The following is a 131,455-nucleotide window of genomic DNA, read 5'->3' on the forward strand; positions in this document are numbered from 1 at the left end:
GAACACATTTCGATGGTTATGTGTTTGACTTACACAGGTGTGTGTGGGGGGGGTTAATTGGGGTTGAGACATTGGGGCATTTTCCCCCCAAAACCAAAGAAGGGAGCCAAAACAGCTGCTATTGTGAAACTGCATTCAGCAAAGAACAGTAGGGATTTTAAGCAGGAGGTTCACTATGGCAACCAGAAAAACTGTGCAGTTTTCTGCATGCAGAGGTTTCACATACTGGTTCTTACCTGTTGGTGGTTTTCCTGCCAAATTAGGCTGCTGGAAAATACAGTCGCAGGTAAAGTCGTAGGGTGTGTTTCTATGAGACTTTCTAAATGTGCTGCGGCCAAAGAAAGGCTTGATATTTTCATCAGCAGAAAATGAAAACGAAATGTCTTTTAAATGTAAATTGATAATAGTGTTGAACAGCTGGCAAAGTGAGGACTCGCAGGCACGTAAAGTAAGAGAAGAGGCAGAAGTAGTGTGGCACTTTTGGTGGTACGTCACTGATAGCTTAAGGCCTGACCACTGAAAAAGATCGTCTAACACAACAAAAAGAGTAAGTTGACACCAGGACTATTAACTAAAAGACTGTTTCAACAAAGACAGTAACAGTATTCATGAGTAATAAGAGGTAATTATTTTAACCTGGGGGTCGGCAACCCAAATGTTAACCAGGCCATTTTGTCCTTTCAACAAAAATCAAACCACCTTGGGAGCCACAACATTTTATTAAAGTAACATTTTACCATCTTGGCTGTAAGTATATAACATGTACTGGTATAGGGCGCCACGGTGGCGCTGTCACCTCACAGCAAGGAGGGCCTGGGTTCGATTCCCGGCTGGGCGACCAGGGTCATTTCTGTGTGGAGTTTGTATGTTCTCCCCGTGTCTGCGTGGGTTTCCTCCAGGTACTCCGGTTTCCTCCCACAGTCCAAAAACATGCAGTCAGGCCAATTAGACATGCTGAATTGCCCCTAGGTGTGAATGCGTGTGTGAATGTGTTTGTCTGTCTGTCTGCCCTACGATGGACTGGCGACCTGTCCAGGGTGTATCCTGCCTTCTGCCCAATGACAGCTGGGATAGGCTCCAGCACCCCACCGCGACCCAGAAGGATAAGCGGTTTAGATGATGTATGTATGTAGTATAGGCTATAAATATGAACAAAAATGCAGACTTACTTTACTCTGCTTTAAGATTTAGCTCAGCTATAGCCGCTTTTCTCGCATCTCTGGCAGGAAACTTTACTGACGAGTAGAACAGTTGTAAAATGTTTCTTAACGATTAACTTTTTTCGAGGCGCTTCTCATTCGCCAGCTTCTTGTTCGAATTTTCCCGTTCCACCTTAAAAGGTGCCTGAGGCGCCAGAATGTAACTGCTGCTCCATTTAAAGTGGAACGGGACAATTTAAACAAGACGCTGGAGAACAAGAAACTGACTACAGCCCTTAAAGTCCCAGGCTTATTACATACTAAGGATTAGTATTCAGTAGCTACAGGGACTTCAGTGAGAACTGGTTGAGCTATTCTTAAGTTATAGAAGCGTGTAATAAAACTGTGGGCCCTGGCCATTCAAGGGAGCTAATAAAACATTTAGTGGGGTTTTTACACCCTGTTTTAATGTTTATGCCCATTCCAGTAGCAAATCAGATCTTCGTAGGTGAGCAAGTCAACACTTATAATTGTTTGTTTATCATGTCAGTTGTACCTGATTTTTTGATGATTTTCTGTTTTATCTCGGCATGGACGTCTCTGTGGGGATGTGTGAACTGTTTTCCCAGCAGGGGGATCGCACCCCTCCCCTTTAACCTCTCATTGCTCACTAGCAGCTCAACACAGAGTCACAGCATTCCACACACAGAGCCAACAGGGTCTTAGTTCATCTGATAACAGAGTTACAGGGGAAATATTTGAAGTGTGTTAATAATAAACATATAAATCAATTTGCCACTAGGAGACTTGCAGAAAGAGTCTATACACTTCAGACGTCTGGTTCCTATCACCGCCAATGTGAACAAGTTTCTCTAGAAGAATCACATCACACCACAATGAATAACTGTGTTTATCTTAATAAATCTTTAATTATGCAGTGAAATCAGTGGAATTGCCATTTAAGGGGGATGGAAGAATTACTATAGCACCTTTGGTGGAAATACAAGTGACATAGAATCGAGCTCTGTCCACCGGCTCAGTTCTGACCTGTACTGAATGAACGTGTAGTGATCTACTGAGCTCAGAACTGCTGCACCTTAACGCAGAAAGTCAGGCAGAGTGTGACGGCTTACAGAATAGGAATGTCCAGGCAGTAACATATCATCTCTTTCCTAAGAAAAACATCTCCAAAATGGTAACTGTGCAGAAGAAGGCAAAAACATTCTCAACTTTTAATGGAAGTTAATGTAAAGGTTTCATCCAAGTAATTTTGGAGCATTTCTATTGGTCCATTCAATATGAAGTTTTCACACCATGTAAAGGGCAGCTGTGTTCACATGTTATAGTACAGACTATTCTGAACAGAGAGAGAGACAGAACAGACTGTCCAGTAGACACCGGACTCAGGAATCAGCACTACATTACACACAACTGGGTTTGGTAGCTTTTACTAATATAATAATAACATTAATATTAAAATAAATGCAAATAACTTTAATACAGGTTGTGATTTTATGTATGTTTAACCATTTCCAAACCTCTCCTCGTGGCAGCCTGGTATTATTTATAGTTACCATCCAATACTTGGTTCAGCAAATACTTTGTTATGTTAAATCAGTGGTGCTGGTGATGGAAGTGAACAAATCTACATTTTAAGGATGTAAATTTATCGTTTTTGTAAAAGAACTCTTTAAATATGCTTCACTTTATACAAAATTATCAAGCATTTTAAAGACTTTCTTATTGTTGGAACCAGTAATTGTTTTCAGGTATCGTTTGGCTTTGTTAACAAATAAAATTAAAAATTTTCATTTGAATATTTACATTTCTGAAAATGGAATTTGGCCAACAATTAAATAAGATTGATTATGTAGTATTTGCCCACCTTATGAGGGGAGATCTTTGTAAAACCATTTAAAACAGGTCACTATATCTTTATATACTTATACTATACTTATATATGTGAAAGAAAAAAAAAGTTGGTACAGCTTGAAGAGTTTTGACTAGATGTCCTTCTTAATGCATCAAACATTTTTACATTAGCTCAACTAAATCATTCTTTTAGCTCTGACAACTAAATGTCAGTCAGTATAACTAATAATTTAGCTGAGTAAAGAAGAAAAAGCCAGTGAAACTCTGTACCAAGACTTTTTTTTTGTTGTGCATTCGCCAAAGGTTTTACTGTGTAGGCGGTCAACCAAAGGATGGAAGAGAGGCGGATAAGCAAGGAACAGTGGGTCAGGGAGACGACAGCACAGAGAGGGTAAGTAAAACAAGAGTGAAAGACGTGTCCAATGTGTAAGTGAATAGCGCCAGGAGACAAAGAGACAGATGTGAGTGCTCCTCAACAATGTTGCATTGACCACAAAAACCACTGAAGTTAATCAGACAACTCAGTAAAACACAGCTGACTCATGATGACCATAATGAGCTCCATCAGGCCCAGAACGTTTAGAGAAGTGAAACCAATATTGTGGACGAATGTTATAATTATTGCTTTTTGCTACAAACGATGACCATTAAAGCCATTCATCACATGTGGAGGTGTGTAAAACAGGTATACGCTAAAGCTTTAGCTTCAACACTCAGCTTCACATTCATCAAAGTGTCTTCCTTGCTGTGTAGAGCAGGTTCTCCCTAAGTAATGATGTGACAGTTTGCTTTTCCAAACTATTTTTGAAAGCACTTATTGAAACTCTTTTGGTCCAAATTCGGTTTAAACACCTGAAAGATTTGAGTGCTGATGGCTGCTGACATCACAACAAGGGGATATAATGAAAGGCCATCAGCTTTGTTCCCAAGGTAGGCCTTTAGCTAAGATCTAGAATGATTTAATATGTTCAGATGCTGCAAACTGGCAAAAGCACATGCTCATTTATTGAAAACAGTTCAAAAAGTTACATTCTTGATTCGAGTCTAAAGTCATCACATTTGTGACTCGAGTCCAAGTCATATGACTCAAGTCCACACCTCTGAGTGTTAGCACATGTTAGTGGTCTTTACAGTTAAGGGGTGTTTTCAGACATGACACTCGAAATGCTAACTAGCTAACTTAGCTCGCTCATCGGTAGTTTGGGTTGGAGCAGATAGCGAATGGGCGAGTGAAAAAAAAGTCTGCCTTATTTCTTAATGGTGAGGAAATCCATGAGGTCAGCTTCTTCCAGCATAGTCCCGCCCAAATCAGATCACACACACGTGTCAAAATGACCAGTAGTGTTTTTATTTAATAGTCAGTCAGTATTTCAGCCCCTTCTCACAATAGACATAAAAACCAATGTCTGCCTGTTGTGGAAGGCCCACATTTGGACTATGCTTTTTTCTCCCATAATGCTGATGGAGTATGTTTTGATAGACATATGTATGATTTACAAAACTGAAAATGAACTGGATCATCGTGTTCATATGTGAGCAAGTACGTCAACACAGGATTGTTTGATATGAAGAAAGATGTAATTGTTCTGTCTGTTTTAACTCAGCATGGATGTCTGTTTTTCACAGCAGAGGGTCCTCACTCCTCTCCTATCGCACTTCATTGCTCACTAGCAGCTCAACACAGAGTCACAACATTCCACACACAGAGAGACACATATATATATATACATATATATATATATTTCTTTCTTTCTTAAAAATATCAGAGTCGATTTCCATTCTGCTGGCTTCTAGGGGGCTGGCAGAAAAAAGTTAAATTGTAAGGGGGTACTGGGGGGGCTGTGTTTCAGACTGGAGAGACTAGTCCGAAGGGCAGTAGGCTGGTGATGAACAGAGACTTAAAGAGTGTGTGATTAGACAGCAGCAGCAGCAGCATGGAGGAGCTTTCCTTCACTTCTCTGTGACTTCAAGGTCTAAAAGATGGGCAAGATCAGTGTGTAAACTCCACTCTCTCAGAAACCTTATATAGAAACAAAACTCCCCTTTTCATCTCAGCGTGGGCAGAGACAGAGGAAGAGAGGGAGCGATAAAGAGACAGAGGGAGAGAGAAAGAGAGGACGAGAGAGAGAGAGACTTCTAAAAATAAAACATCTGTTCTTGCAATAGGCCTGCTGATTTACAACTGAAGAAAAGAGAAAGAGAGAGAGAGAGAGAGAGAGAGAGAGAGGTATTAAACCTTGACACTCAACACGTCTCTGTGTGTGTGTGTGCGCATGTGTGCGTGTGTGTGTGTGTGTGTGAAGCTAAGCCAGAGACAGTTTTAAATCTGAACCCCAGGCCAGCTCATGGAGTGATGAACGAGTGGAGAGAGCAGAGTAAAGCAAACAAGAGGAAATGAAGGGAGAGAGAGAGAGAGAGAGAGAGAGAGAGAGAGAGAGTGAGAGAGAGAGAGAGAGGGAGAGAGATGAAGTGTTATGTGTGGGTGTGAGTGTAATTGAGTGTGTTTGAGAGAGAGCTTTGTTATGTGTGTGTGTGTGTGTGTGTGTGTGTGTGTGTGTGTGTGGTGTGTGTGTGTGTGTGTGTGTACATCTGTAAATAATTATCATTTTTACATATGAATATTTACATGTATATAATACATATAAGACATTGCAAATACATATTGGTAACAAAGATGGCACATTATTATTAAATATAGATGGTAGTTTGGATTTATAGATTGTATAGATAGAGAGATAGAGAGATAGATAGATACATATATACTGTATATATGCATGCATATATATATATATATATATATATGTATATATATATATATATATATATATAGTCCATGATACCTGTATCAAATCACTTATTGGGACATAAGGCACTCTTACTGTACAGAAAGAAGGAAATAAAACAGAAGGAAGAAGAAGAAGAGCAGCCAAATGCGTTCTCTGGATTCAGACTGTTTGGGAAAGCAGCAGACTAAAAAACTTTCTTCTCTATCTCTGTCTCTCTCTCTCTCTCTCTGCCTCTCTCTCTCTGTCTCTCTCTCTCTGTCTCTCTCTCTCTCTGCCTCTCTCTCTCTGTCTCTCTCTCTCCCTCCCCCTAAACACCCCAACCCCCCAGTTTCCTGGAAGCTTGAGTCCATCTGCTTTCCATTCAGGCACAAAATGTGTTTCAGGAGGCTGTATTAACACCCCCTCAATCTCTCTCTCTCTCTCTCTCTCTCATCACACTGCTCTCATTTGCTCCCTCACCCAAAACTTTGCACTTTCTCGTTAATGTAACTGCACACACAGGTTCCAGCACTCCCCAAATAAATAAACTTTACATTTCGCTTTGGCAGACCACCGCCACCCCCCTCTAACCATGATGTCACTGCTGGATTAGAGCCAGGGGCCATAATTTAGAGTCATTCCCAGAACATAATTAGGCCTAGACAGATGTTTCACATGTGTAATAGCACATATAATAACACAATGGAGTAAAAATACACAATGGAACAATATCACGGTCAAACCTCTTTACAAAATAATAAAAATAATAAATGATTAAATTGAATTAAATCACAAAATTTAATGATGAAATTATGAGGCAAGCAAACATTCAGTGCCTTTTTGGATTGTGTGTACTAGGACTGTTAACATTATTATATAAATAATCAATAATTGTATGAATGAATAGTCCAACTGTTTTTTCCTCAAGAAACATTTTTGCAGCTTTGTTTAAATCATTTTTAAAAGTTTTTTGGCTGTTTTTGTAAAAGTGTGTGCCTCTAAATTTGTGCACACACACACACACACACACACACACACCAGTCTGAAGAACACTTTTACAATGCAAAGAACCCTTTAATCATGCAAAGGGTTCTTTGAGTGTCCATGGCTCTACATAGAACCAATTTCTGTACTAAAGAACCCTTGAAGAACCATCATTGTTAAGTGTGTATCAAGCTTATAACAACAAAAGAACCGTTTTTGGTGCTAAACAGAACCATTTTCAAGAAGGTTCTATATAGAACCATGTACAACACATCCTCCATCAGTCTGAAGAACCTTTTTACCACATGAAGAACCATTTAAAAATGCAAAGGGTTCTTTGTGTGTTCATGCATCTCTATAGATTAATTTACTTTACTAAAGAACCCTTGAAGAACTATCATTTTTAAGTGTGTATCAAGCTTATAACAACAAAAGAACCCTTTTTGGTGCTATGCAGAACCATTTTCAAAAAGGTTCTACATAAAACCATCTACAGCACATTCTCCACCAATCTGGAGAACCATTTTACAATGCAAAGAACCTTTTAATCATGCAAAGAGTTCTTTGAGTGTTCATGGTTCTGAATAGAACCATTGGCTTTATGAAAGAACCCTTGAAGAACCATCTTTTTTTAAAGGTGCACAGCTGGTCATCCAACATCAGAAGCTGACCTCACTGAAGTTCTTGTGTCTGAGTACTTTTGAACACACTGTGTCTGTCTGTCTTTCTGAGGGGAAAAAACTGGTGGACTTGTCCTTTAACGCGCTGAAGACTTCTGGCTTCTTGCCAGGGCGGCGTGTGACGTAAACGGCAAGAGGCGGGGTGTCTCCATGGGCGTGAGGCGCGCCAACCAATCAGCTTCCGAGGCCGGACACGTGGTGATTAGGCCACGCCCATCACCAACTCGGAGCTCTCTCATGCTGCACTTCTTCAAGTCTACAAGCGGGACAGCAGCAGCCGGGACGGTTCGCGTTTAGCCGGATAGGCGCTCCACTCTACAGTTTACCTTTCACTCAGAGCTCATTCGGAGCCAAAAACGTGCTGATTTGCTGTTCCGTCCCTTTATTTTCACCATCATCAGCCTGGAATTCCACTTCCTGAGGACTGCGTTGTGTTTGGGACAGTGCGTCAAGGCAGCCTGGCACTAGGACTGGAACACCTGGAGGGCAGAAGGTGGACTCTCTGCGCATTTAGGACACTCCGCGTGTTTTCTGCTCCATGCACTGACCGTGTGGACTCTCTTCATGGAGCTGTGGCCACAAGTCCCCAGCTGGGGCATTGCTCAGTGCCACTGAGGCGTTAGCAGCCTCGGCTAAGCCTCTGCTGCGCTGCATCTGGCCTGAACGCGTTTGTGTTTCACTCCCTTTGCTGTGCCTTCTTTCCAGCGGTGGATGCTTGCCAGCGTTTGCGGACAGGTGCTGTAGGCCACGCCGGGGTTTGAATGCCTTTGCACGGCGCTTGCTGGTTCCTGTGCTGCAGGCAGGGCTTCAGCTTGCTGGGACGGGAGCATGGAGAGAAAGAGGAGGAGGAGGAGGAGGAATCGTTCGAGTTGCGCAACAAGGACGCGCAGACGGTACGTGAAACGCTGTGTTATGTGCTGCTCAGGCCGAGGGGGGGTGCTTTAGTAGGACATCCAGAGGAAAGCAGGCCTGTCCTGCAGTGTTAGGACTGAGAAAAAAGGCTCCTGACTTTGAAAAGTGCTTTTTTAAAAAAGCTCCATGTTTGATTTGTTAAAACAGACCTATTTTCTTTAAGGTTACTGGGGATAAGCTTAGGGTCGGCTTTAGTACTAGAGTTAGAACATTTTTATTACATACTGATACTTATTACGTACAAATAATACATGTGGGACAATGTATCATTGCACATATTATTATTATTATTATTATTATTATTATTATTATTATTATTACTACATCTACTAATATTTATGGGGCATAATGTTATTATATATTGATACTATATAATACATGAGACATTGTTAGTACATATAAATGCCTACATATATAATACATGTGGAACACACACACACACACATAAGTATATGTTTTGGTATATACGTGTATACATGTGCTGTCGGAACAAAACCTCTTATCACCAAAATGGTAACTTTACAGGAGAAGAAAAAAAACATCCTTTACTTTTAATGTAAGTCAATGGAACCAAATGTTTTCCGAGTCATTTTAGGTTTGTTTCTTTTTCTCCATTCATCATGAAATTTACACATAACGTAAAGAGCAACAGGCGTTTTCAAATTAGGTCAAAAACTGAAAAACGACAAAAATAGAGATACTAGGTTTTGTCCCGACAGCACTGATTTAGGGCATATTATCACATGTAGATAATTATTTATCAAATGTATATGGGACATGTTTTTATTACACATAGACACATGCATGACCCCATGTCCTGACATGTCCCGACAAACCTGTAAGAGTTCACGTGGGTATAGAGATGGCCTGGGTTGACATGGGAAGGGAAAAAGGCGAGCTTGATCTAAGTGGACAGACTTGAAATGAGCCCAGCAGTTGGCTGAATTCGTACAGCCTTGCAAGACCAGTTTTGCTGGTGTGGGTAAGGGACATGAAGAGAGAGAGAGAGAGAGAGAGAGAGAGAGAGAGAGAGATCAAGGTGCCCTACGGGCCCAGCTGCTCCATCCTGAGGGGGGGTTTACGTTGCATGGAGTTTGCTTGGTCTTGCAGAAATAGAAGACGTGGAAAATGTTGGCTCAAATCTTGGAGGAGAGTCGCACAGAGTAATCTTAAACCACCTGCAATTATAAGTATTGTTACTTACTAAATAGTGACAGGTATAAGTAAAAAAAACAACTTAAACAAAAGTATGAGGGTGTAGAACCACCCAGCATCTATCAGCATGGGCACTGAAGATTGTTAGGAGCTGTTCTTCTCTTTTTGGGGTCATTTTGGTCTAAAGCTTCAAAGTGAGCTGTGTGAGCAGCAGTAAAGCAGTGCAGGAGCTGAACTGACAGAACAGAATGAAAGGAACCCCCCAAAAAGTATGTAATGGGTTAGAAAATGTGAAAGGCTACAATAGAACTGAGGAAAAAGTGTCTCATGAATATGTTTGAGTGCAAGTAAAAGTATTCTCATTTAGAATCCAACAGAATTGCAGTGGGGAGCACAGAATAGAGGAAATGGAACTAGATACTACCCACTTTTGGCTATGGTTCTGCATGCAAATCAAGGCTAGTCAGGTTTCATCAGACAAAAGGGAGATCTCTTTAATGTCCCGCTTAGCTTAGTGTAAAAATGTGGTATGGTAACTCCGCCTGGTCTTGTTTTGGCATGATCTCTGTTCAGAGATGTTCAGTGCTCCAGTGATGTGTGTGTTAGGTCTGGGCAGTGTCTCGTCTGTGTACTGGCATTGGTGTATCCCAGTTCAAGGGGCGCTCTGGCTAAAAATCGAACCCTTATCTGTTGTAAACGTGACTCGCATGACGAAGTAGTCTGTGGAACAGGGGTGTCACACTCAACAACTAAAAGGACCGTATTAAAAAATCTCAGCAAATCCGTCAACTGTGTTTTTATTTTTACTGAACATTTTGCTGTGACCTGTTCTGGCCATTGTTTATACAGTATATCGCTGCTGTCAAAACAAAACGTTGTATCTCCATTTTTGCCGTTTTTCAGTTTTTGACATAATTTGAAAATGCCTGTTACCTTTTACATTGTATGTAAATTTCATGATGAATGGACTAAAGGAAATGGCTCAAAATGACTTGGAAAAAAGTCTGGTTCCATTGACTTACATTAAAAGTAAAGCATGTTTTTTTCTTCTCCTGTAAAGTTGCCATATTGGAGATACAAGGTTTTCTTCCAACAACAGTGATGTCCAAAACCTGCAGGGGGTCAGAGTGTGTGTTATGTTGCGGTGTATGCTGGGGATTGTAGTGCAGCTCATGGTGAAATGGGCTAATATTAATAGAAAATTAAAATAATTTTGCAGGGTGAGTAGGATTGCACCACAGGCCTGACTTGGCTCACGGGCCTTGTGTTTGACACATGGGCTCTAGAAGGAGATTTTCTGGTTTGAAAACTAGAAATACTACCTTCTGATGATGGCTCTTGAAGGTAGGAGGAAAACCTACAGCTGCTCTGGGTGGATTTGTGCAGGTGGGCTGTTTTGAAGTGTTGTGCAGGTGAATGCAGAAGGAAGGTAACTAGCTAGTGTTCAATGCTAGAAGCAGAGTATTGAATTGAAGCCATATAGCTGTAGAAACTTCTTTAGATCATTGTTACATTAGAGAGAATGGAGAACTCAAACAGCAGAACCATCTCATCACATGAGGAGGACAACAAGCAAAAGGCTAAAGTTGGAAAGGTATCTAGATACTTCAGTTTGGCTTCTTTTCTCTGGCTGAAAGCTTGAAACAACAAAAGAACCCTTTTTGGTGCTATATAGAGTTACACTAATGTTAGCTTGGTTTTACTTATGTACACTCTTAGGATGGTTTTTCAAGGTTCTTTAGTAAAGGGAATGGTTCTATTTATTCTGTATGGAATCATTTCGTGCATAAATGGTTCTTTGCATGGTGGAACAGACCTTCAGATTGATGGTGTCAATCATGTGCTTCAGTCATTGTGTTTTCTGTGGTTATATGTAGTTGAAAATGGTTCTATATAGCACCAAAAGGGTTCTTCTACTGTAACAAGCCTGACATCATATCAATAGAACCCTTTGGTGCTATGTAGAACCATGCTTTTTCTAAAAGATTCTATATAGAGCCATCTATAGCACATTCTCCTTCAATCTGATTAAACTAACTTTCATGATGCAGTGAACCCTTCAGTCATGGAAAGGGTGCTTTGAATGTTCATGGTTCTATGTAGAACCATTTTCTTTACTAAAGAACCCTTGAAGAACAATCATTTTTAAGTGTGTAGAGTTACACTAATGCTAGTTTGGTTGTATTACTGTACATTCCTAGGTTGGTTCTTCAAGGGTTTCAAGGGATTGATGTAGAATGTGTTGTATATGGTTTCACTAGAACCTTTTTGAAAATGGTTCTATATAGCACCAAAAGGGTTCTTGACCGCTTGACAGTGTGACAATGGCAGAACCCTTGACAGTGTGACAATAGCAGAACCCTTTTTGGTGCTATGTAAATCAATTTTAAAAAGGGTTCTATGTAGAACCATATACAACCATTTTCTTTACTAAAGGACCCTTGAAGAACCATCATTTTTAAGTGTGTAGAGTTACATTAATGCTAGCTTGGTTGCATTTATGTACATTCTTAGGATGGTTCTTCAAGGGTTCTTTAGTTATTCTGTATGGAATCATTTCATGCATAAATGGTTCTTTGCATTGTGAATTGGATCTTCAGATTGACGGAAAATGTGTTGTCTACATAGAGAGTTTTTAAAAAAATGGTTCTATATAGCACCAAAAGGGTTCTTCTATTGTTACAAGCTTGACAGTATGACAGTAGCAGAACCCTTTTTGGTGATATACAGAACAATTTTCAAAAAGCTTCTATGTAGAACCATATATAACACATTCTCCATCAATCTGAAGAACAGTTTCACCATGCAGAGAACTATTTAGCAAGCAAATGGCTCTGCATAGAACTCATGGTTCTAAATAGAACCGTTCCTTTTGAAGAACCATCTTTTTTAAGGGTAAACTGATACTGTATAGTGTGTTTCTCTGGTTGTGTAGGTAGTGAGGAATGCATGTGTGGGCCTTCCTGCTTTACCGCTTCACTGTGTTTCTGTACTAATGCGATCGCCCGTATCCTGGACTGGACTCATCGGTCAGAATTCTGATGTAACATCTGACAAAGACTCTTGACAGTCCTTCTTATTCAATCAGTCCTCGGTGTGTTTACTTACTCAGTCCAGCCACACACACACACACACCGTGGTCATCTGACCTATAAGGTCATTGCATTGTTCCCATATATGTGAAGGGCCATTGTTGACGCACCGCACTGGTACACGAGAGCACGTAACGGCCTACTGTATCTAAAAGACGTTTGAAAATGTTCGTCAGGGCAGAGGAGAGTGGGGCTAATGAGCCTGGGCAGGCTCTGAACTCTCCTCGCCTCTTGTAGTAAGTACTCTGTGTAATAAGCACTTGACATAATTTGATATTTCACAATGTTCCCTTGGTGAAATTTCAGCCATTGATTTTTGCCCGGCCACTGAACTGGACCTGGCCGCTCACACCTCCCCCACAACCTCAGAGTCACCAGAGGCAGTTCCAGTTAAGCTCCGTGAAGTCAGCAAGCGAACACTGAATTAACCCCTTGAACTGCAGGCTTAATGTTTAGTCTCTAACCTTAAGACTTCTCTTAATTAATCTTAGTAACTACAACTGTATGGTTTTAAGAAGTGCTGACAAAATGGATTATCATCATCACTTCTTCATTTTCTGCTGAATAGTTAGGAGCTGTTCTTCTCTTTTTGGGATCATTTTGGTCTTAAGCTTCAAAGTGAGCTGTGAACATTTGAAACACATTTTTTCACCCTAATAGTGTTTAATAGCTTGGGTTGCACAGACAGCTATATTTAAATTGGGATCTGAGTTATTTACTCAGTGCTTTGATTCAAGAACAGCCTCCATTCTATAGGCCACAGGGCTGATCACCACAGTACCTCAATGGCAGTGTGCCACCACTATAACAGAGCATCAGAAGCAGTAAGCACAATGCTTCTACACCTCAGCACTGACTGCCAAGCTCCGTAGTGTTATCAGTGTGGGCCTTTTACACCGGCAGCAGCTTTACGGATAGACCACAATGAAAGGACCGGCGGATGTATAAGCCTCAAGTCTAATTTTTGCTGCTTGCTGCGAGCTGGATGCTGCTAATCATGCGTTACATACATTTGTGCTGTTGGTGTTTAACTAGGTTACTGTAACACCAAGTTATCAAGTTAAGCTATACTTGATAAATAAATGTATTTATATGTTTATAATAGCTGTTTTTATTGATTTCTGAGCTGCTGTTATACATGTTGCAAGTTTTCTCAGCAGACCAGTTTAATTATTGGTAGGCAAATCATCCTTAGGAGGTGGAAGGAAGCAGGGTCCTCCATAATTTAAAGAACGGGTTGCTGAGATGGGCAAAGTTACTGAAAAAAATTATAATTTGAATTGTTTGGGGATTTAGAAGTGCGCAGATGTAAATTGGGCAAATATTTAAGATTTAACGAGAGTTCTTAAAGATGAGTACCGTGGTGTGACCCCCCCCCCTTTGTTGTTGTTATATTTTTACATTAATTAATTAATTTATTTGTTTGTTTATTTTAAGACTTGTGTGTCTATGGTTATATCTACGGTTTGCTGAAACATTTACTGTTTATTTACTTATTTATTTATTTGTTTATTTGTGATGCAGATCCTTGAACTGCACTGGCTTAGGTCAGGTCATGAATGTAGTACAGACACAGTTGGGGTGGGAAGGGGGAGGGTAAAGGGTGTCGTTGCAATAATACAAATATATGTTGTTTTGCATTAATCTAAGATGAAAATCAATTAAAACTGTTAATCATAAAAAAAGAACTGTGCTGCCCTGCATTCATCCAGTACTAGTGTGAGTCTTCAGTAGCCTAACCATGAAAACTGATGTTGCGTAACCATAGAGAGGAGTGTAAACCACTAATTTGTATGTGAGCCCACTGAAAAAAAATATTGCTTTGAATTTACTTTCAATGTGACATCAGCGTAATTATTGTCGTTCTTTAACTTATTTTTGGCGAGAATTGTGTTGCTGTATTTTATTAGTGTGGGACCGATGTAAACGTTTGAGTCTGGTAAATTCATAGCAACACTTTTTTGGATGGATTTCTATTAATTAACTGATGTTATAAGTCATCTGCGTTATAACAGCCGGGCAGAGCGAACCTTACTCAGCGATTTCCCCCACAGCCTGTGACAATGAGGGCAAACAAAAAACCAGATTTTGGATCGTCTCCAGTGGAAAGTTTGTCTATGAGTAACAACTATTAACTTAATTCACTTCAATTCACTTCTAGACTTCTCGAGCACTCCAAAGCAAACTTCAGTCAGCCGAACATGCTCCGACCTATACGCTCTTGTATACACTCACCAGCATGACGAGGGTTTTATCTGAGCGAGAGGGCGCAGAGACAGACACCAACATGTCTGTGCCCTCTCGCTTGTGCGTGTGCAGACGGGCAAACATACACGCACATGGTGTCCTTTCTGGGTCATGCAGTGAAACTGGGCCCCGTTTGACTGTACACCGCTGACCCAATCAATGAGTGACGACCGCCTCAGGGCCTTTTAGGCTATTCCCTGATGGTTTTCTCTTTCTTCACCCAACTTACTCACTCTGTCCCTCCTCCTATTTCCATTCTTCATTCTTTACCTTCTCATTTCCTCTTCTCTCCCTCACTGAGAGAAAGAGTGAAAACGTTTGTTTTTGGTTACTGGGGTTAAATTTAGGGTTAGGTTTATTGTTATTACATATAGTCTTTCCTACATGCTTAGTCTTACATTGTTATTACATATAGTCTTATATTACATGCTTACATATGTATGTATATTGGTAGGTAGATACTTATATGTCTTCCCTCTTAGCAAAAAGGGCTTGTAACAATAGTGGAACCTTTTTTGGTGCTATATAGAACCATATACAACACATTCTCCATCAATCTGAGGAAGCCTTTCATGATGCAAAGAACCCTTTAATCATGCAAAGGGTTCTTTAAGTGTTCATGGTTCTATATAGAACCATTTTCTTTACTAAAGAACCCTTGAGGAACCATCTTTTTTTAAGGATGTGTATAATGCATTTGATCCCACGTTGTGACATTGTATAAAACTGTTGTGTTGAGGACAGTGAGTTAATAGGTCACTGCATCCCCCGTAGCTTGCAGGGCATTCATTGAGCATGTGTGTGCGTGTGTGTGTGTGATGTAATCACCTGGTCGATAACACTGACCTTGTGATTGAGGCTGGTCATTAGCGCATTCTTCAAAAAAAGGTCCACTTCAGTAAAGAGTGCACGACACAGTTCAGTACAATATACTACGAATAAAATCCGACCTCAGAGGAAGTTGCGGTTGTTTGAATGTTATAAGAATTTATTGAATGACATAAAAAACACTAGAGAAAAAGGGAAAGAGAGTCATTTTAATATTATTAAAGGCAACTCTGGGCCTCTGTGTACAATCTAGTATATTTAGCTAGCTACATTAGTAGATATGGAATGTACATTAGCAGACTGTGGCACATTTTATATCCAGTATGTTTAACTCAGCTATTAAAATTTGCACATGAACAAAACAGGTCATTTCACAAGAGGTGTTTAAACTTTTGCATGTAATTAGATACTCGCCACATCTCCAAGGAACAAACACTGCAAGTCAGATAAGGCCTATAAAGTGTATAGACTTTAAAAGGCACCTAAAAAACATAAGTTAACTTAATCCATAAGAGAAATTATTATTAAATAAACTTTCTAGAGAATTTCAACACTTCGTCATCTTACATTACTGAGCTGTTCACCAGTTTAAATTCGAATTTTCACTCTCAGCCATTTACTGCTCAACTTAGACTCCCTGTTCAATCACAGTGCACCACTATAGGCTGTTCTGATAATGTAAATTTTTGTTTTGTGAGAGATTATTAGATATTGATATTATATTGCTATTGACTTCTATTAATTATGAATAACTCAGCCAGATTGCATTGCTTTCCATGCAGTTACTGAACAGTAAGTCTTAGGATTTAATGGGCCTGGGAATTTAAAGGGTTAAAAAGCTCTTTCTCTCTCTTCCGTGTGAATGGGCAGTAGATTATAGTTACAGCTCACTGCAGCTGCAGGCTGTATTGATTATTGATATCTGGACTGTGTCAGCGAAACCTGGCTTCTTTCAAACATCACGCTGGATCAATACGCTGTCCTCTTCCGGCTGGACTAATGACCCCACGCCCGCCTACCTCTCAGGAACCGGAGCCGTTATCGCTTACTCAACTCATTCTCTTTGTTAGTGTGCTATATCAGTTCATAGCAACTTCCCCCTTCGATTTATGGGGCTGGGTGAAGAGGACAAAATCGGACTGAAACTTCACGCAACGTCACTATTCAGGTATGCAAATGATATTTGCTGGTGGACAGTTTGAACAAATAATGCCCTTTTTAAGAAATCAGCGAAGGCCGAGTTATCCTGGATGCTGACATCGAGATTCCTAAAGAAAGGAGAACTTAGGCTAGGGGTTTCATACTCAAATTATTTGGGGATTACTAGCCAGGGGGTCTTCTCCAAAGAGGGGGCGATTGAAAATATGCGGGGAAAAAAAGTCCCTACATTTTTTTCAAATATTTTAACTACTTAACATATTGTCACTGTCCAAAGAAAAACAAGTATCTCCTGGGATGGGTTAAGGTTTGGAATAAAACAAGGCTTTATTCCAAGTGATTTTAGAGCATTTCTATTGGTCCATTCATCATGAAAGTCACACGACGTAAAGGACAGCTGGCGTGTTGAAATGATGGTGAAAAATAAAAATCGACAAAAATGAACATACATGGTTTTCTTTGGACAGCGACCATATACTGGCCTGTAATTCCCATGAATATAGCTTACTGGCACAGCAGGGTGGCAAACTTTTTAACCCACCTGTCTCAGTCCATGTCATATTAGCCACTCAGATTTCTTTATCAGCCACTTTTTTTGTAAATACCTCATTTTTTTTAGCATACTACAACTAATAGTACAAATAATACTGATAGTAACCATAATATGTTAATATCATCTAAGGTTTTCAATAAACGTGTTAGTGTTCAAGTGAATGATGTTACTTTATATTTAAAAGTATAATTGTACAGGACTTTTATTTTGAAATTGTAAAATATGTGACAATCTAGGTGTGTCGTTTGCACACTGCTACTTGGTGACTCTAAGCTTCCACTACCTGTTAGCTACATTAGCCTTGTAGCTCCGGTACTAAGACTAGAGAAGCAAACTTCAGACACCAGACATGTCTTTGTTGATCGACTACAAGAGAAGAAACGGTATAGATTAGATTTTCTGCCAAACTACTGACAACAAATGACGCTGAACTGACCGCTTGAGGAGGTCCAGAGCCTCTCTTTCCGCAGCAGAAGCAGAAAGGGGGATGTATTTCTGGTGTTTGGCAGAAGTCTGGGAAAGCCCTGTCCGGAAACTTCCACTGACGTGTTTACACAAAGCCCTCCTCCACTGCACACACACTCCAACAGGTGGTCAGACCCCACAGACGGGGGGTGTGTTTGCAGTGTGTGCATGCATGTGTTTGAGCTTGTGTGTGTTTGGATGCTTGCTCTCTACAGTGGTCTTTAACGGTTTCTGTGTCAGCCGGGGATGACCACAGCCAACTGCGCCAGTTTGCCACCAAAAACACAGACTGACCCTCTCTGCGTCAGCAGTGTAGCTCAGTAAATGACCCTTCAGCCCTGAAATGAGTTCCTCTGTTTGTCCATCAGAGCCTCTCGTCTTTGTTTCTTCTTATTCTGTTCATTAGAGCTTCCGTGCTTTTGTGGTTACGACCAAATGTTTTACAACACCGTGGTTGGTGTAGTGTGATGGGTGACACCAGAGGATTTCTAGGCAGAAGAACTACCACCCGACATTGTGTTTTGGGTTAGTCAGACACTAGAGGGCGCTCCAGATGAATGGGTTCCTATGGAGCTTTTCGGGAATGCCTAATTCAGAGTAGAGCGGGGGGCATCTTGATGAGACCTTGTTGAAGTCGAGGTCTTGGTATCGGTACTGAAAAAATGTTAACTCTACCCAGCGTTAATCATTGTTGAGGCCTGGCTTGTGAACAGAACTAGTTCAGTTTCGTTGAATCAGTCACAGATGAATCGAACTTGTGAAATCTCTGCCCGTGTCATAGACTGAAGAGCTCTATTAGCCTTCGAACGGTAATGTCGCAAAATGTGAGCCTTGTTGTCTCGTTGGAGTCCGACTCCATTAGCGAGTAGATGTTATGGACGTTCAGAGTCCTTGTATGTGGTGGAGATTAGAATAAAGAATAAAGTGACATCAGTTGAATCAGTGAAATTGATTCGAAATACATGGGAGCAGATCAAAAGAATCGGTTGGTGACGGTGCCCTTGGGCCACATAGTAGAGTGGTCAGTTGTTTAACTGTAGTCTTTCTTTCTTTCTTTCTTTCTTTCTTTCTTTCTTTCTTTCTTTCTTTCTTTCCCTTCTGTTTCTTTCTCTCTCTCTCCATTTCTCTGTCTCTCTCTCTTCCTCCTCTTGTTCTCACCCTCTTTCTCTCTCTCTCTTACCCCTCTCTCTCTTGTTCTCTCTATCTCTCTCCCATTTCTCAGTCTCTCTGTCTTCCTCTATCTTGTTTCTCTTCCTTTCTCTCTTTCTTTCTCTCTCTCTTCCCTCCCTTTTTCTCTCTCTCTCCCTTTTTCTCAGTCTCTTGTTCTCACCCTCTTTCTCTCTCTCTCTCTCTTACCCTCTCTCTCTTGTTCTCTCTATCTCTCTCCCATTTCTCAGTCTCTCTGTCTTCATCTATCTTGTTTCTCTTTCTTTCTCTCTCTCTTCCCTCCCTTTTTCTCTCTCTCCCTTTTTCTCAGTCTCTTTTCTCCCCCTGCTCTCTCTCTCTCTTTCTTTCTTTCTTTCTTTCTTTCCCCTCTCTTTCTTTTTCTCTCTCCTCATTTCTCTGTCTCTCTCTCTTCCCCCTCTCTCTCGTTCCCTCTGTCTCTCTCCCATTTCTCAGTCTTTCTGTCTTCCTCTTTCTTGTTTCTCTCTTTCTCTCACTCTTTCTTTCTTTCTCTCTTATATCTCTCTCTCTCTCTCTCTCTCTCTCTCTCTCTCTGTAGCCCCTGAGGATTTTGTCTTATTTTCCTTTTTTCATGTTTTAGAGGAAGTATGAACCCTGTATGTTTTTTTAAATGTTCTCTGTCTGTTCCTTGAAGATGTTACATGGCATGGTGGACGCCCCACCCGCTGCAGCTGTTGGGGTGAGGAACAGGGCATCCTGGGACAGGAGCACAAACTGGCGCAAGTTTCTGGCACCAAACATACGCTGTTAATGTACAACAGCAGATTGGTGTAACAGCATTTAACCCCCCCAACCACCCCCCCCCACCTCGGCCAGCCGAACTGCTCTGCTCTGCTGGGGCCTAAAGTGAAGTTTTGAGTTTTCTGTCGGAGTGATGCGGTGTGGTGTGGTGTGGTGCAGTGTGAGGGCAAAACAAACCAGTTTTCCATAACGTTTACATGCGTAAGGAGTTACATGTGTTTTGTTTTTGTTTTTTTTTCCCTTGTGTTTTCACTTTCTGGGCCTTTTTTCCCAGCAGTCTGCACTTTACTCAGACTGTTACTCAGACAGCATGGAAAAAAGCCTGGACTGGAACCAAAATATTTTGTTAAGCCTAAAAGAAACATAATGCAACATAATGCTGTGGTAAGGCTGAATGATTAATCGTTCAAAATCAAAACACCTGCAATTTTCGAATCTGCTATTTTAACGGTAACCTACATTTTTCAACTTTTTTAAAGGGCCCATGTCATAAAAACCCAATCTCACAGTTTGAAATAATATATAAACACTGTTAAAGTTTCACAATATACCATTTACTAGGCATCCCATATATCGCTGCTGTCGGAGGAAAACCTCATTTCTCCAAAATGACGAAGAAAAATACATACTTTATTTTTAATATAAGTCAGTGGAACCAGAGTTTTTTCCAAGTAATTCTGGGCCGTTTCTTTTGGTCCATTCTTCATGATATTTACGCACAAAGTGAAGGACAACAGACATTTTCAAATTATGACAAAAACTGAAAAACGACAAAAATGGAGATACGAGGTTTTGTTCTGACAGCAGCGATATAGTCATTTTTTGTGATGTCACAAGAACCAACTCATTTCCATATATCCACCTATTCAGCCTACAGCACTGTAGCCCCACCGAATGACATCAGAGTTCTAAGGAGTGTTTCTTGAACGAGGCACAATGCAGGACAGCCAATCAGAGCAGAGCTCATTAACATATCAGTCTTAAAGGCACAGTAACAAAAACAACAAAACAACAAAAACAGCCTGTTTCATCCTCCGGGAGAAAGGCAGGTTGGAAAATGGTCATGTAACAGTGAATTAGTACAAATATTGTAAGTGGTGTAAAATGCAGGAAAAATGTAGGATATGGGCCCTTTAAGTTTCAGACAGGCAAAAAATGTCAGAAGCATAATTTACACAAAATAATCACGTTTAAATCACTGGTCAGTGAAATCACAATAATGCTTCTTGCCTAAATCGTTCAGCCCTGTATTACAGTGGAAAAAAGTAATGTTGTTATGCTTGAAAGTCATCTGTAATGAAACTAATGAAAAGAAATTGGGGGTTTGGTTAGCCCTGCCTTTCCCTGCACGCACACACATCTGCTCCAGAGGCCCGTGGTTGGCAGAGCAGAGGCATTTCCGGCCGTTTACTCACCCTCGTCTCCAGGGAGACGGAGCGGAAGTGAGCCACGGCACGAAACCCATCCCAGCATCTCCGGCCCGGATGAATCACTCCGTTCCTCTCTCCTCCGGCCCGGGACGCCGCTGCCAGTGCTCGGGCTCGCACGCCATTCAGCCTGCAGCTTCCTGCTCCCCTACACTGCCCTCTACAGGCCAGCCTCCATCTGGCCTCAGTCCAAACACTGCCACGGTTCCAGAACATGAGCAGCTTCACAAGCAGAGGCTGTTTTAAAGCAAATAGTTCAGGGGAAAAAAAATTTAGTTGATCAGCCAAGATATGTTAGATCTGTACTAGAAAAATCAAAAAAAGTGCATCATAATGTGTCACACAGCACAAATAAAAGTAGCAGCAGTCATTTTAAAGTGTAAAGTTTGTCCATTTAAGGAGCTTAAGGAGGTTTTTCACACTCACACATCTCAATTACAAAGAATCATCCACTGAAAGGTTCAGGGAATCGAAGGTGGTTTCTAAGTCCCCTTTTTGGCACCCCTTTTTACAAGCCTGCCTTGTTCGCAGGGCTCATTATTGCCTGGCTGGGGAGGTGTTTTCTAGGCCTCAGTGTTTCAGCCTCCACACTTAGCTTTCACACTGCTGACAGATCTAAAAGTGGCCCAGTACAGAGCTAACTCGCTGCCTGTCATGTTTTGGGTTGGAACAGTACTGCTTTTTCTTCGCCAGCACTACTAGGGATATATACAGGTATTCAGATACAGTTTGAGGTGCGAGTATTCGAATACTAAAGTCACTGTTTAGTAGTCACTATTATAGTATTCATTGTTAGAAGACAGAGAAAACATACCGGCTAATAGTTCAGTAAAGCTCGTATTGCCTAGCATGTTAGCAAGGACGTGGCTGAGAAGGCAGATGTAGCACAGCTCTCTCGGCTGACTACTCTAGCTCATGTAGCTAGGTCCAGAAACAGTGAAAATATGTTTGTCTGACAAATTACATGTTGGCACGTCCTTCACTGAGGAGAAGATACCTCACATAGAGGCCGGGTCCTGTGTTAGCTCCCTGTGTTAGCACATTAGCTTGTCTGAAGAGGCAGCCGCCATTCTTACCCACAAAAACCTACCAGTTTCCCTCTGCATGTTTTCAAGCGTATTCCTATGCATGTCCAACTTTCTAATTAATTAATTAATTAAGTAATTAATTAATTTATCTGATGTTCTTCCTTGTGGTTAACCAGATATCTGCTCATGAACTCTTACAGTTACTCAAAAGGAGTTGGACTACACATTCTTAACCAATGCTGATATTTAATTGTATTTAAGCAATTTAAATTTGCTTTAAATCTAAAATTTGCAGCTTTTTTGTTCATTTAAATTCATTCACACAAAAAAGCTCAAATGTGTGCATAAAAAACTGTAATTCTTCTATAACCACTCATTGCTGCGGTTGTGCTACATGTGGCTACTGTTGTTATCATGTTTCCAGTTTGTTATGTTGTGCTACAAGCAATTCTGTCCTATTTCAGGCTAGATTTGTTACAGAACCTGATCAAATTCATTCTTTTTTTGCGTTGGTGTCGGTCCAGTAATAACACTGGGTGTCACCTGCGGTTCTGTCCATTATTCGGCCACTGGTTTTCTACAAAGTTGTGCTTCACAGCTGAAGGTTCATCAGTAAAGGCGAGAGAAAAAGCCTCATTCAGAGGAGGCAGATGGGTAGAAGGTTTATGACACCACGCAGTCTTTCCTGCTGAGCCTGCCTGCCGTTTACTGCCTCTCTCTCCGCCCTGGTTAAACATTGACCGACTCTTATTACACACACCCGCTGCACTCCTTCACCGGCACACGCTTTTCCCTTCCTCTAATTCTCTTTAACTCTTTTCATCCTCTGCCTGAGACCTAACAGAGCCTTTATTCTGAGCACGATGAACTGCTATTTTGTGTGAGCGTGTGCGTGCGTGCGCATCCTAAACTTAGCAGGCCTGGTTGTAAAATGTGGTGTGTGTGTGTGTGTGTGTGTGTGTGTGTGTGTGTGTGTGTGTGGTGTGTGCGTGAGCTGTTAGAGGCCCCACTGTTGACTTGGATAGTGTTTCAGAGTGCAAAACCTGCTGTAAGACTTTCAGTGGCCTGGATACGCAGCTCTGAGCTGAGCTTTGTGTGTGAGAAATATGACAATATCAGTGGTGAACCTTCAGTATTAAATCTAGTCCTCAGTTTGGGCTGTTAATGATAAAACTAATGATAACGTCAAAAATGAGGAATAAAAACATAATAATGCTAATTTCTGAGCATCCTTATGGGATTCTAGTAGTATGTTAGCGATAAGCTAATGGCGATTCGCGTTAACATGTTTTGGCAGTTCTAGATTAAACACAGACATTTGAGGCTTGTATAAGAACTGCTTTGACCACAGCTTGTATTCACAGTCAGTAACATATCTAGAACTTCCTCCTATGCTGTGTTGTATATGGTTCTATATGGAACATTTTTGAAAATGGTTCTATATAGCACCAAAAGGGGTTCTATATGGAACCATATACAGCATATCCTACATCAATCTAAAGAACCATTTCAAGACGCAAAGAACCCTTTAAGCATGCAAATGGTTCTTTGAGTGTTTATAGTTCTACATAGAACCATTGTCTTTACTGAAGAACCCTTGAAGAAAGCTTGGTTTCACCCGTTGTTAATCAAAACATGATTGGTTGATTCTTCTGTCACTTCCTAATTATGTTGGTTAATCTAGTTAATCTACCATGTAAGGCCTTCAGTTCAGCTCCTGAAGTTCTAACCAATGGGAGAGCTTGCTTTGCTGTATCTACCTAAATGCCATAGAGGAAAAAGTCCTGATTGGATCATTTTCAGTTGATAAGATACAGTACTAGCAGAGTTTAAATACAACAAGCATGAAGAATCTATAGTATAAAACTGAACAAAAGTGGACATCTATTTTTTTGTTTTATTTCCCAGAAATCGTTAGCCCTTCTCTGAAGGCCCAGAAGGCCCTGAGGGTTAAGCTCTGTATGATAAATTATTGTTATTGTGATAAATCCTATCACAATAGTGTAATCTGAGTATATCATGGGAAACTGCATGGATCATAGTAAATACAGATTTAGACCAATCATAGGGATCATGTAAACAACAACAACTGCATTGTAACAAGTTGCTGATTGGATGCAGTCCATTAAGATATCATCTTTTTGTATTCTTTCATTTTTACCAATTGCTTATTTTTTCTTCTTCTTCCTTCTTAAATAGTTTATTTTTGCAAACTTAAAAAAAAACGTACTTCTCACAGCCTCTGCTGTTTTCCTGGTGCATTTTGTCTGTTCCAGCTTGTTTGCAAACCTAAGAAAAGCTAAACATTGATACATGATACATATCGTGTACTGTGAAGTATTGTGATTATTATATTTTTTTACCATATCACCCATTTTAGTTGCCTTATCTTTAGTGAATGTGGTCCTGGATGCGCAGCTCTGAGCTGAGGCCCTCTGTATACCCTGATAGTGAACACGGTCCTGGATGTGCAGCTCTGAGCTGAGACCCTCTGTATAGCCTGATAGTGAACACAGTCCTGGCTGTGCAGCTCTGAGCTGAGACCCTCTGCATACCCTGATAGTGAACACGGTCCTGGATGTGCAGCTCTGAGCTGAGACCCTCTGTATACCCTGATAGTGAACACGGTCCCGGATGTGCAGCCCTGAGCTGAGGCCCTTTGTATAGCCTGATACTGAACATGGTTCTGGATGTGCAGCTTTGAGCTGAGACCCTCTGTATAGCCTGTTAGTGAACACAGTCCTTGAAGCTGAGTTTGTCTGCACGGCCCATACACTGGATGTGTACCACCGAGCTAGGGCCTATGCTTGGTCTGGATATGCAGCTCTGAGCTGGGGCCCTCCTATAGGGCCAATAATGAACATAATCCTGGTTGTGCAGCTCTGAACTGAGGCCCTCTGCATGGCACATAACAAGCTGTAGTCTGGATATGCAGCTCTGAGCTGAGACCCTCTGTGTGGCCTTTAATGAACATAGTCCTGGATGTGCAGCTCTGAGCTGGTACCTCTTGTTTAGCCCATACTGAACAAGGTCTTGCATGTGCAGCTCTGAGCTGGATCCCTCTGATGGCCCGTAATGAACACACACTCAGAGCTGGATGTGCAGCTCTGTGCTGGGGCCTGTGCATGACCTATGGCTTGCTGTAGTGTCAATGTGCTGCTTAGAGCTGGGACCGTCTGCGTGGTCTATAATTAGCTATAATGCGGATGTGCAGCTCTGAGTAGTGACGCTCTGTATGGTCCACAGAGAACAGGGTTCTGTGGGGGCAGCTGTGAACTGAGGTCTCTGCATGGCCCCTAGTTAACTGTAGTATGGATGTGCAGCTCTGAGCTAGGACACTCTGAACGGGCCATAGTGAACATGGTCTGTGCAGGATATGCAACTTATATATAAATTAAAAGAACGTTTGTTTTTTTTAATATATATTTTTTTATATTTTTATTCTCGTGTCTTAGATATCTGTTTTTAGTAGACGTGAAATGACCATGTTAGACAGGTACTTAAAACTGCTTTAGAAACACTATCAGGAGATGTGTTGAGATATAAATGCTGTTCAAACCTTTCAGTAAGGCCATGATTGTTGATGTTGCACTGGAAGGGTGGAGGGTGGAGGGGGAGCTTTGAGTTCAGTCTTTAACCTCCTGACCCCTGGGAGCCCCCAGGCCAGCACAGAATGTTCCAGGGGGGAATGTGTGTATGATGTGTGTGTGTGTGTGTGTATGTGTGTGTGTGTGTTTTGGTGGGGAATGAAGCTGCCAGGATCCTGAAACTTGATGCTGCAGAATGCAACACACTCACACACACTGTTTTTATACAGGGTCTGGATGTAAAGTAATACATATGTCCCATATATATTGCATATATGTAAGCGTCTATATGTGATAATATGAATAATGTGTACATAAGTCTGCATGTTGAAGGGAGGGTGGTGGGGGTAGGGTTACAGTGGTGATGGGAAGGAGGCAGTATTTCTAATAAAACTCCTCACCACTCACGAGGCCAAATGGCAGCGGCTCTGCCAGAGCATAGCAGCCAGTACCAGGAAACCACTGACAGGCCTGGCACTGCAGCTAGAGCACTCTCACGTGTGTTTATGTGTGTGTGTGTGTGTGTGGTTTGAGAAGGTCAGGCGGTCAGTATAAAGTGGAGAACTGTGGGGTTATGGCGTTTTGAGAGACATCTCCTCTGTAATTTTCCAGGAAATCACCTTCAGCTTAATCATCACAGTGGGAGAGGCTAAAAGTGGATCTGACCTAAATGCACTGTGTCTCTCTGTGTCCTTCCATCTGTCTCCCTGTCTGTCTTTCTGTCCCTCTCTTCCTCTTTCTCTATCTCTCTCTCCCCCTCTTTCTCTTTATTTCTTACTCAGCTCTGTCTCACTCGCTCCCTCTCTTTCTCTTTGTCTCTCTATCCCTCTCTCGCTTGCTCTCTCTTCCTCTCTCGCTATCTATCTATCTATCTATCTATCTATCTATCTATCTATCTATCTATCTATCTATCCATCCATCCATCCATCCATCCATCCATCCATCTTGCGGAGCCCTGATGACATCCCATATAAATGAAAATAGGATCTCATTCCCACTACTTAATTATCTTGTTCCAATGTCTTACTAAGTCATGGCCACATGTTATTTATAGAGGATGTCATCAGCGGGGCTCTGTACTGTCCATCTATCCATCCATCTATCTATCCATCCCTATCCATCCATCCATCCATCCATCCATCCATCCATCTCTATCATTTCTCTCTCTCTCATGAAGAGTTTGATTGACAGTAGTAGAGTCATATGCAGATAGAACAGTACATGTTTTGTTTATTTTATAAGTGAAAAGAAGTTAACAAACTTAAATATCATCTTTTCTGCAAATTTCAGTGCACAATTTTAATTATTTAGGCTTAACGTAATAGACAAAAAAAACAAAAACATGCAGAGTAAAATGTACCATAACTTTTGCTCAAGCGACCTTTATGTCTTATTTTCCCCCAGTGTATTAAATTCAGCAAATAATCAGTAGTTGTGCATTAAAATGTGCAGAAATGTGTTCACTGGATGTGTTAACTTATTTTTACTTAGAGAAAATCAGCAAAATACATAATTTGACCGGAAAACGTTTGCGTATGACTGTATATCAGCAGAAGGTGTTTCAGTGAGAATAAACTGACTCAGTTGAGGCCCAGACAGTCGCGCGAGGGCAGCTTCTGCGTGTGAGTTCAGGTATAATTTGTTGTGGTGTTCGAGATGAACACGCAGAACACAAACTCTTTCTGTTCCTCGCCTGAGTGTGTGTTTGTTCCTTTCTCAGGCACTGCCAGTAAACACACTCACTTCAGTCACAGCTGAAGTTGTTCTTAATACGTGCACTTGTGCTTGTGTGTGTCTGTGTGTACAGAGAGCCCTCCGGACACTGAAGCCCACGTTGTGTTTCTGCACACGTTGGCCAGAAACAATGCAGGGCTGTGTGCTGACCTTTTTAGGTGGCAACACCGGCGCTGCCAAAAAATATAGCAGCACATAGAGGAACAGATGAGGAAAATCGGTGGGTTTTTGGTAGGGTGTGTTAGATTAGTAACAGAAGCTGCATCTTCAGATGAGCTAATGAGCTAACAGAGATAACAAGCTTGATGCTGGATGCTGATGACTCATCTTATACATAAGGTATTTTCTTGTTCTTGTTTGGATCTGTAGTTTTTGAAATCGTCCCTCAAATAAATAGTACATTACTTCTTTAACAGCTACTAGCGCTGCTCTGTAGGCGACCCTGCCAGTCTGCAGTGATAGCAGAGGAGGGTAAATTCAGCTCCTCACTGCTGGGCTTTAGTTACATTTAGGGCATCATATGCCTTCAAAGGGAGGGGGATACAGCCATTATTTATTATCACCCACCCCTAATTCTTGTGATATGAAGCTGAAGTCAGATATTCTCCAGCTTCTCGTTTGCATTTTCCCGTTCCATCTTAAATGGTGCAGCAGTTCTGATGTCTGAGGTGCCAGAATGTAACTTCTGCTCCATTTAAGGTGGAACGGGAAATTTAGCTAGCTAGCTATTGAGACATCAGCATAGTACTACCAATTATTAAGCTTGTTATGAAGAAAAGGACCATAATACATTGAAACGACATTAAATTAAGATAATACGATGGTTATCGTAATTTTTTAACAGAGAAAATTCTCACATTTGTGGGTTTTTTTGGTCGTTTGTTCAGCCATTTTGCCAGTTTTTCTTTTTTTTCCTCATAACTCTGTTTGGAGTGGGTCTCTGAAATACCTCTGTTTGAATGGCTATGTAGCCCTAACACTTCGCCCTACCCCTCTATCTCAACACAAATAGGGACACCCTACCCCTAGGCATGAACGCGCAAGGGCTAAGTGGTAGGGGCGATGGGGGGGGGGATGGGATTGGGTCTAACTCCATCCACACCTACATAAATACAGGCAGAACCGTTACATTTCACTGAATTGTTAGCCTGAAATGTTAGAAGTACCCAAATAGTGACTTCAGATCAGAATCTGGCACCTCAGATGGTTGACCACACGCTCGAGTTTCCATGCAGCTGTAAAAACATAAATAAATAAATGAATTTAGGCACTTTCTCCCCATCAGCCTATGTTAGTTTTCACACTCCTGCACATTTTAATACACAATTACTGTTTATTTTCTGAATTAAACATATTGAGGGGAAAAAAACCAACAAAGTGTGGCTTGTGAAAAAGTTCTGGCACATTTCATAGATTTATGTTTTACTTTTTTCGCAATATGTTCAAAATTATGCAAAATTTTGTGTTTCCTCTTTGTTAACATATTTTGCACTCACAAAATAAACAAAGCATGCCATTTGACCAGGAGTGCTCAATCGTTTGCGTACAACTCTATGTAGGAGTCGAATTATACTATTACCATGCCTGAACTGTGGAACATGGCCTGGCAAAGAGCTTCTATGTAGGCCTACAGCTGCTGTGGTCATTAATCTCAGTCTCAGAGTATCTGTATGATGCATATTCTGTATTTTCTCTATGTAACACATGTGAGTCTGAATAACAAGACTTCATAAGATGAGTCAGGTGTGGTAGAATAGTGGAGATGACCAACCACTGGCCATCAATCTAAGAGCCAGTGCCCGGAGCTTGCGGTTAGTCACTTTAAGCTGCTTCAAAGTGTTTTCAGGTCATACTGTTTGACCTCAGTGGAGCCCCAGCTGCGGTCAGGAGCGCTCTCTTTCCCTCCTCCCTCTTTCTTTAAAGAGGGGAAATGGGAACAGAGGAATGTGCCGGAGAATCCGGACATCCGCCCCGATTCCATCTGCCACCATGTCAGCCATTGGCACTGACATCAACAGCAGCAGTTATTGAAACCTGATTTTTGAATTTGGGAGGTGTGAGAGCCCTATTTTTTCGTCTTACCTACCCTTTGAGGAGCTCTTTTAGGAGCTTGGTGGCAGAGATGATACAGTTTAAACAACTTAAATTAAAAACTTGTAAAATGTGATTCATCTCTGGCCAAGTTACTTCGTCCAGTCAGATTTGGAAACGTGCTTATCTTGTATTTACACTGAAAATCAGTAGAGCGATATGAGGAGGATGTGTGGCTTAAATGTACGGTGGCAACAAAAGCAAACAAACTTTGGGGGGGCGGGGGGGGTGGGTTGCAGTGGTCTGACATCAAGTTACAGTACAGCTCTTCACACAGGCCAAATGTGCTGGAGCTCCCCTCTGGTGCACTCCGGCCCAATTTAACCCCTGCCTGAGGTGATAGAGCAGTCTTCCAGACTCAGATTAAGCCTGATCCTAGGTAGCAGAAGCCTGAATTTTGTCCCTTTTTATTGATCACAGTATGTCATGCAACGTTGGAGACCTACATTTGAGATCAAGTGTTCACACAGCAGGTAAAAGTGGCCCAAATCTGATCTTTTTCTTCATATGTGACACAGATGTGTGTCAGTGTGATCAGCAAAAACACACTGAATCTGACATTTTCAATTCTGATTTAAGACGCTTTCATATGTGGTGCTGAAATCTGATACGTATCTGATATGCGGCAACACGACTCAGTCTGAACAGCCAGATCGGAATCCATGACTTTTACGTCAGTCCAGCTCCACATTTGTCATAATTTTGAGTCCTCATGAACATTTGGGGTGATGTTTCTGTCCAAAACCCTCCGTGTTCAAAGAGATTTCAAAAGAAATGGCCGAATAAAAAACAGTTAAAAGTCTGAGAGCAAAGTTTAAAGAATCTGAGGACACGAACCAAAGAAGTGACCGAGTCCTTTTTACAGCAAGATCGAACACATTCTGGGTGATAAGCCCAGCTGTCAGTCAGTGAAGCTTCATGATGGCTCCTGTGATGCTGGCGAAGCTGAAGCTGAACCCTCCGAGAGCGACTGGTGTTCGTTGGCAGTTATGATTGTTTACCTTTGGATGAGCCACGTGAAGCAACGTGAAGCATTGTTCTTTTGCTCATGCAGGTCAGTTTAGAAACGTGATCTGTTCAGACTGATGGCACATACAGGTCACATTTAAAAGATATTGTGAACAGACAAACAAAAAAAAAACAGATTTGGTGAGAAAATCAGATTTGGGCCACTTTTACCTGCTGAGTGAACGTAGCCTTAGATTTTTGGGCGAACTTAATCCCACAGAATGAGGGTTAAAAGCTGGTTCACTGCTGAGAATGACCTCAATGCACCTCAGTAATTGAGGACACGTTTTTTTTTTATCCCTCAAGTCCAACATAAAAAATCAAGCTGTGTCATGCAGTTTCAAGTTCCTCTTTGATGCTTGTTGAACTTCCCAGACATATAGCTCTTTGTAAACAGAGGACGTTTATGACAATGAAACTGGTGGTGAAATATCAGATGAAATGGTGAGTGGTGCTCATTATTCTGAGTAGATTTAGAGAAGATAAGAGTAGGGGATGTGGGAAATTAAATGAGTTACACCAGGGGACTCTCAAGACCAGCCAACACTCTCTGTCTGAGGTAGAAACTTCCCCGGCCTTGTGTGGGACAAGCTGTTGAGGCATTTTCTGCTCTTTCTGGAAAAACGACTTCCTTTTTACTGTTTATTTCACATCATTAGGCCTTATATAATTGGGTGGGAGGGCACTTTGTTGACCTCGTGAACTCAGTCTGTGTTACCCTCTCGACTGGGTACCAGTGTTGATGAGTTAGACCAGGAGACACTTTCCATCAGAAGCTAGTTTTGAAGAGTTGGAAGCTAGTTAAGGAAGACTGGTCTATGGATTGAGTTGGTGTTGCTGTGTGTAGACCAGAAAACATTCTCTGGATTAGCTCTGTTCTCTGGAGTTAGACTAGAAGTTACTCTCTAGACTGAACACCAGTTTTGATAAGTTACACCAGAAGACACACTTTAACACACCAGACACTACAATACAGTCTCTGAATTCAATGTTAGTTTGCTTGTTTGGCCTAAATGCCAGTTTACTTTGAGAAATCAGACCTGCAGACGTCCTCTAGACTCTGTAGAGCAGGCATGTCAAACTGGGGACCTTCCAGGCTAAAGTGCTGTGGAGAGCAACCTTTACTCTCATCTAACTCTCTGAATTCAGTTCATGAAGGCCTTGCTAATCAGCCGATAAGCTGAATCAGATGTGCTGAAGTCTGCAGTGTTTTGACCCATGAGGACTGTTGGCTGACACATGTGCTTTAGAGGTTTTCAGACAAGTTGTTGGAATTTGAAAACTTTCCCTGTCTGGTGTGGGAGAACTGTAATGGGGTTTTCAATTCTCCCTGGAAAAACAACTTCCTTTTTCTGTTCATGTCAGCATACAAAACGAGGGACTTTCCTTACTGACCTATGGTTTTGATTAGTTAGATAAGGCTTCTTGAGCTGAACATCAGTGTTTTCAGCAGGAGGTACTCTCTGGACGGGATGCTGCTTTTGTGAACTAACCTCTTAAAAGGCCAGCAGTGGGCCCAGAGTTTTATTACATGCTTCTATTACCGAAGAATAGCTCAGCCAGTTTGCATTGACGTCCCTCTAGTTACTGAATAATACGCATTAGTATGTAATAAGCCTGGGATTTTAAGGGGTCAAACAATCAGAAGACAATCTCTTAACTCTTCTGTTATGTCGCGGGTCAAAACGACCCGTTTCAAAGTTTTAAAAAACGGGAAAAATATATAATTTTTTTATCATTTTTGGACGTGTGAAACCCTTTTCAGCTGGACTTGTGGCTCATTTAGTGTGAAAGGGTCAGTTTCGGCCTGAAACAGACGATATGTTTTGTTTGTATTAAACAACAATCCTCAATGTCAAATATATGCGAAATGTTGAAAAAGTCTACATTTTTAATGAAAAAATTGGTGAATTAGTTTAAGTAAGCCATGATCTGTAAAGGGTGAAAAACTTGATTACACTAAATATTGGTTAAATTGATATTAATTGCGCTAACGATAATGTTTATGGCAAAAAATATATATTTTAACTGCTTTCGGATGGTTAAACATGCACCGGGTCAGTTTGACCTGGGAACATTACTGCTGTTCCTTACAGCTGAACAGAACAGGAGGGTTAAACTAGAGTTAGACTGATTATCAGAGTCTTCACTGAACACCAGATTTGAATAGTTAGAGTGCTAGTTTGGATGAGTATCACTCTTTTCAGAGTTTACACTGTGGAGTTTGACCAGAGAACCTTCTGCCGACAGATCAGACATGCTGACGCTATTTCTTTGGAGCTTGAAAATCAGAGGTGAGGATTTCCCCTGGTCGTATGTGGGAGAGCTAAAGAGGGGTTTTCTACTCTCTCTGGAAAAAATGACTTCCTTTTACTGTTTATTTCATGTCAGCGTTAGTATCAGGCACTTTCTTGACTGACCTTTTGATTAGTTAGACCGAGCAGACCTCTTGAACTGAACACCAGCTCTTCTCTGAACTGGACACCGGTTTAGGTAAGTTAGACCAGGAAACTGAAAACTCATTTTTAGAAGTTAGACCAGGACTTCTGGATTTAGGACCAAACACTAGAGTTTTGGTCACTTTGCTTAGATTGATAAGACGCTTTTCAAACTGTTTCTAGAGTTTGAGGAGTTAGACCAGGAGTTACTCTCAGGACTAGATGCTAACTTTGTGAGGAACACTTGGAGGCAGATCGTGAATCTCAAGTGAATGTCAGACTTGGTTAGTTAGGCCAACATGTAGTCCCTGAGTTGAATAGTTTGGATGAATAACAAACACCAGAATTTGCTTTGAGTGAACAAGGAACGGTTCTCTGGACTGATCAGAGGTTCGAGTTTTGTTTCTGTATTTTGAAAGTTTGTGGTAAACTATAGAAGGATTATCTCTGGATAAACCTCTACATCCTTTTATGCCGTATACAACTCGATGCAGTACTTTGACTGAACTTTGGTTTTGATTAGTTAGAGCAGGAGAGAGTCTCTAGACTGAAGATTAGCTTTGATGATTAAGGAAATGTTCTCTGGACTGAACTTTGAACCCCCGTACTGGATGCTGGCTTTGTGTATTAGTTCTCTGGGCTGGTCTCGGTTTTTGAGTCTTTTGATTTGAATAATTTGATGTAAAAGATTTCTGGAAAACAACTTATGTTTTCTTATTATGCAGCGACATTTCGGCCAGTGAAACTTTTTCCCCAAAAATGGTCGACAATGGCACTTTTGTTTTTGGCTGACAGAGAAAAAAAGCCTGAAAATTTGGACCGAAACAAAAACCTTAAAATATTACAATGAAGAGTCAAAATCCAACACTCGCTGAACAATTTCGAAGGCAGTGAAAATGAGACATACGGATAAAAACCGCTGTTTGTTTTCTGCAGCATTCTATATAGATTTAACCTTAACTGATTTAATGAAGAGCTTTAATGGGAGTCATATTATCGATATGTACTGTATATGTACTGTACTATATACTGTACTATATACTGAGTTACTTCTTTATCTTTTGATAACAAACTTTTTTTTCTTTTTTGCCTTTATTTTTAAAAGATGACACTCCAAACATGTGCGTTCAGTAGATCCTGCTGGGGTTTAGGACTGTTTTGTTCACTTTTCAGTTCTGACAAAAGTAAAGTGACTCATATGTTCATAGCACCCCCTGCTGGAGAAACTGCAGACTGCTAGATGGGAGTTCCAAAGCCACGTCCACATGCTTTACGTAGTAAAACACAAGGTGTTTTCTGTCGTTATAGTGGAGGCGCTCAGGATCTCAGCTTTAGATGCTTTTGGGAAACCATTAAATAGTGTATATATAATTTGACAGCTTTAAATATTTAATATATTACATAGCAAACTGTCTAAAATGAAATTAGTCCTCTAGTTCTCTCATTGTTCTTTCTCAACATGGCAGTAATCGCCTTTGATACATTGTCAGGATTACTTTATTAACCTCTTAAATGGCCAAACGTTTTATTACACACTTCTATAACATAAGAATAGCTCAGCTAGTTTGCACTGAAGTCCCTGTAGTTACTGAATACTAAGGTTTAGTATGTAATAAGCCTGGGATTTTAAGGGGTTTGATCAACAGCATAGATAAAACAGAAAGTTATGTATTAAAGAACCCTGAATTTCAGTTTCGGTCAAGAATTTTCATTTCACTACATCAGTACTTCGTATTTCTTATCAGTATACAAAGTTCACCAAGGGAGGCTGTCTGCACTGAAGACAAGGGTGTGTTGAGGAGTTAGACCAGCAGTTACTCTCTCAAATGGACAATTCATTATTAGATCAGGAGACAGACTCTTGACTGAAAGCTAGTATTGAGGACTTAGATAAGATCTGGTCTGAATGCTGGTTCATTGAGTTAAACCACCAGACAAACTTCAGACCAGTTACAGTTACTGGTGCTTGACTGAACAGCCGATCAGCGGATTTATTAGTTAGACTAGAAGACAAACTCCTGATCCCTCTGTTTTCTCCTTCCTGCTTTACAGGGCCAACTGGAAGTGACTCTTTCTCAGCCTACGCAATCAGCCAATGGCACGCCCAGGTGAGTTCACCATATTTGTCATTTCACAGTGAGTGTTCAGGTAGAGCTCAGTTTTATGGTGCCCACTTGTCCAACCATGTCTGCTCTGTTAATGGGAACATGATGCAAAAGAGATTTTATGATTAAGCGTGGACCAGGATGTACGCACAGCGTACAGCGTCACGGGGCCTGAAAAGTCCTAAATATTGTTTTTAGGTCAAATTTGTCCAGATGTTTTGGTTCCCTGCACGTTCTGTCTCGTGTGTATTTGTGTTGTAGAATCATGTGGTGTTTGTGGGTTTATACAGCATGTGCTTTGCATGTTTCTTCCTGTTGCTAGTCATGCTGAAAGTTTGTGATGTTGGAGAAGTGGACCTTGTGTGTGTGCTTGTTTGGATATCGAAAGTCTGAAGAATTCCCCTGATCCTCTGAGGGAGTAATACAGATGGTTTATCTACCCACAGATCTTCTACTTCCTTTTACTGTTAATATTACCCAAATATACAGCGTCTTCTCCAGCTTTAACAGACCTCAGGAGTCTGGAGAAGGGCCAGAGCGATATATCGGTACAAATTAGGAATGCACAGTGCTATCAGAGTCATTTCAGAGTGATTTTGCAGATAATTGCTTAAAAATATCAGTTTAGATTTGACACATTTTTAAACCAATATATCACTGTTGTTGGAAGGAAACCTTGTATCTCCAAAATGGTAACTTCACAGGAGAAGGAAAAAACCTACTGTACTTTTAATGTAAGTCAATGGAGCCAGACTTTTATCCAAGTCATTTTGGGCCGTTTCTTTTAGTCCATTCATCATGAAATTGACATACGATGTAAAGGGTAACAGGTGTTTTCAAATTATGTAAAAAACTGAAAAATGTCAAAAATAGAGATATGAGGTTTTCTTCTGACAGCAGCCATTTGATTATATGTTTATTGAACTCTGGAAGAGCATGATGTTTGGGTCACTGTGCTAAAATATCTGCTTTTTTCATCGCAGTGCATTTGTAACCTTCTGCAAATTAAGTATATATTTCTGATTCCAAGCCAGGTGGATTTAATCCCATTTCTCCATTTTATAAGTGTCTATGTGTGATATGGGTGAATCTGTATTGGCCCACAATTCCTATAGCAGTGCATTTCAGTCAAATAAAGCGGCTGATATTGACGATCTGTGGTTTTATTGATAGTGACAAAAGCATCGCTAATAAGAGCGACTGCATCACGAGGATTCAGTCTCCCCATGACAAGAGCAAAAGCTTAGGCTGTTGTGCCACTGAGGCCATCTGATATAAGTAATACACATGTAGTAACTCCCTTATTACCTGTATAACAGCAGTACAGTCTGAACTGGTGAATTCAAACACAAAACACCAAAATGGGTTGTCCATCCATCTTCTAAGCCACTTGTCCTTCTGGGTTGCGGAGGATGCTGGAGCCTATCCCAGCATTCATTGGGTAGAAGACAAGACAGGTCACCGGTCCATCGCAGGGCAGACACATAGACATGTACGTTCAAACCTGGGGTCCTGTGAGGTGACAGCGCTACCCGCTGCGCCACTCGTACCAACGTGGTTAGAATAACAAAGATTAAAAAGTTAAAAATATATATGATCTTCAGCTTTTGAGAAAAGCTGAGATTCTGTCAAAAGAGCTTATAAAAACAAGAACAATAAGAGACGATTAACAGAAAGCAAAACTGCTTGATTTGGTTCTGTTGATTATTTTCAGGTTTAAAAAGTTTGACAGTTACTTCTGTCATCATTAACATCATTAACTACTATTGGTATCTAATAGTAACTGTTAATATCTATTCTGAAGAATTCTGGGCTTCGTGAATTTAGTTCTCGTGATCTGTATATTCACTTATTAATAAAATATTGATCACAGAAAAGTTTGACAACTGACAGTCATATCTATCAGTAAAGGAGTGTTTCACTAAAGCTATTGGAGGATATATTTACTTATGTTTTCTTGGTAACTGATGGCTCTTAAGAAAATATATTGCTGTATAAATGTTGGAGTACAGATTTAAACCTATAGCTGTAGATAGGTTGTCACAATTTTAGCCCTTTGAAATTAGCATCAGTTTTCAGATCTGTTGAGCTCTAGTCTAAAGGGTGGCCGGTACTTTAGACTAGACAATCACAAAAGAGTCGATTCTCCGATTCCAGGCCTTTAAAAATCCAGATTCAATTCCACAGCTTTTGAAAACATTTGAACACAGCGCCACTTTTGGACAGCAGTGAATGTAGTGCAATATGGCAAAAGTAAAACATCCCGTTTCACATTCTGTGCTGCACTGAATCCTATTCAACTGGCCTAATTATGCTGTCTTTGTGGTGAAACCTGCAGTTGGACAGTGTTGAAATAATTGATATACTGTAAAAGCTGATTGTGACACACTTTTACAGTATTGTGATGTAGTCCAGCCCTCTGTGACGTAAAGCTGTTATTACTAGTGTTACTAAGGGCGATAAAGTCTTTATTACTGGTTGTATGTCAGGTGTGGTTTAGTCAGTTGATAACTCACGCTCTTTATAAAATATGCTCAGGTGAGTTACCCGCCCACCCCGCCCCCACTCAACCCCCACCCCTTTAACAGAGGAACTGTGTGTTACGTAAATGAGGATGCAAATCAGCGGGTGAGTCCAGACAGGACATACAGCACGTACAGACAGCCGGAGGACAGTGACTCAGAGTGACTACCACGTACAGTGCGCGCGCACACACACACACACAGGGCTGTCCTGCTGTCCTGCAGCGCTCTGTCCTCTCCTCAGTCCGCTGTCTGTGGAATGCCTGGCAGGACTCTTAAATAAACAGGGTTATTTTTAGCACCGGGTCGAACAGAGTCTTTCTTAATCACTGTCTTATTCCCACCATCAGAGAGAGAGATACAGAGAGAGAGACAGAGAGAGAGAAAGGGAGAGCCAGATAGAGAAAGAGAGAGATGGAGACAGAGAGAGACAGAGACAGAAAGAGAGAGAACGAGGCTGAGAGAGAGATACAGAGATAGAGAGAGAGAGATGGATAGACAGAGGTAAAGAGAGAGAAAGAGGCTGAGAGAGAGATACAGAGATGGATAGACAGAAGTAAAGAGAGAGAAAGAGGCTGAGAGAGATGGATAGACACAGGTAAAGAGAGAGAGAAAGAGGCTAAGATCGATATAGAGAGATAGACAGACAGAGAGAGGGATTGAGAGAAAAAAGAGACAGAGAGAGATAAAGAGAGAGAGAGGGAGAAAGAGGCTGAGAGAGATACAGAGATAGAGAGAGAAAGATGGATAGACAGTGGTAGGAGAGAGAGAAAGGCTGAGACAGATATATAGAGAGAGACAGATAGAGAGAGGGATTGAGAGAAAAAGAAAGACAGATAAAAAGAGAGAGAGAGATACACAGAGATAGAGAAAGAGAGAGAGAGGGGTGAGAGATGGATAGATAGTTAAAGAGAGAAAGAGGCTGAGAGAGAGAGAGAGGGACAGTGAAAGAGACAGAGAGAGAGAGGATAGACAGAGGTAAAGAGAGAGAGAGAGAAAGAGGCTGAGACAGATATATAGAGAGAGACAGAGGTAAAGAGGAAGAAACAGAGAGAGAGAGAGAGAGAGAGCACATGAGTTCAGCACAGATGTTTATACAGACCTGAGTCTTGCTGGCTGATTGAAGCGCTGCGGAAAACATTGAATATTAGGATATAATTAAATCAGAGAAATGTAACTATTTCAATATAAAACCGATTAATTGTTCAGCCCTGAGAGAGAGAGAGAGAGAGCAGCAGAGAGTTGAGACGGGTATCAGAGTGTTTTCTTTTTATTTTTTTGTTATCCTCTGTTATTCCTTCATTTTCCTCTTTCTCTTTTTCGCTCTTCGTCGTGTCTTCCCCTCCCTGCTGGAATGTTTTGGTGAGGGTTTCACTGCAGCTCGGTGTTGTTTAGAGAAGTGCAGCTGTTTACTTTAATCTATGTACACGTGCGGTCCTGGAACAGCAGCACAGCTGGATGAGGTTAGAGTGCGACACACTGAGGTCACCGCCCGGGCCCTTTGACCCCTTAATGGGGTCACGCTCTCAGTCCCAGGCGTTCCTCACCCCGTTACCCGGACGATGAGCACCTGTGTCTTATCAACTGGCAGCACGCCTGTAAAAAGCGCTGCATGTAACACTGTTGTTAACACTCAGTGCTTCATCTTTGTTTGGTTGGAAACCAAAATACTGCTAAACTGTCCCATTGGCTCTTCTCTGATCAGGCTCGTCCATTTTACTCTGTACTGCTCGTCCATTTTACTCTGTACTCTGTACTCTGTACTGGAAGATCTCACCTGTGCAGCGAAGCTTTTTAATGAGCTCAATCGAGTTTATGTACATTTAAAACTCTAAAAATACCAAACTGGTTGCTTTTTTAAATCCATGACCCACTTAAACATGTTTACCTGCTGCTTCTTTACTGTGTCAGCGCAAACAGCATCAGCAGCGAGCAGATCTATGTTTGTTTATTTGCGTCTTCTGGTACGGGAGAATGCGCGAGTTTGCGTGAGTTCGCGTCAGTTCACGTGAGTTCGCATGAGATTGCGTGAGTTTGAGCAAGTTTGCGTGAGTTCACGTCAGTTCGCCTGGGATTGCGTGAGTTTGTGAGTTCAGTAAGTTTGCGTGAGTTCAGTGAGTTCCCATGATTTCTCACAAGTTCAGTGAGTTTGCGCGAGTTTAGTGAGTTCGCACAAGTTCAGTGAATTCGCATGATTTTGCGCGAGTTGAATGATTTCGCGTGCTTTTGCGCGAGTGCAGTGAGTATAGTGTGAGATCCCCAATCTGTTAATAATCTGTTAAGACTTTAAAAGTCGTGTACTGTAGTACACGTAGTAACCCTACGGTGAAGGCGAGGTATTAAAAAAATCATGTGAAATGTGAAAGAGAAGAATTATAAAGATTATAATTGGCATAACATCGACACTCAATAACCGCAATATTCGATAACATCAGCATGTATCGGCCTAACACTGCTTGTTAGCTGCTTTAGCTTTGTAGCTCCAGCACAGAACTAAAGAAACAAACTTCTGACACTGAACAGTGATCTGCTGTGTTGAGAGTAACAGGGAAACTGTGTGAGTTACATTTGTTGTTTGTTTATCACTGTAAGGGGAAATGCAGGAACTCTGTGTCTGAAAGTGATGCTGTGGAAATGATGATCACACAGCAGTGATGAAGTGATGAATAGTCTGGGCTCAAAAGTCGTTTCCTTTCATGTTCACTTGTGGAAACGTTATCCTTTCTGGGTTAGTCACTGATTAATCAGCGAGATTAGATTTTGGCCGAATCACACGGAGGTTTACGGGGGTCCAAACCCAGATCTGTCCTCTTTCTCCACTTTTCAGATCCTGCGTTCTGTTAGTGTTTTGAAATGTTTCCTGCCAGCGTGTGACACACACATGGTTTTGTTTAGTGCGTCTCCATTTCACACATGCGCACACACACACGCACACACACGCACACACACACACACACACACACACACACACACACCTCAACTTTAATGCTCTGACAACATTAATATCTCTCAGGTTTCAAACTCCTAATCATTCTGTTGAATTTGTGTTAAAGAAAGGGGAGAGAGAGAGAGAGAGAGAGAGTCAGAGAGAGAGAGAGAGAGAGAGAGAGAGAGAGAGAGAGGGGAAGGAAAACAAGAAAGTGTATAGAGGGAGTGAAGGAGAGTACAGGAAAGAAAGAGAGAGTATAAGTGAGAGAGAGAGTATAGTAGAATGAAACATAGTATAGGAGAGAGAGGACGGGATGGAAGGGGTATGGGAGAGAGAAAGAGTAGAGGGGGAGAGAGTATGGAAGAGTATAGGAAAGGAGAGAGAGAGAAGGTATAGGTGAGAGGGAAAGGAGAGAGAGAGTATGGGGGAGAGAGAGTGTGTAGGAGAGAAAAAGAATATATCATAGAAAGAGTACATGAGAGAGAATATAAAAGAGTATAGGAGAGAGAGAATAAGGGAGAGAAAGAGTATGTGAGAGAGTATAATAGAGATTATAGGAGAAAGAGTATAAGAGAGAGTGTGTAGGAGAGAGAATATGGGAGAGAGTATAGGAGAGAAAGACTGTATGAACGAGTATAGGAGAGAGAGAATATGGGAGAGAGAGAATATGGGAGAGAGACTATAGGAGAGAGAGAATATGAGAGAGAGAGTATAGGAGAGAAAGACTGTATGAACGAGTATAGGAGAGAGAGAATATGGGAGAGAGAGAATATGAGAGAGAGAGTATAGGAGAGAAAGACTGTATGAAAGAGTATAGGAGAGAAAGACTGTATGAAAGAGTATAGGAGAGAGAGAATATGGGAGAGAGACTATAGGAGAGAGAGCATATGGGCGAGAGAGACTATAGGAGAGAGAGAATATGGGAGAGTGAGAGTATAGGAGAGAAAGACTGTATGAAAGAGAGTATAGGAGAGAAAGAATATGGTAGATTAGAGAGAGAGTATAGGAAAGAGTACAGGAGTGTAGGAATGAGAGAGAGAGATATGAGGGAACACTGGGAGAAGAGCACAGCTACAGTAGGGAAGAACACTTCTTTTAAGTCTCTCTCTCTCTCTCTCTCTCTCTCTCTCCTCTCTCTCTCTCTCCATCTCTTTCTCTCTCTCTCTCTCTCTTTTATTTATGTTTCTGTGTAGCAGTTTGAGTGCAGAGTGCAGTGTTTTGGTTTGTAGGGACGCACACTCGTCCTCTGCTCCTTCTGTTATTCCTGTCGTTTAATCCTGCGTGACAAATTGTTTCCTGCTCTGCGTTCTCTCTCGCAGGAAGCTGCCTCGCAGGCCCCTTGCAGGCAAGCATGCCGAGGACTCTGGGAAAGGAGTGGGCGGCAGTAGGGTGGTAGAGGGGGTTTGATTGGACAGCTGTGGAGAATTTAGTTTACCTCCCACCCCCCAATCCCCCATAATGCATCAGTGAATCTATATAAGCCCCAGCAGGGATTTACATATGAACTCCAGTTCCCAGATCTGCTGGATAATAATTAGAGACAGCAGCGCCGGGAGAAACAGCTAAACACACTGGAATTAGCCAGAAACCAACAGAATACAGTTCAGCAAACAAGATGGGCTGTAAATGCTTCACAGACTGACTGAGCAAAACCAGGTTCATCTGGAAGAGCCGAGCTGAACCTGATATTGCAACAGTTTTATTGCTCTGCCTATAACATAAAACTCCTTTTTTGACTGAAGGAATTTCCAGTATTAAAGCACATTTGATACAATGTTCAGGGCGGCTTCACTTCTTTTTGATATATAAAAGCAATCGAAGACTTGAGGCCATGTGTTCTCCTGCTTAAATAGCTCGTTTTAAAGCTTAGTAGTTTTTAAAGAAGCTTAGTAGTTCTTATCGGTTCAGTACGGGTATTAGACGACACTGAAGGCTCCAATAATCGGGATCAGTATCGTCAAAGAAAACGCAGTATTGTGCCACCTCTACTAATAACATCAGGCCTTAGGAACTACAGTTGGCTAACATTAGCACATTTGCTTTTAGGTAAATTAACATGCATGTCTTTATGATCCCATTTAAAAAAAATCACTGTAAAATTACAGTAAATTACTGACTACTAGTTGCATTACTTTCACAGTAATTTACTGCACAATATTAACAGTAAATGATAATAAAAGATCTAGCTTTATACTGCTGTGCACCTACAGTAATAAGCTGTAATATATATTTTATGTAACAGCTGTAAAAGAGATGCAACTCAGTAGCCAGTAATTTGCTGTGAATTTACATAAAATTTACATATTGAAGACACCTTTACTTGTAAGGGTGTTAATACCAGCAAAACGCCTTATAAAATTAGAGTAAATACAAATACAGCAAAACATAACCATAATCTCTTTTTATCAGTAAAGTTATGAATATATTGGCAAGAACAGATGGATGTTTTAAAAACTTGTTTAAGTTAATGAAGGATTGATGAGACAAACTAGGAATTGGATGGTAACTGTAATTACTGGACTTCTTCGAAACTTTTGAGCATATAAATGTTTACTGCTCGCTTTAGTAATAAATATCGACAAACATTTTGGCTGTCGACCTTTTTAAAAATCAAACCGAGAGTGAGTTAACGTCTTAACCTGAAGAGGGCAGCAGTTCACTTATAGTTTCGTACCTGTGGGAGCAGATAGCGAAAGAAAAAGAGCAGCTATAGCTGAAAGTTGCGAACACTTTCTTGAAATAAAGGATGGTCAGCTGATCTGCTGCAGTTATTAGTTGATTAATTGACATTAATAATTGACTGTTTTTTGCAGTCCTGCTGCCCAAATAAACAGCTTTACAGATCATTTTTAAGACTGTCTGAGTCGTTTATACAGTACTGTGTGTTCCAGCGAGGGGTGGGGTGGGGGGGGGTCCATGCAGGCTGTAAAGAATTCTAACACATTCTTCATACAGCTCACCCACTTAAGAAGAATTATCACATTATGCATTGTGGGATGGCGTATTAACTCACGGAATGTTTTCCTGATGTCAGAAAATGTGGCAGTTTTGTAATGCTAATGCACATAATAACCAAGACTGCGTTATGACCGTAACGCCCCCCCCCATTCCTCCACTGACCTTTCCAAATGTACTTATTGATGCAGTTATTCTGTAAGTACATGTTGATGTGTGGATCAACCAATTTCATTATAGCCGTGTCACTCAAATGCACACTGCACACGTTCGCTGGTGGAAAGTGTGTTAAAGTGGAATCCCACCAGTTTTCCAGAGTTGTGCTTAATTGAACGGCTAAAATGTAAACAAAGTCATTCAGAGTGGTTTGGTGTGAAATGCTCAGTTCTAGAGAAACACCTTCACAGTGGTGGTGATAGGAACCAGACGTCTGATGAGTTAATGTCTCTAAGAGCTCCCTCACTGGAGTTAGTACGCTCAGTGGTTCTTTGAGAGTTCTTTAGTAAAGAAAATGGTTCCCTTGCATCACACACACACACACACACACACACACACACACACACACACACATTTTCTAAGCCGCTTATCCTTCTGGGTCACGGGGGGAGCCAGAGCCTATCCCAGCAGTCATTGGGCGGAAGGCCCTTTGCATCATTAAAGGTGACATTGTTCTTCAGATTGATGGAGAATGTATGGTATATGGTTCTATATAGCACCAAAAAGGGTTTTGTTATTGTTACGATACAAGCTTGTTACAATAGAGGAACCCTTTTTGGTGCTATATAGAACTCCTTTCAAAAAGGTTCTATACAGAACCATTTAGAGCACTTCCTTCATTAATCTGAAGAACTATTTTACGATGCAGAGAACCTTTAATCATGCAAATGTTTCTTTAAGTGTTCATGGTTCTATACAGAACTGTTTTCTTTACTGAAGAACCTTCAAAGAACCATGTTTTTTAAGAGTGCAGTAAGGAATGCACTACCTTATGTCTGAAACATTGTTTTAAAAAGGTTAAAAAAAAGGTGGCCTAAAATGTATTTTCTTAAATCCATTCATGGCAGAGAGGTGCAGGCAGGGTCTCTTCAGATGTACCACTATTTTACTACCATCAACATTACATGTAAATTCACATGTAAGACATTTTTGATAATAAATAAGCAGATTATGATTGGTTCCTGTTACCACTGTGAACAATTCAGAGCCGTTTCACATTAAACCATTTTAGAAATTTTAGAAATTCTCTGGAGTTCCTGTTTAAGAAATGAATATGTTCTTTACATAATTCATATTCATTTTTTCCAGGCCTAGTTTATACAATGAGTGTAACAGTGGACTCCACTGATCAAGGCGTGATGGCTAAAGGCTAAAGTCGTGCTCTGCTGTGGATCATATCATGGTGAAGTAGTTTTTCACTGCTGGCACGCTGCCAGCCTGCCATGGCCACACGTCACACTTAGCCTTTGAAACGACAAAGAACATCAACCCCGAGGCCAGGCCTGGACTTTATCAGCGTTAGGAGGTGTGGACGCCTTTCAAACGCAGACGAATTGTGTGTGGTGTGTGTGTGTGTTAGTTTATGTGGGTATTTAGCTGTTTTTGGGGACCTCATTTCTCTAAGATGATGAAAACATGAACATTTTGTGGTTGTGAGGAGGAATGCTTTTAAGCATGTAGTTAGAAAAATTGCTTTTAAAATAAATCCTTATACTTCTTTATTGTAACATACATGCTTGGATTCCTTTACAGTGGTGGTGATAGGAACCAGAGGTCCCCTTGTCTACAACACTAATATAGCCATTTTATTTTCTATCCGAAATCACCAGGAAACCTACACACGTCTCAGTTTTTATATGTAATGCTGATAATGGTAATATAGTGGTGGGTTTCTTTGGGAACTATTTTGCCTTACAGCACCCTGCATGTACCTCTCCACCATTAATGGCTTTAAAAAAATACATTTTAGGCCAAAATTCTATCTCAAAACTATCGTAAAACAATGTCAGGCAATGAATTTGTGACCATTTCATGTAATAACTTCCTGTATAGTAGCTTTTAGAGGCATTAAACTTTTCAGACGTCTGGTTCCTATCACCACCACAACAATTCTGACTTCATAAGTTTCTCTAAAACAGAACATGTCATGTCAAACCACTCTGAATGACTTTGTTTACATCTTAACTATTGAACTTTGTAGCATATTTGGAAATTCAGTGGAATTCCCCTTGAAGAATTGGATTCGTTTTCCACATAGTTTACATTCACACTAATTTTCCTGGCCTCGTTTATACAGTGAGTATAACATGACCAAAGCGTGATGGCTGAAGGCTAAAGGCTAAAGTTGTGCTCTGCTGTGGTTCGTATCATGTTTGTCGGGTTGTGAAGTAGCTTTTACTGTTCTTTCCTGGCTTTGTTTACAACTTAACAATGAAATTATGCAGAATTTTTTAAAAATTTGGTGACATTGTCCTTTACATTAGTTTTGTGTTATGCAGACCACAGCAGCATTTACACTCTCATACAGAAGAACGTGGGAGTAACACAAAGATAGGCATCTTATTTGCGTTTGTGGTGGGTTAACTCACAATAGGGGATTGTGTTGTATGTGCGTTATCAGTGCCTGTGCGTCCAGTGTGGCCGTGCTGATCTGTAGCTGCCCATTCAAACTGAAGGCCAGAGCTGTTTGGACAAGCCATCCAGAGGAAGGTCAACCACACCACTCTCTTTTAGCCCTGTGAAAAGAGCCAGACCGTGGTGACCACCTGGTTTATAAAGGAGCGTGGGAGAGTGCTTTGAAGAAATCAAATTTACAGTAAATTTACTGTACACTGTTAGAAATAACGGTTCTGTGCTGGTACATTTTTCGTTTATCCAGGTATAAACAATGTAAATGTGCCCTCAAAGGTACAACAGTGGTTTTAAGGTCCAGTTGTGCACCTTAAATAAGTTTTTCAAGGTGAAAAGTTTGTATTTGTACCTTTTCATAACCGAATGTTTTAAAACAGAACAGTAAAATAAAAGCCTGGAGGCGAGACGGGGAGTGTGGAGTCAGTACAGCTTAGAAAATATCATTTCAGTGGATTAATGAATGAATTCAGGCTTCAAGATTCCGTTTTTAATCTGGTTTACAGCAGTTTTGAATGTGTGTGGGGTTGCTTATTATTCAGTAACTACAGGGACTTCAGTGCAAACTGATTGAGCTATTCTTAGTTTATAGAAGTATGTAATAAAATTTTGGGCCCTGGCTTGTCCAGAAATGAAACGAGGCTTATTAAACTCTCTTTATAATCTATGAGATCTACAATATACTCAGAAAAGCAACACGTCACATAATTTACCGCAATAACAGTACATCATACAGGGTCCGAAACCACATAGGCAAATCTATTTGACATTATTTAACAACTCCAGGCTGTCTAGACGGTCAGTAAAAGCGGTGGTCAGCCTATATCAGCTCTTTTCCTCTTTTACATGCACTCTCTCTCCGTCTCCTGTCCTTTATCGTGCTCCATAAAGCCCATGTATAGCGCGACACATTTATCTGCGTCTGCATGCCTCACCCATTCCAACACACGACGGCCTCCGCCGCTTCTAAAAGAAACGGACTGCGGCCCACTTTATCTGCATGAGTGTGTTTAAGTGTATGAGAGCGTGTGTGTGAGGGTGTACCTTATTTTACTGTCCTCCTGGGGACAGAAATATTCCACTGTGATAGGAAAAGATCATTCTGACATCGGGAATGACGTTTTACTGGGAAAAAGGCTCCACAGAATGCAGCTTGAAAAGAGCCATCACTGAGGTCACAGCTAGGGCTAAGTTTAGGTTTAACTGCGGAGATGTGAGTCGGTCGGTTAGCTAGAGAAATATGAAGGCTGATGGATGTGGCCATAAACGATTTTAAGAGTTTTATGTTCTGTTTTAAAACATTATTGGTTTATGAAGAGGTACAAATACGAACTTTTCACCTGAGAAAAACATATTTAAGGTTCACAACTGGAACTTAAAACCACTGTTGTACCTTTGACAATACATTTACGTTGTTTGTACCTTGATGAACGAAAAATGTACCTGCACAGAACCTTATATATATATATATATATGTATGTATAATTACATATATATATATATATATATATATATATATATATGTATGTATAATTACATATATATATAATAAATATGGGATATATACATGACCACATGTCCTGACAAGATATAAAAACAAGTATGCATGTATGAGAGCGTGTGTTAATGCACTGGGGCTATTCTGATGCTGTAGGTGTCGGTGGTTTATTGCAGAGGCCGGGCTGCTTCGATCCAGAACCGGTTCTGACAGGTTTTGGCTGGCTGCTCCAGTCAGATGAGGGCTTCCTGTGTGTGTGTTTGTGTGTGTGTGTGTGTGTGTGTGTGTGAGCGCTGTCTCTGTCCCACACGCACACCCCTCCTCTCAGTGATGTCTGTACACTCTCGACTCCGTCTGAGCTCAGGCTTAATATAGCAAGTGATGCAAATCCACAGGGATGTACCACTGCATCTCCAATACAGTCAGCACGCTCACACACACACACACACACAAACACACACATATGCACGGTCATAAACACAGCTGTAAATAAACATACAGTATATAGATAAATGTGTACGTGCACAGACATTTAGTCACATGCATATACCAGCTCTTAATCCTCCGCTCAATAAAGACCAAGCTATAGTTTAGTGTGTGGGTTATGCTGTGTGTGTGTGTGTGTGTGTGTGTGTGTGTGTGTGTACGTATGTAAACTCATCTGTATTGATCTCCTCCTCCACTTCCTGTGCAGAAGGTCGTGCATAACCATCAGATCACTTATCCTGCAATGTTCCGGTTGCCACGGTGACGTAGTCAGGAACAGAGCTTTAATCATTAATGTGACCCCATCAGGACCCGACTGAACACATCAGGTTCCGTCATGTTTGGACATCGTTTTCCAAATCTGACCGAACCCGACTGGGTTCACTTTTTTTACAGGTCCTCACAGTCGACCTCCTGCTTCAGGTCTAGGGATCCACCGATCGTGAATTTTTATGGCTGATTCTGATTCTGGTCATGATTTCTTTACAGCCAAATTGCCCAGTGGCCAATTTTTATTAGCCTTTGTTTTACACAGAAGCTCTCACTGGGTGGGCTGTTGTGGGCAAACTTGCAACATAAACATTATTTGCTCTTTAATGGACCAAACGGGCACTTTAAAAGTAAAATCAGTTCCCTGTTGAAATAACATGAATCAAATAAAGTGCTGTATTGAAAGTAACAGGCTACTGGCTGTTCAGCACAATGACTAATGTATGATAATTCTGCAGTGTTTTGGTATCAGTGTAGCAGCTACATTCAAATACAGTGTGAGTTCGCTTACCCAGCTGACATCATTGACCTCATAAAATTGCCCACACCATCTGCCGAAATAAAAACTGACCAATTGCCGATTTCGTCTTTTGAGTGATTCCAGTCTTGGCTGATGATCATCTGGTCAAGTTTAATTCAGCAGTTTGAGTGATGATGGGCCTTTTTCGGGTCAGTTTCTGACAGAACGTTGTTGGGCTTGGGTCACTTTCGGACTCAAATCTTGATACTGGTCGAGCTCCTCCAGAAAACGATTACAGCTCTAGTCAGGAGCAGCCAGTTTTGTCTTGATTGACGTCACAAACAGCCAATTAGAGTGAGTTATTAGCACTTCATTAAAGACATAATTGGAGCCGAATGGAGCGGCAGCTGCAGATCGCTGCAGCTTCAGTAGCATTGCAGTTACAAGCTGTTGTGTTCCAGTGTTGTTAACCCCTTAATCTTCATCTGAAGCTTTGCTGTTCAGTAGTTACATGGAAAACAGTAGAAATGGAAATATTCTAAAGTTATAGAAGAGAGGAATGGAAGTGATCTTTATTGGTTTGCAGTACACGTCTATGGTGAAGGCTAGCACGAGCTTTCAAGCTGCTGCTAATGTAGTGTCATTGGACAGCTCAACACACTTGGAGGAGGACACTAAATGAAAACTTTGACACATCAGCTGACAGACGCCTTCACTGTCTACCATCGCGCTGAGTAATGGGGAGGAGGACAAACACGCTCGCTTGGACTCCTGGCCACGGATCTCTGTGGCATCACTGGGGATTAAACTCATAATGTCCTGATGGGGCAGCACTTATACAGTGACCGTTAAAGCTAAACTTACCCAAAAGATTAGAGCAGCCGTTTTATGTGCAAGAAAGCTTTGTATGTATTTTCTTCTTCATCGAAAAACAGCTGTGAAAATCAAACATTATGTCTCTCCCAAATGGTTAATATGCTGCACTGCACAGGCTGAGTTGGAGTTTCTCTCCTTTCTGTTAGCAGAAAGTTTGGCTCTCATTCTGTTCCTTTTATTTTGCACGTGAAGAGCCCACACACAGGTTCATTTTTAGTTCAGTGGGAGTCCAAGATGGTTTTAGAAAGGTGTGGTACCTCTCTTTCTGTCTGTCTCTCTGTCTCTGTCTCTGTTTCTGTCTCTGTCTCTCTCTCCTTGGCGTCTCTCAGTCAGGCTTATTTTCAGTCTTTTGCCCGGCAGCCAGACTGATAAAACCGCAGCGTGTAATGGGGTGTCTGTCTGGATTGTGTACTATGTTAGAGTAGATTTTAGCAGCCCCTGTGAGCGGGGGGCCTGAGACCCCCCTCTATATGCGTGTATGTGTGTACAGTAGATACTGGGTTACAGTAGCTGATCCGCTCACTGCTCTCTCTGTGTTTCAGTCTGTCAGGTGTCAGTGAGGAGAACAGCAGGCTGATAGTGAAGAAGGCCATGGAGGATGACCCGGAGGTTCTGGTCAAGGGTGAGTCTGTTATCATTGTTATCACTGTTATTAATATTGATATTGGTCCCATTTTATTTGGATGTCCTCCAATAAATTATCTGTAGATGTTCAAATTGTTAACAAACCAATAGACGCAGGCTGAGGGTCAGGTTTAGGTTTTGGGTTGGGGCTGACATTAAGGTCAAGCTTGGGGTCAGTAAATTAAAGAGAATTTAATAGATATTTACTGAATGTAAGCCAAAGGGCTCATACCTTACTTGTCTGTGTAAGCTAATGATGACTCAGCAGAGTTTGACCACTGACCACATCATTTACCTGCACCACACATCCTTATTTGCCTAGATGACAGGTTTGAACTTATATTGTCGTGTCCAAAAAAAAAAGGCAGGCCAAATTTTTCTTTTACCGTAAATTAATGTAAAAATATTTTATTCCAAGTATTTTTGGATCATTTCTATCGGCCCATTCATTATGAAATGTCCACACAGTGTACAGGAGCTGCTGTGATCAGGTAAATAAAAGTAGGTAAAAAAGTAAAAGAGGGAGATATGTGTTTTTTTTGGAGAGCGACCGTGTGTTTCTATGTGTGTTGTGTGTGTGTGTGTGTGTGTGTGTGTGCGTGTGTGTGTGTGTGTGTATGTGATCTCACTGTGTGTGAATGTGCACTATTTGCTGCTACTGCACTGCTGGTGTGTAATGTGTAATAATAAATGAGTGCCGGGTGTCCGAATTCTCAGCCAGCCCGTCTCACAGTGGCCAAGAAAACTGCTGGACACGACAGTCTGTCTGCCTCATTCACACACACACATACACAGACACACACACACTCACATAGGGTCATACACATGTCCCTTATATGTTTATATATATATATACACACACACATATTATATAGATATGGGACATATTACTACATAGACACTACATAGATGTCCTTCATGTATTATACATATGTGTAGGTATGTATGTGTAATATATACTATATGAATTATATGTAAGTATTCATATATAGTAATAATAATATGTGTCATAAGTATTATATATAATGTTGCGTTCACATGTTTGCAGTAGATAAATGATGGCAAAGCAGATATTCTGCCACATTTCAGTGGAAACGTAGTGCGGACTGCAGCAGTAAGCAGAACGTTCCGCCAAGTGCATAGATATCTATATATAATTATAATATAAGCCATGTACATTATATGTCATTGGACTAAAACCTCAAATCTCCAAAGTAACTGTACAAGAGATGGAGGGAAAAACATGTAAGTCAATGCAAAGAGTCTTCATTCCAGGTCATTTTGAACATTTTCTATTGGTCCATTTATCATGAACTGTTCACACAATGGAAAATCCAAAAAATGCAGCTTTTGCAAGTAATAACACTTTTCTAAGTCTACAGTTTTTAGTCTAAACCTAAACCTAACATTAATCTCAACCTCAGTCACTAAAAAGAAATAAAAAATGGAGAATGGAGAAAATTTGTATCCTGAAAATGGACAATAATTCTCATACTGCCCCATGCAGGACGTTCTGAGTAAGCCAGTAACAGTGGCTGGTGAGCTTTTTTTCCTGTTACTGTGGTTTTGTTGTCATCTCTCACGTGCACACAGTCAAACACACACTCACTCTGACACGTAAACACACAGCACGCTCCACACACACTGGGCAGAAGCAGCAGGTGGTTCACATCTGCAGCAGAGCAGTGACGTTGTTGAAGCGTCATGGATTTTCATGGTTTTTCATGGTTTATTTTACTGAGCTGCTTTTTCCCACACTGGCGTTTGATTGGCCCAGACAGAACATGCAGCTAAGAGCTTAGAGTGGACATTTTTCCTGTGTGTGTGTGTGTGAGTGTGAGTGTGTTAGAGCTTTAATACTTGTCCAAACCTGATGAGCCCAGCTGCTCATGTCAGGTTAAGTCAGGTTCAGTCAAGTTCAGGCATCATCTCCCAAATACATATCCGGCTCAGGTTGGGTTAAAATTTCACTTTTTAGGTTTTAGAGCCCACTTTTAACAGATTTTACCCACTTCAGATTTACTCCTTGCTTTATTCTTGTCGAGGAAAAGGTGAAGGCAAGATTTCACCATCAAAATACAGACATAAGCTGCTCATGAATGCTCTAGTAGCTCTATTACTATCTACTTTTTAGATACGCTATTCAGTGCTGATTTGTGTGTAGTGAAGTCTTTACATAGACAGCTTTAAAATATAAAGTCTTTCCATGTAGAAATGCATTTTGTGGAAACCTAAATATTCAGTGGTGTGTGTTGTTAGTCTGCTGTTCTGTTCTGTCCTGTTGACGTTTTGTTTTTTGTTTATATGCAGGCTGGTTGTTGCGTGAGGTGTCAGGCGGTTGGCTCAGACAGAGGAGGTTCTGGTTCACGCTGACCGCAGACTCTTTGGACTGCTACAGTGGCCCGGAGAGAGACGCCCGCAGGCTGAGCATGCTCGTACTGACGTCACTGTGCTCCGTACTGTGGCCTGACAAACACACCTATAAACAGACAGGTAACGCTTACACACTGACCCGACCTCTCTTTAAAGCGACAGTACACAATTTTCCCCTTAACTGGCCAGCTGTTGAGTCGGGCCACGTAGAGTCGTTAAGTAATCACTAATAGACTTGCTTATGGGTTTCTGACACTGTATGACACACTGTTATCTTGGGCCTCTGTTCACGCCAAAAACAAAGGATGGATGTGATTTTTAACGCAGTGGAATCTTCACATCAAGTCCAATCAGTCACTTTTCAAAGCACTGCAACTAAAACATGCACTCTCTTGGTACACCCTATTCAACTAAAAAGACAAGGCATGAACTGACCAGAATACACCTAGGTAAACAAAAAAGGCTACATACAATGACAAAAACAAAACAAAAACTTGTTCTTTTCTGATTAATGCTGTTTCTCAATTTTGCCTTTTATTTGCTATGCAAAATGTGATCTAACACAGATTTTTGTAGATTTTTATTTACATTTTATCAACAGCGTACCCTAGCTAGCAAGACGACATTAAGTCACATATCAGATGCATTTCATTGTCACTGTGAATAAAACAAAACTATGGATCAGCAACAAGACACTCGAGTTAAACTCCACATTTTTACAATGTTTTGCTGGTCTTATAACTTTGGTGCCGTTATGCAAGCGAGATGAACTATCCTGCCACCATCCTGAGGTACATTGAGACACACGTTTAGCTTTGAACATAGTGAACTTAGGCTTGCGTGCAGCCATTCCTCCATGGAAACCCCTTACATGAAGCTCCCGATGCACAGTTCTTGTGCTTGTGTTGCTTCCAGGGGCGTTTCGGAGCTCCGTAGTGAGTGACGCAACAGAGGACAGTTGATTTTTATGTGCTATTTTTACAGGCCACGCGGTGTGAGTTTGTGTGGTCTGCTGCTTTGTGGCTGAGCTGTTGTTGCTCCTAAACACTTCCGCTTCACAACAGTAGCGCTCACAGTTGACCAGGGCAGATCTAGCAGGATAGAAATTTCATGAACTGACATGCGGCGCGTTTAAAGTCACTGAACTCGTCATTATGACCCAGTGTTTCAGTTTATTGGTTTTCATCTTTATGTGGAAGACAACATTAACGTGCAAACTAAGCTAACTTCAGACACCGAACATGTCTTGGCTGACTGAGGAAAAAAATTGTTAATCCGATTGTTAACTATAGCTTTAAGCCCATAAAAAGCACTGCACTGGAGCTCAGAGATTCCCAGTAAACTGAAGGCATGCAGGAGAGAACAGAGGGGGCTTTTGGGCTGTGGGCTTTGGTGAGTAATGGGACTAATTCGCTTCTTTCATGCGGGAATACACAGGAGTTGAGTCAGAGAAAGAGGGACTGTCTGGAAAGACAGAAATGAAAGAGAAAGAGAGATGGCCAGATTGAGAGGCATTGTTGTCTGGAGCGATGGAAGACTGACCAAAGTGGCTTAGTCATACTGAAGCATGGCTGAGAGTGCGTATGTGTGTGTGCAGATGGCCAGTATTCTGCTGGTGGACGCAATCACACTCATCCACCACACCCTACGTGTTTCCCAGACTGTATATGGGGATTTTCCTAGAAAGACAGTCTTGTTTGTTATGTGAATATGTACTGAAACAAGTCACGCAATGAATTGATTTAATTCAAATGTGTAGATCATTTCCATATGAATGCAATACATTACATGAACACAGTTACTGATAACAATATGTAAACTGAAAGAGAGTTGTGTTGATGTAGTACTTGGATATTTTAACCATTAGCAAGCTTTAATGAAGTTATTTACATTTTAAATGAAGTTTTAATTAAAGTTTAATTCAGTTTGTTTTAGTGAAAAACACTTGTAGCACAAAGTCAAACTGATAGTGTACAGAATATTGTAATACCAAAGTCTGGCAGTGGGCAACACTTGATTTCTATGCAATAAAAAAAAAAAAACGTGCAATTTTTAGTTTACTTTAATAATAGTTTTAGGTGAAAACTAAAGGGTTCAATTTAAAAAAAAAAGGCAAAACAAAAACCCTCCTCCAAATGGAAAATGATCCAATCACGATTTTTCTTCACGGTATCTACGCAAATTCAGCTAAGCAAGCTCTTCCATTGTTCAGGCCTTCAGGAGATGAACTGAATGCCTAACTCATCAGATTGACCACCATCGTAATTACCAATGTGTGGGACCCCTTTTTTTGAGAAAAAAACATTGTTTCTGACCTTCTGGAAGTCTTAGATGCATCACTGACTTAGAATACAAGCTGAAGTCCAACCAGGTTTCAGTGAGTTGTTAGGAATGAAAAACAGCAACAGCAGTTCTGTGGTTCGAATCTTTACTGAGAGAGTAAAAGTAATACAAGGTAAAATATATGTTAATGTCTGTTAGATGCCCTGTATAAATTGCCCGAGTTAAACTTCGAATGGCCAGAAAAGTTCATGTAAATTACTGTTAGCTTAGAGCTACATACTATTAGAATCACATAGGGATGCTAGCAGAAATAAGCATTACCATAGAGGTATTTTGACATTTATGACCAGAACTGAAGCTCTAACATCATGATTCACTGAAGTCTGAGGCTGTTTTTCTACAGTGGTGTTGGTGAACTTGTGGACCTCATTTTGGATCCAAACCCCAAAGAAACTTCTCACATGTTAAACTCGGTAGCTGCCTTTTGAAAGAATGTATGACACAAATGCCCAAATACTTTTGGGGCTATTACGTACACATTTCAGTAAATTCAGCGCAGCATTTTTCCAGTATGTGACCAGCGAAGGCCTTTAGTCACTCTAGAATTCTTAGTTTGTGACTCAGTTAGTTTGTTCAGTATAAATGACTGATGATTGCAAATATGTGTGTGTGTGTCTGTTGATTAGGTTACTGGAGTCTGACGGTCTATGGGCGGAAACACTGCTATAAGCTCTTCACTAAACACTTTAATGAGGCCGTGCACTGGGCATGTGCAGTACAGAAGGTCATCGACAGCAAAGCACCAGTGGAGACACCAACACAGCTACTAATACGGGACATAGAGGTGAGAACACACACACAGGTTTCTGTTTAATATGATGTCAGAGCATGGGGTCATAAATATGTTGCGTATGTGTAAAATATCTACATATGTATGTATGTATGTATGTATATACCCTTACATATATTTTATATGTAAGTGTCTAAAAGAAATAATAATAAGACCCGTCTTAAATAATTGTAATACTTATGCATATGACTTATTACATATGGGTCATACATATATATAAATATATATGGAGGTACCTATGTATAATAAAAATCTCCTAATCCTAATCCTAAACCCAAGCCTAACTTTACACTCAGTAACCAAAACTTTCTGCTTTTTGCTCTTTTTAAACAAATAAAACACAGAGCTTTTTGTCAGGAACATTTTTGTCCGCAAAATGTACAAAAACAAACAAACGCCACACACACAGCGTTCCTAATATGAGGCACAGAGGTGAGAACGCACCGTCCATCTTCTCGTGGTCATCCCTGTCTCCCCCCCACCATAATATTAGTAGTATGTTGGTCAGTGATACTGCACTAATAGCTGTGCTGGTGTGGTATCACTTCCCTCTGTAAATAGTGTGGGTGACTCTTCAGAATAGCCTCAGGCTGTAATGATGTAATGCTGCAGCTCTAGGGATGCTCTTTATTAATAGGCCGCTGGTTGCTATCCCACAGAACTCTGAGGAATTCAACTTAGACCACAGACAGACAGATTGACCGTCAGATGGCTAAACCATCAGACAGGAAAGACAGACAGACTCGCTCAGATTTGTGTACATATGAAATCACAATAGAAATGTGGTGATAAAGTGGGGCTGCAGTTACAGTTACTTCTATAATCGACAAACTATCAACTACTCAGTGAACTGCATTATGTCAGAACGTGGCCACACAAACGTATGATTTCTCCATTCTTGCCAACTTTACGTGCATTTGTTATTATTTTCATTTTGTCTGTATATTTATATATATATACAAATTATTAATTGTGTTTAGACTAATAATATCAGGTCTCAGAGTTTAACATCAGCCAACTGGCTATAACTAGACCAATAATATCCAGTGCTTCTTAGCTTGACTGGTCAGGCCTGTAAGGAGCGCATTCCACCGTGGAGACACAGACTGACCTCACTCGCCCTTTCCTCTCACACAGCTGACCTGAAAGAACAGAAACACATTCGCATGTAAAAGGCCACCAAAACACTCTCATACGCACATCTGTCCCTGATCAGCTCAGTCTAGGGGTCAGCAGGGGACGTGTGGAAGCTCAGCTGGAGTGCTTTACATTGAACCAAACAGTAGCTTGAGGAAACCTTATTTGATTTGATTTTGATGTGGATAAATTATTGCTTTAGGCAAAGACTAAATGAATTTCTCTCTCTGTAGGAGAACAAGTTTAATCCTGAGGTTGTGGAGCACATCTACCAGCACAACCCCATCCTCACTTACACACAGAGTCCGCTCTACGCCCCCCTGCTGCCTTTCCCCTATGGCAGCCTGGACCACACACGTGAGTAACACGCACACAGATGCTGACGCACACACACACAGACTCGCATGCATGTACAGATGCTGACGCGCACACACACACACAGACTCGCATGCATGTACAGATGCTGACGCACACACACACAGACTCGCATGCATGTACAGATGCTGACGCACACACACACACACAGACTCGCATGCATGGACAGATGCTGACGCACATACACAGTGCATAATCACCTGTAATAAAATGCTCCACACACAGCAAATCCATGCTCTGCCCACAAATGCATTGTTTTGTAGCTACTGTTTTGAAGTTGGACAAGCTTTACAGAAAGCTGGTAAAAATCTCATTCACACTAATGAACATCTGTAGCACATGATGTTTTTGTCCATATGTCTGTTAAATCTAAATCATTCACTATATTACTATGTGTTGCGTTTGTTTAGATTTGCCACAGTGAGTTATGAATGCTAAAACTAGGTAGATTGTAAACAAAAATGAAGTTCCCAGTATGCAGGTTTCCCAGCATTAGCTCAGTTACACAGCATAAACTACACCTGATCTGTCCCTGATGTATACCTGAACAACACCTGATTTATTCCTGATCTATCCAAGAACTACACCTGATCTATACCTAAACTACAACAATCTATTCCTGATCTGTCCAGGAACTACACCTGATCTATACCTGATCTACACCTGATTTATTCCTGATCTATCCAGGAACTACACCTTATCTATACCTGAACTACAACGATCTATTCCTGATCTGTCCAGCAACTACACCTGATCTATGCCTGATCTACACCTGATTTATTCCTGATCTATCCAGGAACTACACCTGATCTATACCTGAACTACAACCAATCTATTCCTGATCTATCCGGGAACTACATAAGATCTATACCTGAACAACACCTGATTTATTCCTGATCTTTCCCTGAACTACACCTGTTCTATACCTGACCTACACCTGATTTACTCCTGATCTATCCAGGAACTACATATGATCTATACCTGACCTACACCTGATTTATCCCTAATCCATACCAAAACTCTGTAAAGCATCTTCAACCTGGCATTAGTAGCAATGAAAGAACCTTTTTGAGGACAAAGCATGGATAGATCAACTGGTAGGCGAAAGGTGCCTCACATGTTCTAACCAACACAAATGATGCTCACACTGATGCACTCCTAAGTGTGTTTATTAATCATGATCTCTAACCGTGTGTGTATATATAGACATGGCAGGTAAAGGCTACACGTCGGTGCGTGAAGAGGCGGTGAGGCTGTTTAACTGTCTGCAGCAGCTGGAGTCGGCACCGGAGCCTGTTCCACTCATACAGGGCATCCTGCAGACCAGCCTGGACCTGCGACCACTGCGCGATGAGCTCTACTGCCAGACCATCAAACAGACCAGCGTGACTCACACAAACACAACCACGCAAACGGAGCCCAACCCACAGCTCCGTTACTGGCAGCTCCTGACCTGCATGAGCTGCACCTTCCTGCCCAGCAGCAGCGTGCTCAGATACCTGCGCTTTCACCTGAAGAGGTCAGTCACACATACACTAACTCCAACTGTCACAGTACACATGCAACTCATTATTAAACATTATTGCCAAAGCATCAGTAGCCAGGTTTCCAATCTGTTTATTTTATGCATATTTTGACATTTTGAATAAGAAAGACTTGGGGTTCCCGAGTGGTTCAGCCATCTAAGGCAGGGCGTCGGGTTTGGCCCTAGGGGATGTTTAATTTGGCTCACCAGAAAGTTATCCTAACCCTATTTTAGTTTGGAAGAACCCTTTAAGCTACAGTATGTAAGTTTTGGGGATTTGGAGACCTCTCTGGTGAAAATGTGTAATTGCACACAACGTGTGGAAGAACATTTCGCAATGTGGGTTGTGCATCGTACTCCTTCCCCAAGTGGATGAATCGGATGATTACAAGTGCGAGTGTTCAAAGAGAACATAAACAAAATGTGGCCTGTGCAAACGTTTTGGCACATTTTATATTTTATGTTGGTACATTTTATTTTGATGCTCTGCTGTAGATGCTTTGTAGACGCTCAGTCTGTCTTTAACTAGCATTCAACTAAGGGGGTAGTGGTTGAAAGTGGGGTGGGGGGGGTGCAATTATTTATTATTGGCCACCCCTAATTCGTTGGTGGTATGAAGCTGAAGTCGGCTATTCGCCAGCTTCTTGTACAAATCTTAAATGGTGCAGCAGTTTTGATGCCTGAGGTGCCAGAATGTAAGTGCTGCACCATTTAAGGTGGAACGGGAAATTTAGCTAGCTAGCTATCGAGACATCAGCATAGTACTAGTGATTTTTTAATGCTTGTTATGAAGAAAAGGACCAAAATACACTGAAATGACATTAAATTAAGATAATATGATGGTTATCGAAATTTCTAACAGAGAAAATTCTCACATTTGTGGGTTTCAGTGGTTGCGTGTGCAGCCATCTTGCCGGTTTTCCTTTTTTTCTCATAACACTCTGTTTGGAGTGAGTCTCTGAAAAACCTCCGTTTGGAGGGCCATGTAGTCCTAACACTTCGCCCTACCCCTCTATCTCAAAATCATGTAGTTTGACTGCGGGTGCTGAAACTTTTGCTTATGACTGCACACACACAAGCCCTATAAACACTGTGTATCCTGGCGTATAAACACACTCAGGCTTGTGGCTCTAGTGGTAAATTCTCCTTCCTGTCCGCTCCCCGAGTGGACCTGAGTGGACCGAGCGGAGACACTAACACACAGGAGTTCATCACACGCCTCACTGAGAGCATAACCACTGCCAGACCCAGAGGAAAGACAAGGAACGAGGGAATAGATAAACGAGCGCGTAGAGAGGAAACGCCAGCACTTTGACTAGAGAGACAGATTCTGACCTTTCTCTCTCTCGCTCTCTCTCGCTCTCTCTCTCTCTCTCTCTCTCTCTCTCTTTCTCTCTCATTCTCTTATTACATAAATGTAAAACAGTAGTTGGTCAAAATAAATAAACTTACTTAATACATTAAATAAAAAATAAATTAATATATTAAATTAATAAATTGCCCTAAATACATTTACACATGTTCCCGTTTTCCCCAAATGAAGTTCATTAGCCAGTACATCCCAGATAGCTGACAGTTTTGGGCCGATTATGGCTTCCCTGTGTGAGTGTTGGTTGACTGCCAGGTGGATGTTAGGCATGTGGGCCAGAATAGGGTCAGATCCTGGACAGCTTCATACTGTTTTGGCTCGTGTCTACATTTGTGGAACAATTCTGGCCTGAATATTGTGAACCAACAATGTAGTTGGGTCAGATTGGGACCAGATTTGGGCCATATCCTTTAGTTCTACTCACTTTACAGTGTGTGGGCCAGATCTGGGCCGAGGACCCAGCCGTATACTGGGCCAGAGCAAACCAAGGATGTGGTCCACAAATGAGCCAGACAGATTTTACTAACTGGGATGTTTGGAGACGTATTTTTATCAGTTTTTAATCTACAAAAAATGTACAAAAGCACATCCCATAAACATCTGATCATCATGTTTTTGTTGGTGTAGCGTACAGTACTAGCCACTGAAGTTACTCTTAGCATTTTGCTAATGTTGCTAGCTAGATAGGTTAACGTTGTACAGTGCTAGCTGCATGTCTAAGTTACTCTAAGCAATTTGCTGATGTTGATAGCTAGCTAGGTTAACATCATAGCCTACACTGCTAGCTACAGCAGCATGGCTGAAGTTACTCTAAGGGATTTGTTAACACCCTATCTCTCTCTCTCTCTCTCTCTCTCTCTCTCTCTCTCTCTGTCTGTGTGTCAGGGTTCAGAGTGTATGTGTGGACTCGGAGGTGGAGAGTTATGCGTGGTTCATCGCTCAGGCTCTGGAGAAGACGCGCTGCCGTGAGTGCGTTCCGTCCTGGGAGGAGATCCAAGGCCTGATGAGCCGTCAAGAGATGCTGTGTACCGTCCACTACCCTGGACCAGGCTGCTGCAGGATAGCCATCAGCTCCCATACCACTGCTAATGAGGTACACGCACAAAGACAAGTCACCAACACTGGAGATCTGCCTTCCTGCAGAACCACAGTCTGTCACTCCTGCTCCAGCTAATTAACTTGGCTGCGTCTTAAACCACATACTGCTACGCCAGCACGGTGGCATGCAGTTTGAGACGCAGCCCTCGATTCTGAATCAGATGCGTTAGTGTCGAGGGAGTAGAATTTGAATTGGAGTTAAAATAAAATGTATATCGTGGCATAAGATAGATATAATTCAATTTTCCGGTGGTTTCTGATGGAGTTACATGTAATTTACCATTTTTATTGAAATGAAACATTTTGCATACTTAAATAAGCTTATTTTTGTAAGTTCAATCAGTCAGTTAAACTTTATTTTTACTTGGAAATACATTGAGGGTTTCCCCCTTATTTCCAGTGCAGCCAAGAATTTACAATATAAAGGGACTGAAAAGAATTTGAAATGGAATTTTATCATTTTAAACTAAAATGAACCAAAATACATGAACAAATTAACAATAAAATGAAACAAAATCAAACAAGATTAAGATTAAATTAAGAGAACAAGTATGAATTATTTAAGAAGAGAAACAAGAAAAAAAAAAAAGCAGGATATAGCAGTTAAAACCAATACATTTGAACATAAGGCAAACTAAATATTGAAGCAAATAAGTTAAAGAATTGTAAAGAGTAAACAGATCAAATAAAATAAAAGAAGCAGCAATAGAATTAAGATAATTAAAAAAATATTATTTCTGGAATAATAACTCTCCATCTCTCTCTCTCTTTCTCCGTCTCTCTCTCTCTCTCTCTCTCTCTCTACATCTCTCTTCATCTCTCTCTCTCTGTCTCTCTCTCTCTCTCTTCATCTCTCTCTCTCCCTCTCTCTCCATCTCTCTCTCTCTCTCTCTCTCAGCTGGTGAGGAAGATGGCCGAGCGGCTCGGCCTGCAGGACAGCCGCAACACTTTCGCTCTCTTCGAGCAGCGAAGGAGTTACGGCTGTCCTGCAGACCGCTGGGAAAGGGTCATCGGGGGCGGCACCATCATCGCTGATGTCATCACCAGGTTTGAAAAGTAAATATTCAGTTGATCGATAAAATCCACCATCCTTCAGCAGAAGCGCGTAGATAAACCCCTGAGTCTCCGTTATTCTCACACAGCATTCTGTATAAGCACATCTGAGACACCGGCCACTCTGAGGCCTTCGCACACAAAGTCTTATCTCTTCCGCTGAAGCTCGAGTTCAGGCGACTCTCAGGTGGATGTGATCTGCTCATCAGAGGATTTTGTGTACAAACTGAAGTCCATGCAGCTGGAGTGTCAATAAAGCAAAAGGGGAAGCACACCAAATACTAAAATTCTAAAATTTGATGATTTTATTTTTCACTTAGTTTGCTATGCTGATAAAATAAGTTGTAAAGAAAAGGTGAACTCAAAATAAACACACACACACACACACACACACACAGACATATATATAGAATATATAAAAAACAGGAGGCGAGGGGAGAGCGGAGATGGGTTGGAGAAGGGGGTTTATACTTACTGTCTACACTGAGGGGCTCAGACTAGTCTGAGAATGCATGAACGACGCATGAAGGACAGCAGTAGAGTTTAGAAAATAAAATGCACACACACACAAAAATGGTCTTAACTGAGTCACCTAGCAGTGTGTGCGTGTGTACAGGTCTTCATCAACACTCTCAGGATGAGACTGATGTCACAAGCTGTGAGTGATGTAGAAGGCAAGCGGAGAGAGATAAGAGAGCAGCTGGAATAAAAGGCATCTGTTTTATTCTCGGAACAGTGTGTGCGTGTGTGTGCTTTGTGAGGCTCTTCCCAGAATCTGAAGTTCAGGGACACACACACACACACACACAGGAAACTGCACACGCAGCAGGATGAAGTTCAGCGTGTCGGCACCAACACCACACAGGAGAGAGACTGAGTGTGTGTGCTGATGATGATGGTGTAATTAGTGAGTTTCTGTTTCCCTGTGAGCTTCTTCATGAGGTCATGTGCGAGTAGAGAAATGTGAGGATATGAAGGTTCTTTAGTAAATATGGAAGCCCATTTCCAGCACTTTAGACAGAAATATTGTCCAACTATTGTTTTTCTTGTATTTTTACCTCTGAGGTCCTTTAATGATATTTATGTGGGTTTATGTACCAAAACGGTCATTTTCACATGACCATTTTTTCCAGCCTCTCTTAGCCCTTAGAATTAAACAGTTTTTGTTATCATGTTGCTCCTCATTCTGCAGTGTGAGTGGGCGGGGCTAAAACGCTGTAAGTAGGTTGTATATTTGTATGTACACTGCTTTTCATGACATCACAAAACAATTTTAAACAGCCTGTTTTTGAAGCTTAGGGTCCATATATGGGCTGAGTGGACTGAGGAACGAAAGCTACATTTAGAAACTAACAGCATTTACATACAACGTCAAAAAAAGTGAGGAAAGTTTTAAAATAATGACATTTTCTTTAATGCGTATTAAAAAAGAAAAAAATAAATATTATTCAAGATATGGTCATTCATAGTAGATACGTCATTATTTAGACGTATTAAGCCATTTTTTCAAGACATAATTGAGTATTTAGAGATACAAAGTCAATATTTTGACACACTGCTGTCTGAACCGGAGCAACTTTTCTCCTCTGTTTGACAGGAATGGGCTTCCATAGGTAAATGTACATTTATAAACTAGTTATTGAGTTTCTATCTCTTTTAATCTCTCTCTCTCTTTCTCTCTCTGTCTCAGTCTCTCAGTGAAAGAGCCGGACTCAGAGTGGAGGTTGTGTTTTAAATTATACTGCCTTCTGGACACAGACAACATCAGCACGGACAGCATCGAATATCTCTTCCTCTATGAGCAGGTGACCGCACTCAACATGACCAACAGCCTCCATTTGTGTCCACTTTGCTGCTGCTTTTGTTAGTTTGCTGCTCATTGATTTATCCATAGTTCTGTTTGTGAGGTCTGTCCAGTGTCGTCAACCGAAGGTGCTGAAAGTATCGCTTTATAAGCCGAAATGAGAGGGCTACAATCACACATTCAAATGTAGCAACATACACTGTGCTGCAGCTTGGGTTTGAAAGGTCAAACTAGGAAAATGAGTTCACAGCATTTAAAATATCTAGTGGCCTTAGAGAGAAGGAGGTGGGGGGGGAGATGGGAGGAGAGGGATGGAGGGAAGAGTTAATGACGGAAAAATAGTTGGATTGGGATCACAAAGCAGGGAGACAAAGGAAAACAAAAAGAGGGAGAGCAGGGCTTTGACACTCCAGAGAGGAAATAATTAAAATTGAGAAATTGTACTTTTATTTTCATGGCAGGGTTTTTTAAAGGAGCTGAGATGTAAATAACAGAGTCGGTTAGCGAGTTATAATCATTTCCACATTACAGAAACAGCTTTCTGCAGTGCAGTGAAAAGAGCTGCAGGGCAGGGTTAATGTAACACACTCAGTCCTGCTTGGACCCAACCAGAGAATCCAGCTTCATAAAAACAGGACTGAGAGGAAGGAAGATAAATGTGTACATCATTTATAGACCATTTAAATTTATTTCACTGACACTTTATTTTGAGTGGTTCTTTTAGATGAAACAAACACACAACAGACTCTCAGTAACATGTCAAAAACATATGAGGGTTAGGGTTAGGTTTTGGGTTGGGGTTAAGGTCAGAGTTAGGGTTAGGTTTGGGGTTGAGGTTAAGGTTAGGGTTAGGATTAGGGCCAGTGTTAGGATTAGGTTTTGAGTAATGAAAGTAACATATTAACAATCCATCTACTTAATGTAAGTAATGTATCAACAGAACATCTACAAGATATTTACTTCAGTGTGTTCAGATGCTTCACTGCTGCTACTTCACTGATATGTTTTTGATGTGTTACTGATAATCTGTTACGAGTTTATTAATCATCTACAAAGAACCACTCCAAATAAAGTGTTACCTTTATTTCTGCAACAAATATACATAGATATAAATAGTGAATTGCTTTCTGAAATTAAAACCTTAATGTATGTAAGGATTATATATATCAATCATAACACAACCAATACTGATAGGATTTTTCACTTAAAAGTCTGAAATGTATTTTTTTTTAACACTGAGTTTGAATTAATTCAGTAAAATGATCTATATACTCAGATATTTACATTGGATTGCCCTGGGATACTATTTCATTCTCTCTCTATCTCTCTCTCTCTCTCTCTCTCTCTCTCAGTGTCATGAGATGGTGGTCCGTGGTCAGTTACCTGCGTGTGAGGATGACCTGTTGTCTCTGGCCGCTCTGAGGCTGCAGGCTGTGCAGGGCGATTACAGCGCTCTGGCTCCCTTCCCTGCACTGGAGCAGGTTTTTCCAGCACGTGTTCTGGAGGCTCGGGCCCTGCTGACCCCGGCGGACCCCCCAGGCTGCCCCCCGCCCTTCCCTGCGGGGCTGCTGGCGGGAGCGTTGTGGGGCCATAAGAGGCGCGAGGAGCAAGACCAGCGTCTGCGGGCGCGGCTCAGAGAGGAGTCCGCCCTGACCACCGCTGCCATCCTAGAGCGCTGGAAGGCGCTGAGTGGGTACAGCCGCAGAGACAGCATGGCCGCTTACCTCACCATCGCACGGCAGTGGTCAGGGTTCGGCTGCACGCTCTACGAGGTGGACTTCTACATAGTGAGTCGTCTTCGTCCAGTCGATTTTGCGCTCTGTAGATTGGTGAAAGCGATAGATTGGTGAAAAATGTGCGCAGCGTTCCCTCTTATCCCAAATGTAGCCTAGGTTACATGAACTCAGTGTCTGAAGTTTGCTTGTGCTGAAGCTGCGAGGCTAATGTAGTTAACAAGTAATGGATGCTTATACCCACCAATCAGCAAAGTTCATGCATAAATAATCACACACTTGCCCCAAACCATGTTGAGTTGTTGAGTAATGTCTAATAGACTTGCCTATGATACATGACATAGTGTTATACATTAAAATGGACAAAAGTGCTTCGCATAGCTAAAAACAGTAGTAGCTGTATTGAATCCTTAGTTACTTTTAGGCTTAGAGAAAAGGCTACTAAACTAAACAGTAGCTATGTATATTTATATGTATACACAATTATCTCCCACAGCAGCTTCATTGCTGTCATGCCAAAACTTGTATCACCTTTATTGTTGCTACAGTTACTTTTTGCACTGTGTTAAGTGTATAATGAACAGACCAATAGAAACGGTCCAAAATGTCAATACATTAACTTCTTTTCGAAGTTGACAATGTAAAGTTGCTATAAATAACCATAATTTTAAAGTTTAAAGCTGCACTATGTAACATTTTTTTATTCAAATTGAAAGAATAGCATTACTGAACTAGGAGAAGAAACAGGTTCCAGTATGCTGTGCGCACTGCTGTGAGTCGCCCTGTAAATCCTGAAATAATAATTCAAAAGTCAGAGGCGCCAGTTTATATCTTACCTCTGATGACGGTTCACAGATCACTGCCAGCAAGAACGAGGCAGCTTTTTTCTTTAACTCTGCTGTAATATTTGGTTTTGGAGAAGGACATCCCCTGCTCTGTCATATCAAATCTTGTTGTCACAGATTCCACTGCTCATGTACTGAATTTCTGGAGCTTTAGATTTAAAGTACATTCACAGGAACACTCACAGCTAAAAACCTGAACGCTTGACCGAGGTAATGGTGGAAAGTGTAACGGTTGCTAAGAAGGAGAAAATGAAGCAGACTTTTAGGAAAGATGTGAGGAGCGCCAGGATTATGATCGATCGTAACGCAGTGACACATTAGTTCTTTTTTTTTTTCGCTGTGCTGCTAGTAAAGTTCCCAACACAGGTCAAAACAGCTGTTTAGATTTGCTCATAATTGAGGGGGCCACCTAGTGGCTCAGGCCCCTGAACATGCATCCGTAAAATGCCTGAGCCTGGGGTTAGGGCTGAAATGAAGTTGTGGTTAAGTTTAATAGAATCTTTCACACTCAACTACAAGTTCAGTTGCATTAATAGATATTTAGTTGAATGTAAGTTTAAGTCAGAAGAATCTACAAAGCATCTACAGATGTCCATCAAAATGAAGTGTTCCAACATAAAATATGTATATCTCTCTCTCTCTCTCTCTCATTCTCTCTCTCTCTCTCAGAGCTCCACAGGTAGTTTCTCTCAGCGTTTGTGGCTGGGTGTAGCAGCGTCATGTGTGTCCCTGTACAGGCAAGGCGAGGCTGAGGCTCTGGAGTGTCTCCCCATCGCTCAGATCTGCTCTTACGGCGTCTCCGACAGCAACACATTCAGAATCACCGCCGGCGACCGCGACCTGCTGTTTGAGACGTCCAAGGTAAAGAGTGCTGCTCTTACACTGAAAATCAGGGGCCGGATTCATGAAAACTTTCATTCATGAAAAGGTTCTTAAGACAAACACTAAAAATGTTTTTAAATGCAGTTCTCTTAAGATAATCTTAATTATTTTCTTAAGGTTTTCTTAAATCTCCATAATTAAAAAAAGCAAACAAGAGCTAGAGGGGGTGGTGGAAGAAACAGCCAACAGGAAAAAATATTCTCATTGGAAAATCTGATAATTGGAGATGACGGACGAGGGTGGGCAGGAGGAGCAGAAGCAGCGTCCATGATATCCATTAGACGCTGACCTTGTCAACTCTTACAGCCTAAGACAAGTGTGAGGCTGTCATAAGGTTAAGAAAACATTTAAGAACATAATATTTTCAAGAATATCACTTGTTCTTAGAATTATTCTTAAGAAGGTCATTTAAAAAAAAGAAAATAAGAAGTTATTTGAAGAATAACAATTTCTCGTAACTTTTTTCTTCAGAAAAGAAGTTAAGAAAAAACACATTTAAGAATATTTTCTTTCTTAAGACACTTTTGTGAATCCGTCCCCAGATCTTAGCGGTGTAGAGAATTAGTGTAGGCTATAAATAGAGTTCTCTGACTAAAGCACTTCACTCGCAGGATCAGTGGTCGGTTGGACCAGCTGTGCATAAGTTTAAACGTAGGCTAGTTGTAACGTCAGTGTTTACTAAGTTCAGGTTTATGTATTACTAAATCAGATCAGTTTGCACCACAAACTAGTTTTAATGTTGAGCTTAGTAGTTACTAAATACTTACATCTCCCCCTGAGCAGGTGTCAGTGTTGGGGAAACCATCAGAAACCACATAGAAAGCACTAAAAAACATGTCTTGGTTAACTAAGCTAAAAAAACGAAACGCTATGCGCTGTGATTTTACTCACAGCTCTAATCACCCCCCTGGTTTAAACTCTGGGCATGAAGCTGAACACTCACAGTTCAGCTCAGTGAGACTCAGCAGCCCAAGGGCTAAACTGAGGCTGCTGTTGTGTCGGTTAACCAGAAACCATCCTTTAAAAAGCTGCATATGTGGTTTTTAGGGGAACATTAAGGAATAAACACAGTGGCTGTAGACTTTATAGAATTAGCTTCATTCAGTTTAACTTGTACACATCGTTCTCTTTTATGCTGGAAATTTTTTTCCAGGGAAAAAGTCAGAGCAGCTGCCGGCAGTGGGTTTACTGTTTGGTTCTGAACTTGTTATTGTCATGTTAAAGCGATGTACTCATTAGTTCATGAGGTCTTTAGACACGACTTATGGATTTGTGGTGCAACCAAATTTAGTAAAAGGATAGTTTGTATCTAACTAGTGTAGCTAAGGACTCAGTAAAGACTTTACGCACAAACTTAAGTATAAACTCACGCAAACCTGGTGCGACTCGGTCCATTTTTATTTATTCTCATGTTTCTATCATGTTAGAATGTTAATATATTTAGCAAATATAGACCGTTTACACTTCGCAGGACGTTCTGTCCATCAGCCACGCAAAGCATCATGGGGCTCAGGGATAAGGTGTATAGTCTATAATCCCACCATATAGAGAATCTGTATTGTTGAATTCAGTCGTTCTTTGTGTGAGTTGGTGGGCAAAGGGGTGGGGGGGTCGCTTGAGTGGGCTGAAGGTTCAGTACTTCATTTTTCTCAGAAGTTGCCAATTTTTTTGCTAACACTCCCTCCCATCTCTCTCTCTGTTCTCTCCTTTTTTCTTTTACTTTTCTTTTACTTTTTTTTACTTTCTTTTCTTCTTTTCTCTCATTCTTACTTGCTTTCTTACTCTTTCTCTTTCCATTTTACTTTTTAACTTGTTTCTCTTTCTCCTTTTCGTTTTTTCCATCTTTCTCTCTCTTACTTCCCTTTCCCTTTTTTCTGTCTTTCCCTTTTACTATCTTCTCTGTTTCTCTTTTCCTTCTTTCTTTTCTATCTCTCTTTTACTTCCCTTTCTTTCTTTCATTTTTACTTGTTTCTCTCTCTCTCTCTCTCAGCTGACTGAGATCATGCAGTTGATGAATGCTTACTTCAGTGCCACCCGACGCCAGCTGGGCAAGGATGACTGCATCACCATGGAAACCACCCCCAAGCTCCGCCCCTCCCTGCTAGAACTGCCCTCTCACCCGGTGTGAAGAGAGAGAGACACACACACACACAAAGAGAAAGTAATCCTGACTGATTGGCTGTGTGACTGTAAGAGACTCTGCGAACCAGGCAAGACAAAGAGAATCCTGTTTACTCCCTCCGTCCCGAAAAGAACGGAAAAAAGAGAAAACGAAAGAGAAAATCGAGAGGGTGAAAAGGGGAAGGAAATAGCTGAATGGACAGAGTCCAAAAGGGGACGGGGTCAGGACTTTCAACCCCCAGAATCCAGCTGGAACTCCAAATCCCAGAAAATTCCTTGCTGTCAGACACTGCATATCTGAGAGAGAGAGAAAGAGAGAGAGAGAGAGAGAGACACTGACTGAGAGAAACTCAGTCAAGAAAAAGCTTTCATATCCTCTCAGTGTGCTGGAGGAATGACAGTGTCACAAACACACACATTCTCTCTCTCTCTCTCTCTCTGCCTCCCCTGGGCTTTAGAAGGCCTTATGTGAACTTGAACTGCTAATAGACTCAAGTCAGTCCTTTTTCGCCTCGTGGATGCAGAGAAGCCTCTTTCAGAGAACTCGGAGAGACTGTGTGTGCGTGTCGGAGATACAGATCGAATGGAATATTCAAAGCTGTTCAACCGAAACCAAAGGAGCTCTTTAGCTAGATGTTCTTGCTTTTTTTTTATTTTGGTCAGATGCTTCCAGCCACACCAGGTGCTGCTGCTTCACCTGAGCTGTTTCTCAGCCAGACCTTCATTCGTTATACGGTAAAGAGGTATTTCAAGGTGGGACGTGACGTCTACTGTATAACGGTGATCGATGTTCTATGAACGTTTTTTTGTAAAACGCTGTTCAAGAGTTGTCTCAAGAAACCCAGTGAGAGCCATGCTTCAACACTGCTTCTACCTGCATTAAAGGAACAGTTCTGGCCAAAAATCTCATTTACACATTATTTGCCCTTGTAACATCCCACATGTAGTCAATCAGTCAAGACACGTTTAGTGTCTGAAGTTTGCTTCTTTAGTTTTGCATTGGAGCTACGAGGCTAATGTAGCTAAGTAACAGTAGTTTAACCCTGGCAAAGTGGTAGGTCACTTCTAGCCTTCATAACTTCAGAACGGTTTAAGCTACAGCCATGACACATACATCAGACCATTCAGCAGACCCGGCCCTAACGTTACCAAGCTGTGACGTCAGCATCAGTGAGTAATTTGACTCAGAAAATCACCTAAAATCCTGATATTTTGCTCTGCTGTTTGGCCTTCATATTCCAACAAAGGGTTAAAACAGCGGGATGATTCACACATCAGATCACTCAGCAGACTCTGCCTCACCATCCAGTCTGATTTCATCCGCCTGTGACCATCCATCAGCCAGCAATCCAGCATCCATCAGCCAGCAATCCAGCATCCATCAGCCAGCAATCCGACTCGCTACAGTTATATTACATCTCTGCTTTTAGCCTTCATATTACAAACAAAGGGTTAACAATAGCGACATGATTCACACACCAGAACACTCAGCAGAACCCGCCATCACTAGCCAGAGTGAGAGAAACCAGCTCTAACATCACACAACCCAGAAATACAGCACAAACACGCAGCCGGATCACTGTTAAACCTGCTATTAGCTCTGCTTTAGCCTCTAAAAGCTTCCGATGAGCACTGCGCAAACTGTTTGCCCAAATCATTACTCACATCAAACTGCATCCAGTTGTTTAGTCGTCTCAAATAATCTTGCTTGTGTTGTTTCTGACACTGTTGTCAACCAAATTTATGGTAAAGAGAATGTTGTGTAATTCTGATTTTTGGCCAGCAATTCAGAACCTCCAGACGGTCAAACTACAGTCCTGAACAGTCATTTAGGCTTTGACCCTTAACCATCGAAGATGCTGGGAATGGATGAGAACCCATCTGTGATGTAGAACAGTTAAAACAATTGTTAAGCCAAAAATCCTATGAACACACGATTCCCTCTTACCCCAAATGATCAGCCGAGGCATGTTTGGTGTCTAAAGGTAGCTTTTTTTAGTTGTTCGCTTAAGCTACGAGGCTAACATTGCAAAAAATGGTATCTTGTCAAGTAAAATTACCTTAAATATAATCAATATGTCTAATATTTTTCCTGTTGAGATTGTTGTAAGCTTAATTTACGAATATATAACTTCTTTCTATTTTTTTAAATAAAAGTACCTAAAACAAGTAAACAATGTCTAGAAATAAGATAGATAATCTTATAATCAGTACACAACCATCTTAAAATGGAAAATTTTAGATATATCGACTAGATTTAAGATCATTTCACTTAAGAACTATTCATATGGGATTAGTTTGCATTGGGAGCTGGGGGCAAAGTAAATTACTGGTGTTTCTCAGAGATTTCAATCCTGTCAGAAACCACCATGTCAGTTATTTTTATGGACTGCGTGCTTACAGGTCAGCAAAAATTCCAGGAGCTTATACCTTCTATAAAGTTAGCCAGAGAAATAACTCCAGGTTGTATGATTCCCATATTATAAAATCCTAGAAATAAACCCAGGTTTTATTAATCCTGTCATAGAAATCATAGAAATAACCCCAGATTACATTAAACCTGTGATAAATGAATCATAGAAACAATCCCATATTATATTAATCCCATATGATAAAACAAATCATAGAAGTAATCCCAGATTATATTAAGACGGGGAGATAAATAAGTCATAGAAATAATCCCAAATTATATTAATCCCGTATTATAAAACGAGTCATAGAAGTAACCCCAGATTATATTAGGCCGGTGAGATAAATGAATCATTGAAATAATTCCAGATTATTTTAATCCCGCATGATAAAACGAGTCATAGAAGTAACCCCAGATTATATTAGGCCGGTGGGATAAATGAATCATAGAAATAATTCCATATTATATTAATCCCGTATGATAAAACGAGTCATAGAAGTAACCCCAGATTATATTAGGCTGGTAAAATAAAGGAATCATAGACATAATTCCAGATTATTTTAATCCCGTATGATAAAACGAGTCATAGAAGTAACCCCAGATTATATTAGGCCGGTAAGATAAATGAATCATAGAAATAATTCCAGATTATTTTAATCCCGTATTATAAAACGAGTCATAGAATTAAGACTGTGTGATAAATGAAATAGCCCTGGATTATATTAATCTTGTCTGATAAAACAAATCATGGAAATACACCAGATTACATAAATCCAATGCACGTGTACGTATTCCATCATATCCTCATTTTGACTTTGGCTGTAAAATCAATGACCGTGCTAATCAGTCACAAACATTACAGCCGTCTAGTGGTAAAATATTTGCCCACCTACCCAAAACTAATCCCATCTGAATAGTACTTCATTCTGATTTGTGAGGCAAACGTGATGATTTAAGCATGCAGTTTAAACAATGCTAAGTTGTGGGACATAAGCTTAACTACATTAGCCTGACACCAAACATGTCTTGGCTGACTGGCTACATTTTGAAGAGGGACACTGTACAATTTTTTGCTGAACTATTCCTTTAGCATTAATAATGTCTTCCCATATTCTAGTGATCAGTGCGTTTCCAGACTGAAGCCAGACCCCAGTTTGTGTCTGTAGCTCGGTTATGAAGTCCCATGTCATGTATATGTAGGATTTATGTCTAAAGGGTCATAACCTGTCTTTCATCTGCTGAGCATACTTTCACTTTTTATAATATTGTTACTGTACGTTAGACTTTATTTATGGATGTCCGTTGTGTAAAATTTTGCGTGTAAGTGAGTGTTTTTTTTTTTTTTATTGTCCTTTTTACCTCTTGGTTTTTATATCTCTTTAAGGACCTATAATTGTATTTTATTTCGGTTTAATAATTTCAAACAGCCCTTGATTAACCGGTGTCATGATGTATATTGCTGAACGTTCATATACATGTCATCGGCCTCATTTTGAAGGCTACCACATGGCAAAAGATATACACACCCCATTTTTCTTGTCAGTATAAGCGGTTCATTGGATCGGTCAGCACAGAAAATGTCATATATTTTACCATGGACCAAATATCTTGGGGTCTGAGCCCTTTGTTGTAGAATTACTGCCACGCCACTCATACATAGACAGTAAAGCTCATATAGTTGGCCTCAAATTTAGCTCTTGTTCCCTAGCTGTGCCTCAGGAAGACGTTAGCTGTAGCCACCTGTGCCTAAAACATTCATTACTAACTCCACATAGTAACAAACTGAACCTTAACATGCCGGATTTACATGATTTTCCTCGTAACTCAGATATAGTTGATTAGACAAGTCATGTTTGGTGTCTGAGGTTTGCTTCTCTACTTTTTCAGTGGAGCTACGAGGCTAATGTAGCTAATGTAATGGAGGCTTAATGCTAGCAGTTTGCCTTGCGCAAACTACATGCCTAAATCATCTCACACTTGCCTCAAACCTTGTTGAAATGCTTGCGTATGTGGTTTTTGACACTGTATGTCATTGTTATCTGTAAAAATGGACAAATGTACTGACGAAATTTAGGCTTCAAGATGGCTGCTGCTACTGGTGTTAGCTAGACAGCATAAAACAGCAGACCGTGAAAACTGACATGGCGCATTCGGACTTGACTAAAGTCACTGCAACACACCACTAATAGTTATCTTATCCTGTCTTCAAGTTTAATGAATCCCTAATATTATTATAAAAGTCAGTATTAAAATATTATACATATATGCTTGCATTACTTAGCCTCCTAGCTCCATAATGAAACTAGTGAAGCAAACTTCGTACCTCAAATGTGTGTTGACTGACCACATTCGGGTTAAAGGAGAAAGTTGTGCAAATGTTGTTTTCTTTCTATTTTTTTGCCAAACCATAACTTTAACTGTCATGAAGAACACTTGAGGTGCTTGTGATCCTTACTTTTTCCATTGAGCCAAACATGGTCAAATTTATAGACCCCTGTTGAACCCAATCCTGACCACAGGTTGTGGTTGCCATGACGACCCCGAACTGTCCGGTCCAAGTAGCAAAGCCACTGTCCGTGCGTCACTCAGCAGCTGCAGGCAGCTCCGCCCACTGTCTTAAAGTAACACGCTACACCTAACACGTCACCAAGAGTGGTGACTGTCATTTATATGCCTCATGGTACTTCTCTATGTAACGCGTGTATAGTCAGTTGCACTATTGTTTGTACAGCTAACTTGAATGTGCAATAATAAATAACATTAAATACTGTATGTAATTAATTAATAAAGGCAGCACCATTGGACCATCACGTAAGTGTGAGTATTTTGGTGAGATCATGCACACATCCATCACAGTCTTCCAAAGATGGTACCTCGATTTCTAAAAGGCCCACTTACCAGGTTTGTGCGGTTTCGTGCACCAAAATCCTAATTCGTCTCAAACCATTTTCCAACCTTGCTTTATCCTTTACAATTAAACAGGCTGTTTTTATTACTGTGACTTTAAGACTGACATATGTAAATGACCTCTGCTCTGACCTCATTCAAAAAGCACTTCAGGCTGAAACACTCCTTATAACTTCAGTGTGAAAGGGTGCGGATTAACTGCTATAAGATAAATATGAGAACGTATATAAATGTGCTTGGTTGTTATAGAACCAAAACGATCACTTCTAAACTGTGTTTTTGCTCAGTTTTCATATATGGGCTGTATTGATTTAAAGAGGCGAGTGAAAAACAATGCAAACATTACACTATATCAATATGTACACTATCAAAATATTCTGGCTTTCTATGATACGGGCCTTGTAAGACTGTCTGGGTAACAGTGAAGGTTCTTTTCCTCATTCCTGTATAATTACATTTAAAACACTATGTTTAGTGGCTTTACATGGTAAGACCTTCATACAACTTAAGTTGCTTGAAACATGCATGTCCTGCAACTTATGCGCAACTTGTTTGAAACTCAACTGCAGCAGTTGCAGCCGTGTTAACTGTGTGAAGTTTCATGAAACAGCCAGTCCTATGAAAATGCCCTATGAATTTAGCCTGTCTGTGTGCGTATAGAGATGCGAGGTTTTTTTCCGCCAGCAGCGAGACGTGTATATATATCTATCATTTTTTTAAAATTTCTTCATAATGCTTCTGTTGATATGTAAACAAAGTCATATAGATTGGTGTGAAATTGTTCATTGTAGCAAAACTAATTTCTTTACAGTGGTGGTTATAGGAACCAGGGGCCACAATGTCTACAACACAAATATAGCCATTTTATTTACTATCCAAAACCACCAGTGAACCTACATGTGCCTTTTGGGTTTTTAAAATATGTTTTGAGTCAAAACAGTAAAACATAAAATCATTAAATGTTTTCAGGCAGATTGAAACATTTGTAAGCAATCCATGTAATAACTTTGAGACATCTGGTTCCTATCACCACCACTGTGAACAACTTTGACTCTAGAATGGTCCGTTTCACATCAAACCACTCGGAAAGACTGTTTACGTCTTAATGATCCATTATGCAGAAATTTTGAAAAATAGGTGGAATTCTCCTCCTCATTTGAGGCTCAACTTATCCAGCTTTACTGCTGTAAATGTATCCAGCTCAAAGAGATGTGTGTATTGTATGAAACTGACGGAACCAGAAAAAAAAAATCCTAAAACTGGCCTCTAAACAAAGTGTTTTAGCTCCTACATGATTAAAAACACATGATCAAACATACACAAAACATTAGATTCTGCACTTTCTGCTTACAAACAGGCCTTACAGCAAAAACAGGTTTGCTTTTATTGTCCCAGTACTTATTGAGTGCTCTGTATATTTGACAGGACATCAGTATTTTCTTAGTTCACGGAAAACGATTTGCTGTCGGACATGATTTGGTGGAACCGTTTGTTTAAGCAGCAGATTAGTTTCGCTCCCCCAGCTCGTACACAAATCATGACTCGGTAATAAAACAGTGAAAGCTCTGCTCATAGAAAATCATTTATTCAAGTCACCTACTTCAAGTAAACGCATTTTCTGACCACACACACTGTACAGAACAGAAAGACGTGAGGACAGAGAGAACAAACAGGAAAGTGCAGCAAAGAGAAGAGGCTCAGAATGACAAGAGTTCCACAATGAAGGCATTTTAACTGTTACAGAAAGAACCAATAAATAAAACATTACCATGTTTAACACTGAGGTCACATGACTGAGCCTGAAACAGTGAGGAAAATGTTCTGATTTGGGTCCTAAAAGTACAGAAGAGCAAATATCAACATTAGATAGTCAAAAGAATAGATCATCACAGTCGTATCAAAACCTCATCACTGTATATTTGTTTTTACACCAGATGCAAGATTTAATGATCGAGGGACCAACAGAAATGATCTAGAATATAACCTAGTTACATTAACACGGATAAAAATGATCATTTTTAAGTAGATTTTTGTTTGGTGTTTTTTTTTTATTATTATTTTAGCAACAATATCTGACCAATAGTCACATTTGAAGGTGTTTCAGCTGAAGAGAGACTTTAGTGCTAATGAGTTGGAGTCTCAGTCCTAATCAAAATGTACTGATAAGGACCCAAATTGTCCCTGTTATAACGAAACCTCATCACGGCCATTCAAAAGTTTGGAATCAGGTGTCGCATTAATAATCGTTTTTCAATAATAACTTACAGATTGTAGATTGGAACGTGTTAAACTAGACATCAACACGTAAACCAATGATTTATTCACAAAGTATTTCAGGAACAAGAAGTTATGAAATGGTCAAAGAGAGTAATTAAATAATAAACTTTAATTCGAGAAATTTATAATAACTTATCATCATGTAATTACTACGAAAGTCAAAATTACTATTTTATCAGCAGGATTTGGGCACCACTTTTTCAAATGTGTCATGAGAAATATTAGTTTTATGAACTTTGCATTTTAATTGGATTTAATTTTAAATCAGAGCTTCACTGATTTAATTATATTGTTGCTGTTGGAAGAAAACCTTATATCTCCATTTTTGTTTTTATTTATTTGTACATAATTTGAAACTGCCAGCTGCTGTTTGCACCATATAAAAAAAGACAAACAGACCAATAGAAATGGTCAAAAATGAGTTACGATAATCTTGCTATATTAACTTACATTGCAATGCAAGAATGTTTTTCCTTCTCATGTAAATTGCTTTTTTGGAGATACAAGGTTTTGCTCCAACAGTCATGTTCATTGTCAGTCTTATATAGCTTTTTTAATTATCGTCTACAGCTATCAATCTTCAAAAAATTAATACATTTTTACGGCTTCCTCCAAGCAGAAACCAATAAAACAGTGGGCCTCATTCACCAAGTGATCTTAAGAAGAAATTTCTTCGTAAAGACTACGTTAATTCTGACATTCGCCAATGATTTCTTCTTTGAGATTTGCTCTTCTAATATACATACAACATTAGTGCACAAAAGTACGAACAATTTTGAGTTTTAAGAAAACGTCAGGAATTTAATGTAGACTTTAAGATCTTAGGAAGATATTACTGAATGAAGCCAAGTTTTTTCTTAAAATTGTTCGAGAAAGTTCCTAAGAAAAAGTCTACGTCAGATTCATGACAGGTTCTTAAAACACAGAAATGTTCACACTTTTGTGCACTTAAGTGTGCATAGATTCTCTTCTTACCTAAGAACAAATCCCAAATAAGAAAACACTAGTGAATATCAGAATCTTTGTGAAAACAGCGTAAGAGGGTTTTCTTAAGAACAGTTAGTGAATAAAGTGAATTTCTTCCTAAGAATTGTTGGTGAATAAGGCTCATTGTTATTATACTAGAATAATTTTATATGTATCTGCATTAAACTTTTATTCATACTACTGAAAACACTGATTCCAAACTTCTGAATGGTTAAAAAAGCTAAAGCAATTTGAGTTGGGTTTTTTTTCGTCCATTACTCATGAAACGTGCAAACAACGTGGAGGACAGCTCAAGTTTTCAAATAATGTAAATGAATAAAATTTGATGTAAAAAAGTTATGAACTTGTGATAGGACAGTGATGATATATATAAGAATTGGGGTTGAGAAACAGCCTCTCTTTATCCATAAGTGCATTTACATCAGCCCCTAGTTCATCTGGATTTAAGAAGTTATATCTACACAGTCTGAGGTTTCTAAATGCTGAGTACTGATTGAAGGAATGCAGCAAGGTCTAACATTCAGCTAAAGGCTTCTGATCGTCTGCTGAAAGTTACCAGCGAGAAAGAGGGCCTTGTCTTTTGACGTGTGATTATCAGTATGCTGAAAGATTCCCTGCACGATGAGCCGCCTTATTTAAAACATTTGTGTGGAAAAAACTGTGACCAACAGATAAAAAGTGAAACGACACAATCGGTCTGAAAACCCCTGAATGAAAGCCAGTGCTTTGCTTCATGGAGAAGCTTGAGTGAGTGCTTATGATAAGCAGAAGCAGAGCGCCAGTTTAACAGAGAAAGTGCAGTCATGAGCTACTCGGATCTTTCTTGAATTTCTTTCCAAAAAGGCTTATCGTTCCTTCCATCCTTCCACCACCCCCCCAAACCTCTCCTTCAGAGCAGCTTTCAGCCAGCCGCCCCACGGAGAGACCACCCTGCCTTATCTGCTTACTCAGGAAAGAGAGTGTGTGTGTGGTCGTGAAGGCAAGCACGTGTGTAGGAGTAAGAAGTGAGTGCGTAGGTGTGTGTGTCTGTGTTAACCTGAAGTACACTGTGGTAAAAAGAGCAGAATATAAAAATAGAACTGTGACTTTTCTATGGAAGCCCATTTCCACCACCTGGGGAGGGGGGAGCCATTTGTTAAGTCATAATAATTACATTAACATCATTATGACTCATGATAATTATATGACTCTCTCATAATGGTGAGAAAGTGTCTCATAGTAACTCATAATTACAAGAAACTATATAAGCTCAATTATCTCATACCTATGAATTACTATCACTTAGTATCTCAATCATGTTTTCGTAATCAAATGAGATAACAAAAAAAAATAGTATAGTTTCTCAGTAGTATCTCAAATGCCAGTATTCTCAGTAACTCTCAGTAAAAGTGTGATACAACTACCACTTGGTATCTCAATCATGGAGTCACGAGATAACAAAAGAATATTATTTGTATTTTGTATACTTATAACTGAGAAATGGTATTATGAGATCATAAGTCAGCGAGTAAATTACGAGATGCTACTTCTAAGTGATAGTTGTAAAATAGTTGTTCATAATTTTGACATAGTATCTTGTAATTGAGGGATGGTATGTCATTATGAGATACTAATAATTATGAGAGTATATCACAACTGAGATAGTATGTCAACTGTTAAATATGAAGACAATCAGATATCTGAATTATCAAAATTCTCACTTATGAATTACTGTCTCATAGTATCTCATAATGACAGTTTCTTAGTTATAAAACACTACCTCAATATTATGACTTAGTGTCTCCAAATGATGAGATCTTGTAATGAGATTAAGTCATAATAATGAGAAAAGTATACTTTGTTTTTTTGTGGTGAAAACAGGCTTCCATACTTTTCTGATCATTGCTATTGTGTGTGTGAGAAAGAGAGGGAGAGAGACAGAGAGAGAAAATAGCAAACAAGAGATAGCAAGAGAATGATGAGCATCTTCACTACATCAAGCATCATTTTGAGAAAGCATATAGGCACATACAAGTTATGTAGCACTCTTATATAATAGGGCTGCACAATAACGTCTGTTAGGCATTACTAACTAGTTACACTGCAAAAGGCAATATGCAAATGAGCTTCTAACCAATCACTATACTTTATGGGGTGCTATGAGCATTCTGACCAATCAGAGATGTTCGTTGGGTGTTTGGATAAATCAAGACATTCACAAATGTGATAAATTTGTGTCAAAATCCACAGGTCAACATGTTGCATCAAATGTTTAATATACTGCAAAGCATATCGCAACTGCAGTATGAATATAATTACAATGTGCTTTTTTTGTCCATATCATGCAGCCCTAATATACAGGCCTGCACACTGAGGAATACACATTATATTATGCTAAAGGTCCACACACTTAGAACTGCAGTAGTCTCCGCATACACTTCTAATATACTGCACAGAAGAAACAGAGGCTACGCTGACTCACTGAACGGAGGGTCTTGAAAACACGGGCCTCTTTTTAGGAGCAAGTTCAACACCTCATTTCATGTGTAATAACCTGCAGGAGACAAAACCACATCTCAGCTTTAGAAGACAAGTCCAGAACCCACTGGCTTGCTCACTGCTACATGCTGGTTTGTTGGTTAGGGGTAGATTCACTGCTCCTGCGTTCCCCACGAGATGTAGTCGGGCCGTGTAGCTGCGCTGTACTCATCGATCAGGTGCTGCACCACCTCCCGCGAGTCGTCCAACTCGTCAAAGTTGTCTTTGAACATGTCTTCTTTACGGAACTGCTCCAGGAAGGCCTCACGCTTACGCAGCTTATCGTACTGACGGCACGTCCTGTCGAACAGCTGAGGGAGGGACGGAGAGAAAGAGAAAAGGAGAGAAGAGACATGAAAAGACAAATGAGGTGAGAAAACATAAGTGCAGACAAGTTAGTACAAATACAGATTTTCTGAAGACGGCACTCAAGTCATAGATCTCGGCCAGTCTCACTCGGCCAGAATTAAAATGTCAGTAAGGATTTTCCAAAAGACATCAGTTACGCTATGTTTACGTTATGACGGAAGACGGGCGAAGGTAAAGTAGATATTCTGTTATTCAGTGATGTAAAATTGACACCGCCAACAGCAACGGCACCGAAGTGCAGCAAGAGTTTGATTTTCCCAATAAAGAGTAAATAAAGTATGGAATAAAGTGGATGGATATCTGTGTACTTGTATACCTGTATAGCTGTGTAAAACACTGGCAAATTTATTTTTGTAGAATAGCCAATACCACCATAATGAAATTGATGATCATAAAATAAAACAAACTTTTTTTTTATGATGGATATATGGACATCTGTCATTGTTCACTTCTAGAGCTTTAGTGTGTTACAACTAACCCTCCTCGTGCGGTTAATGAGCATCACTGTTATAACCAAGGGTTGTGGGAGGGGCTTACTGAGGAGATGCTGGTGTGATTGGCCATCATAAGGCCACTGACGCGGTGGGCAGACGGCAAATAAGGAGATCTGCGGGAGAGTGCCACCTGGATACTGGCAGGACCCCATGGGATAAAATTAGCCAATTTCCTTTCTCGAATCCTCTGAAGGCTCTTATGGACCTAAGAGAAGAGAGAAACAGAGTGCATAACAAAGAGAATGATTACTTTTACATCATGCTGCAAACACAAAATGTAATTACACTAACTAATATGAAGCAAATTAGTTTTGGTGGTTAACTTTTACACTATTTGGGCAAAAGTTTGGACACCTGACAATCAGCCCTTTATGGGCATCCTGTTTTAAAACAAGAGACATTAATATGGAGTTGCCCCTCTTTACAGCTATAACATTTTGGAGGATGTCTGTGGGAGTTTGTGTCTATTCAGTCAAAAGAGTATTTGTGAGGTCGGGCAATGATGTTGGACAAGAAGGTCTGGCTCAAAATCGACGTCCCAGTTTATCCCAAAAGTGGAGGACAGGCAATTTTTATGCATTTTAGCATTTGGGGGGGCCACCCTGGGAGTTTGTGTGGTCTACTGCTTTGTGACTGAGCTGTTGTTGCATTTAGATGCTTTGATTTCACAATAATAGCACTTACACTTGACAGGGGCAGATCTAGCAGGGCAGAAATTTCACAAACTGACATGACAAAAGGTGCCATCATATGACAGTGCCGTTTTTAAAATCAATGAGCTCTTCAGTACAACCCATTCTACTGCCAATATTTGCCTATGGAGATTGCATGGCTATGTGCTTGATTTTATACACCTGTCAGCAAAGGGTGTGTCTGAAACTCCTGAACTCAGTAATTAGGAGGGGTCCTTTTGGCCACATAGTGTATTTTACTGATCTCACAAATAGAAAGGCAGATAAGGGGTGAAGTGCAGTGACGGCAATGCGTTTAATGTGTATAAATGGAAAAAATGCTTTGATGAATCATAATCTGAGGGTGGTGATTCAAACTGCATCCACTGAGGGCTGCTAATTGCTAATAATTAAAAGCGCACCTGTGTAGGATCCACCTCTCCCTGGATGATGTTTAGAATGGCAATATAACAGTGGTTGGTCTGGCGGTCTCGGCCTGTGGACACCATGACGTTCTTTGGCTGCAGGAGCCTCCTCATCACGTCCAGAACCGTAGTCTTCCTCACACTTGCTACCTACAAAGAGAAGGGGAGAAAAAGTGGAAGAAAATGCAAGAATAGATAAAGTAGATGATGTAATATGGGCTAAAAATCAATGAAAAAGTAATGAAGTTGCTGATTTTAAGCAATTTAAAAATCCAGTAATATCGGCTGATAAAGTTTAATATGATCAAAAATTAAAGTCCCCAACAGTTTTAGTTAAACAATACTGGCTAATAAGACTGTCAGTTCTTAACTGTCAAAATTTCTCAGACTTTATCAGCAGATGCTCTCAAAGTCTGAAATAATACAAACATCCTCACATTAGAGCTGCCTGCCTGTTACAATATAAAATGTATAAATACCAGTGCTACACTGGTACGATTTTCACTGAAAATTCAAGGAATTAATATGAGTCAATTTAACTGATCAAACAATATAATTGGTCAGGATCTACTTTGTAGAATTGGTCACTGCTTACTGATTGGTCAGTGGTCAATGGTGTATAACCAGTCATGAGAAAGTGGAGACGAGGAGTAGGGATGAGGGATGCAATCAACCCAATCAAATCGTTGTTCATGTATCCAGGGTAACGCAGCGTTGTTGTGCTAGCAGACATGATGGTGGAGACCTGTTAAAAATAAGTAAGTAAGTAAAGTCTGCTAAAGGAGCATTAGTTTAATGCAACACATCAACATATCCCTCAGCCTCTTCAGTTACACAGAATTCATGATACTGTTTTCATGTTTTCATCCATTAAAAATGTTAAATATATCATACAACCATTAAAAATCCCTGTGGTGTCAACCAATCCTGACTACTAGCCTAGCAAGCTGAACAAAATTCATAAAGAAGAACATCTATTCTATCTAGGCCTGCACGATAGGTCGATGTAATCGAATATTGTCAATGACTGACAAGTAACCCAATGGACATGCATGAAAGGCGATAATTGCCGTCTTGAGAAAAGAACTGAAAAAACTAGAGAGTTACTAACTTACTGTTTAACAGCTTGTAAATATGTTGGGATATTGTAGTTTATGTTTTTGAAGTGTGCGGGCGCGTGTCCCAGTAGTCCGAGAGAGACAGATTTGTTAAGAAGCTGTCTGCTAGTTCTCTCTGCTAAGCACTATACTGCTACCTTTACCTACCGCACAGCTCTACTCCTTCTACTTATTGTTAGGTTAAGTTTAGCTTGAGTGCACGGAACCGAAAATAAATGCAGATGTGCTTTGTACCTTCAACTTACTTCAGCGTGATTAGCTGCAGTAAAACAACCAAGCTAAAGTGACTGGATATATTACTGTACAGCAGCTAAGCTCTTCTGATCCCCATCTGGGGTTGGAAATTAATATGTACATGTAATGTTTTATTCACTTTTACTGTTAAAACACAGCCATAATGGGACCTTTGATAGCTGCTAGGGTGAACTGCCCTCTGTCTCTGCTGCATGCAGAAAAGTATTTTCAGCACAGCTAAAGTTTCTTGCTGGTTAGCTTAATTATGAAAACTCTGCAATAATGACAGGAAACACTTTGTTCATTTAATATGTAAAGCAGGTGGGCTTGGCTTTGGAAATCACTTGCAGTCTGAAATTTCTCAGAAGATGCACCAGAGTACACCATGAACCTGCACCAGAATGAGCTCATTTATGTACATATTTTAAGTAACGTCTACTTCTATCTTCCACTTCTATCTTCATTAAAATGGACACCAAGGAGCCAAACTGAGGTAAAGAGCTGGGATAGCCAGCAACTTTGCTAAGAGTACCTTTAGCTTCTTAGTTACAGTTAGTTTTTCAAATTTTTCTAAAGTTTCTCCCACCTTCACAACACATCATCAGAAGGGGGTTTTTGTACCCTTTAAACCAGAATATCCCAGTGGAGACAACTGCTGCACCACTGTAGGAGGGGAGTAAGCATGTTTACAACCCTTTAAGAGAAATCTTTAACATGTCACTGTGCCAATTAATGTAGTTACACTGAAAACCAAGTAAGATGAGGAACAAATGTTTTCCTGAAGATTTTGAGTGGACTGACATTACCATTGCGGATATGAAAGAAAGTAAAAACAAAAACAAAATGTGACGATGTTCAATGTTTACCACTCTTTGCCCCAACTTAGTCATGAGGGTGTGTTCATAAGTTGTCATCTGCTTAAATGCAGTTATACTTATGAAATACAGACAGACTGACAGGAGAGACGAGTTTCTAACTGACATGAAATACAGTCACACTTTGACTAATGGCACGGCTGAAATGAAAACGCCTCGGGGCAAAACCGCCGAGCCCTGCAGCAAAATGCACGGGCTAATTCCAACGTAGACTTCAAGAGAAATGAACAGGAGTGCCACACACACTTTTCTCAGTAAAAGTAATATACGACTCTACATATGTCTGGTACATATAGCTGCACAGACAGTTAACGTAACAGGTGCTTTCGCAAACTGACTATTAGTTAATTTAAGTCTAGAGCTTGTGACGTGATTACATGTCTGACCGGCCCTTCAGCCTGGCTGCCGCTTAAGCGCCTTAGTCTTCTGCAAAACCACAGGTACAGGTTTCAGAAGAAAAATGTTCACCACCCATTTATGCCCTGTTGTGAACAACTCAAATGATCATTTATCAAGTTTAACTGTACTTTAACAAGATCTCAGCAGGCTGTGCTTCACCACCCTTTAAAAAGGTGTCCCAGTAGAGGTTTTATAGGAGTATAGATGGTGATGACGCCTGAGGACAGAATTAATGGGTAGATTTAAGCACATGCAGTACCGACAGTGTTCAATGATTCATAGCTGGACAAGGCTCAGCTACAGTAATCTGCTCACTTATGTGTGAGGGGAAAAGGGGAAAATCATGTGTTATGTCTCTAATGGAAATATTTGTGGGTGTAATGATTCAAAAATTTCGAATTCCAATTTTTTTCAATACAGCAAAAATAAGGAGTGGCTGAAAATGAGGCTTATATTAATATGTTAGTATTTCCACAGCATTTGAGATGAACACTGTGCTTTATACTCAGGGCTTCAGACTGACTTTTTACAGCAGTGTTTCCCAGCCTGGTCCTCAGGGCCTCTCAGAAAGTCCCCATTTTGGTCCAACCTAACTCACAACACACAGGGATGAAGGAAAAGTGTCGACCATCTAGGGAACCCTGAGGACCGGGTAAACACTGTCTTACAGAATCACTCCAGAACAGTCCTGAAAAAGTTCCTCTACAATGAACCATTTCACATAAAACCATTCAGAATGGTTGTTTACATTTTAGTGATTAAATTTTGCAAAAATATTGGAAAATTGGTGGATTTCCCCTTGACACTTCAGGCATGCAGTTTACACAACCCTTCTGAATGTGTTAGCTACATTATTACATTAACTACATTGGGGTAAAGGGTAAAAATAACAAATTCGCCAAACTATCCTACACACCTGAAAGAACACCATTCTTTGGCAGGGTGGAGCTGATCCTACATTAGTACTTTGAATCTAAATTTTTGAGGCACGTGCACCTCAGTTTTACTCATATTAAAAAGCTCAATTCAAACAATTCTCAAAAAATCTCCAAACAGAAAGAGAAGCATTCTGCTCAAGGTGAATATCACTGCTTGCTAGCAGCAGTTGTTAGCATTAGAATAATTAGTGTTCTGTCTCATGCAGTAATTCATAAGCGATTACTGGGAATTTATGCTCATCGCATAATAAGCAAAAATCCTATTAAAGAAGCTTAATATTTTAAACCTGTTATGTGAAAAAAACAATAAAATTAATACTTTATGTTTATGACTGGGATTATGATGCAGAGCTTTGTGTCAGCTATTTAAGTCTTTTAGTGAATCCTTTAAACCAACATTTAACCCATTAATGTTCATATGTAAAATGCTACATTTCCTTCGTTTCTCTTGGTCTGTGTGTTTTCTGATGTCACTTAAAAAAAAATCCAAGAATGGCTTAAAATAGATCAAACTATATGGCCTTATCTGATCATATGATGGTTTCTTTGGTCATAAAGCAATAGAAAATTCAAATTTGGTTGTGGGTGAAAGTAAAAAAAGGGACGTGTACTCTAATAAAATCAAATAAGTGCCGTTAGATGTTCCTCCAAAGTATGACTACAAAAAATTTCATCACTTTAAACCAAGCAGAACAAATATGGTATTTTTCCTTAAATTTGATGTGAGAATGGACTCTTCCTTGTCCATGGAACTGTCAAGGAATGATAAGTTCACATGTGAAGAAAAATAGCTGCACTTCACTAATATATATTTATACCTACAAAGACTGAGTGAACATATTCAGTTTCAAAGTGATTTTGTGGTATTATTGACCTTCAGACACAACCCCATTTATGGACATGAAATACGAGACAATACTGAGAGCTGCCAATGGCAAGCAGATTACAGAAGCATTATGAGTGCAGTTCACCAGTCAGTCAAAGGAAATGAGGCTTTAACTAGGTGAGCGAGGCTGAGGTCATAAACCACATACAATTAATACAGGAAAAAGAACAGAATTCTGTTTTTCACAGATGTCACGGATTTGAGCTCCCGAAAAACAAACTTCGATCCTCCAAGAGCGAGTCACGCTCGTCTAACCAGTTTCATGTGTTTTTCATACACATCTGTCATTGACGTATCTGAATTTGCTGTTCTGGAATAAAACTAATTCCATGGTAACAGTGAAGTCAAGTCTAATTTGTGTTCACTATAAATATTCACTGTTCACAAACTAGTTTTGGCTATTATGTGAACTACTGTTCAAAAGTGTGGAAATGATTACTACAATTACTGTTTTTTCAAAATGTAAACATCCTCAGGAGCTCAGTCTTTTAAACCTACCTATCTGCTTGAACTAGACCACTGGTATCCTTTCTTTGCTGCAAGTTTATTATAACTTATGCTCAGTTTGAACTGCTGAGCTGATGTTAAGTGTTTACGTTGGTTGAACTGCAGCTGAAATGCAGCTAGTGTGTTTGGTGACATGACTGGTGTAGAACTGCGTAGGATTGTGTAGAACTGAGGTGTAACCACTGTCCCATAGACTGTTGTTGGGGTAGGAGAATCGGAGCCCACATGAGGTTGCACTGCATGTTAGGGACTGTAGTGCAGCGCACTGTGAAACGGGCTGATATTAATAGAAAATTAGAATACTTTTGCAGGCCGGATAGGATTGTGTCGTGGGCCTGATCTGGCCCGCAGGCTTTGTGTTTCACACATGGGCTCTAGATGAATCATCTACAGGAAATATCTAATATTTCTTCAGTTGTACCAGCATCTATTAGAATTATGTATTACGTGTATCTGCAACAAACTGGTTTTGCACTATTGAAAACAGTGATTCCATACTTTTGAACCGTAGTGTACACTTATGTAATGTCTGAGTCAGGTTTCCACAGAGATGGATTTGAGCAATAGACGTCAAAAAGTCTCACCAGTTGGTTAATCTGTGAGAAAGAAGGGTTTTGGATGTGCAGTCTGTCTGTAGCTATTCTGTTCAGAGCCGTGTTATCCAACACCACCTGAAATGAGAGAGAGAGAGAGAGAGAGAGAGAGAGAGAGAGAGAGAGAGAGAGAGAGAGAGAGAGATTGATAATATATACAGATATACACAAATACATAGACACCGTGCTGTGAAAAAGTATTTGCCCCGACCCGATTTCTTCTCTATTTGCTAATTTGCCACATTCAAACGTTTCAGATTATCCAACTAATTTTAAGGTAAGATAGACATGTGTAAACACTAAATGCAGCTTTTAAATGACCTTTCCATTCACTGAAGATAAAGATTTATTCAAAACCTATATCACCCATGTGAAAAAGTAAATACGCCCCAAACCTAATAACTTCTTGTTCCACCCTTGGCAGTAATAACTGCAATCAAAATGTCTGCAATAACTTGTGACGAGTCTCTTACATTGCTGTGGAGGAATTCTGGCCCACTCTTCTTTCCAGGATTGTTTTAATTTGGTTACATTGGAGGGTTTTTGAGTACTAACTGCCTGTTTAAAGTTTAAACAGCATCTCGATGGGATTTAAGTCAGGACTTCGACTTGGCCACTCCGAAACCGTAAACTTGTTTCTTTTGAGCCATTCAGAGGTGGACTTGCTTGTGTACCTTGGATAACTGTCCTGCTGCATAACCCAACTGCACTTGAGCTTAAGGCCATGAACTGATGGGTGGACATTCTCCCTCAGGATTTTCCGGCAGAGAACAGAATTCATGGTTCAAGTCATCCAGGTGAAAAGGAGCTCCAGACCAAAACACTACCACCACCATGTTTTACTGTTGGTATGATGTTCTCATGGCAGAATGCAGTGTTAGCTTTATACCAGATTTAAAGGGACCCATGTCTTCCAGAAAGTTCCACCTTCGACTCATCAGTTCACAGAATATTATCCCAAAAGTTTTGGGGGTCAAGATGTTTTTGGCAAATGAGAGACAAGCTTTTGTATTCTATTTGGTCAGCAGTGGTTTGCACCTTGTAACTCTCCCACGGATGCCATATTTTCACCAGTGTCTTTCTTATTGTGGACTCGTGTACAGTGACTGTAACTGAGGCAAAAGCATGTGAAAGCCTGAGGCCGAACCACTGAGAGGAACCCTCAGGCACCCAATTCTTCTCTGGGCTGCAGCGTATATGCTAGAAATTGCACAGCATGCCATCGCCGTCATAGAAAAAGTAGCTTTACAGGACTTTATTGGTTTACTTTATTGCTTTGTAGGACTTTATGGACTACCTTTATTGATCCATTCATCATGAATTATTGATACAACATAAATGACAACTAGCCTTTTCAAATAGGGTTAAAAATTGAGAGTTATGATGTTGTTGTCCGAGGGAAAACGTAGCGATATTCAGAGCCAGAGACAGTAAGAGAGCAGAAGGACAGGGCATATTGACCGCTCTCTCGCTGAACTCCTCAGCAGTAAGACAAGAGCCATTCCTCTGCTCAACTTCATTAGCTTCGTTAGCTCCAGTGCTAACTCAATCTCTGTGAGGCTGAGGAGAAGCCTGAGCTAGCGTGCAGCACTGATTCAATAAATCTAACATCGCCCTCGGCCCATGCTAATCACATTAGCTGAACTCCAGTCTGTGCCACAGGGCTAGATTAATAAACAAGGCTCAACAGTAGCAGAACTGAGATTTTAATACAAACAAGGATTACAGCAGCAGAGGAGAAATCACTACAGTAACACAGCTTTCCACAGGTTTATGACTTATGAAGTTTACCTGGTCTGCTGCCTCTGATGAAAATGGAATTTATGACAGTGTAAATGCATTAAGAGAGAGCGCAACAACCAAAACAATGGATTATTCTAATAATATTCAGAAAAATTCAGCAATGCATATAAATTAGGAAAGTTTGTCTAGCTTCCCCCATCATAACAGGGCAAATACTCATACTCCAACATAGTCAGTATCGACATGCAGCATTGCAGACAGTGGCTGTCCTTTCTTTATCTACCCCCATATTGTTGCTGATACCAATACAAATACCAATACCTGGACTAAATAAATAAATAGTAATATTATACTTTTTACAGTCACCTTTTAAAATACAAATCCAAAAGTGGGTGTGGCTTAAACCAGAAATAAGTGTGAAATGATGGAAATGGGTATAATTATTCACTGAAACAGACTATGAATTTGGTATCAAATGAAAAAAATTTTTGATACTCGGTAGTATTAAAGTAATTCAACTTCAATGCCTAGCTCTACTCATTACAAAGCTTTACAAAAGAAGGAAAAAAGTTCTCAGCTTTTATGTACAAGAAATAATGACACAAAGTCATTTTGGACCATTTCTATTGGTCTATTCGCCTGGAAACGTTCACACAATGTACAGGTCAGCTTGGGCTTTCCAATGAAAATAAAATGTGTGTGTACATTTACATTTTCCAACAAAAAACAAACAAACAAAAAAAAAAACCCACAAGCAAATGGGGTTTTGCTATGTTTTGAATTTCCCTCTTGCATTGTTTATACTGTCTTATACCCCATTTTAATCAGGAACAAACACCTCCAAAAGCAAATAATAAGTCATAAGTGTGTCGATAGCTGAAGTACAGGAAGAATAAATGTCTCTTAGGACACATTTCTGGACTTGCAAAATTTTTGCAAGTATGATTATGATGTTCACAGCATAAATAGAACAACTTGTGCAGAAAAAAGGACTTTGAATGCAGGGCAGCTTCATTAATGCAAAACATCAAGAAGAAAAACTACTGAGCAAAATATCTCAATCATGTTAATATTGAACCCTAATTAACTGCCCAATGCAAAGAGCAGCTCCATCAGACTGACGGCTCTGTCTGTGCTCAGCAAGTGAGTTTTATTATAAATATGGAGGAAGATAGAGAAACAACTGGAAATAGAGAGTGACAGAGAGAAAAAAAGAGATAATTTTAGTTGTAGCAGACGAGAGACAGATAAAAGAAAAATAGATAGAAAAAGACAAAGTGATAAAGTGACAAAGAGAAACAGAGATTGATAGATGGAAAGAAAAAAAAGGAGAAGAGTTATAGTGATTGTAAAACCGGTTCATGAGGGCTGCAAAAATTAATCGACAACACTGATTATAAAAAATTGAAAAACATTTTTAGAAATATGAAGGGAAATGGTAAGAGGAGAACAGAGAGGAAGAGAGGATGATAGAAGAGTTGAACTGTCCTCCCTTCCTCCTCCTCGTCCTGTGCCGTTTTGGGAGCGGAAGTGAGGAATGAGTGAAGAAAAGGAGGTCTGTTTGGAGGGATGGATGGTGTAACTGTGAGCAGGAGAAAGGAAATGTGCAGTTAGCTGAGCGCCCAGCGCAGAAGAGACGCTCTGTTCTACCGAGAACACAGAGAAACCCTGAGAACAGCCAGAGAACACCCTCATCTGACGTTGATTCGGCTAATTAGTGGGTGAATGTGTGTGCGCGTGTGCGTGCGTGTGTGTGTGCGTGTGTGTGTGTGTGTGTGTGTGTGTGTGCGCTCACCACACAGTCTGCGTTCTGAGTGAGTCTCTTCAGGGTAAGGAGTGAGTTGTAGGGCTGCACCACCACATCACTCATTTCATCCTGATTAGGAAACACAGAGTACGTCTGGACCAGCTTCTTAGGATACCTGATAGAGAGCGAGAGAGTGAGAGAGAGCAAAAGAGGAAAAAAAGAAAGAAAAGGAGTGAGACAAAAGAGAAAGAGAGTGAGATACAGAAAAAAGCAAGAAAACAAAAGAACAAGAGATAAAGAGCAAAAGAGGAAAAAAGAAAGAAAAAATAGACAAAAAGAGAAAGAGTGAGATGAAAAGTAAGAGAGAACAAAAGAATGAACAAGGGAGACAGCACAAAAGAGAAAATAAAGAATGAAAAAAGAGGGAAAAAGAAGACAAAAGAAAGGGACAGAAAAAAGTGAGAGAACAAGAAAGCAAAAAAGAGGGAGACAAAAAAGGACAAAGAGTGAGATAGAAAAAAGTGAGAGAGAACAAAAGAAAGAATTGGAGAGAGAAAGACAGAGCAAAAGAGAACAAAAAGAAAAAAGAGTGAGAGACAAAGGAAAAAAAAAGAGAAAAAGTAAGAGAATAAAAAAAGCACAAGATATATCAAAAGAGAAATAGAAAGAGTGAGAAAAAAAATGAGAGAACAAAAAGAACAAGGGAGCAAATAGAAAAGAGACAAAAAGAGCGAGAAAAAAGTGGGAGAATGAAAGAAAGAACGAGAGAAAGCAAAAGAGGAAAAAAGAAAGAGAAGAGTGCCAAAAAGAGAAAGAAAGAGTGAGAGAAAAGAGTAAGCGAAAACACAAGAAAAAGAGCAAGAGAGAGAGAGCAGGAGAGCGAGCGAGAGCGAGAGAGAGGGCGATTTAGGTGTGATAGCAGCTGGTATAAATCAGGGCTGTAACAATGAGCCAACCAAGTCGATTAATCGTTAATGATAAAATGACAGCTTTCCATATCGCCAACTAGCGCTGAGTATCGTTCAACACTTTTTGATACAGATACCTGAATAAACTGGCTCGACACCAAATTACAAATTAAAAGTGGGCGTGGCTGGAAGTGGGTATAACGACTGACTGATAAAGAAGCACTGATGTTAATAACATGCATTCAGAATGTAACTTAGCCAATCAGCAGTCTAGATTTTGAAACAAGCATGCTTACTGGCTCATAAATGCAGATAAGACAGACATATCTTGTTTGGGTGTTTATATTTGGTATTGAATGACAGTGAATTGATCAATACTCAGTGGTCGATATCATAAAAGTACTGAATACCCAGCTCTACTGTCTTCACATCATTAAGATTAGTAGAATGCAGTGTACAGTATATACAACACAGTACACAGTATACACACTGGTGCAGTATACAGGATAGGCAGTATATTGGAGTCAGGAACCTCTAACAAAAGAAGGGTAGCTATTAAAGTGGTGTGGCTGAGACCCCACGTGCATGGCTATTGAACGCACTCATAAAAAGAGCCAATTATACTGCTGAACACCTTCATGTGCTTCTAATTACCCTCAGAAGCACCTCCTGACTGCAAAGCCACACAGACAATACACAGGACAGGGTGGAGAGAAATTCTACAGTAGAATGACGATATAGAACAATAGGAATGGCCGTCTGAATGAATCTTCATCAACATATGCGGGTGAGGTGGAGTACTTCGGTTGTCAGACAGTATCCTCTGTGAGCTGAGTACAGTTAGCTTTTACGCCATAAAAATTGTTTTAAAAAAAAAAATTAAGAAAGAAATATTGCAGAAATTAATTGCAATATTTTCCAGTGAACTATTAAATACAGACTACCATGAAAGAAAGAAAGAAAAACTCCCCTCGAAAGTGTGGGCCGGCTTCCCGGACCCAAATAAAGTCTAAGCCTAGACTATAAAGAATTTCCAATGGTGATTCATCACTGCGATTACAATTAGACCAAGACCAGGCTTAATCCATGTCTGTGAAACCAGCCCAGTGAGTGTTTAAATTCCTTTGCCTTCTAAAATCACTTGATAGTATTAAGCTTTCACCAGAGACTTGTTTTGGCAACCTGGCAAAATGAATGTTGGCACTTTTTATACGTCTGTATTGAAAATGTATTGTATCCTGGTGCAAAAACCACATTACATGTCTTATCATCAAATTTGTGTATCATTACACCTTTAGTGTATGTTATGGATATAATGATACTTAAGGACTGTTCATACTGTATTGTAAGGTATCGATGTAGCATGATATCCTGGGGCTTTTTAAAGCATAGCTTTAAATTAGTGTTTCTGTGCTGCTAAGAAACCAGCCTGCGTGGACCAGGCAAAACATTCTTTTGTCTGAAAAGAATTCTGTCTGAAATATTGCACTTTTATAATGCTGAATGCTCTAATCTAAGCTCTTGTACTTCCCTTTTGCGTCTCCACAGCAGAGTTAGATTATCAGGTAAAAATAAAATAATCCTCCTTTGCAGTAAAATAAAGCTCTGCTGATCGTTCAACACAATTTTACTAATAAATGGTCTTAAATGCTGGAGTTAATGTAGAACTTTAACCCTGAAGACTGGCGCACTGCTGGTCACACAGCAATACAGACATCAGTCTCGCCTAGCTAGGATCTAACGACATGGCAAAGAGAAAGATTTAAGACAATCAGTGATTTGGAGACAAATGGACTCATTTATATTCACTCCAGCTGGTTTCCTGATACGGTTAATCTGCAACGAGAAACTGTCAAAATAAAAAAAGTCATGAAGCTGAAGTCAGTTTCTCCTTCGCCAGCCTCTTGTTCGAGTTTTCATGTTCAACGTTAGATGGTGCAGCAGTTACATTCTGGCGCCTCAGGCACCATTTAAGGTGGAACTAACAGGGGAAATTAGAACAAGAAGCTGGCAAATAAGAAGCTGACTTCAGCCTTTTAAAAGGTCAGACGTTGAGAGACATTTTACAAGAAACTATTCCACTTTAGCAAAAACTTTCCTGCCGGAGATGCGAGAAAAGCAGCTATAGCTGAGCTAAAGCTTAAAGCAGAGCTTTATATGTTTTAGTCTATACTAGTACATTAGCACAGACAGACATATTTACAGCCAAGATTGTAAAACAGTGATAAAACGTTGTGGCTTCCAAGGTGGTTTAATATTTGTTGAAAGGACAAAATGGCTCTTCTTAACATTTGGGTTGCGACCCCTGCTTTAATAAAATGAAAACGGAAAGTATAGATGTGCTGATATGTGAATACTGAGCCGATGCAAATACATGATAATTTTTTCATACACTATCAGTCCATAATGCTTACGTCTCATCTGTCAATACTGATACATACACAATTGTAAATGTATATGGGACAGATTCCACCTTCACATTAGAGCAAAATGTAAAGCTTATTTGTAATGGGGCACCAATGCAGGAAAAAAGGGATGACTTAAAGGCCCAAAAACCACAATGCACTTGGTTTTAAGATGTGTAAAATAAATATATTTGTCTTGTGATTCATTTTCTTTTTACCAGTGACGTCTGTCTGTGTCCTGAATCAGCCCTGCTATGCTGTCTGGCCATAGAATGTTGTGTAGCAGTATGAGATGGAGCTTTGTTACTCCTCCTCTGCCCACCCACACCTCCTGATAACACTGTCGATCGGCGATGCCTAAAGGGTGCGATCAGGTGATGGTATACTGCCCACGATATCAGACAAGCCTGGTGTGAGCTGAATAGTCTGCTCTTCAAGAATTACAGTAAATGTGTCATAAAATAACAGTTTAAAATATCAGTCAAATCTAAACAACTGTCTAAAACTGATTGTTTTTTAAACAATAATCTGCCAAAACCAATATGATTCTGATATTTTAGTGTATCCCTCACATTTTGAAATTGTACTGAATCGAGGCAAAACTGTATGGTATCCAGCTGAATTGTAAATTCTGGGAATTGGTACATGCCTAGAGCATGTCTGTGTTCTCACCTGTCATTCAGTTTTTCCAACAAGTACGAGCCTAGGCCAGACCCTGTTCCTCCAGCGATGGAGTGGCACAGTACAAAACCCTGCAGAGCAGAACGTGGCAGATTTAGTAAAAGACAGCATTAAGGAGGGCAGATGCATACTGTAAGGTACTATTTGAGACCATGAGGACTATTTTAGGGGTAAAACAGCCCACTCACCAAAAGACAATTTACCACCCAGCACACACAGGCCCTAATGTTAGGTAATAAAGTGAGCGGGGTAATGGCTCAGATTAGCCACACGAGCGCTGGTCCCTCTGTTTTTTTAAAGGGAGGAACTTTTACCGCCTGCGAGTTAAGAGGGCATAAAAAAAGCCATGAAATAACACCCTCAGTGCATATGCTCTCTATATGTGTATGTATGCGTGAGACTCCAGAGAACTCTGTAACTGCATTTACGTCATCAAGCTAAAGAGAGCATGCCTGCTAGCACAGTGAAAAAAAACAACATGAAAACAGGCAGCGCAAGTCACTCCTCCATCTGGAGGTGATTACAAAGAGGTCTGGGTGTTTTTTAGGCCAACCCAACCCAACCCTACGCTCACGTGAGGTGAGAAACGTGAGACTAATGACAGCAGGGTAAAAAAATAGAAACAGTAAAACACATCAGATCATCCATCAAAGCTGATGAAGCTTTGTCTTCAGAGTCCTCTGAAATGGACTCAATGGCCAAAAAACCCAATCAACGCTACGGCGCACATATGCCGTTACAAAGGGATAGCTTAACAAATTTCCTCAACTCCAAGCAAACTTACTAGTTTTTTTCCAATGAAAAATATCTGCTAAAAGTACGTATTTTAGAATACTACTAGGCTTAAAGGGCTGTTATAGAAAACTGAAATTTCCTGCTTTTTTGTAGGGCCAATATCCAAAGTCCACTTATATCAGTTGTGTGAGTTTCTGTACCCAAAAACAACCAGAATTTATTCACACAGGACCATTTTTTCACCTTTTTTTATTCATCAGAATTAAATAGGCTGTTTTGTTGCTGTGCCTTTAAGACTGATACATGTAAATGACTTCTGTTCTGATTGGCTTCTTTGAATTGAGCCTAATTCAAAGAGCAGAAGCATTTCCTATATCGTCAGCAAGAATGTGCAGGGCTAAACTGATGTGGGCTGAATAGGTTATATGGATGACAGGATATATGAAAATGCATTATTTTTCTATAGTTCAGAAAAGCAGTTATTTCAAAACAGGTTGTTTTTGCAGCTTAGTTTCCATGTTTGACTGTATGTACTGAGGACTAAACTGTACATTTTGGAACTTCAGCAATGATCATGTGATCAGTATAGTCTTATTTCAACAAAACCTTTTTCCATGATAAGGGCCCTTTAAATAAAATAGTCTAATTCAACATGTTAAAGTTTCAAAACGTATCATTCACTTTTAAAAATTGTGCCAGTGCGCACCAAAAACACACTTTAATTTAGTCATAGTCAATACATGGAAGTACATAGACGGTAAACTACAAAAACATCTGTTGTTTTTATGATGTCATGACAAATACATTTGTATATAGCCATACATTTAGCCTGTATTCACAAATGCTCTTATTACAAATAATGATAAACAGTACAGACAGGAGAGCAGCTCCTGCACGTTCAGAGACTACAGTGAGAAACTCACCTCCAGACTGTCACTGCCATCTGCCTCTCTGTCAATGATGTCAAAGATGTCTTCATGGATTTTCTCACCCTAAAAGGACAAATCAGGTTAAAGTATTAAGAGTCAAAATAAAAAGGCAAAATCAAAATAGCAAAAAAAGCAATAAATAAAGTAAAAAGATAATGACAAAATACATAAATACTTAAAAAAATTTAACATACAAAACAGCTAATAGCTGATAAATTCATCTGAATGTCATTTGCATGTGTAAGAGCTGATTTAATTGTTTTAACCTTTAGCTTAGTTTAGTTTTAACAATTAGAATAAATTTAGGATGTCTGTCATTTTCATGTAGGACACAGACTTGTTCCACATATCAGTTTTGCTATTTAGAATGCAAAATCGTTGACGCTCAATATCTCAGAATTGCTCAGAATGCAGATAAAATCTTTTAATTAAATCACAATAGTTACAATTAATTTTAGCCTGCATTATCAAAAAAATTAGTAGGAAAATTTAACACACTAAAACACTTTCTTATTTCTTGAGTCTCAATCTGCACCCAACACTACTGGAGCACCAATCAGCATTGGCTTGACACACAGCTCCACACATTCGCCCAATGCATGGCTGAGATTTTGGAGGCGCGCACGTCGAAACTTCTGCAAGCTACACTTATCCATAAACTAATTTTATGCGTCTCAACAGATACATTTATGTGCATCTTCACAGATGTATCAATCGGCCTTTACACACCTGGGAGAAGCCACTGGCCCAGTTGTTTCCGGCCCCGCCGCCGTGCTCAGAGAGGTAGATGTTCTCAGGGTTGTACAGGTTGGCGTAAGGGGAGTTCAGGATTGTGTGGATGACTCGGGGCTCCAGGTCCAGCAGCACGGCTCGAGGAATGTAGTGCTCGTCATCTGCCTGTAATGGGACAGAACAAACACACACATTAGAGCTTGAAACATCTGTCAAAACCTGACAAGGCCCAATTATTCACGTCAGGTTTGGACGTCATTTCTCAAACGTTTGTAAGGCTCGAGTAATTTCATCTCCGAATCCCATCTTTAATGGATTTTGCTCTGCATTTGCCCCTGCTCTGTCTTTTGTACTTCATTCTTCCTTCCTACTTTTATTCACAGAAAATGTATTTTAATGTGGAGTCACTTGTGTTATTGTAGCAATGTCCATGAAACCTCCAGAGGAAAACAAACAAACAAACAAACAAACAAAAAAACCCTTATCTGAAGTTCATCCAGGCTCTTTGAAAAAAATATTTGGGATGCTGTTCTAAGGCATCAACTGAAAATTTGTTAGGTTAAACTTTTTTTTTTTTTACAGTGGTGGTGACAAAAAGCAGGGTTGCGATGTCTACAAATATAGCCATTTTATTTACTATTCAAAAAGAACAACCATTCTTTTGGTACTATTGTGCCTTACAACACCCTGCAAGCATCTCTTCACCCTGTCTGAACTTTAAAAAATATATTTAGGCCAAAATCTTTTCTTAAAATTTTGCTAAAAATGTTTCAGGCATCACATAAGGTCTATAACCAATTCATGTAATGATAATAGCTTTATTTATTATGCGAGAACTGGGATTTTTTGCTCTTGGGCTCCCCCTACAGTTGTAGAGTGTATTTCACTTTTACATCACTGTAGTAAATACAAATTGCATTTTGAGGCCCTCTTTTTTAGTTCTCGCCAACGGGTAAAAGCCAGTCTCTTTCTCCCTTCCTCCGACAACGTCTTCTGGTACCATAGTGTTACGCAGTTCTCGCGAGAGGTTTTGTGCCCACTCCTCCAAAGTTACATAGCACTATAGCAGGTGTTCTGGGCTAGAAGTGGTAATGACAGAGATGCCATTCTCCCTAATATCAATCAGTGTATCATTAAAATGATTTTGAAGCTGTTATTCTAAGGTAAATTGTTATATAATATTGCTTTAAAGTCTTCAGATGCCTGGTTTCCATCACCGCCACTGTGAAGTTTCTCCAGAACAAGCATTTCACATGAAACCACTTAAAGACTTTGTTTATATCATAACGATTAAATTCTGCAGAAATTATGCTGCTCAGGTTGGGGCAGAACTTTGTCTGGATACAGTCAGGTTTGCAATCTAAACGTCATGCTGTGGGTCCACCTTGGGCTAAATGTGCTTGGGCTATTCTGGGGCTTAGAAATGAAACATATTCAGGCCTGATTAAAACTCTAAGACACATGCATCAAATGTCCAAAGGGAGTTCATAGAGAATTCTCAAAAACATTAGAAGGTGTTCTTTTAGTGTATGAACCCCTACATTAGTGCATAATAACTTCTAATTTTTTTAACTCTAACCCTAAAACAGTGCAAAATGAAAATATCATTGCTCACAGAGCAGTGATTCCTAAAACTACAAAACTATTCCGAAACAAAAATTGTCAGTCCACTTTGAAAAAAAATTACACAATACCATTTTTTTGGATCGAAATAGACCCGGATTGCTCCATCTTGGCCCTGGAGGTCTTCCACCCAGAGGGGTTCACATCCAACACACCTGACTTTAACATCTGGATGTCCCTAACGGCCTTCAGATGAACAGGTGTGTTAGGTTAGCATTGGAGCTACACTCAGCAGGCGGTGGATCTCCAGGACAAGGACTGGGCACCCATGAAATAGATGATCACAGTCCCTACATGCTGCACGGTCCCTGTCCATGGCAGCAGATGCTTTGCTGAAATATGTGAATATGTGGAGTCAGGCTCCCTCTTGTGGCCATTTGATATACATTCAGTGGACTCTGGTGTTTTATCATAATGTAGGATTAGACACATCTACACAAATCAATCTTAAATCAGAATTTTATGCACCAAAACATTATTATGTTTTTCTAAACTTACTCATTACCGTACTGACGGCAATTGCTGGAGATGGCAGCAGCTGGGCTGCCTCTCCTGCTACTATGCAATTTTCTGTTATTTATTTGTGCATTTCATCTATGTTGCACACTGTCCGCCTAAGATGAGCAAACTACACATTGTCTGTGATCCACCAGCACACGTCTGTGTCTCTAGCTTATTCTGTATTTACTGTCTATTCATTATTTTTTGTACTTATGGTGTGTATATTGTCTGTCATGTGCACTCATGGCCTTGTCTTAATGTTTATGCACCAGGGAAGTAGCCTGTACATGTTTCGTTATACTGCACCCCCTGTATGTGTATAATGACAACTGTATAATGAACTGAATTGAATAATTTTATTCACAAGTAGACTTGAAATGGACACCAACACCAGGCCTGGACTGAAAAGGAACATAAAAGTGTATCATCATTTGCTGTTGCAACGTCAGCATTCACAACACTGACATCACAGAAACGTGTAATATAAAAATTAAATCAAGGGTGTTGAAGTTTTGCCCTCTTTGCTGCGGTAACAGCCTCTACTCTCCTGGGAACAGCAATGTTCCAATATCTACACTAGATGCTGGAACATTGCTGTAAGGATTTGATTGAATTTTGCCACAAGAGCATTAGTGAGGTCAGGTGCTGACACTGGATGATTAGTTCTGCATCACTCTAACTCATCACTAAGGTATTGGATCTAGCTCAGTTCGACTGCTCAACAACCCAATGCTGGGGGGCTTTACATCTCCCCTGGCACTGGGCATAGTAACCTTAGGCTCATGTGCGGCAGAAGTCTGAGCATTAATATTAAAGCTGAAAATACTAAAAGCACAAGGACAAATGCTTTTCATCTTATGTAATGTCCAAGTACGTACCATTTTCCAGAATGCAGGTGTCTCCAACACGTTTACCATTTTAGTTTAGCAAGTCTTTTTTTATGTTGAACAGTTAATAAGACTGGCCTTGTTGCAGGGCTGGGCAATATGACAATATGCACTGCTATCATGATAAATTATGTCACAATACAACACGCTTTTCTGAACGTATCGTGAATATCATCAGCATTAGCAGAACACTGACCAACAATGTTTCATTATAAAGAGAGCAAAATAAGTTATCCCTTGTTTATTACAATTGCACATAGGAGAGTTCTTACACAGGTCCCTCCTGTCTCTGTATATTTTGTGTATATTTATTATATCAGTTCTGTTTTTAGCATGTATTTAATGTTGCCCTGCTGTAGAGTGATTACCTGAGCCTCACCACAAGCATTTCAATGCATGAATGTCCTGACATTGTGCAAATGACAAATAAACTTGAAATGTGAACTTGAAACTTGTCCCATTTAACTGGATTTAGTGCAACACACAGTATGTGAAATACTAAATAATACATTTTTTTAAAAAATCACTGTATTCAGTTTTTGACAGTCTTTTTTTTTGCACTACCTGTTCTTTTTCTGTTCCAACTGAACAGAGACAAAAAAAATAAATATCATGAAACGCACCATGAAAATGTCTTGAAGTGTCGCAATATTATATACATATTTTACCATAATGCCCACCTCTGCTTTGTTGCACACAATAGACTAGACTTTCTACATTAAATGAGAGATATGAGAGTGAAACATGAAAGTGTGTGAAACTTATGTAGGCATATTCTTTTAAATAAAAACAAATCTATTAAACCACCATTCGAAAGTTTTCATCATCTGTCGTAAATAATTGCTGTTCTTTGATTTAATAATACACAGAGTAGTACATAGTGCATAATAATTTATACAGTATAGGCTGAAAGACCATAAATTGGACACCAGAAGCACTTCAATATGTTCTATTAAACAATTAAGTTTTTGGGGGACTCTAAAAAGTTATTAGAATACTGTGATTATTTTGGGCAATATGTTGGTACGTTATCTGAGATTTGATCACCAGTTTTAAAAACGATGCAATCAGGATGATAATTTGATTACATCATATATGACTGTCTATGTTATACAGTTTTCTCAATCATTTTACAAACATCTACAGCTCTGCTCGTCGTTCTGGACACACCTAACATTTTTCTGTTTTTTTTTTTTTTTACAGCTAAGTTGAAATCTGTTAAGTTGTAGAGCACTAGACAGATTTAATTTATGTATGTATCTGCACCCATTTTTAAAATGTTATGGAAAACAGTGATCCCAAATTTTTGAACACTAGTGTACATGAAAATCACTAGAAAACAAAGCCCTCAAGATCAGGTTATATATCAGACTGCTAATGTGCGGCTGCTCCAAAGTGTCCGATTCTACTGGTCAATGTCTTTCTACGGAGATTATACAAGCTAAATGCACATAGTTGAACACCTGCGTCAGCAATAGGTGCACCTTGAAATAGCTGAATTCGCTAATCAGAAGGGCTATCTGGACACTTCTGAACATGTCGTGTATGTGTCACTGTACCTGATAGAAGAATACATCTTTCCGGTCAGTGCCCTCAGTGGCAAACTCCTCCACTATACCCTCAGGACTGATTCCATGCTCGGCACAGAGCTGCTTCCAAAATTCAAATCCAACTGTAATACACAGGGAACAACACATTACAACTAAGTAAAAATAAGACAGAGCCTGACGGTCAGTTAAAACACCTTTATTGTCTGCCGAGAAGAACTGTATGAGTACACAGTATAAACAAATAAAACAAATCTGAAGAATATTTTCAACTGATCGAACCATAAAGTGAGTTATCATCGCCTTTTTTACATTAATTTTAGTTTCTTGGCCACATGGGAGCACCGATTTTTAACAGAACAATGGAAAAAGCAAAATTCGATTGTACGTTATGAAAATGACATACAATCCCCCCCAGAAAAAAGAAAAAAGTACTGTAAGTCCAAGTCTAATTTAGGTACTGCTAGATCCAAGATATAACAGAAAAATGAATTACTTTAGCCTTACTGTTGTTGTTGGGCCATGAAGGAGTTAGCTAATACATACAATTGAAGAGGAATTCCACCATTTTCTGTGTATACTACCTGCATAACAAAATTATTAAGATGTAAACAAAATAATTCGAAGTAGTTTGATGTGAAACTCAAATTTCTAGAGAAATTCAGAATAAGAACTGTTCATAGTGATGGTGAGAGGAACCAGACATTCAAAGTATTTAATGCCTTTAAAAGCTCCCTCACAGAAAGTTTTTACATTAAAAGTACACTGCCTGATGTCTTGAGACAATAACAAAACTTTGGCTTACAATTAACAAAATTATATATAAACACATACTAAATTGGCTATATTTGTGTTGTAGACACAGCAACCCCTTCCTATCGCCACCTGTAAAGACTTTAAATGGCAGCATTAATGTCAACACTGAACGATTTTGCATCAAACCTCTCTGAAAGAGGGTTTTCATTTCAACTACTAAGTTACGCAGAAAATAAAAAAAAAAAAAAAAAACACTGGAATTTAAACTGGAAACTCTCTTTTACATACAAAAGGCTTTAAACATGCTGTCTCACTTGGAGCTTTGCTCAAAAACTGAAATTAGGGCAGCAGGCATGTCTGTGAAGGTTTTCATGTAGGTCACTGAATTGTCTCATAGTAGTAAGCCAAGGATACAGGACCTTGGAAACGTCTCGAAGTAGTAAATGAGTTTCCACCATTTTTTTGAGATGTAAACAGAGTCATTCAGTGTGTTTTGACATAAAATGGTTCAATGTACAGAAACATATTGACTCTGACTTCTTTACAGTGGTGGTGATAGGAACCAGGGGTCACAATGTATATGTATGTATTGATGATTATGGCAAAATAATCATAGATCTGAGAAAAAGTTTTCTTTTGGGGATCACGTTGCCTTACAACACCCTGCATGTACCCCTCTGCCATGAATGGACTAAAATAAATGGAGTGAAATACATTTTAAGGCAAAACCTTATCACAAAACAATTTGTTAAACAACAGGCAGCATATACTGAGCATTTCACACCAAACCACTCTGTATGACTTGGCTTACATCTCAACGATTTAAGTATGTAGAACTTTTGAAAAATCGGTGGAGTTCCCCTTTCCACAGTTCTCAACGTTATTTCAATATAACAATGAGAACTGACTTAGTACTACCGTTGTTACTACTTCTACTAGACACTTAGACGTGCAGAGAAGGAATATTATAGCTAGCTACCTACACATGTAACTAGAAATGTAGCTGCAGTATTGTACATATGGGTTTGGCTAGCTAACGTAACGCTAACACCCTGCCAGCAACAGCAAGTTGGCAACCAAACAGAAAGGACGAGGCTTTAGTCAGCTCATTATTTGCCAGCTTCTTGTTCGAATTTTCCCGTTCCACCTTAAACGGCACAGCAGCATTAACTTTACTAACTGGGTTTATTCGCCCTGTTGGTCGATTGGTTGTGGCTGTTAGCTGCTGTTCGTCAATGATGCCAAGCAGCACTGCTTTCTGTACGAAGCTGAATTCAGCTTCTTATTCGCCAGCTTCTTGTTCGAATTCCCCCGTTCTACCTTAAATGGTGCAGCCGTAATTGCAGGGCAAATTAACCCGAGTTAGTAAACTTATCTTAGCTAGCTTTAGCATAGCACCGCTCCGTTACGTTATGTGTCAATGAGGTTGGCTAACGCTAACAAACTTAGCATCATACGCGCTTATTAGCAAGCAGGTGAACGTTTTATGAGCTTTAGCCATCTTACTTTGATTTCCACACTGTCCCAGCTGCAGTGTTATGATCTCCCGAGGCATGTTGCTCTTTTTCTTGGCTTAACCTTGTATATTTTGTTGTTTAGAGGCCGTTACTGAGCTTTCATTCCCTCCTTCCCGCTTCAACAGCAACAAATACCGCAGAACGGCGGGACGTACTGCGCATGCGCGGAGCACAACGCTGCCGTTGAGTCCATAAAGTGGACTTCAGGGCGGAGCTACATGTTGGGCTTGTCTTTGACCCCGCCCCGTTTTCTTGGGGCGGAGCTACGTGTCGTTGGCCAGCCTAGTAACATTCATTACGAATGGTGACGGAGACGTTAGCTCCGCCCAGGTGTACCGTTTCCCCGCCCATTGTCCATATATGGACGTTAGGCATATTAAAATAACCATAGCAAGAACAAAAAAGAGAAAAAAGAAATTATATGTGCTGTTTTGATTCTAGTCTTCGTGTTTATCCTGACATATGAGATTCATTCTGCACCCTGCTCCTCTTCTTTCTGGAGCACTGATGAGACAATAGGCCATGTAGTCAATGTTGCCTCCCTCTGGTAAAACCATGATCACTGCAGCTAAAAGTTAGTATTTATAACGCTAATTTTAGCACTCGTGAAGAAGAAATGCAGGATACTGAAGAATTAACCTATACAATCTCAAGCTGACAGCAATGTTGGTCTGTAATAAATACACTACAAAATATCCACTAAACTAAATAAACACTAAACTGTGCAATTCAGAGAATGCAGGAGAAAATTCATTTTATTTACAGAGCACCTTTCATTAATGGTTTACACTGTAAACTTTACAGTGTTATTTACAGGAGAATACAAGGGAAGTTTTTTTTTTAATAAAAAGTAAAAAGTGATAAGGATAAATCAAATGAAAATAACTAACTGGTCAACTGAGAAATCCTGCATTGTGAAATATCCTAGGGGTGGCCAATATGACAGTATGTTTTTGTCATTGTGATAAATTACATCCCCCTGTTTTTCTGAAGCTATCATTACTACTTTAAAAACACAGAACACTGACCCACAGCAAATCTTTGTTAATACAGCATAATTAGTCATGCTTGATTAGATTTAGTGCAGTATGTTAAATTTTAAATGTAAAAAAAAATTATGTACTAAGAATTTTTGTCTTTTCAGCACTCTGTCCGTTCCACCTTAAAGTGGACGTTTGAGGAGCTTTGCTGCTTCATGTTTACTGAGCTGAGGACTGAACTGTAATCCTGCTCTTACATTGGCTGTAGCTGTAGCCCTTCCTCCGTCTCTCCGGCTGGAAGACAAAACAACAACCGTCAGAGCAACGAGAAGATCATGACTGCAACTTGAGACTTTATTTGTTGTACGTTAAGTTTACGTTCGCTTCTTTAGAAAGAAACTGACTCCAGCAATGAATTTGATTTCGCTTGTCCATAAAAACCGTGACAGCGCTTTACGTAGCTGAGCTGTACTGGCTTAGCTAGCTCTCAGCCGAGCTAAGCTAAGCTAAGCTAAGCTAGCAAGTTGACGTTAGTTAGTTTTACTTTAATTTATTTTTTAATTTTGTTCGTATTCACGGGGATTACCTTGTGTATTTACACCACTATCATTGTTTGCTGTAGTTTGTGAACGTAACTATGGCGCAGAAGAGTGGAGCTGGGGATGCTGGCGAAGGCACCGGCGCCGCGGCGAAAGGCTACTCGTGTTCGGGCCTCAGAAGTCGGCCGCGCTCCGGCGAGAAAGACGGACAGGTGCGGGCTGTGAAAGCGCTGCTAATGGAGAAGCTGGGTCCGTATGAACGGCTGGTGACCTACATGCAGGCTGTTCTGGTGTGGGAGAGACCTTTCCACAGTGTGCTGTTCCACGTTTTGGTCAACGCTGTCTTCTGGTGAGTTTAACAAGGCAGCACAGCAAGAAAGCCGAGTAACAGCAGTTAGACAGGTTAGCGGTGTTGGCTAACTTCTTCAACTTCGCTTCAACTCACAGCCACAAATTTAGGTTACTGTGTTGTAAAACCCTTTCATGGGTTTAGATGAGTACTTATATGCATGAGAAGTGCTAAAACATGGATATTTGATTGTGCCACTTTGGAAGTGACGAAGCTGAAGTCAGTTTCTTATTCGAATTTTTCCGTTCCACCTTAATTGGTGCAGCAGTTACTATCAGAATGTTACTGCTGCACTATTTAAGGTGGAACGGAAAAAAGAAAAAGAAGCTGGCAAATTGGAAGCCAACTTCAGCCTAGTCTGGAAACCAAAAGTTTAACGCTGCAGGAGAAACATTTCTAAATTAGCCTGGAGTTGTGGTCAGCAGTAACCTGTTGTAAGGCTATAATGATCCATGTACGTACAGGTTCGATACGATTTTCGATTCTAAGGTGAAGATTCGATTCGATTTTCGATATGTCCATGTTGAAAACGAGTCTATTCTACATTGCTGCAATTATATAGTACAGATATTGATTTGGTTCAGAAAAAAATGCTTTCAAGTTTGCTTTCAAAACAAAAGATCGTTCTCTTGCAAAATGATCTTAAAAACTGTGCAACTGAGCAGTAAACAGTAGTAAAATAGATAGGCTGAAGCTAGATGCCTTTTTTGATCACTGACAGTGGTTTCCATGAAAAACTGTGGGTCGTGTTGGTTATCTGGTTTAAATTCCAATTATTAAAAATGTAATTTTTTGCACTGTTTTGGGATCCTTATGCTCTTGTAACATATCCCACATACTAATGAGATGGGTAAATAAGTATAGAGGAATGAAAGTATCCATTATGCAGGTGTGGAAACTGCTGTATGTCCAGTTTCTTTTTCTCTGGATGAGCATAACCAAATGCTTGACCTCTGATAAAGTGAGATGACACCCTCTAAAGGGATCATGGCTAGATGGTCAGTGGCTCCAATATAGAGACTCCAGTTTAGAAAAGTATAATTTTAATTATATAAACTTTTGAAATCTGTTTTACAGTAATAGTAACTGCTCACATTTAGATTCACAAGTGGCTAAAACCTCTCACTGTTCAGCTTCTAAATTCAGTATTTTGTGTTGATAATAAGTGCAGTAATGTTAGATAGTTTAACATACTGGGAACCATTTAACGTTTTGTCCCTCCCTTGTTTTATCTGTTACCAGAAGCGCCTGAATGTGTCTGCTGTTTAACTTCAGTGTTACAGAGACAGATGGCGCCTATATTTAGGCTGACAGCAAAGGCTGGAGTGAGCTGCTGGAAAGTTAGAGCTGGAAAGACAGAGGCATCAATACAGCTGGTTTGGAAAGACCAATAGCAAACAGCAGTTCCATTTTTCTATGTATTAGCGATCCATGGTTGGGTGAGCATGTTGGAACAAAGGTTGTGTTTGCAGGACCGTTTGCCAGCGTGGTATTAGTATTAACATCTGCTTGGGCGTCCCATTTGCAGTTGGTCTTATTTGCTCTGAGGTCTGTTCTTATCCTGCTTTTCAGTTTACCATAGGCTTTGTCATCCTGCATTGAAGTGAAAAAGAAAAACAAAACAATCAGATTTCAGTTGGTCCTAGCTATTACTATGCTAATGCCCTGCCTCACTAATCTAAATAGGTCAAGAAATGTTGATAATAAGCATGTAATTATTTCAGAACAGTTCTCAAAAACTTGTATCTAAATTTGAAAGTTGTTCTCTTCTGAAGGTCTTTCATTTGCCATGTTTTGTGGAAATCAGGTTCAAAGATTAACACCAGTCATCTTGGTGCATCCTGTCAGAGCAAAATGTGCAGATGAGATGGGGATTATGATCTAGACACATATAGACAGGCAATAATAGCCTTTACTGAGCAATAAAAAGAGCCTTGCACAACCTTTCAGAAAACCTAAAATACTTTACTGGGAAAATAAATAGTTGTGTCAAAAAAGAAAGTGTTGAGAGCATTTGGAGAATTTTAAATATGCATTATTATTATGCAAATTGGCATTGGGGATTCGTCAAGGAAGCACTTTTTGTGTACATCTCAATTCAGTAATATGTTGTTGAGTGTCAAAGTGTTCATAAGTTATTGTTAATTGTTCATGGTCAGTTATTCGCATGCTATTCTCATCACTGGTTCGTGCAGTATTGAGCCGTTTCCCTTTTGTCCAAGCTGTCTGCTGTAGCGTAGTCTTGCGAGCTGTGATATAGGTTAACTTCTAGTGTTTATGGTAGTTGTAGTCAGGTAATTCAATCAGTAGAGAACAAATCCAGACGTTCATAAACAAAGGGTTTGAAAGGGTTTACAGTTTAAATGCAAACCTTTTATGGTGCTTTCACTCCTACCTTGTTTGGTGCCGACCAGTCAACCTTTTCTTTAGTTCGGTTTCGATTTGACAGGTGTGAACACACCACCTGTACTTGTGTACGCACTAGACAAATAAACAAATAAATTTGCCAAAAATCGCAGGTCTTGGTCTGCTTCCATGTGCACTGTGGTTCAGTTTGCTGCTGGTAAGAATGTATTTTTACACTTTGGTCCACACCAAATGAGAGAATTCAGCATCAGAGCATCTTTTCTTCTAGGAGCACACCAGTGCTGCACTGTCTGCACAATTTCCCTAACTTACTCTTGATAGACACTCATTCTTGCTGCACAAGCTGCAGCTAATAACAGCAGATCAGCATTAAGACAATGACAAAGCAATGCATTCATTTCGAGCATATATGTGAGGCCTAGAAATGGATTTTATACAGTGAAATGGTTGTAAAAATGTTTTTTGCCTCTGATGTGAAAGTAAAAGAGGGCTAGTATCCCCGCCAAATTTTAGCAAACAGCCATGTTTGTAATTTGGTGCACTTTAGACATTGCAGTATGAAAACAGCCGAACCAGGCGTTGTGCTAAAACAGTGGCAATCTTTATAGCACCAGTGCTAAATGCTCAAAAAGTTTACATACAGCAGTGAAATGGCAACTAAAACACCTCCCTGAATTAAAGTTTGTTGAGCTATCTCTGCTTGAGTGTAGCAGGAGTACATCTGTTTTGTCTAGTCTGTCTATCTGAAGCTTCAGCTTTATCTATGTGGCCTGTTTCAATACACACACACTGTCAGATATGACAGAGTGCAGATGAAATGGACGAAAAGAGTAGGGCTGTAACGACACATGAATTTCACAATACCATCTTTATTGTAGTTTTTGTACCACAATAATATAACACATTTTCCATTTAGGTGTATAAAAGAAATGACAGGATTCATTTTGCTTTTATTTTTTGTTAAATGTGTAACTGCCAAGGGTTCACATGAACCAGGACATGAAAATCATGTGATTTCCATAAAATGAACAATATCAATATTCATCCCCAACAGTGGCTACACATTCCAATATGAGTACATATGGTTTCTTGTTACAGTGTACAGAGTTTCTTGAGGGGAGCTCCTTTTGTTTGTTTGCTGCTTGTTGACTATCCATAGTTTGTCAGAGCTCTGTCCAGTGTAATCTGCTGAAGGTGCTTTGAATCAGAGGACTACATTCACTGAGCAACATACAGCATTCTGCAGCCTGGAGGTATGCATGGTTGGAAGGGTCAAACTAGGAAAATGTGTTGATGGTGTTTAAAGAATGAGTGGTGTTAGTAATTTAATCATGTGAACACATTAATAGTGTTTATTAAAAATGTATGTCATTTAATGAATGTTTTTAATAGAACAGTAGAAATTATTCTAACTTACATTAATACATCTGTTGCAAAATGTTTTATAGCATATAATTGCTACATAAAAATAAAAAGCTGTGTTCAGTTCACAGTGTGTTCTGTCTCCCATATAGAAAAGAATATCACTGTGTGTGTCATAGGACCTCTAGACTAGAGAGTTGGTATGGTAAGGGTGGTATGGGCTGCATCAAAGTGGAAAGAAGGGTATCTCTCTCTCTTTCCTTCTTTCTTGCTCTCTCATTGCCTTTCTCCCTTTGTCAGCTCAGGCATGCAGCCTTTATTCGATTAGTCCAGTCATCCCCTCTTGTATGCCTCAGATACTTCCCCCTGCTGTCCCTTCTCTTGTCCTTTGTATTCAGCTCAATGCGCAGCAGCAGAGCCTGACTTTGGGCAGTGCTTTGCCTTGAATGACGTAAATGACATTCTATAGGGGGACTGAGGGATAGGATAAAAAGAATAATCCTTGTAAAGAAGATGTTAGTGTAGTCCGGAGTATAGTGATAGCCTGAGGACATCCCACTGTCCACATAGTGGACTAGAAGTCTGAGCTTTCTCAGAGACTGGATATGCTTGTTCAAGCATTTTTGTGTCTCCAGGTAATGGATTCTACCTCCATATTAGGGCTATACAGTGAATTGTTTCATAGTCATTATCACGATATAGGCCTAGGCCAGGGGTCGGCAACATAAATGTTAAGAACAGCCATTTTGCCTTTTCGACCAAATCAAACCACTTAGGTAACCACAACATTTTACGTCCGTTTTACCATCTTGGCTGTAAATATGTCTCGGTATGTGTTAATGTACTAGTACAGGCTAAAAATATACTGTAAACAAAATCACAGACTTACTTTGCTCTGCTTTAAGTTTTAGCTCAGATATGGCCGCATTTCTTGCATCTCTAGCAGGAAACTTTTCCACAAAAGTAGAACAGTTTCTTGTAAAATGTCTCTCAACGTTTTGATTTTTACGAGGCTGAAGTCGCTTCTCATTCGCCAGCTTCTTGTTTGAATTTTCCCGTTCCACCTTAAATGGCGCCAGGATGTAACTACTGTACCATTTAAGGTGGAACGGGACAATTAAAATGAGAAACTGACGTCAGCTTCATGACTTTTTAGTGTTTGACAGATTAAAACATATCAGGAAACCAGCTGGAGTGATTATAAATGCAAATAAGTTAATTCTCCAAATTATCAATGTTCGTCTTAAATCTTTCTCTTGGCTGTTTTGGTAGGTACTAGCTAGGCGAGACTGTTGTCGTTGCTCTGGTGACCTGCAGCCTGCATGCCAACCTTTAGGGTCAAAGGGTAAAGTAGCAGTTATACATAAACTCCAGCGTTTAAGACCATTTATTGTTAAACTGTGTTGAACGAAGGAGGATTATTTTAATTTTACCTACAAATCTAATTCTGCTGTGGAGAAGTAAAAACAGGGCAGTTAAAAAGCTGCATGTTGCCGATCCTTGGCTTAGGCGATACTGATAACGCTTGTAGAAGGTTCAGTTTACATTGTGCAGCAAATGTCAAAAAAGTTTTGGCCAAAATGCTGCAGCCTGGTCATTTTCAGAGGGGCTGTATCTTACATTTGTATGTACATATTTTTCCCTGATTTCCACTTGAGGGAAGAATAGTATTATCATATTAATTCACTGACATGTAGTTTACTTACTGCTCTGTTGTAAATCACTTCATCACAGCTTCTCTCATGTTTCTGAGATTCACTGAGGAAGTGTCTGAGAACGGAAACACCTGGGAGGTGAAAAGCCACTTCCGTGTGTGTGTGAACAACACAGAAAATGCCACATGTGTCGGCTTGGCTGGAGACCTGAGGGAGGCATTATAAACACACCCAGAACACAATCAGGCATTTGTGTACACCCTTAAAAATAATCTTGGCTTAGATGTACTAGGTTGGCTTGGATGTTCTAGGAAAAAAACTGTAACTGGGCTAGAAGCTTTACATTATAGAGAATGTAAAACACTTATAATAATATCAACAACATTTAATAATTAAAAAAAAATTGTACATTTCAGCAGTTGTCATGGATAGATTTGGTAAAGTGTGTTAGATGAGTGCTGAATGATTTTGCTACATCTTGTGGCTAAACAAAACTAGACACAGATTCATTAAAATCAAATACGTTTTCTTTGGTTTTTAGTAAGTGCTGAACAAACTCGCACAAGCTAATGTTATCTTGTGTTTTACTTCATTTTCGTCCTGGCTTTGGAGCCAGTGGGAATGACGAAGCAGTATATCCTCACATTGTTACCAGGAAAAAGCATCTGTAGCCTCCAGGTTTTTTTCCAGGATTTCATAAGACCTGTTGGCACTTATAAAGGTTGTGTTTCAAGAGATTTTTTGATGTGTTCATATTTGAAGAAATATATTTAACAGCAGATGTTTGGCAACTGATTAAACAGGCAGAGTCAGGTGTGCTCTTGCTTCGACACCCCTGTTCTACAGCATCACTCCAAAAACCCATTTTGACACCTTTTATTTATAGGTGTGTGGCACAGACGTCATTTGCACCCCCAGTGACGAGTGTCTTAAACGTGAGACTCGGCAGCTGTTTATAAATCTTTCTTTCTTTATTTCTTTCTTTTAGGTTCTTTGCTCTGACCTCTTTGAGGCTGCTCTTCCTGTTGGCATCAGGATTGGCTCTGGCTGTTTGTGCTGACACCTGGCAGAACAAGATTTGGCCAAAGATCAAAGGTAGTTATGTGCAATAGCATTGTTACCATTGGCAGTATAACAATATGGTATCTTTATCAATTACATCCTGATATGCTTTTCGGAGTTATTATCAGTAATATCATACTGGATCATGAAAAAGACAATATAGATTTAGATTTGGATAGAACCTGTAAACGGCAACATTCAGTGTAGCTGACTGGCTGGCAGCCCGTTGTGCCATTAACTTTTATTTATATATATATATATTTCTCCTGTTACTTCTTGAATACTTTATTTTTGCAAATACTGTATAAAAAACTTGTAAAAATGGCTATGAGACATATATGATATCACAGTGCATATTGTGTATTGTGAAAATGTCTTTAAGTATCACTATGTTTTTGCCCTGTTGCCCAGCCTTACCTACTGTGATGATACTGACAGTCAAATCTATATTTGATATATTAAGTTTGATAATTCACATGAGGATATTTAGTGTAGATTTAACAGATAATAGACATTTTTTATATTAGATCTGCTGAACTTGGACTAATTCACATCCTCAGTTTCTTAATCAGTAACACCATTAATACCTTCTCCAGAGGTCATAAACTTTGAGCATTCCCAATTCTGACCTTGATAGAGGTCATATAATAGCATACACATGACACCAGAATCTGTGTGACACACAGGTTTCCTTACATGCATGTGTTTGTGTCTGTTCACAGTGAGGCGACAAGATGAGAGCGAAAATGAAAGGTAATGTGTGTAATTATTGTTCCAAATTGGGACTGTCATGATTAATCGATTAAAGTCAGTGATTAAAATGTACCTTCTTGAGAACTGGCAATTTATTTATTAGCTATTTTTATGATGAGAATGCATATTATAAATAGTCATACTGGTCTTAAACTGCGACTGATGGACACCCATTTATTAGCATTTTTTTGTCACCTGAAAGGCCAGTTTTTTGGCTTTTTAAATAAACTCTCACTCACTTGAAATTACTCAAAATTGCTCAAAATAATTGTTATATTACTTTTGTGGCTAATGTACTCAATATCCACAACCTTAATTTAGGTGAGCGCTCATAGTGTGGTGGGTTTGCACTCTTGTTTGCAGAGAGAGTAATCTTAATAACGTAATAGCATGTTTATGTATTGGTTTGGCAGCTGGGGTCTGGTGCAGCCGGGGACTCTGAGTGTGCCTGAGTTGTGTCACCACATGGCTGAGTTGTGGGTGACTGGGTCGTCATGTGCAGCTGACATTGCACGGTTTAAACGGCATAACCCAGGGAAGGTGAGGAATTTTCAGTTTAATCCAGTATACTTTAGTGTCTTTTACTGCAAGTTTGTCTTCGTGCGACTCACCATCACATCTAACGAATTAAGTGTAAACCTCTATAAGTTCCAGTCCTAAAATATGGCTGAGCTGCATTCAAAGCAGTTGTAATATAATCAATACACATACACGCCTATGACCGCCTTACAACAGCTGAATTGTGTATTAAAACCAAGTCACTAAAAACCACTGGGCTGTTAATGGGATAATGTTAGACTGTTATGATGCTCTCTTGAACCACAAGTGTATTAATAGATGAAGTTAGAATCCGGTTCTGTTTAAACTAAAGAGTTGACAACTTATTTTCTTAACTAGAACTGGACTGATCAGCTTAACAGACTAAACGGTAGCTTACAGACTAAACAGCTCTTATATTAATATTAGATTCTAAAGTATTTATCATGTTTCACTGTAAAACCGACAAACAGAGTAAAACAGTAAAGAATGTCACTTGAATATCTTACCTGCTTCAGATGGCCGTGTTTTGGTCAGATCTGTCTAAAGTGTCTTTAAATGCAGGCTGAATGGTACCTGATTCTGTAAATAGCGCACTATGCCATTTAGGGGATTCTTACATCTTCACCCAAACGCACTTTTTCATTCCAGTATGAAATTGTACATATGTGGCTGAATCCCAAATAACTATTTGTGATGCATTATGCACTGTTTGGGTGCAGAAACCAGTATTTTAATTCAATAAAGTATTTTTTGGCCAAAAATAAAGAGCTATTTTCAAATGTGAAACAGAAATAATGAAAAATGTACATGTAAAAATGGTAATAAAAAAGTTTGGAACATACTTTTTGTTGTTTGTCTGTATTCCACTACTGGGCAAGTAGCTCATCTGTAAACATTTGCTCAGTGTATATTTTAAAAAAAGAATTCTAAACCATAGCAAAATAATTGAATTGAGGTAAAATTTGAGATTTCAGATTTATTTTCAAATTTTCAATTTTTAGCACAGGACTCTCCAGACATGTATCATGTTTGCATTTCTTGTTTTAATCTGTACCGAGCGTAAAAACAAAGGTTTATACAGTTTTTTTTTTTTTAATTGAAATGCATGGTGTTGCAACAGAATGCCACACTGATCCGTCAGTCCGCCTGCACAACAAGACGAGTTGGTTCAGATATTTGTTGTTGATGAGAGAAACTCATAAGCCTAATTTAGACTTGAACTAAAGCCAAGAAGCAAACCTGAGTAAGCCTCGGGTGCTCGTATGACAGTCAGTCCTCAGGAGTTTCCTGCTGTGTATAACAGGTCCTTTAATTAATTATTATTTTTAAATTCGTCACACCTAAATATTTAAGACCACTTTAGATGGGACATCTGTTAGTTCTGCTGAAAACAGGAATTTCATATCCTCATATGTGTGATCATGTGTGTCACTAGCTGTTTGGTGTTCACGTGTAATCAGTTATTTGTGAATTCTGCAGTTCTGTATGCTGGTCTGTGGCCTCTTCTCCCTCCTGGCCATGGTGGGACGCTACATTCCTGGAATAGTTCTCTCCTATGTTGCTGGTGAGTAAAGGAATTACAGTCATGATAACTTGATTAAAATCAATTACTCAGTTTTAAAAGGTTATAAATTAAAATGAAAATCTTGGCAAATCAGCAGTGATGAGTTGGCAGCTTGTATGATGATACTGCATATATTTCAGTTCTCTTTCTGCTCCCTCAGAGTGAGAGACTGTCTGATGGACGCAGCCATTTAAATGTATTTTTGTATTTTTTGCCACTTATTGTCTTTTTCTGATAACACAGTCTGTAATCTATGAAAAGCTATGCATGGGTCGTTATTGTTCGGATACTTTCTTTTTGTGGTCTTTTATTTATTTATTTGTTTAACTCTGATCGATTGACTAATTGTGAAAATAATGGGTTCATTTCAATACCATAGTGTATGGAATTTACATTTAAAGTCAACCTGAAATCAAAATTGACCCTGTTAATGTTCATGTTCCTGGTCATATTAAGTAAGATTCATAATCCGATTCAGAATTTTGCTCTTTTCTAGAGAAACTTATAGAGTCAGAATTGTTCACATTGGTGGTCATAGGAACCAGATGTCCAGAGTGTTTAATGCCTTTCAAAAGACACATCACAGAACGCTTTTACGTGGAATTGTTACAAATATGCTGTCTGGTGCCTAATATATTGTTTAATGCCAATTTTGAGATGAGATTTTGGCCTAAAACCCTTTTTTTTAATCCAGAGAAATGCATGCGGGGCATTGTTGTGTAGTCTCTAAAGAAGATTTTTAATGTATTTTCTGTATTTCCATTGTACAAGTTTATTTACAATAAACCATTTCATCAGACCACTCTAAGGCCCATTCCCATTTCTTCTTTTTACCCCTACCCCTTGCTTTCGAGTGTCACCCTGACCCCTTGGAACTGAGTTACAAGGGGTAGTGGTTGAAATCTGATGAAGTGGGACAAACAAAACATTGCTTCATTAACAGGCTACTAGCGGTGCTCTGCAGGCAACCTGGCCCGTCCTCAGTGATAGCAGAGAAGGGAAAAGTTCAGCAACCTCACTGCTGGGCTTTAGTTACATTTAGGTCATCATGTGCTTTCAAAGAGGGGGTATAAGACAATTATTTATTATCACCCACCGCTAATTCTTTGGTGATACAAAGCTGAAGTCAGATATTCACCAGCTTCTTATTCGAATTTTCCCGTTCCACCTTAAATGGTGCAGCAGTTACATTGTGGTGCTTCAGGCGTCAGAACTGCTGGACTATTTAAGGTGAAACGGAAAAGTTAGCTAGCTAGCTACCGAGACATTAGCAGCTTTTTATGCTTGTTATGAAGAAAAGGACCATAAAACAGTGAAACAACAATAAACTAAGATAATTCAATGGTTATCGTAATGTTTTAACGGAGAAAATTCTCACATTTATGAGTTTCTTTGGTCGCTCGTGCGGCCATCTTGCCAGTTTTTCTTTTTTTCTTTTTTTTCCCCTAATAACGCTCTGTTTGGAGTGTGCCTCTGAAAAACCTCCGTTTAGAGGGCCATGTAGCCGTAATACTTCGCCCTACCCTTCTATCTCAACAAAAATGGGAACACCCTACCCTGAGACGTGAACGTGCAAAACAGAAGGCTAAGGGCTAAGTGGTAGGGGCAAGGGGTGAAATGGAATTGGGCCTAAATGACTTTGCTTGCATCTCAGCAATTGATTTATGGAGTAATTTTCAAAAACCCTTCTTATTAACAAACATTATGTCTCATTTAAACTCTTGAGCTCCTGGTCAGTTAAGTTGCTCTTTGTCTATGATCAGAATGTTGGAATAAAAACTCTTATCTTTCTGTCTCTGCAGTACTGAGTCTGCTGTTTTGCCCGTTGGCTGTGTATTATCGGCTGTGGCAGCATGCATGTGTGAGGCTGGAGCCAGCCCTGCAGTGGCTGGACTTCAGCGTCAAAGGATACATGATGTCCAAGCCTATAGACAACCAGTGTAAGTAAACTGCATTTATTTATGTCTTATTCACACTTATTAACATTTATGAGGGATCCCCGTATGAAGACTGTTAGAACAGATGTTTAGCTGATTTTTAACATAAAGATTGTGTAATACTGCTGCTAATACTGATCTCCTGAGTATCACCGGATACCAGTAGTGGTCCTGTATTCTATAAAATGTCGCCTGTGCAAAAGTTGTGGCACATTTTCTATTTTATATTTTTTCTCACTATGTTAAACTCAGCAAAAAAAAATTGTTACAGTTTCCTGTAGATGTTTTATCTTAGAGGATGTTATACCTTGAATGTCAATTTGTATCAATACTAATATTGTTTTTCTGTAAAATAATTTGGCTTTAAAATGAGCTATTTTTAATTACATCACTTCATATATATAAATATTGTGGATATTGTAAGAACTTACAGAACACTGACCAACTGCAATTGCCTAGAGAGCTTAAATAGTGTTTAATTAGTTTATTGCAGCAGAATATGTAACACATTGAATACAAATCACTGTATTTATAGTTTATAATAGTATTTTTAAATGTGATACTACTGGTTCTGTTTTCTGATATAACTTCTGAAACCCCTGAAAAATGAAATATCATTACGCATATTGCCTGTTGTGAAAATGTCTTGAAGTATCATGATCTCATTTCTCCTTGTTGCTCACTCTTACACTTAAGCTATTCTTTTTTTCAGGCTAGGTTTGTTACAGAATCAGATTTTTTCCCCCAGCCCAGTATTTTCTGGTGATTTAGGTTTGATACGAGTACTAAGTGTCAGATGAATGTGTTCTGATCCAGTGCCATTGTCTTTCCTTTTGTGGTTTTGAATTTTAATGACTGCAGTAGCTTTCAGCACTGGTAGTAGTGGATAATCTCTGTGCTAAGTCCATTATCATGGCTTGCTCAGCTTGCTCACTGTCAGTCAGCTCTGCCGTCACCTGTTGGAGAGAACTCAAGAGTCACTGACCCGGGCATGTGTGACCTTTGACCTCTGTGTGCATGTGTGTTTGTAGTTCTTCGCAGGCCGATTAGGAGCGGAGCCTCGGATGACGCCACCGACAGCGAGGAGGAGCTAGCGGCCTTCTGTCCAACAGTAAGAGCACTTTCCGCGAAGGGCTAAAGGGGATGTGTCCTGTGGCATATGTATGTAGGGTCACAGCAGGGCCAGGACCACAGCGCAGGGAGATTTAAACCCTAGAGGTCGAGAGTTATTATTTATGTTTTTGCTATACTGTTAAAAGGTAATTGTTACATATTTACATATTTCTGTATTTAACTACATGCTGAGTTATGCAACGAAATCTATTTTTAATTACTTTGTTTCCCCGATGTCAAGCAGTAACAAAAATTCTGTATGCACAATAGACGTGTGCAGATATTCAGTAATTCGGTGTACTGCGATATTAAACAAGCACTGTAACAATATCTTGGACGCTTTAAAATACCGTCAATGGAATTTAGTCAAGCTTCTCACTGTTTCTCACGAACACAGGTATATTTGCAGTTACAAACTTGTATATGACTTGCGTTGTGTATATGAGGTAAAAGGCACGAAAGCATAAGAACTCGGCTTTGCTTAACAAGCAGTAAGGCAGGCTGCTAAACAGGCAAATCCACTAGAGTTAAGTTTTAAGATTATATATTTTCTGTATGATTTGCAGTAAAACGTGTGAATCATAAAACATACAAAGTAAAAAAGAAGTTACCTGAACTCAGTGAGGGGGTGGTAAAAACTCCAGTGTTGTAATGGAAAATATAATATTACTGCTAGCTTGAATTAACATTATCATTGTGGCTATTTTTTTTTATTAAACAGAAGCTTCTAATAAAGGTGTCCTTACTAAGCCAGCTATATATCGAGTTATACATTATGATTAAATGATACAGCACAGTATATGCAATGTATATGTTGGTACACTGTATCATACAGTCTCCGTATAATAATGATGCACAGTGAGTATTGTTATGTTTACAACTTTCTATGTAAATTTTTATTGATTATTGTAAATATTGCACACATACAGTGCTATTTAGAACAAACATCATTCAGAATGCATCTGACATTAAAATGTAGTTTTAAATGTAGATGTTTTAATGCAACATTGTGATATAAACTGATAAAAGGTCAAGTAATTATCGTATTTTTTAAAATATTTTCAACATATTTTTATATACATTTTCAAAAATTAAGTATCTCCTCTTCTAGTGGCCGGCACAAATGAGTGTGGATTAAATGTTCTGAATTTACACATCTGACTGATTTCTTCTGCTTGGTTCTTGGTGTGAGAATTAATGCTGAGTCACAGCATCTTTTATTTATCACTGACAATAACTGCAACTTCTAAGAGTTAAGTGTTGTAACGGTTGTACCTACAGAGAAAAACATTATTCCTATTCCTACTTGTTTGACAAGTAGATAAGCTTTCAAGGTTGACACTTGAATATTGGCTAATTTTCAGTTTTGCAACTTGGCTTTCTTGCTATCGAGCTTGCAAACAGTTATTCAGGTTATTCTTTTTAACCCATGCTGAGTTAAAGAAGAGTTGTTGACTGTTAATTGTTGTGGGCACTAAATAATACTGGAAAGTAGTTCTTTGTACCCCTTGCAAATAGCCTGTAGTCCACAATATGGCCCCATAAGGTCACTGCACAGGTTTAGGTGAGATATAATTACTGTGAATTTAGAAAAAAAAAAAAAAGAGTTTTCTCATGTCTAGAAACCCTCAATTAATTTTGTAGATTAGAGCAATGTGACACAAACACTGGGAAAATTGTATGAAATGCAAAAAAAGGCATAACAACCTCCAACCCTTTCACATCCCAAGCAAGTGAAGCCTTGTGAACTTCTTAAAAACAAAACCTTGAACTGTGTACAGTCAGCAGTGTACAGTAAGCAGAGTGAGGATTAAGGGAAGCCCTTATTAGTGCCCTAAATTATTGCTGAACAGTAACACTTTTGTTCTGAATATTCTGAACCTGCAGTTTGATGAAGCAGTGGTTGCTAAGGAACTAGCACTGACGGATTCAGAGCACTCAGATGCAGAAGTCTCGTACACAGAAAATGGCACCTTTAATCTCTCCAGGGGACAGACTCCCCTCACTGAGGGCTCAGAAGGTAAGACCACATGTTAATTAAATTTAAACCATCTTTGCTTGTGAAGTATTTTGTTTCACAGCATTCCTGTAAATTGGTAGTGGTTAACTCAAATGCTTGACCTTTATTTTGTATGTTGTTTGCCTCTGACCATAAGCTTGATAACGTACGCTGCATTTTTTCCCTTTTTATCTCTGCCTACTGTAACTTATGCATATTCTTTCTGGTTATATATTTAAAAAATATTTTCCTTTTTTTTTGTTTTTTTGGAATAATAATCGAGTTTGAGGTTCTATGTGAACATTGTTAACATTTCAAAACATACCATTAGCTTCTTTGTCCATATATGGGATGGGAACTATGTTTTCATATGTATCTATGTAATTATTCAGCCTATAGTTTAGCCCCACCCGTTCATGCTGAAGTTACATACAGAGCTAATTTACATATTTCAGTCTTAAAGGTTAAGGAGAGCTTGGGAAATGATCATATAAACATGAATCATGACTGTTTTGGTACCTAAACCCAGACAGATGTTATGAAAAAATCTCTAAGAAAACGGAGATGTTTTCTTTCTCATCTAGACTTGGACAGACATAGTGACCCAGAGGAGTCATTTGCCCAGGACCTCCCAGACTTCCCCTCAATAAACCCGGACGCCACCCTAATGGAGGATGACGACGACCCCAGCCTTGGCCTGCCTAGCCTGGGCTCGGCTGGCCTGTCCGGTCCCCGCGGCTCCACTACCTCTGCTTTGCTGGACCTGGACGCCCAGCTTGACTCGGACCAGGAGGACCTGGACCTCTCTCTGGGTGCCCTCAACATGACCTCTGACCTCAGCAGCGACCTGGCAGGGATTCTAGCCAGCAACATGATCCAGGCGGCGCTCACGGGGGCCATGCAGCCCCGACCGCCGCAAGGCCCACGCAGGGAGGGTCCTCCCAGGGCTGGGGCAATACGCAGCTACAGGAAGCAGTCGAGTTCAGAGCTGGACACGGACCTGGACTTGGAAGGAGAGGACTTTGAAATGCTGGACCAGTCTGAGCTGAACCAGATGGATCCTTTAGGGGGTGCCGGCGCGCGAGGAGCAGGTCAGGGTGACCAGAACAGAACCCAGGGGTCCAGCTTTCTGTCAAACCTGCTGGGGAAGCCGCAGTGAGCCCTGAGTGTGTGGTGGTTTGTGTAATGCACATCTACCTATATCTCCACCTTTTTACCCGTCTCTTCTCCATCCCTCATGTTTTAATCAGTGTGGAGCACGTTTGAGGTTGCGTCAGGGTGTGGAAGCGTGTCTGTACTTGTGTTTGAGTGAGAGAGAGACTATTTGTTTTTGCACGGTTAATGAATGTGGTATTAGCTCCCACTGGCCAGTAACCTTTCCGCTGGCTACAGGCAATCACTGTGAAGTAATCTTATTTTTAGTCTTCTTCTCTGGTGTTTTTTGTCTTCTTACATATGTATGAAAGAGAGAGAGAGAGAATGAATCATGTCTAAAAGACCCCAATTTATTTTGTAGGCAAAGCAATAGGACATAAATACTGGGAAATTATCTGAAATACTACAAAAACCAGCATAACAAACCCTGAACCTTTTTGCAACATCCCAACTAAGTGTAACTGAGCCTTATTAATCTTTTAAAGGGGAATTCCATGCTTGTATCAAAACTTTTACGTAATTGAAGTGGCTAAGGTGTAAATAATATCATTTAGAGTGGTTTGATGCGAAATGCTCCGTTCTAGAGAAAGAATTGTTCACAATGGTGGTGATGGGAAGTGTTTAACGCCTTTAAAAGCTCCCTCACAGGATGTTGTTACATGAAATGTTATGAATATGCTGTTTGATGTTTGAGACACTGTTTAATATTTTAAAATCCATTCATGGTGGAGAGGTACATGCAGGGCATTGTAAGGCAAAATTGTCCCCAAAGAAAACTTATTTTACTCTATTTTACCACTATTATTTTTCACTGTGTATCATCATTTTATTATTATCAGTATTACTTTTAAAACTCAGACACATATAGTTCACTGGTTATTTTGGATTGTAAATAAAAAGGCTATATTTGTATGCATTTTGTATACATCACAAAATTTCATTCAACGCCACTGTAAAGAAATCTGATACGTTTTATTGATGGGAAATTAACCATTTCACATCAAACTGCTCTGAATGACTTTATATACATCTCAATCATTCAGCTATGCAAAAGTTTTTGAAACTTGGTGGAATTACCCTTTAAAGACAAATCTATACATTATGTACAGTCAACACTTTGCTGCCTAATGCATTTCACTCATGATGGGACCAAGTCAGACATTCCTGCATTTACTCTGCTGATGTAGCTTAAAGACATCCCATAAAAGCAATACACGGTAAGGCTACTGGAAAGCATTGGTGTTAAACCCCATTCAGGAGTGACTGTAACGTGCAAGCCAGTCCATACTGCAGTAACAAAGGCTTATGAATAATAATAATAATAACAAAGCTCCCCAGCTTACATGTACAATATGCTTTCTGTTTGTAAACTCGGAACTAATCCTGGAGCGGCTATGTCAGATAATGCTTGGAGCTTTTGTGCACAATCTAGCTATTGTGAGTCTTGCCAGAATGTCATTCACATTTGGGGCTTTTATTCTTTTCATTTTCCATTTTCTAATTTTATTTTCTCTTCCGTTTGCTTTTGTGAATTTTACATTTGCGTTTTTGATTGGAAATGAAAATCAAGGCCTGTGGAGAGAAAAGGGGTCATTCCATGTTGAGACTAGGGCTCAATACACCTTATTTTAGAAACTTAAATAGCAAGTGAGACACAACTACAGTAAAGTGGATCTTCTCAAATTGTTAACATAAAAAATAAATCCCACTGATGTAGCGCAACAGTTCCACCAGTCCCCTCTTGTAGTGATTTTACACTGAATGACCCAGAAATTAGAAGTCAGTATTAGTGAAGGATTCCAATTCCTGATTTCTTTATAGACAAATTGGCAAATGTTTTATATTTTTAATTCAATTTTTTGGCTGAATTATACTGGCCTTTTTTTTTTTTAACTCGAGGATCACACTGAGTGGGCTTCAAGAATGCGTGAAACCCACAAACATTTCCAGTATTTTCTATTAGCCAAAGTCACAGTATAAACAGCAGAATTTGCTGCTGTCTAATGGCCAAATTGGCATTTTAAATTCTTAAATGAAAAATCAGTTGGCTATTTAAATGACATGAATAAATAAAATACTACACCGAAAAAGTAATATGCTGTGGGCTATTTAGCACACGAGTCATGCATGCAGTCATATGCAAAAGTTACATTTTGTCAAATTACATGTTGAATTAAAAAGAGACAATTAGTTGAAAGATCCTCTGCAGGGAACTTAAATATGGCATTTTCTGCTAGTGCACAATTTCCAGTTTAAAAAGTAGAAAAACAATATATAACATATCGTAACTTCTGCACAATATTTTTATATATAACCTCATATCTCCAAAATGAGAACTTTACAGTAGAAGGCAAAAACATATATATAATATATTTTCCAATATGTTGAATTCAGCAAATAAACATGTTGACTTATTTTCACTTGCAAATGAGCCAAACATTACCGCTGGGCACCAGAACTTTTGCATACGACTGTAATTAAGGCTGCAGCATTTTGGTATAGGTGTAACAGCAGCATTCAAATACATTGCAAGTGCAGTTACCTCACATTGTTTTTTACACCATGAAAGCGCAACACAAATAACCAAAATCAAAATAGTATGTTACGCAAATGCTGATCACGTTTGGAGCAAAATCGTGCCGATTTCAGTCTCTGCTGATTACACTCGTGAGTTGTTTCACTGCTTTATCATCCTTGATTCTGTCTGCTATTGTTTATGTAAAACATTAGATCTTCTGTCAAAGAAACAGATGCAGATTTTACTCCTATAAAACACAGTGTGTTGACTGTGTGTTGACTGTGTGTTTGATTGCACACAAATTGTTCAGTTCATTGATGGTCCAGTTTTTCCCACGACAGCATTTCAGCGTTTCAGGTTGATTATTCCTTTATGTTGGCACAGTCCTGTTCTAACCAGAATTCTGCAAGTGCAGGCAAATACAAACGTTTTGGTGCCCCTGGTCAACTGACATTTTTGTGATATTCTATGTGAAGATAAGTTAACACGTCCTCTAGAGAGAGAACACACTTCTGTACATTTTAATACTTAATCACTGTTTGTTTACTGAATTTAATCCGAAATTGGAAAAACAAACTAACGTGGCCACAAAGTGCGAAAGTTACAGCACATCTTATTTTTAGCATTTCATCAGTTTCACTTAGAAAATGAACCAAACACAGATTCACCCAGGGAGCTTAAACATTTGCGTATGCAGATTAGTCTTTCTCAAACAAACAAATCCAAAAACCAGAGAGATGTGATCAAACTGGATTCACTGCTTTTTTAGCACAATCAGATTCTTGTCAGTTTTGCAGTGAAATAGTATGAGATGCTGATATTATCACTAAACTCACAGCAGCTGAAACTTGTCCAGACTCATTTCTACCTTATCTCTGTAGTGATTTCCAAGGAGAGTCATTTTTCTGTACTTGGAAAAGAGTTAAAACATAATAGAGACAAAGGGTAAATGCTAAAGCACACACCCCTTAGCTTCATTATAATTGAGAAAAAATTGAGAGTTTTCTGCTCTCGTATGAGGTGCAGTCAAAATGATGGTCTATGATAAGTGACTGTATGCAGCAATGGGAATGTAGGCAGTGTGGTTAGTGTCTTTTCTGACACGTTGATTGAGGCGTTGCTAATGTCTCTACCTCTAGCATCTCAGCTTTGATTTACAGTGTAAACCCCTCTGCCTGGACATAGGCTTCATGTGTTACAGGGCTTTAGCTACCTGTATAAACACTGTGATATCTCACCGGTAGAAGAAATCACCCTATCAAGGCTTTTTTTCCTTTTACCAGCTCTATCTGCAACCTTTCTGCACTTTAAGAGCTCAATGTACAATTCTTCCCTCACTATATATACACCTGCACGGAATCGCGGTCATAACAAAACCTCTTAATTGCATTTTTCTCTTTTCTTTTTACACCATTTAAAAACACCAGCTGCTCTGTGAACATTTCATGATGAATGGTCTGATAAAAATGGTCCACAGTTACTCAGAAGAATGTAAAAAAAATGTAATGTAGTTTCCTTTTTCTTTAGAATTGAAAATCAAACAGAAGATCAAATTCCAAAACAAATCGATCTCCAAACAGATGTGAATGTCACCTTTACTCTGTACAGACAGGTGGCAAATTAAAGGAAAAAACGAGTGTAGATGCTTCCAGACAAGCATACTGCATGACACAGTTTAGCAGTGAACATTAGTGATGCACCGAAATGAATTTTTGACCAAAATCAAAATTTAGGACATGCTCAGCTGAAAGCTGAAAGAAAGGGTTCTTTTATTTGGGCTTTTATTTGGTTGATACATTTGAATTAACAAAATACTGACAATGCTTCAAAAGCGACATGTTGAGAAAGAGAACTGGAGAACTAATTGCATTTTAAATTGCTTGTTAAAAAATATTAAATATTATTGTGAAATTCTAACAATATAATACTTCCTGGTTTCCCAAAGGCTTTTAAAGCTGAATTTCAGAGCGTACCTGCTGTAACGGCGTCACCTCATTTTTTAACATATGGACGTGGCTTTGGAACTCCAGCCTAGCAGTCTGACATTTCTCCAGCAGGGGGTGCTGTTAGCACGCAAGCCAGTTTATCCGCTTTACCAGTGCAGGAGAGCAAAGAAAGCAAACAGCGTTTTAATCGTTATTTCTTCTTTATATTACCCGTTCACATTATGCGTTAAATGTTAACTTTTAGATTTCTTTAATCCTTTCTGTATTTTGGCCTGAAGTTTCTGCCTTTTTTCTCTCTTGGCTGAAAACCAGAAGTAAAAACATTTTTGGTGGCCAAATTTTCGGTGCATCACCAGATCTCAACCCATCTCAACCCAGTCTCTTACGGTGCCGACACGGTGGTGCCTGTCCACCACCAGCAAAACATTAATCAAGGGAGTATCTTTTGGAAGAATGGTGTTCTATACCTCCAGTACAGTTTCACAGACTTGGAATCTATGCCAGGGATCGGCAACATGCGGCTCTTTTACTGCCCTGTTGCGGCTCCACAGTAGAATTAGATTTGTAGGTATAAAAAAATAATGGTCCTTTGCAGTAAAATAAAGCTCTGCTTATCATTCAAACACAGTTTTTACAATAAATGGTCTTAAATGCTGGAGTTCATGTATAATTGCTAATTAGCCCTTTAACCCTTAAGGTTGGCACACAGACTGTTCACCATAGCAACGCAGACAACGGTCTCACCTAACTAGTAGCTAACGAAATGGTGAAGAGAAAGATTTAAGACGAACCTCAATAATTTGGAGACAAATAGACTTATTTCCATTTATGAGTGCTCAGCTTAAGTCAGCTTCTTATTTGCCAGCTTTTTGTTCGAATTTTCCCGTTCCACCTTTAATGGTGCAGCAGTTACGTTCTGGCAACTCCGACACCATTTAAGGCGGAACGGGAAAATTCAAACAAGAAGCTGGCGAATGAGAAGCGACTTCAGCCTTGTAAAACTTGAACGTTAAGAGACATTTTACCAGAAACTGTTCTACTTTTGAGGAAAAGTTTCCTGCTGGAGATGCAAGAAAAAGCAGCAATAACTGAGCTAAGCTTCAAGCAGAGCAAAGTCAGCGTTTTTGTTTATATTATATTTTTATAGCCTGTTTTACCACATTAGCACATACTGAGACATATTTACAGCCATAATGGTAAAATGGACATAAAATGTTGTGACTCCCAAGGTGGTTTGAGTTTTGTTGACAGGACTAAATAGCTCTTGTCAGCATTTGGGTTGCCAACCCCTGATCTATGCTAAGGCACAATGAAGCTGTTTTGGTAGCTTGTGGTGGTCCAGCTTTCTGCTTTGGCTTTCCTTTATTTTGCCACCTGCTTGTATTTGTCAAAGCTGCTGTGCATGTCTGCAGCCCCCCCTCCCAAAAAAGCAGCCTATTCCTAAAATAGATCACTTTAAATTTTCATCTCCAACTCAGTGCTGTTTGAAAACGGATTGCTGATGATTCTTTTTCACTTCTATTGTTATGACTTTTTTTGTTAAGCTGAGCTCAAATGCTCCAAGAGCTTAGCTAGTTTATTTTAATTTGCAACATTGAAAATGCAATGATTTGATGTAATTTGAGTTGTTTTTTTTTTTTTCTTCTTTTAGCAGGAACTGCTGTAAACTATCCTGATATTTTAATGGATATTAGTGTATATTACATGCATATGTATTATATTACGTTTGAATTGCTGCGATCGGTTAGAAGTGACTACCATGTATAAGTTTACTTTTTTCTTTATTAGTGATGCTGACCATGGATTAAGATCTGCTCCCTGTAGCCTTAATCCTCTACCACAGTGTGTTTAGATACCACACCTGAAGTCTTATCTGAAACTTCACTGATGAAGTTCTCTTACTCTCTAAATCTTGCATTTCATAGTTGAGTTTTGTTTTGGCTGTCTGAGCGTGTACTTGTTGAAGCCAGTGCGAGTCAGTAGGAGGGTAGTGTGGTGTGCAGTGATGCTGTTCTTTCCTGGTTTGCTGTGAATTTTTTTTTTTTTTCTTCATCTGTAGTTAGATTATAATAATCTGCTTCCGTAGGTCATAGTACTGCTCTTCCCATAGTCCATTTTCTTCTACAGTAGGGGTGGGCAATATGGCAAAAACATAACATCACAATTTGGTCCAGAAATTCAGTACTTTTTTGGTACAGAGTATCAGACAATTGTTATTCAGTTCTAAATTTCAATATCTAGATGGTCTGTCTTATCAGTATCATTGACTCTATAAGCAGTACTTGTTCCAATATCTAGACTTCTGATTGTCTGAATGACATTCTGTATGTATGTGATTAACGTCAGAGGTTCTTGATTAGTCTTTAATCCATTGTGGTCCATAAATGCACACCACATGCAGCACCTTTTTCATTTCTGGTTTAAGCCACACCCACTTTTTGTTTGTAATTTAAAAGATGTTCAGGAGTCGGTATCAATATTGGTAGCGGTGTTGAACATTTTCAAACAATTCCCTTTAAGGCTGTCCACATAAAATTAAGAATATGAATTTCATATTATTTATTGAAAAAAATTTACATGTCCATTCGAATGATTTGCTTTATGTTTTAGGTGTAAATAAACAAAACAACAACGCTCTATTTTGGCTTTAATAAGGTATTTAATAAAAAAATTTGGAAATATTTACAGACATCTGACAGCTCTTTAGCAGCTCAGCTGCTCTAAAGAAAATGACTAGCTACTTTTAACAATAACAGGTTCCTGTTTGAGGTAACTGAGCTGTCTGTTTCAGGCAGCAGACTTTCTCCAACATAGAATGTCAAAAATATGTAAAAAATAAGCCTATGTACATTTTTTAGAAGCTGTCATGAATCTTATCGTGACTCTCAAGTTCTCACTCATGGATTTAGAACAAAAAATCATCTTAGAAAGTGGCATTTACTGCAGTTATGTTATCCTACTTATTTTCTTTAGGTCCTGAAAAATTATGTATTGGAAATTCAAATATGTAAGAATGTATTTTTGTTAGAATTAAACGAAGTAACGTTACTGATTTGGGAGAAAAATAGGACTAAAATATGGTGTGTGTGTGTGTGTGTGTGTGTCTGTGTGCGCGCTGCTGCCAGTCATCCTGTAATCCCTAAAATCATTTAAAAGTCAGAGGTCAGGTCGGAGTTTTTCAGACCACATCATATGTCCTTACATACTAACATCACATGCACAGGCTTAAAAAGAAGGTCTTGATGTTTAGGCCTCAAATGCAAAATCAGCATTATGCTGATGAAGATATGATGACAATAGTAGATCATTCACTCACATCCTCAGAAGACACGTCCCTCACCGAGTTTAGACTGAGTTCTCTTTGAATGCTCTGTTAATGCACTCGCAATCAGATTCATCCACTTGGGGAAGGGGTTAAAGAACAACCCACATAAACTGTTCTTTCACATGATGCATCCAATTACACATTTCCACCAGAGAGGGCTCCAAATCCCTAAAACGTACAAAGTGCAGCTTTAAAAAAAGAAACTGCGGAAATAGAGCTACGCCACGAGGGAGCCTCTACTAAATCTCTTTAATGAAATATGCAGCTGTTCGATGTTAAACTATATGTGCAAAAGTTTGTAGACACCCGTTCCTCCAGCTTTCTTCTGAAATCTGGGGTGTTAATATGGAGTTTATCCTACTTTTGTTGCAGTAACAGCCTCTACTCTTCTGAGAAGGCTTTTCACTAGATGGTGGAACATTGCTGTGAGAATTTGATTGAGCATTAGTTCTTGATCGCTCCAGCTCATCCCAAACGTATTGAATGGAGATTCATCACTCCAGAGAACGCAGTTCCACTGTTCCACAGCTCAAGGCTGGGGGACCTTATACACCTCCAGGCAGTGTTTGACCTCCTGTGTGGCTGCTCTCATTCTATTGGTCAGTGTGCACCTGAACACCCATGTCATCAGTGTAGGCACTTTAAGGTAGCTGATTTTGCTAATTAGTGATTATTTTTGGACATATAATGTACTCTGAAAAGCATATTGTGATGTATTGTGATGATGATATGTTGTCATATCACCCACCCTTACTCTACAGCATTGTAGGCTGCTGTTGATCTTTGTTGGTCTTTTCTTCGCAATTTCTTCCTCTTCACATTACAGTGCTGTATATAGTGGTAACAGATTGATGAAGGGGGCAAATTAAAGTCTGAGACATGGTATAACTGACATTGTATAGATCAAAGATAGGAAAGAGGTCAGTCTGTGAAGACTAGAGGACCTGTTTATTCATCTTTGGATGTGCATCTTTTATTTTAGTAAAGATTTTTTTTAAAAAAGCTCCATTGAATGTTCCAGAAAAGTGAAGAATAATTATTTTAGAACACAAAAGCCGGATATGAAAGTGATTTAAAATAATGAGG

The 131,455-nt window shown here is 39.7% G+C and overlaps 3 protein-coding genes across 6 annotated transcripts; 2 read left to right on the top strand and 1 right to left on the bottom strand.

The window, feature by feature from the left end:
- Positions 1-7,650: 7,650 nt before the first annotated feature.
- Positions 7,651-71,147, top strand: plekhh3 (pleckstrin homology, MyTH4 and FERM domain containing H3). Of its 4 annotated transcripts, none has more exons than XM_036589655.1 (13): positions 7,651-8,333; positions 35,142-35,197; positions 50,358-50,437; positions 52,750-52,932; positions 55,782-55,939; positions 57,316-57,439; positions 58,664-58,976; positions 61,237-61,444; positions 62,348-62,496; positions 64,193-64,307; positions 65,659-66,093; positions 67,554-67,745; positions 69,757-71,147. In XM_036589655.1, exons 1-13 carry the CDS (start codon positions 8,202-8,204, stop codon positions 69,892-69,894), a joined length of 2,283 nt encoding a protein of 760 aa, XP_036445548.1. In that variant the 5' UTR covers positions 7,651-8,201; the 3' UTR covers positions 69,895-71,147. The 4 variants fall into 4 exon arrangements, with proteins under 4 accessions (XP_036445548.1, XP_036445547.1, XP_036445550.1 ...); XM_036589654.1 differs by having other exon boundaries at positions 7,652-8,333; positions 62,348-62,505; XM_036589657.1 differs by lacking the exon at positions 7,651-8,333 and adding an exon at positions 14,217-16,842 and having other exon boundaries at positions 62,348-62,505.
- Positions 71,148-76,768: 5,621 nt separating this feature from the next.
- Positions 76,769-105,350, bottom strand: tubg1 (tubulin, gamma 1). Its single transcript, XM_036589957.1, has 11 exons — positions 105,195-105,350; positions 102,945-103,057; positions 98,372-98,539; positions 97,637-97,705; positions 95,970-96,049; positions 92,033-92,159; positions 88,486-88,572; positions 83,540-83,689; positions 82,942-83,094; positions 81,892-82,053; positions 76,769-81,296 (listed from the first exon to the last, which is right to left on the bottom strand). The coding sequence occupies exons 1-11, from the start codon at positions 105,241-105,243 to the stop codon at positions 81,099-81,101; spliced, it is 1,356 nt and encodes a 451-aa protein (XP_036445850.1). The 5' UTR covers positions 105,244-105,350; the 3' UTR covers positions 76,769-81,098.
- Positions 105,351-106,418: 1,068 nt separating this feature from the next.
- On the top strand, positions 106,419-122,909 carry retreg3 (reticulophagy regulator family member 3). The gene is made up of 10 exons (XM_036589719.1): positions 106,419-106,548; positions 106,808-107,073; positions 113,446-113,552; positions 114,242-114,272; positions 114,686-114,812; positions 116,292-116,376; positions 118,179-118,316; positions 119,345-119,424; positions 121,314-121,446; positions 122,010-122,909. Exons 2-10 carry the CDS (start codon positions 106,823-106,825, stop codon positions 122,582-122,584), a joined length of 1,527 nt encoding a protein of 508 aa, XP_036445612.1. The 5' UTR covers positions 106,419-106,548; positions 106,808-106,822; the 3' UTR covers positions 122,585-122,909.
- Positions 122,910-131,455: the final 8,546 nt, after the last annotated feature.

The sequence above is a fragment of the Colossoma macropomum genome, unplaced genomic scaffold, assembly GCF_904425465.1.
Source record: "Colossoma macropomum unplaced genomic scaffold, Colossoma_macropomum, whole genome shotgun sequence".
Classification (NCBI taxonomy): Eukaryota; Metazoa; Chordata; class Actinopteri; order Characiformes; family Serrasalmidae; genus Colossoma; species Colossoma macropomum.

Coding starts and splice junctions, on each gene's coding strand:
- plekhh3 (XM_036589654.1), top strand. CDS start 8,202: ATGCCTTTGCACGGCGCTTGCTGGTTCCTGTGCTGCAGGCAGGGCTTC. Junction 35,198..50,357: donor TCAGCCAATGGCACGCCCAG/GTGAGTTCACCA, acceptor TCTGTGTTTCAG/TCTGTCAGGTGTCAGTGAGG. Junction 62,506..64,192: donor GTCATCACCAGGTTTGAAAA/GTAAATATTCAG, acceptor TCTCTGTCTCAG/TCTCTCAGTGAAAGAGCCGG.
- tubg1 (XM_036589957.1), bottom strand. CDS start 105,243: ATGCCTCGGGAGATCATAACACTGCAGCTGGGACAGTGTGGAAATCAA. Junction 96,050..97,636: donor ATGGCAGTGACAGTCTGGAG/GTGAGTTTCTCA, acceptor TCTGCTCTGCAG/GGTTTTGTACTGTGCCACTC. Junction 92,160..95,969: donor TTGGAAAAACTGAATGACAG/GTGAGAACACAG, acceptor GCTCTCTATCAG/GTATCCTAAGAAGCTGGTCC.
- retreg3 (XM_036589719.1), top strand. CDS start 106,823: ATGGCGCAGAAGAGTGGAGCTGGGGATGCTGGCGAAGGCACCGGCGCC. Junction 107,074..113,445: donor TTGGTCAACGCTGTCTTCTG/GTGAGTTTAACA, acceptor TCTTTCTTTTAG/GTTCTTTGCTCTGACCTCTT. Junction 121,447..122,009: donor CCTCACTGAGGGCTCAGAAG/GTAAGACCACAT, acceptor TTTCTCATCTAG/ACTTGGACAGACATAGTGAC.